We start from the raw sequence: 126,302 nt of genomic DNA, 5'->3' as shown, positions 1-126,302 counted from the left end.
TTCGGACCTTCTTCCTCTAATTTTTGCGGGCTTGAGTATAGGAGCAACAACTAAACGACTCGTAAATTGAGAATTTGAGATGGATTATATGAAATTTCACTAATTATGTCGCTCAATTTAAACTTAATTTAAATTAATGTTATATAAAATAAATTTTAAAAATATATATAGCTATCAAGATTTTCTACTAACATGTAAATCTTTGGCAAGGTTAAAATACTCATACGACCTAATATGAACATACTAACATGGAAAAAACAATCAACTATGAGATTGTATGTATTTCAATAATTATAGGTCTACTTCATCCTGTTCTAACATACTAGTATCTTTACCCACAATGATTTCACGTTCGCATACCGATAATTTGAAAGTTAATGTAGGACATAACCAAATTATTTAAAGCAACTTTTCTTATTTTATTTTTGATACGTGGTACTTGTACTTTATGTCAAAGTGATCATTCTAATCTTGTCAAAATCTTGTACGAATACATATACTCCTTCCGTTTCAATTTAGGTAAACTTATTTCTTTTTTAGTCCGTGCAAAAAAGAATGACCCATTTTCTTATTTGGAAATAATTTAACTTTGTACAATTATTTATAGTCACACAAAATATATATGCCTCATTTTACACCACAAATTCAAAAAAAATCTCTCTTTTCTTAAACTCCATGCCCAATTAAATGAATTTACATACATTGAAAGGAATTGAATTATTACTTTTTATGCTATTTGTAGTGATCAAGCTAATTTGCACAAATAGTACTTGAAACGGAAAGGACATCTTTATTTGTACATTTACCTAAGCATACACGCTGAAGCAATCACTATTGGTAGTAATTAACCAAATTTTATGTGGATAGTGCGCGAAATTATGCTTCTTCTTACTCATTATTCATGGGTTGGTCGAATTTACAAATATTTCCCTTCTCGAACTCGTTATTGGCACTTTAGATGAAAAAAAGATATGTTTAGTTGACGAGATTGCTGATTAATTTCTTTTACAGGAAGTTACTCCAATTAATTTTCATTTCAAGCTCTGCAAAGACATCTATAAAAAAAATACAGCAGGTTTATTGAAGATCATTAAAGTCACTTAACACTTCAAAAGCACCTCTTAAAAGAGTGTTGGGGGGGGGGGGGGGGGGGCACTATTAAAAATATTACTAATAAAATATGGAAGACATGCAAGCATTATTAGCCCCCGACCCGAGTGAGAAAACTAGTAAGTGAAAGTAGTACGAATGCTTAAAACAATTACTTAGAGGATTAATAACTTGGTTGTTGTCGTGATTGGTATGATGATATCTATTTATGTACGATACGTTTACCCTCAAAAACGGATATCAATTAAATTTGTCAGTGGATTTAAGGATACATGGATTAATTCAATACAAGCGATAAATATTGCTAGATTGAACAGATAAAAGATGTAATAAATTGTCAAACCACTCGAAAACAAGGGGAAATGAATGATTCTGAACTCGACGGCAGCTTCAATGAGATATCCGTCATCGATCCCTGACTTATAGTAATGGAACACTAATCAACAAGTGTAAGAACTTTGAATAAGAGAAAAATAATAGTATATTGCCTTGGTATGCGTAGTACAATATGTTCACCAAACAATTAGACCCCCCTTTATATAGTAGGGAAGTCCTACTCTAGGTACAATTTCATAAAAGGTAATAAAACCTTCTGTTTAACTAATCACCGAATTTTCGCTGGTACGTGCTGAGATCTACGCCGTGATACCCGGCTAGTCACGGATATCACGACCCTCTGTAAATCGTGTTCGGTTGCCCGATAATGCTCTCTGAAGTCTTTTGGGATTTTAACCGATCCCGGGGTCATGGCCCCGATATTTCCGAAGGCAGGCGTCATGCCCCCGGACCTTGTCTCGATGAGACCCCTGACTCGATTCTAGCTTATTATCATCACGTCTCTTGCTTGATTTACCTTATCGGAAACTAGAGCGCCCCATAGGCCCGGTTTCACCTGTATATACATAATCCCCTCGTTTCTCGGAGAGTAAGTTTTACGGAAACGACGAGGAGCGACATGAGTTCTTCGATCCCTTCTTTAATACGCCGTGACACAAAATGACAAAGAAAGCGAAACGTCCCGTCAGTCGCGTCATAATGAACCCAAACGCATGTCAGCCATCAGCAAGTCGTTCTTGGATGCGAAACGGCACAAAGCCTCTATAAATACTTCTTCCTTGGTTCATTTTTTTACTTTTGACAAAGCTTTTACCTTCGATCCTTCAAGATATCACTGCCTTTCTTTATTTTTCAACATTATTACCTTCGTTCTTCAAAGTGCAATCTTTCTTTTACCCTTCACTTAAGCCAGCGTGCTTGATTTTCTTAGCAAGTTTTTACTATTCATCTCCTCATCTTCCTTCACACTTTCAAATCTTTTACCCAGATAAAAATGGCGAAGACTTCCAAAACTGTTCCCCAAAAAGGTGTTTTTTCTACCTCGCAGCCGACCACTGAAGTCGAGGAGACCGCCCCTGATGTGGTTGTCCTCGGGAGGTCTTCTCCGGGCGCGACCGTTGATGAACCGGCGGTCAAATCCCCCCTCCCCCCATTGAAAATGTTCGTCCCTTGGGGGGTGTTCGGTTAATGACGGCTTAAAGGTCGAAAAGCCCTCTTCGGTTCAAGGTCGATGCGAGACGGTGTCACGGTACATATGCTCCATTACTGAGGTCGTTCTTCTTATGGTTTGAAAGGACTGCGGCTGGACGGATAAGGACGTAGTGCCTTCCCGGGCATGATGATGACATTACTACCCATGTTGAGGGATATCTGAGTGTGTTACACTTATCCATTTATATTGGACCCGGTGGACCCGGTCATCTTGGACTTATATAAGAGGTATAAAGTATGCCTCGGTCAAATCTACCCATCGCTGTGGAGGATCGTGATTCTCCTCCGATTCTTTGTGAACAAAATCGACTTCTGCACGCTCACCATTGATCATCTACTCGGCTTGTATAGTCCCCAAATATTCCGGGGGGACTGATAAAGCTTGTACGCTGGGCCAGCAAAGCCCCATTTTCAAGTATCGACGAGGACCAGGATCGGGGCTGGTAGGGACGCTTTGTCCGGGTGAGTACCGCAGACTTGATCCCTACCGAGTGGAGGCCATTTCTCAAGAAGTGGAACATATCACATAAGTATAACTCCCTTTTAAATGTCGATTTTATGTTTTATCTTCCTTTTTCTCATCGGTATTTGCTGTGGTGCAGCCCTCACTCGAGTCCCAAACGCCATTCCTCGGCTCAAGGAGTGGACCGATGGCATTTGTTCGTAGATTTCTTATGTCGAGCGCTCATGGCGCTAGCTCTCGAAGGGCCCCGTTCTTACGATAAGATTCATTTTCCTGAATAAGTAGCACTAGACTTTCTTTTTAAACACTATGTTTTCATCGCTTCTCTTCTCTTTTTTGCAGGCTTGCCTAAGACCATTGAGCTTAGGCCCTTGGTGGGGGGCGAAGATCTGCCCGCTGGTCCTTCTGCTTCGGGGCAGCCCGGAGTCGCAGCAGGAGAGAAGAAAAGGAGGAGGGCTCCAAATTCCCCGAGCTTAGAGAAAAAGAAACCGAGGAGAAGGTTGGCTCGTAAGCCAAAGGAAAGTCATCTGTCTCCGAGGAACAGGTGACAGTCGAGGGGGAAAGAACCGAGGATAATCCCCCCCCCCCAAGTTCATGAGGCTGGTGCAGAGGTGAGGGCCGAGACCTCTCGAGACATCGGCTCTGCCCCGCCCGGTGTTATAGAAATATTGGGATCACCCTCATTTATAGAGTCCATATTCGATGAAGACCTAGCGATGAAGGAGCGATCCAATGAAGGGGCTCATGGAGCGGACGATCCCCTTCGTTGCTTCTTTGATGGTGTGGACTCAACCGCCCTAAAAGACTTCTCCGGGTTGGATGACTTAGAGGTGCCAAGAAAAAGTCCATCCTCGAAGGTCGATGGGCTGAACGCGAGCCCAAGGTTGATCAGCCGGTTCCCCGCTCCGAGCATGGATCATGGCCGGAAGCAATCAGTTGTTATCACCGTCACGGAGGATGCCCATATTTTTCCCGCCCCTGTCGGGGTAGCTAGCTATCTCCGGTGCCTGGTAACCGAAGAAGACCAGGCGAAAATGAACGTGGTGGATGCACCATACTTGTTGAACAAAACACAACAGGCACTGAACCGGGTAAGGTGCTATTACACTCTTTATCTTAGAATTTAGTTTTTGATAACTTTAATGCCTTTTTCACATTTTTGCAGGCCTTAGTACTCCACCATGAAACCTTTCTCCGGTACCGGACTGATCTTAGCCAACTTGAGGCTGAGGTCAAAGAGCCTGCTGAGAAGAGGGACATGTATAAGCTTCTTAGCGAGCAACGCGAAGGAGAAGTCAAGAATCTCCGGGCTGAGCTCAGAAAGAACATATCGACCCGGTGGAATAGGTAAAGATCTTTGAAGTTAGTGATGACTAGTTAGACATGGCGACTAATGGTCAAAACCCGCAGGTCCCGCAGAAGCTTGACCGGAACGACCAGCTTCGAGCCGAGATGAACGAGGTCAAGGCCATGGCCGAAGAGTGGAAGAGCAAAATCGACCGATTGGCTTCAAAGAAGGAGACTGCCCAGGAGCAGCTGGCCTCGGCGAAGGCCCAACTTCGAGCGGCGAGGGATAAAGCTGAGGCTTGGTCCCAAAAAATCGAATACCTCCAGTTTCAACTAGGCTCGACTATCGCTGAACTGGATGCCCTTGGTAAGAAGCTTAAAATAGCTAAGTCAGTGACCGAAACAACCAGGGCTGATGCTTAAGAGATGGTGGCCCAGAACAGAGTTGACGCTTAGGCAGTGCAGGACCGCATGAAAGTCATTGTCAAGTGGGTGAAGTGGCAATCCTGAAGAGAGGCTCTCGAGGAGATTCATTCCATGGGTTTCGACCTATCAACCGAGATCAAAAACGCTAAGAGGCTCGAGGTCGAGGCCAAGAAGTTGGCTGATCCAGAGGACGAGAAAGGCTTTGAGGGCTCCGGCAAATCCGAGGACGGAGAAGACCCCGATGGCCCCGGTGACGAGGCAGGCTCCGGCGAAGATCATGCTTAGGTGCCTTGTAGATTTTTCTTTGTTTCTGTATTTTTGTATGTTTTATTGAGGCCGTTTGGCCTTTGTAAAGTTATTTATCGGAATATTAATATATAAGGCTATTTGTTCCCTTTGGCAATTTTTGAGTTTATTTCTTTCGGCTCCTTCTTTATGATTACAAAGATTTTAAATGCCTTTGCACGGAATAAATCGTAGTAATAGGGTCTTGTTCGGAGGTTCGAACAAGGCTCGTTTTCGATGTAATTTTTTTAAAAGTCGTGCGGGCTTGGTATGACCGGAAGCTTTCCTCAAAGTGCTTACTTAAATGTTTTTAGATTATAATTTTGTTGAGGGTAGCCTTTGAACCGGTTTGGAATTTTTGAAGGCCTTATGTTTTGGTTACGAGCTTCGGACATCTCCGAGCCGTTTCTAGGATGGCCGTAGCCTTTTAAGTTCAGGTTTTGCCTAATAGGCTTTGTACCTCGGGCTTCGATACCAAAGCCGTCCGGGCTTGCCTAGGATGACAATCCCTGAGTGGGGGTGGTGTCGCGCCCCGTTTTCTCGCGAAGCAGATTTTGACATGTGACAACTCTTTTAAAAGAAGGTAATTAAAAGAGAAGGGTCACCACCTAACAAATTTTAAGGTGCGTTAGGGCATCTATTTGCGAATAACTCTGTTTTAACTAGTCCGCATCACCAAAGATCGGGTAAGGGCTCAAATTACCTCAAAGAGAAGGTGTTAGGCACTCTTCGAGGTCCATAACTATGGGTTTCGGTCGAACTTTAAACTATGTGGATTAAAGAATTAAGCTAGGTAAACAAATAAACAAAGAAAGATGTAGGAGTTTAAAACTCTATTATAACATAAGGATTAACTATATGACTAATTGATACAAGTCTATAAAAATCACAAGAAATACAATTGCGTTGATCTATGACGAAGTGTGAACAATAAGTATATAAAAAGATGGGGGACCTAAGTTTTTTAGCCTAAAGTATCACCCCGTGCAACATAAATAATACTTCGCAACTCCCTTAGGGTAGGGGTTGCTCATATTATTCAGCGGGCACAGACTATCATCTCTTGCTACCCAATTACTATGTTGAAGTTATTACTTAAAGGCGCTCTAATTCAATTCTAAATCGTATCCTATGCGTGCACTACCCGTCCCATGCCTATGGTCCATGAGGCTTTAGACCTACTATTAGGTGGTTCTAGACTTTACCTAGGTTTCTCATAATGATAAAACTAGGCGACATTCAAAACATATAGGACTACACATAATCAACACATAAGGGCTCAAGTTTGCCTCCTCATATTGACATAGTTGCACGCAGCTAGTTATGAACTCATGCCAATGTCGTTCAGATTATTAGGTAGGCAATAGTATATAGGCATGCTTGGAGTCAAGGTATATTAAATTGTTCAAGACCTATAGGCATGATTTCTATGTGATTGAACGATTCAAAAGTTGACACAAAGTCTTATAGGCAGTATTTCTAGGCAGGTTGTCTTGACAAAGCGGTTGATTTTAACATATGATCCTATCAAAGATCCTATAGGCATGATTTCTAGGTGAGTGGCATCACCCTATAGACATGATCTCTACATGATTTGTGTCTGGGCAGTGAGGCCATTGAAAACGCAGAATTACTCGTTTTTTTTATCCCTATAGGAATGTTTTTTAGACGAACTATGTAACAACAATATCAGTTTTTAATTAATCAATTCAAGATCCTATAGACAAGGCATCTAGATGAGTCAAATGATTGAGAGAAGTACGATAAAGCATGCATTTCTAGTCATTGCATTGAGTTCCTATATGCATGATATCTAAGCGCAACAAATCCAATTTCAGACCTTATAGGCATACTTACTAACGTTTGCATGTTAAGGAATTATATTAATATTAGGTCATGCTTTCTAAGTGAATAAACAAGTTAATAACTTAATCGACACGCTGCGCAAATAATTCCCAAAGGTGGGACATGGAAAGCAAATAAACAATTAGAGCCATATAGACATACTTTCTACCTATTCATGCAAAGATAGAGCATCACAGCCCCCCAGCTTTCAATAATCTACCAGTTGTTGTTTATTACAAGTTATTACAGGCCCAAGTGGAAGAGTACATGTTTTAAATATGACCAAATTACAAGCTGAAACAAATACAGGCCCAATAAGCAATTACAGGCCCAAAGAAAATAGCTAAGTGACACTTTTGGGTCTTCAGCGGCCCCATTCTTTGCACAAACAGCAAACTCAATCCCAGCTTCATCCAAGGCATCAGAGTGTGCTAGTTACAAGTTACAACTCCAACAACACACATGGATCAAAGCTAGGCCCAAATGGAGGACTTACTTACCCAACCGGATACCAAACTTAACCATAAAAGTACACATGGGATTAATTAAACAAACTTTTGAAATCTACACACTGAATTCTCGAAACTGTATCTAACAACAGTTTTCACTAAGAAAATTGACAAGTTCATAGGGCATACATAAGGTAGGTTCATACTTGCATTCTTTGAGAACAAAGCTAAGGTGACAGAATTGACCAACATGAGATAACATACTACTTAAAGTAAAGTTTCAAAGCAAACATGGTCCATGATTAGCATAAAGAACTTAGTCGTGAGATTTTAAATATGAGAGTCTAATAAAATCGTGGACAGAAAGCCAACAAGGTATAGTCCTCACATAAGGATATCTAACTTGAGACATTGATGAAAATGGCATAACCAAACAAGTTGGTAGACATGGTCTACAAAGAAACCTTAATTCGAATATGCTAAGTACCAGTCATAACACAAAAGGCTTAAGCAACACCAGAGCTTAGTAGGCAATGATACATAAAAACTAGACTATCAAATTACACATAAGAGGAAAGTCGGATGATGCACTTTCACCTTGTAAACCATAGGTAGTACTAGACAACATGGAATTAAGTCAGGCAGGGAACACACCTTAAGGCTCACAATTAGCAGGGAATTACATTGGGCTAATAACACGGCTAAGACCTAACTCTAGTAGGGTATTAAGTACACATGAATGATCCAACAAGAATTAGAACATATGAGTTGATTTATCACAAAGATACAAAATAATGCAAGGATATAAACTCAGGATGAGTGGTAGGTATAAGCATTCAAACACACAAAAACACACTAGGTTGGGCATGCTTAAGGTAGTGAGGATCATTCATGCTGAACGTATACAATAAGCATACATCAGAGTCAGAAGTTGGACAAGTTCAGATGCTAGAAAAGTTCTGAGTCATAAAATAATAGGGATAACACAATAGCATATAGATTCACAAAGTTTAAGTGACATAGATGTACAAACATGAACACAACGAGAAGGAATGAAATTGACAGAGCCAAAGACACTTACCAGTTGCGAATAAACAAACAGGTAAATAATAAGAATAATTCAAATAATACTTCAATCGTTGACAGCAGAGAGAGCATCAGAACCCAAAACTCAGTGCATCAGAGTTCCCAAGGATCTCAGATGAACCCCGGGAAGTGATCACACTAAGAGGGGTTAAGCAATCAAAATTTAGTGACCTTGGCTTTCAACCGACCAAGAACAATAGATTCGGAATAGTATGGAGTGAGTGAGAGTATGAGAGAATAGTTCTTTTTTCCGTTAAATGGTATTAGAGAAGGGTTTATATAGTAGTGAAAATCGAACAAGCAAACATAGAAACCAATTAATCAATCACAAAATAAGAAAAGAATATTACATGCAATCAGTAACATAACCGGTAAAGGGAAAAATCAAAATTTCAAACCCTAGTTGAGTCCAATGGCCATGAATCTGGTTGGAAATGCGAGAATCGTTCATTGTAGAGTATATATAGATGAAATATTGCCAGATCTTCACAAAATCGGAGTCAAACAAGCTTACTCCTGAAAGGTGTTCTTGCCAAAAATAGATCAGGAACTAAGTAATACCACATATGCGTATACAATGGCAAAGTATCACAAAATAGAGAAGTAAATCATGAATTGATTCCATTTTTAGGTTGGAATCGGAGAGAAATCAGGAGGTGGCCGCTAGGATTTCTCAGAAGAGGAAAGGGGTTGAGAGGTTTTGAGGGCGGCTGATAGGGGAAAATGGGATTAGGGTTTGGGTCATGAGGATATAAGGAAAGGTGGGGAATTATTATGGGTCGTTGATCATTTGAGATCAACGGCCAGGTTCAAAAAGGGAAGTGGGGCGGGTCAGGAGATGGGTGTAGGATAGTGGGCTGCTGGTGCAGGGTTAAAGGGTATTAGGCCAAGGTTTTTGGTCAGAAAATTGGCCCTATATTGGGCTAATAATTACATACATAAAAATTGTTAAAATAAATAATTTATAAAAATAATTAATAGATAATAAAATATTACTTGTGCAATAAAATAATTGAAAACATTAACTTAATATTTATAAAAATATAAAAATACTATTTTACCATGAATAATGTAATAAATATAATTATGCATGAAATATAGAATATTATTGCAAACTTATGTATATGGCTCAAAATGCAAAGATGATTATATGAAATGAAGCAAAATATTATCAAACATATATGTAGATATAAATAATAAATTTAGATGATTAATTCATTACAAAATAATTTGAAAGGGTAGTTAATAAATATTCAAGTAATTTAAATGCAAGAAAATCGATTCTAAAGCTTTAAAAATTATTAAAATTATAGAAAATACTTGTATAACTCTTGTAATTTCCTTCTATTTTTCTTTGTCGTCGGTCAACCTCTTCTTAAGATTTTGGAGTATGGTTTTGTTCGTAGACTCCGCCTGCTCGTTCCCACTAGGGTGATAGGGTGTTGATAGGATCCTTTTGAACTTATGGACCTCGAAAAATTTACTCACCTTACTGCCGATGAACTGCTTCCCATTGTCGCATACGATCTCGACCGGCATTCTTAACCGGCATATTATGTAGTCCCAAATAAAATCAATAACTTCTTTCTCTCTGACTTTCTCAAATGCCTGGGCTTCCACCCATTTAAAAAAATAGTCAGTCATAAATAATATAAATTGAGCCTTACTAGGTGCCCATGGTAGGGGACTGACGATGTCCATTCCCCATTTTATGAATGGCCAGGGTGACAAAAACGAATGTAGTAGTTCCCCGGACTGATGAATCATCGGTGCATGCCTCTGACACCCGTCGCATTTTCGCATGAACTCCTTTGCGTCTTTCTCCATGTCGATTCAGTAGTAGCCGACTCTGATTATCTTACAAACTAATGATTCGGCACCCGAATGGTTTCCGCCGGTGCCTTCGTGAACTTCCCTCTAAACATATTCGGTATCTCCTGGTCCCAGACATACGACGAGTGGGCCATCAAATGTTCTCCTGTATAGGGTGTTGTCTTCGGACAGGTTCAACCTGGCTGCCTTTGTGCGCAAAGCTCTCGACTCTTTAGGATCCGAGGGTAGCTTTCCGGTCTTCAGGTAATCTATGTACTTGTTCTTCCAGTTCTAGGTTAAGCTTGTCGAGTTTATCTCGGCGTGGCCTTCTTCCAGTACCGATTTCATGAGTTGTACGACTGTTCCCGAGCTGAATTCATCGTCATCAACCGACGATCCCAAGTTAGCAAGAGCATCGGCTTCACTGTTTTGGTCTCGAGGTATATATTTCAAGGTCCACTCCTTGAACCGATGTAGCGTTAAATATAGTTTATCCAGGTACCTTGGCATTCGTTCCTCTTTGACTTCGAACGTCTCATTGACTTGGTTTACCACAAGGAAGGAATCGCACTTAGCTTCGATCACCTCGGCCCCCAGGTTTTTAGCTAGTTTGAGACCTGCAATCATGGCCTCGTACTCGGTCTCGATGTTAGTCAATTTTACAGTTATTATAGATTGCCTAACTACATTACCCGTCAGTGTTTTCAACACGATGCCAAGTCTGGACCCCTTTGCGTTTGAGGCACCGTCCGTAAAGAGGTTCCAGATTCTGGAAGAAATCCTCGAGTTCAAATACAATTCCCTTTCAAACCTAGGGTATTAGAGTCGGCGTGAAGTCAGCCACGAAGCCCGCCAAAATTTGAGATTTGATGGCTGTTTGGGGTCGATATTCGATATCGTACCCGGTGATTTTCACGCCTTATTTGGCCAATCGTCCCGAGAGATCGGGTTTATGTATTATGTTCCTCAATGGGTAAGTAGTTATGACACATATGGGATAGCATTGAAAATACGGTTTTAACTTCCTAGAGGCACTTAGCAAAGCCAGCGCCAATTTTTCCAGGTGAGGGTACCTAGTTTCGGCATCGCCTAGAGTCCTGCTAACATAATAGATAGGAAATTGCATACCTTCCTCTTCCTGGACTAAGAATCCACTTACTGCTATTTCGGATACCGCTAAGTACAGGTACAACTGCTCGTCTGCCTTTGGTGTATGAAGCAACGGCGGACTCGAAAGGTATCGCTTGAGTTCTTCCTAGGATTGTTGGCACTCTGGGGTCCATGAGAAGTTATTCTTCTTATTCAATAACGAGAAGAACTGATGGCTCTTGTCGGAGGACTTTGAAATGAGTCGACCTAAGGCGGCTATGCACCCAGTCAATCTTTGAACGGCCTTGACATTGTCCACCATGGTAATATCCTCTATGGACTTGATTTTATCGGGATTGATCTCGATTCCCTGGTTAGACACCATGAATCCGAGAAACTTTTCGGACCAGACTCTGAATTCGCATTTCTCTGGGTTCAGCTTCATATTGTATTTCTTCAATATGTTGAAGGTTTTCTGCAAATGTTTCAAATGGTCCTCTGCTCGCAGGGACTTGACTAACATATCATCAATGTAAACCTCCATTGATTTTTCTATTTGCTCTTTAAACATCTAATTTACTAGGCGTTGATAAGTGACACCAGTATTTTTTTAGTCCGAATAGCAATATGTTATAACAGTAGGTGCCGTATTTAGTGATGAAAGATGTTTTTTCCTAGTCACCCGGGTTCCATTCGAATTTGGTTATACTCGGAATAGGCATCGAGAAAGCTGAGGATCTCATGGCCGGTCGTCGCATCGATCATGCGATCAATGTTGGTAAAAGGAAAAGAGTCCTTGGGGCATGCCTTATTCAAGTCTTTGTAGTCTACACACGTTCTTAGTTTATACCCTTTTTTAGGGACTACTACTATGTTTGATAACCAATCCGGGTACTTAACTTCCCGAATGGATCCTATTTTAAGGAGTTTAGATACCCTGTCTTTGATGAATGCATGCTTGACTTTGGACTGGGGACTTATTTTTAGTTTGACCGGGTGGAACTTCGGATCCAAGATTAGCTTGTGAGTAGTTATTTCCGCTGGGATCTCTGTCATGTCAAGGTAGGACAAAGCGAAATAATCTATATTAGCTATAAGGAATTTAATGAGTTTTTTCCTGAGCTCGGGACTTAACCTCGTGCCTAGGTATACCTTATGATCGGGCATGTGTTCAATCAATATGACTTGCTCTAGTTCCTCGACTATTGATTTGGTGGCATCGAAATCGTCGGGGGCTATGAAAAACTTGGGAACTCTGTAGTCGTCGTCCTCGCTTATCCCCTGCTTTTCTGGTTCGGTCAGGGCCAGTGTCAGTGATTGCTATTTGGTCTCTTCCTTGGTGACCGAGCTCGGATCCTTTGGTGTCGAAAGTGCAGATATCGGGACCACCTCGTCGATTGTGAACATCTCCTTTGCGGGCAGGTTGTTCTCCATAAATTGTTTTAATCCTTCATGGCAATGGAAATTTCAACACCTGGTGCAGTGGGCACTGTCCTAATATTGTGAATCCGTGGCATCCCGAACATAGCATTGTATCTTATATCTCCTTCGATTACGTAAAACTTTGTTTCCTAAACGGTTCCGACGATATTCACTGGTAGTGTTATCTCCCCTTTAGTGGTCTCACACAACATATAGAATGCGTTTAGAACTCGGACTGCAGGCACAATTTGGTCTTGTAGATCCAGCTGTTCTATGACCCTCGGATACATGGATTAATTCAATACAAACGGTAAATATTGCTAGATTGAACAGATAAAAGATGTAATAAATTATCAAACCACTCGAAAACAAGGGAAAAAGGATGATTCTGGACTGGACGACAGCTTCAATGAGTATTCGTCCTCGATCTCAGACTTAGAGTAATGGAACACTGATCAACAAGTGTAAGAACTTTGAATAACAGAAAAATAATAGTATATTGCCTTGGTGTGCGTGTTACAATATGTTCAATGAACAATTAGACGCCCCTTTATATAGTAGGGGAGTCCTACTCTAGGTACAATTCCATAAAAGGTAAAAAATCTTCCGTTTAACTAATCACCAGATTTTCGCCGGTACGTGCCGAGATCTACGTCGTGATACCCGGCTGGTCACGGATATCACGGTCCTATATTAATCGTGTTCGGTTGCCCGATAATGCTTTCTGAAATCTTTTGCGATTTGGACAGATCCCGAGGTCATGGCCCCGATATTCCTGAAAGCGGGCGTCGTGCTCCCGAACCCTGTCTCGATAAGACCCTTGCCTCGATTCCAACTCCTTATCATCATGTCTCTTTCTTGATTTACCTTATCAGAAACCGGGGCGTCCCATAGGCCCGGTTTCACCCGTATCCACTATTAGTATTAGTTGTACATACAGGATCGCCAGTTGTTCCTAAAGCACTATCAATCGTGCCCTGATGTTATATCTAAAATAAAATCTACATTGAAATTCATGTGTGCAATGCTTACTCATCCGATCCGACCTCGTTACATATCGTTTAATCTTGTCATTTTAATGTTTAACTAAATTTTCTTGGCTCGTACTAAGTGCAATGACAATTATCAACTATAACACTCTAATGACTCCATATTACTTATAGAGCATGGATCAATTTTTTCTTCCAAATATTCAATTGAACATCCTTGATGTAATCTGCGTTTAATGAGATTCAATTTGCCTATTAGATATAGTCCATCCCAAGATATTTTAGTTTAAATCCATTTTCATATTTGGTCTTAACTCTCGTTCAAGACGAGACCAATAAAAGCTAGTCAAGTGGACATGTTATAGTGAATCATAATACAATGAGTCAATTTATTGTTTCTAGCGAATGAAAGGGGTATGGGCAAAAAATTATGTTAGTTATATTTAAACCATATCGGCATTAATAGGGCCTTCAAGGGCGGCCATGTGTCACCAGTATAACTTCGACAAAAGGCATGTTCAAAGTCGAAGTGATCTCACATGAGTCAATAAAGATCAAGGTTGAGGACGGACACTCTTCTTAAACAGAGTAATAACGACTAGTTTTAGGATAAGACTCTAAAGAGAATATTTCAGTGAATATTCTATGTATCACTATTAGTTTTTTTTGGCACATGTTCGAAATAGAAAACGACATAGTTATAGGGAAGAAGGAACACTCATTTGTAAGACAACACATTGATATTCTCCGTCGATTCTTGCTTTATTATACAAAATATTTTTTTTCTTGAGATTCTTGCCTAACTATTCTCCCACAGTTTAAGAAGAATCCAAATATTCAAAGGCTCATCAATCATTCATCACTGTCAGAAAGAATACCAAAGAATCTCACTCTTTTCGGGTGACACACATGCTTTTATTTATTTAAATGCCATTTATTACTACTTATTGTTATTTCATGCTACTGGATCATTGAATATAGCCATCTTGCCACCATTTATTGCTACTTAGATAATACTCATACCATCTTGCCACAAAATCGGTTAAGACATCTTTTGAATGTTAATATTGGCTAAGATTAATTTCATTTTATTAGTAAATCTAATTGTTTGAACCTAGATCTAAATTTTGGGTCAAACAGAAGGTTCTTATTCTAAGCAAAGAGGTGGAATCTAGAGATGAGACCATTTCAAATTGATTGACATATGAAACTCGATTACAGGTTTAAAAAAAAATGAGAAAACTGAAATTAATTTTGACCTAAGAAAAGAATGTTGCTTAATCACAAAGAATCATGATTTTTTTGTTTACTAATTTTTCTTATTTCTTTAAAAAATATGTACGAAATTCTATCTTTAGGAAGCCCACTCTTCAACCGAAAATATTTTATCCACTATATGATAAAAATCATTTCTAAATGATAAAATAAACATAATGTTGCAAACTGCAATTATCAAAAAGAGAACGAGGCGACAATTTTCTTCTAGGCAAAAAGGTTGATGGTCGTTCACCCCCGGTCAAACTTCTCAAAAATTTAATTTTCGCCATTTTAAACCTAATTCCACTAAGGACCTCCAAATAATTTTTCGGACACGCTCCTAAGTCCAAAATCACCATACGGAACTATTGGAATCATCAGAATTCAAATGTGAGGTCGTTTGCACATAAGTCAACATCCGGTCGACTTTTCCAACTTAAACTTTAAGCCTTGGAACTAAGTGTTCTAATTTATTCTAAAACCTCACCGGACCCGAACCAATTAACCCGATAAATCATAAAATAACTGTAAAGTATAAATTAAGCAGTAAATGGGAAAACTGGGTTGTAATACTCAAAACAATCGGACGGGCCGTTACAATGGGTTTAGGAGCCTCGCTCGGGGGAAGGGCTTTTGTACGAACTTCTTTGAATCCAAACCCTTCAAAATCGGTGGTGCCCCCGGAATTTGATCAACTCGGGAGTTATATGTTTCTACTTTTTGTCATTCGCTTCAATCTTCTTCTCCCTCGATTCAATTCGCTTTGTCAGCTCCTCAAACATTTTCAAGATAGCGGGGTCGGTCCCTGAGTCATTTACATTTGACCTCCCTGGCACTGGTTCGGCCCTGTGAACAACTTTCTATGATGGCTCGGGTTCGACCCTACTCGGTGCGTGGTTCTGATTTTAAAGTTGTGCTATTGTAACTTGTTGAGCTGTAGCATTTCGAATATTATTCGAAGGCTGATTTCGCCTTCTTCGCCGCATGTGCTTTATGACCGGCTGATCGAACGTCTCTGCGGATGCTATTTTCGGGGTCGACGCCCAGATTTGCATTCAGGGCAACATGGGAACTGACATCGATGGGGTCTGCAACTGGTACTCCCTCGAGATCAATTGGAGGCACTTCGTTTCCTGGGGCGACTATGTTGTCGTTTTCGCCATGAAAACCAAGATCATTGTCGATGTGTGTGGGTACTGTTTGAGAGTTCGACATGCTGATCATGGAATAAAAAATGCTTACAAGAACAAGTGCAAAAACAATGTGTATTAACAAAATTAGCACCAGGCAATCACTATTATCCTTCGCCCCACGGTGGGCGCCAAACTGTTTACCCTAAAAATGGATAACAATTGAATTTATAAATAATTTTAAGGACACGTGATTTCGCTTAGCACCAACTGAGAAAATATATGAATTAATATTGAAAATTGACGGTAAAGAAGAATAAAGCAAACCAAATGAGATAAGCAGCTTTGGTCCTCGAGCTAGGTCGCCCTCGAACCAAATGAATATTCTACTGGAAAATATGAACATAGCAACAGAGTATTGAAAGCTTAAGAGAACAATAATATACTGTTTTATATTGCGTGGATATCCTTATAAAATGATTGGAACCCTCTTTATATAGTAGAGGAGTTCTACATATGGTACAATTCTAAATACAGAAGGGAATCTTCTGATTGGCTAATCAACCGGTCTTGACTTGATATATGCCGAGATCTCTGCTACAATCCTCGCCCGGTCACGGATTCCTCGGCTTTCTGTTATTCGACTTAGCAGGCTTCCTTCGATCTCGCTAGATCTCTATCCTTCTCGATCTCGATCTTAGCTGGTCTCGATCTCGATCGATCCCTGAATCACGAGCTAGGCAATATTTATTCATGTAACGATCCAATATAACTTGGGATTGAACCTCAGTCTGTCATCCCGGTCTCGATTAACTATACAAAATGGGGCAAGCACGATTTTGACCGTATACAATAGTTATAGGGAAGAAGGAACACTCATTTGTAAGACAACACATTGATATTCTCTGCAGATTCTTGCTTTATTATACCTATACAAAATATATTTTTTTCTTGAGATTCTTGCCTAACTTTTCTCCCACAATCTAAGGAGAATTCAAATATTTAAAGGCTCATCAATCATTCATCAGTGTCAGAAAAAATACCAAAGAATCTCACTCTTTTCGGGTGACTCACATACTTTTATTTACTTAAATGCCATTCATTACTACTTATTGTTATTTCATGCTACTTCCTTTATTTTTGGATCATTGAATAAAACCATCTTGCCACTATTTATTGCTACTTAGATAATATTCATACCATCTTGCTACAAAATCGGTTAAGACATCTTTTGAATGTTAATATTGGCTAAGATTAATTTCATTTTATTAGTAAATCTAATTGTTTGAACCTAGATCTAAATTTTGGGTCAAACAGAAGGTTCTTATTCTAAGCAAAGAGGTGAAATCTAGAGATGAGACCATTTCAAATTGATTGACATATGAAACTCGATTACAGGTTTAAAAAAAAATGAGAAAACTGAAATTAATTTTGACCTAAGAAAAGAATGTTGCTTAATCACAAAGAATCATGATTTTTTTGTTTACTAATTTTTCTTATTTCTTTTTAAAAAAATGTACGAAATTCTATCTTTAGGAAGCCCACTCTTCAACCGGAAATATTATGGGATTTGCAGCCGTACCCTATATTTGTGCCACCTTTTAACCTGCATCCTATTTTTTAAAATTATTGATTTGGTAGCCATCTCACAAAAAATCCGTAATAATATGATAATTACACCCATGACAAAAAGATATAAAACGATCTCCTCCTCTTCTCTCAGCAACTTTATAAAAAATCAGAAACTTGTCCAGATTCATATTCAGAATCACACTTGCATGAAGTTGTTTCACCTTGAAGCTAAAACTTCATACTAATATAGCATGAAATTATTTCACATTGAAGCTAAAACTTCATGCTAATGCATGCTGAAGTTATTTATCCTGCAATCTAAAGTTTTGTCATGAATTTTATCTGAAACTTCAGTCTAAACATGCTGAAGTTATTTAGTTCATTTGCTAAAACTTCAGACTAAACATGCTTAAGTTATTTAGTTCATTTCCTAAAACTTCAGACTAAACATGCTTAAGTTATTTAGTTCATTTATCAAAATTTCAGACTAAACATGCTTAAGTTATTTAGTTCATTTGCTAAAATTCCAGCTTAAGTTATTTAGTTCATTTGCTAAAACTTTAGACTAAACATGCTAAAATTTTTTAGTTCATTTGCTAAAACTTCAGACTAAACATGCTTAAGTTTATGTCTTGTAGTATGTAATTTTCTAATGAGTTTTTGGTAATTAATGCTGAAGTTATTTAGTTCATTTACTAAAACATCAGACAAAACATGCTGAAGTTATTTAGTTCATTTGCTAAAATTTCATACTAAACATGCTGAAGTTTTTTTAGTTCATTTGCTAAAATTTCAGACTAAACATGCTTAAGTTTTTGTCTTGCAGTATATAATTTTCTAAAGAGTTTTTGCTAATGCATGTTGAAGTTATTTAGTTGATATACTAAAATTTCATATCAAAATATGCTGAAGTTTTGTAACGCAGTCTACAGTTTTGTCCTGAGTTTTATCCGAAATTTCAGTCTAAACAAGCTGAATTTTTTTAGTTTATTTGCTAAAACTTCAGCCTAAACATGCTTAAGTTTTTGTCCTGCAGTTTGTCAATAGTCTTTTATAAAAGAAGGGCAAAATCGTCTTTTTAAAATGCTTTTAACAAAAAATGGGTACGGACGCAAACAGAAAAACAAAACGGATATAAGTTAAAAAAGGACGACCAAATAAGGCGCCCCATGCAATTTTTACGAAAATATTTTATCCACTATATGATAAAAATCATTTCTAAATGATAAAATAAACATAATGTTGCAAACTGCAATTATCAAAAGAGAGAACGAGGCTACAATTATCTTCTAGGCAAAAAGGTTGATGGTCGTTCAACAACTTGGATCAAGAAGCCTACGGAAGGGCATAGTCCACTAGCTATCGACAAAAGCTCCAATCACATGCTGTAATCGCACGCGCGATCTGCTTTCCCGTTTTTTTCATTTTATTTTATTGATTCCACCTTTTTTTTTTCTTTTTCAACCGTAATTCTTCGTATCGTCATATTGTGCGCAGACTCCGAATTACACGCTTCTAAGTACTGTCATAAAACAGAGCGCCCCTCGTATTTAAAAAAGGCATGTGCTCTATATTTCGCAAGTTGTATAAACGACGCCGTTTCACATTTTCCATTTCTGCATCTTCTTCACTGTTCACGTTTCTCCACCATGTCTTAAACCTTTTTCCTTAGTCTTTATGTCTGGTCGCTACTCCAACTGTCCACTCTAATCCTCCACTCCACCCCAAAATACCAAAAAAATAAATAAAAAATTACAAGATCTTAGTTTCAGAGTGCTAAAAAAACTTTATTTAAAAAAGAAAAAGAAAAAAGAGAAGTCCTGTAATGTCTTTTGGGCCTCCGGGAGTGGCGTCGGGCCCAACGTTGCCGTTTTTGCCGTCGGATAATGCAACTGCTCCACCACCTCCGGTGGACCCCAGTATAACTCCTCCGGCTACAGGCGTTGCTAGTCCGCCATCTCCGGCGACCTTGATAATTCCGCCGCCTACATCGGGCAATGGAACCTCTAGAACGGGTGCTCCGTCGTCAAACAGTACTACTTTAGTGGCACTAGGAGTGGGAATTGGGATTGGGGGAGCACTTGTGCTTATTTGCGTGGGCATTTTTGCCCTTTGGTATAAGAGGAGAAAAAAGCGTCTTGGATTGGATGGTTTTGGTCACGCTCCTTCACAAGGTCCCAAAGGTGAAACTTTGTGATTATCTCTTATTGGTTCTGATGACCATTTTGGTATTAACTTATTTATTTCTTTAATTGCAATTTTAATAATATCCCTCTTGTATTTTACTTTAGTTGGGTTGATACAACGTTTATATCTGCTTAATGAAGTCATCATCCATTCTTGCTAGTCATTAATTTTACTTGTTAAGTATACCATTTATTGGGGGTCATTTGTGTGAAAATGATTATGAATAATTAATTATAATCTGAATGTACATAAGTGTTTTTTAATTTCTAAATTTAATATGCATTTGGACCTTAGTGTTGGCACGTTTTGATATTTTGTTCTCTAGCACCTGTCTAAAAATGGAGATTCTATTTCATGCTATTTTAATACTTATTTGAATTTGTCATGTTCTTTAGTGGAACATTGGCCCTCAGTTGGCTCTTAATTTTATTATTTTACGCTCTGTGTTTTCAATTTATTTGTGGAACTTGAGGGACAGTGGACTATCAAAAAACTTTTCTTATGCATTTTGGCAACAATAAACCTGTTAATTTTCATCATCCTTTACTGCATTTCTAATTCAAATTGTGTCCTTGGTTATGATCGAGGATGATGAGATCTTTTGAATATTGTCATTATTTATCCAGGAATGATCCACTAAGAGAAATATATTCGTGTTTTTCATTAAGTTGATGATGATTGATGATTGAATGAAGATTCAAGCCTCAGTGCATCATATTCTTATTTCTTTTGGGATTATTAGCTGGGAAGGGAGGATATTTGATGTTCCATTTCTTCAGCACTTTTTAGATGCAAAATTATTACGTTTCAGCTTTACCATGTTATTTTGCAGTCAGCTTAGTACTCTTTAACGGAATTAATAATTCCAGAAGTAGAGTCTGGAAATAAGTAATGGAAGCTAAAAAACAAAATGAAATTGTTATATCAGGGTTTTGTGCTAAAACATTTGGCGGCATTTTTCACTTATATGTGCTAAGACTAACTTTCAGTTAATGGTATTTCTCACTTATATGTCCTAAGGACCAACTTCAGCTGAATGCACTCCCTTTGGGGGGGGGGGGGGTTCTGTAATTTGCCTTTTCGTCAGTCTTTGTTTGCAATCTTCCCATGATATTATTACTATTGTTATCATCATCATCAACAACAAAAATTATCATCATTATTACCTAATATGGTTTTTTTTCCTGCTTGTTTTATGCTCAGATAATTGTTTTGGAGGTCAACATCATCAATGGCAACAAAATGCTCCTCCATCAGCAGAAAGCATGGTGAGGATACCACTAAATCCCTCTCCTCCACCAGCTGTTACATCAGGTTCACAAGTATCGTCAGTAGATGGATCTACTCCTCCACTGCCACCTTCCACTGGCAGTAACTTGAGTTCTAACAAACATTTTCTACAACCAACTTCTGATTCCAACTTGAGTGTCTCCAGAACTACATTTACCTATCAAGAATTAGCAACTGCTACCGCAAATTTCTCTGTTACCAACCTCCTTGGTCAGGGTGGTTTTGGATATGTATACAAGGGAGTATTCCATGATGGGAAGGAGGTTGCAATTAAGCAACTAAAAGTTGGAAGTGGGCAGGGAGAGCGTGAATTTCAAGCAGAGGTGGAGATTATTAGTCGTGTTCATCACAAGCATCTTGTTTCATTGGTTGGACACTGCATTTCAGGGGTCCAGAGGTTGTTAGTTTATGAGTTTGTCCCAAACAAAACCTTGGAGTTCCACTTGCATGGTTAGTTCTCAGGGTCTCATATAGTTTATTTTCTACATTTTAGCTGAGGGCAACATGGTTTCCAAATTTCTGCCATCTTTCGGCTGTCTTACTTGCATTTAATAAAAGTTCTTCTTAGTCATTTCTTGGAGCAGATGAAGTCCTCACCATATGATCTTAATTTAAGCTTAATTAGAAGGAGAAAATTATTTTGCAGATTAATAGCTATTACAAATAACCAAGTTTTGATGTGCATAAATAAGTGCCAATCACTTAGTGCTGTTTAAAGAGAGGGATGTGAAAGGTAAGGGAACGGGTTCTAAAGGAGAAAGAAGAAGAATGCTCCTTAATGTCCTTCAAATTAACATGCAAGTAGAAGAAGAAATTGACATATTTCACTAACAGGCAAGCTGGAAAGCTACAACCAAGAAGTATAGCTTTGTGATGCCAACTCCTTTGAGTTTCAGCGTTTTGTTAAATCTATTTCGTTATTTGAGAACAAGACTTTTATGAAGTATATGTTCCAGGTTGTCCAACTTATTTCCTTCCCCACTTTTTTTTTTCTTTTCCTTATTATGTTTTTAACACAGTTCCTGGACAATATCTCTTATCGTTGAGCTTAATTGCCATTGGATCTTTTTAGTTACACCTAGAAAAGTAGGTAGGGAACTGCTAATTTTTTGTTATTTTCAAGTGTGTTTTAAACTTTCATAGTACCCCCTTATAAAAAAGAAAAGACTTTCATAGTACCTAGCAACCTTGATGCATCAGACTATAGGTGTCTATCTTGCCATGGCTGTTGCTCAAGAGGTGAATGTTTCTTCATTGTGAATGGTTGAATTTGTTAACTTTATTTGTTAACTTTTGACCTCTTTAATATTCACATATTGATATTTCTTTTACCTATATTTTAATACAAAGAAAAAGGAGACATAACAGCAGGCAAGGAGCATTCTCCACTAAGCTGGGAAACTAGGATGAGAATTGCTTTAGGCTCTGCAAGAGGATTGGCGTATCTTCACGAAGACTGTATGTTCATGAGTTGCAGAATTCTACTAATTAATATTATCTTTCTTGTTTTAGTTAGGAAAATTCCTGATAAGTATTTAAATCTCTTGAAATTTCTGTCTTGGCAGGTCATCCCAAGATCATACATCGCGATATCAAGGCCTCCAATATTCTTATTGATGACAATTTTGATGCAAAGGTGGAGTACACAATTCTGCACCTGTGTGTGTATAGTGTGTACATCATTGTGGAGTTGTTTTTTAGCGTTTCTGGTAATACATGCCTTTCTACTTTCCACTATGATCTACTTTAAAAAGCAAGAGCTTTATTCATGTGGAGAATGCCTGGCTACGAGGGACCGCCATCATAAATAAGAAACATATAATGTTGAGGTTAAATGAAAAGTGTTGCCCTTAAATCCTTAATGCAATGAGTATATGGTGGGAAAGGAATAGGAGGTGTTTTGATGGAGAGAGGAAACATATAGCAGTTGTAAAGTATAATTGTTTAGAAAATCTGTTTCAACGGTGTAAGGAGAGGACAGTAGAAGACTTCTCTGATGTTTTAGACTTTTTAGATTCATTGAATGAGTGTACTTAATTGCTATATGGTGATTTCTGTACTGTTGTAAATTTGTTTTTTGCAGTACTATTTTGGTATTTGCCTTAATAATATTTACTTATCTTATAAAAAAAAGATCCTTAATGCAATGATACCCTGCCAATTAAGGCTGAGCTTTTTTCTCTCCTTTGTTTACTTCGGCACTTTGATTGACAACAGTGGATCAACTGCTGCGGAGCGTTGTTTATTATTATTGTAGTAAGATAATATTTTAACAATAGACATCACATCATACATCGGTTGGCAGCTCCGAAAACCTGATATATGCTTCTCTCTTTGAAATGTCAACATTTTATTTGAGTACAATATTCAAATAAGAAGTACGCCATTTGACACAGAAAATTGATGGAACCTGATGTAGAGCTGAAAGCATCTTCAAAGTTACTTGCTGGGGAATATGGAATTCTTTATTGTGCCTTTACCTGTCAAGTTGAACTACTAAATGTATAAAATGTTGTGTGGATTTGTATTCACGATCTAAAGTGAAGAAATAAAAATAAGTACTTCTTGCTCTTTTTGCCTTCAAATTTCTTATATCAACCTAGATTGTGCTGAATTTTAATTATTGTCAGGTGGGTTGGTTTTCTTAAGCCCAGATAATCAAATTTGATCTGAATGTTGTTAATCATGTAGCTGCTGCTGAAGTTTAGAGCTGGGTTGCGTTAGCAGTGATAGCCTCCTTTTTTTTTTCCCTTTGTACTTGATGATAAGTTGATTGCTAGATGCATTTGTCATCTGTGCTCCAGGTGGCTGATTTTGGGCTTGCGAGGTTGAATTATGACACTGATACTCACGTCTCCACACGAGTAATGGGAACTTTTGGGTAATACTCTTTCGTATCTCTTAAAGACGTTTTCTATTTTCCTCATGCAGTATTAGTTTGCAGTTACTGTAGCACATTGAATCAATATTTGATCCTAATTCATTTGCGGGTTAGCTTTGAACTCTCCATAGCTTTTCATTCATTAACATCTTACCTTTTGCAGGTACTTAGCTCCTGAGTATGCTCTTACTGGGAAATTGACTGACAAGTCTGATGTCTTCTCTTTTGGAGTCATGCTTTTGGAGATTATAACTGGACGACGGCCAATTGATAAAGCTCAACACTACCTTGATGATAATATTGTTGACTGGGTAAGTTTGTTTCTTGAGAGGTGCAGTAATCTGGGTCAGCTAAATGTCGTTCAGATATATCTCATGCGTGTGTGCAGCGTTGTTTTCTTTTCCTCGAAACTCACGAATAAGGGTAGGAGGTTAATACACCATGTGATTCCTGAGTTACGAATTTATGCATTCTGTTCCTTGGACTTGATTGTCCTCTTTACTTCGAAATTTTGGTGAATTAGAACTTTTTGGTATATTAAATGGTCGGAACTCTATTTTATTGTTGATTGTGTGTTTCCATTTTGGACGAATCTTTGTCACCGTAGAGTTTTGATGTTGTTACCAGGAATTATGCAGATACAGCTTGGTTTCTACTATTGCTGATTCAGTGAAAAAGTGTAGCTGCACCATGCTATTAGTTTCTATATCTTATTACAACAAGATAAAGGATATCATGTTTCAGTGAAACTTAGGTTTACTTGTCAATTTAATGTGTTTATTAATCAATCTTTTCTCTTACTAATTATAGCTGCTGTTCATTTACGCCTGAGTCTATACGAAAGGCAACAGGACAGACATCTTATTTCTACTAAGTCTACAAAATAGAACGATTAACTCATGCCACCTAGCATTTGGCAGTAAGACATAGTTGCCAAAATTCTCTGTGAACTCTTTCCAGTCTCCACAGCATCAGCCTACTTTGAAAAGTGGAAATTTGGCTGATTTATCAAGTAGTCCTATTTATAGACTGCAGCAATAGGGCAAGTCTTTTTTAGCTACTACTTCACCGCCATTTTTTTATGAGCCTTCTGTTTTTGGTGTTGGCATTTCAGGTTTCTCTCTTACTAAACCTCTTTCATAGCCTGCTTAGCTTTCTTTCATCTTTCTACTCCATCGAGCTGGGGCTTTGTCTTGCATATTGACCAGAGACTGTAACTCTCTTCCCATCAAACTGGCATGTTAGTGGATTAGAATTTGACTAATCTTCCACCTCGTTTCCTAACACAAATTGGTAACAGTGCTTGCCGTTATATTATCTGCACTTAGTTGTAAACAAAAGTATCATGATGATATCCTTTCACTGTTGCACTTGTTATAAAGGACTATTCAGTCTTTTCGTTTATTATTTGTAGCTGTCAAGATGATCAAGAGCATCCATGTTCTTCTACTTCCTGCTCCCCATCCCCTACTGAATATAAAAGCAAAATAACAAGTTCCTCGAAAAAGTAACAATTTTCTCATGAAATTAGGCGAGGCCTTTGCTTACCCAGGCCCTGGATGATGACAACTTTGATACTCTTGCCGATCCAAGGTTGGAGAAGAATTATGACTCTACTGAGATGACCCGCATGGTTACTTGTGCTGCTGTTTGTGTGCGCCATCTGGCACGTCGCAGGCCTCGTATGAGTCAGGTATCTTCTGCAAGCTCAGTTTTATACATCCACTATAGCATCATCATTAACTTTTAAGAGTCACATGCATGCATTCTGCTTCAGCTTGCATCAGCTTAGCGGAAGCTTTGATTATACAACTGAAATAACTTGGAATCTATCATCATTTTTTAACAAGGTGGTTACACTATATTTAGGAAGCATGTGAAATACCAATTCTTCTTGTTGGTTCCAGAAATACAGTTTGGCTATATTTTCTAATATATAAATTAAGCCAAAGTAAATCGTTATACTTGATTTTTGAGATCTCAACTTGAATACTTAGTCTTCCTCTCTCCTCATCTCCTCTTCTTTTCGAATGGCTTTTGCCTTTAAATTTTATGCTTACCGTTTTTTTTTGGGAATCTTGTAAATACTGTCAAAGAAGAATTGTCTTGGCTTTATATTCAATGGTAAAATTTTCTTATGCAGATTGTCAGAGCTTTAGAAGGAAATTTGCCGTTGGATGATTTAAATGAGGGACTTAGACCTGGACATAGTGGTATATATGAATCTTATGGGAGCTCGGATTTCGACTCTGCTCAGTACAAGGAAGACCTTAAGAAATTTAGAAAGATGGCACTAGAAAGCCAGGCGCAGAACTCGAGTGAATGCAGTGGACCTACCAGCGAATTCGGCCCACATCCCTCTGGTTCAAGTAGTGAAGGCCTAAGAACAACTCAAGATACACGCCCTAGTATTGATGGTCGACGAGATATTAGAATAGAGTAGAAAGCAGTCGGGAAACAGAAAAGAGTGAATTTTTTGAAAGGAAAGGAGCAATGTGATGAACTTCTTATCAGAAATTTGTTGAATGTGGTAGTTCCGTTAGAGAATTTTTTGAATTTGGCATACCTTTTATATGCCACTGCTCTTTGTAATTATCAATTAATCTAGGTGCTGTTGCAGATTCTTTTGTTATTACATGTAAAGTTAGACTAAAAGCAGTTCAGCAAGTCATGAGAACTTTCACTTGGTGAAAGTGTTAACCATTATTTAAAGGGTGGGCTTTATAAGCCTGTAGTTACAGTTAAATATGATCCTTGAAACTGTTTCCATTTGCAAATGGTTAATTCATGGCCCTTGTGATGTACAGGTAATAATACAACAACCCAGTATAATCCCACTAGTGGGGTCTGGGGAGTGTAGTGTGTAGGCAGACCTTACTCCTACTCTGGGGTAGAAAGGTTGTTTCCGATAGAAACTCGGCTTTCTCGGGGGAGAGAACTCTTCACCTTGCTCTTGGGTGATTCGAATTCACAACATCTTAATTGGAAGTGGAGGGTGCTCACCTCTAGAGCAACCCACTCTTGGCAATTTTAAATAACGTGTTTGTTAACATCCTTGTCGTTATTTTGTTGCCACAATTATGCCAACGAAGTAAAGTTTTTAGCTTGAAGATTCCGCTTTTCTCAATTTTTATTCAATTATGCTAAAAACACATCAACTTATTATATTACAGTATTACACAAATGAGCATTCCGTTTTAAGAAATAAGTCAAAAATTTCCCCATATCTGTAACGAAAGATTGGAAAAAAGCTAGTAGTATATGGTTTTCAACACTAGTAGATGACTTAAAATTTTTAAGTATCAAATTCTACTGACCTCTTTGAAAAAGATTACGTAACTAAAAAACATTTGAAATGGGTCATTAAACCGAACTCTCATGTGATAGTGAGCTAGCATGGGAACAAAAGACCATGGATGTAAATCTGTTGGGTCATATTACTAAAAGAAAAAAGTTTTAGGGTCTAATTAGCCTCGAGTGGAAGTTCTGGGTAAGTACAGAATACGAATAAAGAAGAATATTCGATTTACAAGCGCAATCCTCGCTGTAATGGTGATATAACGATTGAGTTTCTGAATCATTAGAGTTGTCACTTTAGCACTCATAAAATTTACATTTGTTTTTTCTTAACCTTGTTCTTGTCTACCGTTTAAACTAATCACAGAAAGCAGGAGAATTCATTTGTGTCCACCCAATCCCTCCCCCCTCTCTCTGTCTACAAAGTTGATCCTACCAAAACGTTCATCTTCTCAAAATTCAATCCAATATCTCTGTTTTTTTTAAATTGAATTTTTAATTTCCACATTTTTATATTTCAAAAAAGAAATTATGGCTTCTCGAAGGCGAATGCTTCTCAAGGTCATAATCCTTGGCGATAGCGGGTTAGTATTTCCTAAATTCTCATTTTACATATTTTCCGATCTCATTATCACTTTTCCTATAATTTTTGGAATTTTTTTAATTTCCGAATTGAAGCCCAATTCAATGGTTGTTGACTTGTTTCGCTTGGATTCGGTTTCTTTCAATGTATTTTAAAAGAATCTGAGAGCTTCAGATTGTTGTTAACGTTGTATAGCAGCAGAGTTTGCCTTTTAGTCTTTGACTGATGAAAGATGAGACCCCTTTTGATTTTATAGTAACAGTGTGTAGCTTGAAAATAGTTTGTTTGAAGTTGTAATTATTGAAGTGTGTGACTATTTCACATAAACTCTAAACTGTTACAAAACACATTTTTATTTACTTAATTATGTTTTAACACACCCCTCGCATGCGGGCTTGATTTCTTTGGATGAGCCAAGCACGTGAAAAATCTTTTTGCGGGTGAGGCTTGAACTTGAACCCATGAACTATGTCTGTTCTAATGCTACGTTGAAGTTTATTCCCTAACAACTTAAGCTTTTAGATGAGATCACAGTAATCAAAAAACTATTAGTATGATATATTGACATCTTTGCATCTCTACGTTTCTTTAATTTTTATTCCTGTTTGAACTTTTCTTAGTAGACCTCTTGATGGAGTCTTAAATTACTAATGTGCAATAAATTCATGAGTTTATTCATATGTTTATTGTACGCTAGTTTATCATCTAAAGTTTATTACAAACTCACCTTTTATCCTTTTGTAGGGTGGGGAAGACATCTCTGATGAACCAGTACTCTCGGATTCCTCTCTATTGAATTGTAAAGTAAATATTCTTCATTCTCCTTTTCTGGATTTCTTCTTACTATATACTTTTCTCCATAATTACTTTTTAGGTATGTGAATCGCAAGTTTAGCAACCAATACAAAGCCACAATTGGAGCTGATTTCTTGACAAAAGAAGTTCAATTTGAGGATAGGTTGTACACGTTACAGGTTAGATTCAAGACACAGGACTATCTAATGAATCTTGTATTCCGTGAAATTGCTTTCTCCCATGTTTAGTACTCGTTATCACTACTTTCCAATTTAATAAATGTAATTATCACGACTTACATTTCTTTCACCAAACACGTGTGCCTGCGAAATGTTTCTGCACTTATCCCCTAGAAAAGGGACATGGTTTGGATGTGTTGAGTAACATATGCCCCCTTCTAGATTGACCATTAACTCTGCAACTTTACAGCATTTGTAGCATTGACCAACAATGCCAAGGGTCCTTATCCTAGCATTATTTCCATAGTAAGCGACTTACATTAAGAAGTAGTTTGCAACAGAGTTTCCTCTTTCTTTTCAGTTAAATATCCATTTTATGTAATAACGATAACATGATTTATTTCTCATAGGATATTGTTGTTTTCTGCACTAAGAGAAGTCTGCTGATTTCGTCTTAGGAGTTTAATTCAATATCTTTGAATATGTTTGGATCACATTTTCTGTAGCTTCGTACTCCCAATTCTACGTTTTGCCTTTCAGATGGGAGGAACTTAGCTTCATATTTCAGGATTTGTAAAACTGTCTAGGGAATGATAGAAGTTCTTCAAACATATCCTTATCCTGAACTGGGGTGTTTCAGACTCAAACTGGAATGCCTTTTAAGATTGAACAAATTATTGAATCACCTAACAGGATTTTGGAGGCCGTTTGGCAGTAAAAACAACTCTTGAGTTATTTTATTTCCTTTAATCCCAATTTTTCTCTACCCATACATGTTACTCCAATATTAGAAGAGGCTTAAAAGCAATATATCAAGAAAGATGCAGCGAAAATATTTGATGCATTAGTTCAAAGGAAAGAAATCTATTCTTGATACTCCTATTTATCATATACCACATCCAATGTCATAGGTGAGTTTGAAATCTAGCTGTGTATTTGTTTTGCTAACTCTAATTATAGACAAGCTTAATGCGCATTAACAACCCTTTTCCTTGAGCAATATTTGTCAAAGCCAATACAATTTTCATGTAGTCTGTAGTGGAACTATATCCGTCATGAACAAACAGTTTCTTCAAGTATACTGGAAATTAGCTCTCCTAAATTCATGGTTTTGCAGGTTAATTGATTTAATGACTTGATAGATTGAAATATATCACACTTTATTAATATGGCTGGAAATCTGAAATCCTGAATACTTTTGCAGAGTTGCTGCACATTTCCCTTCTAATCTACTGGACTTCATTGTTTTTGCTTTAGATATGGGATACGGCTGGGCAAGAAAGGTTCCAAAGCCTTGGTGTGGCTTTCTATCGTGGAGCAGATTGTTGTGTTCTAGTGTATGATGTGAATGTCATGAAGTCATTTGAGAACCTTAACAACTGGAGAGAAGAATTTTTGATCCAGGTAGTATAACCCGTAATTTGCCTGCAGCTGCAAGCTTCGACTCTAGAATTGATTTCTGAGAAGTTCTTTCCTTAATGTTCAGGCCAGCCCATCTGATCCTGAGAACTTCCCATTCGTTGTATTGGGGAATAAGATAGATGTTGACGGTGGCAACAGCCGAGTGGTAAGTTAATTTCTCTCCTGATAAATCTTCCTCACTGAGTGATGCACTTACTTATTTTGGCATCTTTGGGTGGGCGTAGAAGGATGGTTCGTCGATGTTATAAAATTGGTTGTGTGGATTGCAGGTGTCTGAGAAGAAAGCCAAGGCATGGTGTGCCTCCAAAGGGATACCTTACTTTGAGACATCCGCAAAGGAGGGATTCAATGTGGATGCAGCTTTCCAGTGTATAGCCAAAAATGCTCTGAAAAATGAGCCTGAAGAAGAAATGTGAGTATTCCCTTTCCAATCAGGATGTCTAGTTTACCATATTATGTGGGTATGGGATGCATTCAACTTACAATATTGTCAAGTATTTTGAACCCCACTTGGTTCTTAAGTGCCTGGCTTATGACTAAAAGGAAAAAAAGTGCTTTATTCTTTTCGAAGTGGAAGTGTCTGAAACGCTATTTCGAAGGAATCAATGTTGTCCAAGTGAGAGATGATCTCAGAAAACTGAGAAATCTTGATCTTGATAGATATGCTTGATGAAGATAAGGTAAAACAGGGACCTTGAAAATTACTTGTTCGGTTCCAATTTGATTGTTCTCTTTCACATCTAGAGGGTAATTTGACGGAATCCATTGTGTGAGATTGGAAATATATTAACATGTCTTTGATAATAAAATTAGAAGTCCGAAGATCATCTGAGAGACACAGTGAAGTTGCCAATTTTTGCATGTCAAACCATCTAAGATCTCAACGATTTTGGTTGAAGTTAATTGCTCTTTTCATCTTTTACCTTGTAGATACCTTCCGGATACTATCGATGTTGCTGGCGGAAATCAATCAAGATCAACTGGATGTGAATGTTGAAGGGTTTCTTTAGTTGCATTATTCCATAGACTGCAAGTGCAAGTTCCCTTGCTCTGAATCCTTTGATGATTTATTTACTACAATGCCGTTAAGTCCTCTGTATTTGATTTTAGACATGGATTACTCCTAAAGTGTAATTATGACGTTGCAAAATTTTTTCCCTCTCCTTGAATACTCATCTGTATTTCAGATCTTATGCTGATACATGATAATATACTATTCATGATCCAGACACTTGACTACTATGTTTTAGAAACAATTGTCCTTTTTCAGAGATAGCAAGAAATTGTAAAAATTGCACGGGGCGCCCTATTTGGTCACCCCATTTAACCTATACCCACTTTTTAAAAAAGTTTTAACTTGTACCCACTTTTTAAACAACTTGAGGCCTCTTTCTCCTCCTACGTTTTCTTCTCCTTCTTCTTCGGGTGATATTATTCTTTCCTCTAGATGATATCATTATTCATATGGTACAAGGTGAGCCTCGAAACGATTGTGTGGGTTGCCAACAGGGACTACCCAATTCCATTTTTATCAACTGAACTTTTCGTTATCGCTATTGATGATTGTAATCTCAAAGTGTTGGACTCGTCAAGTAACTCATATTTCTGAACACAAGTAGGCACAAGTGAAGTACATCCTCTAGGAACACAAGTAGGCACAAGTGAACACAAGTAAGCACAAGTTCAGCAATTATTGAACTGAAGTGCATCCTCTAGGAGCTGAAGTTCAGCAAATACTAAACAAACTCCAGCTCCTAAAATGCTTAAGTTCAGCAGATACTAAACAAACTTCAGCTTCTAGAATGCTGAAATTCAGTAATTACAAAACAAAAATTTCAGCCAAAATTGCTGAAGTTCAGCAATTATTAAACTGAAGTGCATCCTCTAGGAGCTGAAGTTCAGCAAATACTAAACAAACGCCAGCTGCTAAAATGCTGAACTTCAGCAGATACTAAACAAACTTCAGTTCCTAGAATGCTGAAATTTAGCAATTACAAAACAAAAACTTCAGCTAAAATTGCTGAAGTTCAACAATTATTGAACTGAAGTGCATCCTCTAGGAGCTGAAGTTCAGCAAATACTAAACAAACTTCAGCTCCTAAAATTCTGAACTATACTAAATAAACTTCAGCTTCTAGAATGATGAAGTTCAGCAATTACAAAACAAAAACTTCAGCCAAAATTGCTGAAGTTCAACAATTATTGAACTGAAGTTTTCCATTGCACTATGAACTGAAGTTTGCGTGATTGCCTTTGCAAGTCAGGCCAAACTTCAGGCAAAAATATATGAAGTTTTGCTTTGATAAGGCTACACTTCAGGCAAAACATTCTGAAATTCAAACTTCAGACTTAAATTTTTGCTACTTTAGGCCCGTATGTTTGAAGTTACCCGAAAAGTGAGTACGCTTGTAATTTTTTTGCAAAGCGGATATAGGTTAAAAAGTGCCCCAAAAATCGGGTATTGATACAAATCCCCCCAAGAAATTGCAGTGTCGTTTGTGAAAAAGTAGTGCTCGCTGAGATTTACTTTGTATACAGGGTGGATCTAGTGCAAAGGTAGACTGTGTATTTGTATTAAAAATTCAGTAAATTTATAAGAATATCTAGCTTGTAATCCAGTTCGTTGGTCTGGATATTATTGTATATTAACTTGAGATCGCGGTTAAAAAACCATAAACTTAAAATCCTGAATCTGCCTCTGAGTCTGAGTCTGTATATGATCCGCCAATCGTACTAAATAAGGAGTAGATTGGTTCAAGCAAAATAAAAAAAAAATCATTCATTTGGGATGGGCGTTTCTTGCATAACTAATTTAGTTGCGTAAGCCTTATACTAAATCGCAACTTCTGGAAGTTCTAGTGATGTCTTTCTCTTTTCTAAGCATGTGAAGCACGTGGTTTCGTAAAATGCTGCTCTGGGATGTTTGAACATCGAGGTATTTCGTGGTCATAGATGACATAAATTTGCTCCAAAAGGAGAAGGCAAATATTCTGCTTGTCTTCCTGGGTAATTTCACGAACACCTCCTATATGAATATATTATTCATAGTAAATTTTTTGCAAACGTTATCCTTGAATTTCTAGTCATTTCAAACTCCTCTTAACCTATATTATTTCAATGGGCAAAATGCAAAAATAAAATGGGGTATTATCACTTTTAGCCCGCGCCAGAAATTATTTACATATGATAGCCGAAAAAGTGTATAAAATTTGTATAGTTTTTGTATATATATATATATATATATATATATATATATATATATATATATATATATATAAAATATATACAAATTTTATAAATTTTTCGGCTATTATTTTTACCGCGGCTATACAGTATAATTTTTCCAAATAAAATGGCCAAAGGCCCAAGACTAATCATTTTTAGACAACCACATAATGTATACTGTATTTTGTAAACTACGAGTCAGATATTTCTAATCAGAGTAACTTCATGTAGGTTGGCGTAGTTAAAACAAGGACGTAACATGTTGTAATGGATTTGTCTATTTTATTTTTCATATAACTATAACAACAACAACGACGATCCAGTAAAATTCCACAAGTAAAGTCTGGGGAGGATAGTGTGTACGAAGACTTTATCCCTGCCCCGATAGAGTTGAGTGTAAAGGATACACTATTTCAAAAAAGGGCTTTAGTGGCAATTAAAAATGCCTGTAGCGGCAATAATAATCGCCGCTACAAGTTGTACCGGCCATTGGTTTTTAGCCGGCAATGCAGGGGTCGGCAAAGCCTTTAGCGGTTGTTCTAACAAAAGCTGGTAAAAGGTATGATTTACGGCTGCTAAAAACCATTAGTTTTAACGGTAATTATTTGCGGCAATTATTTTGGCTGTTGAATCCAATACATAACGGCTAACTATGCTCTTTTAGCATTCATTTTTATAGCGGGTATATTTAATTAAATTGCCACTAAAAGTTAGTTGTTTTAACATCAATTATTTATGGCAAATAGAATAGCTACAATATCCACCGTGAAAACGTCTTAATTTATCCCTTTAGCGACTATTTTTATGGCCAGAAAATTCAATTAAATTGTTGCTAAAAGTCACAAGCTTTAACGACAATCATATGGAAAAGAAGTTTGACACTAAAAATATCAAAAATATGAAATGTAATGTATAAAAACATCGCAAGTAGTGTGAATAATCTAACAGTACAAGCAAGAAGCATTCGGTAACAAAAAATCTTATTCTTTCATACGGTCTCACAATTATGTTATCTTCCTTTGCAGTAAATTCATCCCGATTTAGAAATCTTCTCAGGAGACTCATCATTATTTAGGAAGATTAGCCTAACAATTTACTTGTACCTGTGAACTCCTTAAAAAGTGGAGGAAGCTGCAAGACAAAACCTCATAAAAAGAGCGAAACAAAATATATGAGATGAAACTAACGATTATCTATCTGCTCAACTTTAGAGAGAGACAGAAGGGACAAATCCATTATGCAATTGAAAAGGAGGGACTGGCAAAGAAAAAAATGAGAACAATTAAAAAGGATTAATATCCCTACCCCGATAAAAATGAAAGTTACCTTGGTCCCTTCACACGTTTCTGAATGAACGGGATACCTGAAGAGCTTGTACATGAAGAAAGTTATAGCATAAGAAAGAGGCAAAATAAAAGTTAAAGATAGGAAAGCACAGAACGAATTGATCAATTCATCATGCTTGTGTTGGATCCATGAATTGCACAAAGTAATCCATCAGTTCCTTAGTTATCATATTCAATTGCACATCAAAAAAGATATCAATTCCAATACAATAAGAATAGGATGAAAGTAATCTTATTTATGCTATAGTATAATCCACTTGAAGTGTCCTTCAAATAACGGCACAACTACTATATACTAATTAAACTATAGAAGAAAAGGAATTTCGTGAGAGTGCTATCAGTTATGCACCTCCTATGTCATGCAAAAATTATCTAAGATTAACAAGAATCCACTTAACCTTCTGAATGTATTATGGCAAAATTTTCTCCAAAAATTGTTAGTTCAATGCTAGCTAACTATGTGAAAAATCATACCCCTATATCACCATCTGCAATATTCTTGTAGGTCATCCTCAAGGCCATTCTGAAGTCTCAAATTGTAAACACATTTAAAGTGTGATAATGATTAATTGAATAATTTTTTGTATGCTCTAATTGTACTAATTTTATCTCAAAAAAAAAAAAAAAGAACAAAAAGAATCAAGTTTGGTTAACTGAAAATTAGATATGCTGACCACAGTAGTTCAAACTTCAAATTCTGTCATTCTTTTGGAACAGTATATAAATTGAGTTGGTTTAGTAGTGGAAAATTTGATATCTTTAATATAATGGAGACAAACCACTTGTATTTGCGAATTCTTCTGTTGATTATGGGGCGGCTTAGTGGCTCAGTGCACTAAGCTTCCGTTATACGTGGAGTTCGGGGAATGAAAGGATCACAGGGGTCTATTATACATAGTCTTAACTTGCATTTCTGCAAGTGACTGTTTCCACGGCTCGAACCCGTAACCTCTTGGTTTAGTGAGAATAGCAAGAAGCCACGTATTTGTTATGATAAATAGATAAACCACTTGTATTTGCCATTTGTTATATGTAACTGGTGAGAAGACAAAGAAGCACCACTGGTCTAGTGGTAGAATAGTACCCTGCCACGGTATAGACCCGGGTTCAATTCTCGGCTGGTGCTTCAGGGCTGTGATGATTACTGCACATACTGTGAGACTTGGGTCTTCACAACATTCTGATATAAGATGAAAATCTGTGTTTCTGAGCTCTTTTCTTTCTTTCTTTTTTTATTTATATTTTTTCTAAAACTAGTACTCCTTAATTTTTCAAAATCACAGCAACAGGTTAAACGTAATAATCATTATTACTAGTGAATGTATAAGCCCATCAAATTATCATAAGACGTTGTTTTGTGAATGTATAAGCTCATCGTATACACTATAATGCAATGCAAGTGAAAAAATAAAACACTAGTATTAATTTAGAGCTTAAGACCTAAGACTAATGAGAATGCGATTTTCTATTAGTCACTAAACGCTGCCTTGAGCCGAGGGTCTATCAGAATCAATCTTTCTACCTTCACAAGGTAGGGGTAAAGTGTGCGTACACATTATCCTCCCCAAATCCCACTTGTAGATTACACTCGATTTGTTGTTGTTGTTGTTGTTGTTGTTACTCTTCCATATCCTTAATCAGAAGTCTTAAATTCGAGCCGCCCTTGGTAGGCAACACTTTACCTTCTAAAGTAGGACTTTTCAATATGAATTCAGATTAGTAATCTGTGTTTCTGAGCTCTTTTCTTTCTTTCTTTTTTTATTTATATTTTTTCTAAAACTAGTACTCCTTAATTTTTCAAAATCACAGCAACAGGTTAAACGTAATAATCATTATTACTAGTGAATGTATAAGCCCATCAAATTATCATAAGACGCTGTTTTGTGAATGTATAAGCTCATCGTATACACTATAATGCAATGCAAGTGAAAAAATAAAACACTAGTATTAATTTAGAGCTTAAGACCTAAGACTAATGAGAATGCGATTTTCTATTAGTCACTAAACGCTGCCTTGAGCCGAGGGTCTATCAGAATCAATCTTTCTACCTTCACAAGGTAGGGGTAAAGTGTGCGTACACATTATCCTCCCCAAATCCCACTTGTAGATTACACTCGATTTGTTGTTGTTGTTGTTGTTGTTGTTACTCTTCCATATCCTTAATCAGAAGTCTTAAATTCGAGCCGCCCTTGGTAGGCAACACTTTACCTTCTAAAGTAGGACTTTTCAATATGAATTCAGATTAGTAATCTGTGTTTCTGAGCTCTTTTCTTTCTTTCTTTTTTTATTTATATTTTTTCTAAAACTAGTACTCCTTAATTTTTCAAAATCACAGCAACAGGTTAAACGTAATAATCATTATTACTAGTGAATGTATAAGCCCATCAAATTATCATAAGACGCTGTTTTGTGAATGTATAAGCTCATCGTATACACTATAATGCAATGCAAGTGAAAAAATAAAACACTAGTATTAATTTAGAGCTTAAGACCTAAGACTAATGAGAATGCGATTTTCTATTAGTCACTAAACGCTGCCTTGAGCCGAGGGTCTATCAGAATCAATCTTTCTACCTTCACAAGGTAGGGGTAAAGTGTGCGTACACATTATCCTCCCCAAATCCCACTTGTAGATTACACTCGATTTGTTGTTGTTGTTGTTGTTGTTGTTACTCTTCCATATCCTTAATCAGAAGTCTTAAATTCGAGCCGCCCTTGGTAGGCAACACTTTACCTTCTAAAGTAGGACTTTTCAATATGAATTCAGATTAGTAATCAGTGAGAAGAGAAAGAAGCACTAGTGGTCTAGTGGTAGAATAGTACACTCGGGTTCGATTCCCGGGTGGTGCACTCTCAGAGCTGTGATGATTATTGAACAACCTGGAGACTTGGGTCTTTACATCTGTCTAATGTAAGATGAAAATCTGTGCGTCTGAGCTCTATTCTTTTTTATTTACTGCAATTATTTTAAATAAATGATCACCTCACCTAAAAGTTCTTTTTCTTGTCGTAACAGTGGTATTCGAGCAAATGTGTACGTGAGCGCACTTCGGCTATTCTTCGGGTACTTACTACCTCTCACAAGCATAACTATAGATTACTATGATAACCAAGAATTAGACAGATGAGAAGAAATAACTTAATTTAAACGTTTAGACTATTAGATTATAAAGATAATTTAATTTATTTGTTGTTTACCCGAAAAATTGGATAGAGTTAAATTTGTATCATAAAACCTGGGAACTGTCATGCTTCAAAGCAAAATAACTTTAAGTAATAAATCACCAAAATTGCTCTCAGAACATAACCACCCATTTCATGCCAAAAGTAGTAGAAACATGTGCTTCACAATCTAAATCTTTTACAATGAATATTCTCATTTATTTCTTGACAAATAGTCTGAGTGGAATTTTCATAAACAGATTAGCCGCGAAAATGCTCGACTAAAATGACATACAAAACTTGTCACCAAACACCTTACCAGACTCGACAGATTATTTCTTTGAGGCTTTTTGGCTGTTAGAGAAATACGAGAAGCAAAAGTGTCTGATACAAGCTTTATTTTCTTTCTCTATTTCTCAAATCAATAAAAAAATTGTAATGATCTAAACTGTAGCAGAATAGGAGTGACGAGGTGTTGTTAGTTGGGTTCGAACTCGAGTTAATGCCACAAAGAGTAACTAACTTTTGAAAATTAACGGCCGCGATTGAACCCCCGTTAATGAGCAGCAAGGGACGACATTAAGCCACGTCAGCACTGGGTTGTTATAAACCAGACGAAGAGAGAGAGAGAGGGCATAACGGATTTCATGTCTCACTCCCTTCCACTCGTTTCACTCACTCTCCTTCTTCTTCTCACTCTCTCTCAGATTCGAACTTCCTCTTCTTCTTCTCTAATTTCTGCAGATCTTTTAGCTATGGAGTCGAGTTTCCATTTAGTTAGCTTAGCTTAATTTTGTTTCTTTAGATTTGTAATTTGGTATCCATTTCAATTTATAAAAAAATTCAGAAAATTGTCCCACTTGTTTGCAATTGCCTTTTATTATTGAAATTAGCTCAAATCCTTGTTGGATCCTGACATTTGGTATCAGAGCCTCGATTCTGCGACTCTGTGGTGAGAATGGCTGAAGGAACTCGTCTCAAACTCATGGATGAAAAACTCGTGAAACATGACGAAATATTGAGGCAGGTACTCACCAGTCTGCAAGAATTTCGCGACACACAAACAGGGATTCAAGGCACCCTAGAACTAATTCTCGATAGATTGACCACTCTAGAGAGGCTTCCCAATAGAGTCCAGGGTGATAATCGTCAAGGCGATGGGTTGCTACCTCTGCCAGTGCAGGAGATGAGGCCAAACAGAAATCAGATTGTCCCAGTTCCCCCTCCTAAATGGGAATTACCCAGCCTCGAAGGACATGAACCCAAGGTATGGATTCGAAAATGTGAAAGATATTTCAATTTATATCGAACTCCAGACAATCACAAAGTAGAGGCAACTGCACTTTACTTGAATGGATTGGCTGAAACTTGGTACCACTCTCTCACATTGAGTGAAGGAGAGATCAGTTGGACTAAGTTTAAGGAAGAATTGATCTGTAGGTTTGGGGATGCAGTGATGGACGACATAGTGGAGGAATTCAATAAGCTAAGTCAGATCATTACAATAGATGAGTTTCTGGGCAAGTTTGAGGATATGAAGGCCTAGATGTTAATCAGGAACCCTCATCTTGATGAATCTCATTTTATCTCTAGCTTCATAGGAGCTCTGAAGGAAGAAATTCGATTTGGAGTGAAGTTGTTCAATCCCACTACACTCAAGTTTGACATTGAACATGCTAGGCTAGGCTGCAAGAGATGGCTATAGAAGCTGCACAAAAGAAGAATAAAGTTAGTATTAGACCACTAGTTGTGGGGAGTAACAGCACCAGTGTCAAAACTACAGTGAATCCTACTGTTAAGCCTAATGCATTCAGGCTTAGCCCTGAAGTTTATGAGTATCGAAGGAAAAATCATCTGCGCTTTAGATGTGGGGAGAAGTACACACCAGGGCATCAGTGCAAGAAAAAACAGTTGAATTATTTGTTTGGAGAAGTGGAAGCTGCCCTAGAATGCCCTAATGATAGTGAGGGCCCTTCCCTTGCAGACTTAATAATTGAAGGGGGTAAAGAGAAAGTTGTGCAGGAAGCTGTATGTATGAGTGCGTTATCAGGGAATAACCAAGGAGTTAACTCCATCTTGGTCAGGGGTTCTGTCAAAAATAGGAACCTAGCATTGCTGGTTGATTTTAGCAGTACTCATAGTTTTATAGATGAGAACACTGTAAAGGAGACTGGTCATCAGGCTACTTATTGTCCACCAGTGAAAGTGATAGTTGCTGATGGGAACTATGTCATGTGTACCTCTCACTGTAAAGGTTTTATGTGGAAAATGCAGGGCAAACCTTTCAAGGAAGACTTACTCATCATTTCATTGGGTGGGTGTGACATTGTGCTGGGAAACGACTGGATGAAGACACACAGTCCTACTAAGTTTGACCATGAGAAGAACTATGTTACCATTGGGAGAAAGGGAAATAAGCTGGTACTGCATGGAATTCCAGAAGAAGGCAAGCTAAGTATGATTTCCAGTAAAACTATGGGCAATGTGCTTAAGAAAGGGCAAGCACTCCTAGCTCATTTGTTCATGATAAACTCAGTGGTAGCCACCAGACATGATCAAGTGGAAGAAGCTATCCAAGCAGTACTAAAGCAGTATGGTGATGTGTTTGCTGAGCCTAATTAACTACCTCCTACTAGAGCACTGGACCACTCAATTCCTCTCAAGCCAGGTAACATGCCTGTGAGTTTGAGGCCCTACATGTACAACTATTATCAGAAGAATGAACTAGAGAGACAGGTCAAGGAGATGCTGACAAATGACATCATTCAGTAGAGCCAATCTCCCTTTTCTTCCCCAGCTCTTCTTGTTAAGAAAAAGGATGGGACATGGAGGTTCTGTATCGACTATAGGGGGCTAAATGATATTACTATAAAGGATAAATATCCAATTCCCATTGTGGATGATTTATTGGATGAGCTTCATGGTTCTGTGATTTTTTCTAAGGTGGATTTGAGAACTGGCTATCACCAGATCAGAATGAGGGAAGAGGATGTATTTAATACTGCTTTCAGAATGCATATGGGCCATTATGAGTTCAAGGTTATGCCGTTTGGATTGACGAATGCTCCTGCAACCTTCCAAGCACTAATGAACCAGGTTTTTCAACCATACTTAAGAAGATTTGTCTTAGTCTTTTTTGATGACATACTTATCTATAGTGAATCACTGGAAAGACATGTTGAACATTTAGCTGTTGTGTTTGCTTTGCTGACAAACCATTCTCTATTTGCAAAAAAAATCCAAGTGTTCATTTGGGCAGGCTCAAGTTGAGTACTTAGGCCATGTGATCACTAAGAAAGGTGTTTCTACTGATCCAACCAAGATATATGCCATGGTTGAATGGCCCAGGCCTAGTTCAGTTAAGTCACTCAGAGGTTTTTTGGGTCTAACAAGTTACTACAAGAAGTATGTTGCTGGTTATGATGCCATATGCAGACCACTTACTGATCTTCTCAAGAAGGATTCATTCAGCTGGAATGATGAGGCTGAACTAGCCTTCTCAGCACTCAAGTCTGCTATGACTTCCACCCCACTGCTGATATTACCTGATTACTCTAAGGAGTTCACAGTAGAAACAGATGCTAGCCATAGTGGAATTGGGGTTGTACTAATGCAGGAGGGTAGGCGAGTGGCCTATTTCAGCAAGGTCTTAGCCCCAAGGCACAGAGACAAGTCTATTTATGAGAAAAAGTACATGGCTCTACTGAATGTAGTTGATAAATGGAGACACTACTTGCAGTTCAAACACTTTGTGATCAGAACTGACCATCACAGCCTGAAGTACCTATTAGAGTAAAGGGTCACCACTGCTGTCCAACAGAAAGGAGTGACAAAATTATTGGGGCTCGACTATGAGGTACAATATAAAAAAGGGGCTGAAAATAGAGTGGCAGATGCTTTATCTACACAGTATGAGAATGGAGGCATCAATCTACCTCAGGTGACTGCACAACTAATGGATATCAGTACTTCAGTTCCCTCATGGATGCAGGACATAGCTTCAAGTTATGAAGGTGATCCCCATGTTATAGATCTAATTGCTCAGCTTACAGTTGACTTGCAAGGTCCCAGTCTGTGGCATTATTCCTCTGGTGTGCTCAGGAAAAAAAGGAAGGTTTATGTTGGAAGTAATGGTAACCTAAGACAACAACTGATTGCTACTTTTCACGACTCACCCATGGGTGGTCATTCTGGGCAATTGGGAACACTCAAAAGGCTATCACAACTGTTCTATTGGGATGGGATGAAGCAAATGGTTATTAACTTTGTGGCGAGCTGTGATGTGTGTGTCAGGAGTAAGGATGACAATTTGGCCTATCCAGGTCTATTGCAACCCCTTCCTATTCCTAACCAAGCATGGGGGTCATATTAGTATGGATTTCATAGAAGGGTTACCTAGATCAAGAAACAAAGATGTGATACTAGTAGTGGTGGGCAGAATGACAAAGTATGCCCACTTCATGGCTCTATCTCACCCTTATACTGCTGCAACAGTAGCTGGCTTGTTCTGGAAGAAGGTGCTTAGCCTTCATGGCACACCTGAGTCCATTGTTACTGACAGAGACATGGTCTTCTTAAGTAACTTTTGGCAGGCGTTGTTCAAATTACTGGGCACTCAGTTGCATTATACTACAACATATCATCCCCAAAGTGATGGCCAAACTGAGAGGGTGAACAAATATTTGGAAAACTACCTCAGATGCATGACTGCTAGTAGATCTACTAATTGGAAACAATGGCTAAATGCTGCAGAATGGTGGTACAACTCCAACTTCCACACCATCCTGAAGTGCACTCCCTTTGAAGCTTTATATGGTTATTCTCCACCTCACTTGTCCATTGGCCCACTCCTTGAAACCATAGTTCCAGCTGCTGAAGATGCCGTCATGAGAAGACAACAAATGCAGTAATTGCTTAAGGACAACTTAAGTAAGGCACATGAAAGGAAGAAATATTATGCTGACAAGAAGAGGACTGAAAGAGAATTCCAAGTTGGTGACATGGTTTACTTAAAACTCCAGCCATATAGGCAGACTTCTATTGCGCTAAGGAAGAATCTGAAGCTCAGCTCTAAATATTATGGGCCTTACCAGATACTTGCTCGAATTGGTCAGGTAGCTTACAAATTAGAACTGCCTCCAGATTCTAAGGTACATCCTGTATTCCATGTATCCCTAATCAAAAGGAAGGTTAGCAATAGGGTAGTCGTACAAACTGTACTACCTAGCACTAGCGAAGATGGACAATTTTTAGTAAAGTCAGTTGCAATCCTACAAAGACAGATGGTGAAGAAGAACAATGCAACAGCTATAAAGGTATTAGTGCAATGGTCCAATTTGCCACCGGAAGATGCAACATGGGAGGACTATCACTTTATCAAAGCAAAATTTCCTGATTTTGATCCTCATCCTTGAGGTCAAGAATGGTTTGAAGGGAGAGGGTATGTAATGATCTAAGCTGTAGCATAATAGGAGTGACGAGGTGTTGTTAGCTGGGTTCGAACTCGAGCTGATACCACAAGGAGTAACTAACTTTTGAAAATTAACGGCTGCGATTGAACCTCCGTTAATGAGCAGCAAGGGACGACATTAAGCCACGTCAGCACTGGATTGTTATAAACCAGACGAAGAGAGAGAGAGAGAGATGGCATAACGGATTTCAGGTCTCACTCCCTTCCACTCTTTTCTCTCACTCTCCTTCTTCTTCTTCTTCTCACTCTCTCTCAGATTCTAACTTCCTCTTCTTCTTCTCTAATTTCTGCAGATCTTTCAGCTATGGAGTCGAGTTTCCATTTAGTTAGCTTAGCTTAATTTTGCTTCTTTAGATTTGTAATTTGGTATCCATTTCCATTTATAAAAAAATTCAGAAAATTGTCCCACTTGTTTGCAATTGCCTTTTATTATTGAAATTAGCTCAAATCCTTGTTGGATCCTGACAAAAGTCTTGGACTATAACTACGTATACTCTCAATTTCGGTCCCAATTTTGCCCTCGTATCTTACAAGAGTTTCTACTTAAAAATATAAAATTAATACACCACATTTAAGTCTACATAATCATATAAATGTGAACAATAAGCATACCAAAAAAGGAACATCATGAACCCTAGATAGGCAGATCAGAAACAGAAAATAGATTTGAAAAATAATCAGAGATTAGGGATCAGTGTAACCCGATTCTCTTCGAGAATTTATATCGTGGAATGGCAAAGATGAGACTGGGTGGGAAGATGTTTATTTGGGATTTGCGTATTCATGATTTACAGAGAGGGGTTTAATGATTGGGGCAGCGGAAGAAGACATATTTTCTTTTTAATCTAGAGAGGGAACATTGAGAATGAAAATATTGGAGGGAAATAAAATATTACTGAAGTCTTCTCTCAATTATTCACCTTCAGTGGCAATTTCCTTCAATTGTCGGAAAAAATATTCCTTTCCATGGCTAAAGCTTATTTGCCGGTAATATTTGCGTCTACAGAAATAAAGTAGCGGTAATTATGTTATTGCCACAACATAATTGCCAGTAAAAGCCATTTTTCTTGTAGTGATACTGCATGCACTGAAGTCACTTAACCATAGTCAGCTATTAGTTAACTGTAGTTAGTTAGTGTACATCATAGTTAGCCACCTATAATTTAACTGATTCAGTTAGCGGAGTTTAGTAGCTACATGTATATATGCTAGTGTAAGAACTCATTTGTGAGTTGAGCAAGATAGAAGTAAAATGTGAATTGATTTCTCTGTTTTTCTCTCTATTAGTTTTCCTCTTCGAGCTCCATTTCTGTTAGTTCATTTCTGCTGCAATTCAACAAATTTCTCTCTTAATCGAGGAGATTTAACACATTATCAGAGCAATAATTGATCAAATCTAGGGTCCTTTATCGCAATTCTGGTAAAGAACGAGAGATTGATCGTGTTTTGCTTGAAACCCTAATTTTCATCAATGGCAGTTGACGAAGTTGTTGAACGAGGATTAAATGTAATTGATCACAATCATCTGTTATATTTGCACTCATCTGATACTCCGAATGCTTTGTCACTTGGTTTTCAGTTGATTGGAATGAAAAATTATACTTTTTGGCGTCAAGTAATGGAAGTCTCTCTGCTCACACACAACAAGCTGGGTTTTGTCGATGGATCTATCATTAGAGACACCTATGGAGAAAAGCATGTGAACATATGAGATCAGTGTAATGCAATTGTGAAATCGTGGATTATGCACAATGTGAGCAGGAATCTGTTAAGTGGAGTGCTGTTTCGATCCAATGCACATGCAATTTGGTCGGACTTGCGTGAGAGATTTGACAAAGTAAATGCATCGCGAATGTACTACTCGCACAGAGAAATCTTCACTCTTACACAAGGAACATCATTTGTATCAGTGTACTACTCGAAACTAAAAGATCTTTGGGATGAATATGACTCAGTTATGCCACCTCCGACTTGTTGTGATAAATCAAAAAATTACATTGAACACCAGCAGTACCAAAGCTTATGGCAATTTTTGATGGGATTGAACGAAGGATACAGTCAGGCACGTAGCCAAATACTGATAAAATCGAAAATACCAACTGTTAATCAGGCTTACGCAATGATTCTTCAAGATGGGAGCCAGAAAATTGTAGCTAGAGTACATTGTGCTGTCTCTGACAATTTAGGTCTTACAACCTTGTTTACATCTAAGAATACATGGTATAAACAGAAGAAGAACTATAGTTTGGAGTGTGATTACTGCCATATACGTGGACACACAAATGAAAATTGTTATAAGCTCATAAGGTGTGACTTGTGCAATATGAAGGGGCATCTTAAAGAAAATTGCTATAAGATAATTGGTTATCCTGCAGTCCAAGCAGCATCAGATCCAGAGATTTGGCATATGAGATTGGGCCATGTACTAATGGCAGCTTTAAGAAAAATTCCTGTTTTTCAAAATAAGTGTAGTTTTTCCTTAAATCATTGTGGTGTCTGTCCATTAGCTAGATATACTAGAAATGTTTTTCAGCATAGTACTAGTAGAGCTACTGCTCCTTTCCAACTACTTCATTTATATATGTGGGGGCCTTACAAAGTTGACACTTATGATGGTATGAAGTATTTTCTTGCTATGGTAGATGACTATTCCAGGTGGACATGGATATTTTTGATGCATGTCAAATTTGATGTTTCTGGTGTGCTTAAGGCATTTATTGCTATGATTCTCAATCAATTTGAATGCAAAATTAAGGTTGTTAGGACTGACAATGGCTTAGAGTTCTTTAACTCAGTTTGTGGTGAATTGTTTAGCCAGCATGGTATAATACATCAAAGCTCTTGTCCATACACACCCTAACAAAATGGGATGGTGGAGAGGAGACATAGACATATTCTTGAAACTGCAAGAGCAATAAAGTTTCAAGGACATCTATCTGCTAGATTTTGGGGCTGATGGGTAAAGGTTGCAGTATATATTATTAACAGAGTGCCTTTCACTGTTCTGGGAAATAAGTCACCATTTGACTTATTATATCAGAAGGTACCAACATTGTCACACATGAGAATCATAGGATGCTTGTGTTATGCTTCTAAGCTCCCTAGGCAGGACAAGCTCAATCATAGAGCCATAAGGACATTCTTATTAGGTTATGGTTCATTTCAAAAGGGATACAAATTATTTGATATTGACAACAAGGTAGTGTTTATCAGTAGGGAAGTTCAATTTCATGAAATCATATTCCCTTTTTATGTCAGTTTTGCAGGACAAGACTCTTGGTCTGTCACCACAGGATCAGTTCCCCTGCCTATGGAAGATGAAATATTCTTATTGCTTTGCCACATGCAACAATTATACCACTTGCACCTCCTTTGATCCCTACTACATTGTCACCACCTACTTCACCTGTTTCTACAAACTCACCTGGTGATCAGCCTATGACTTTGACACAATCACAAGATTCACCCTTAGCAGGTGAATCCTCAGCAGTTGAATCCTCAGCCATCAGAAAGTCTGCTAGAACTTCCAAGCCACCTATTTGGCTCAAGGACTTTGTTGTTCCTGGTAATAAGCATGTTGCAGCAACCTGCTTATATCCCCTATCAGATGTGATGAGTTATTCACTTTCTTCCATTTATAAGAGCTTCATTACCAGGTTCTCTGCTGAAGTAGAACTTACCAGTTATGCTCAGGCAATCAAAGATCCTAGATGGATTGAAGCTATGCAGACTGAGATTAAAGCTTTAGAGGATAATCAAACCTGGAATGTAGATCCTTTACCTCTTGGCAAAAGAGCCATTGGATGCAAGTGGGTCTATAAGATTAAATGTAAAGCTTCAGGAAAGATGAAAAGATTCAAAGCAAGGTTAGTTGCCAAAGGCTACAGTCAACAAGAGGGTCTAGATTACCAAGAGACCTTCTCTTCAGTTGTTAAGATGGTTACTGTCAGAGCAGTCATCTTTGTAACAATAGCTAAGCATTGGGACATTCATCAAATGGATGTCTACAAGGCCTTTTTACAAGGAGATTTAGATGAAGAAGTTAACATGAACTTGCCTCAAGGATTCATTCATCCACAGGGTAAGTCTCAGGTGTGCAGGCTGCTCAACTCTTTGTATAGACTCAAGCAAGCCTGAAGGCAGTGGAACATCAAGCTTACTCATGCTCTTTTGTCCTATTGGTTCACTCAAAGTCACATAGATTATTCCTTATTCACTAAAAGGTCTGCTGGCAATATTGTGGTGGTGTTGGTCTATGTGGATGACTTATTAATCACTGGCGATGACTCCCTTCTTATTCAAGAAACTAAGGCCAGCTTGCAACAGAGTTTCAAGATCAAGGACTTAGGTGCCTTGAAGTATTTTCTGGGAATAGAGTTTGCAAGAGGCAAAGATGGAATACTTATGCATCAGAGAAAATATGCACTTGAGCTCATCTCAGACTTGGGATTATCTGGAGCAAAGCTTGTAGGTGCTCCTTTTGAGCTCAATCAAAAGCTCACTACTACTGAGTTTGACATCTACTTGGCGTTCATGATGATCCTTGTCCTTATTAGAGACTACTTGGGAGATTGTTGTATTTGACCATTACTAGGCCTGACATTGCATTTGTTGTGTAATGCATCAACCAATTCATCCATTTGCCTATGCAGTTCCATTTGGAAGTTGCACTACGTCTAGTGAGATATGTTAAGTAGGCACCAGGGTAAGGGATCTTTATGTCATCAATTGACTTTCATCTAAGTGCCTTCTATGATGTTGATTGGGCAGCTTGCCCTAACACCAGGCGTTCTGTCACTGGCTACCTACTGAAGTTTGGAAATTCATTAGTGTCCTGGAAATTAAAAAAATAGTCCATTATTTTCAGAAGCTCTGCTGAAGCTGAGTATATGATTTTGGCCTCTACTGTCGCAGAGATTGTGTGGTTGGTTGGGTTATTAACTCTCGTGGACATTCAGGTGCCAGTTTCCTTATTTTATGACAACAAATCTGCTATTCAGATTGCTGCAAATCCCGTCTTTCATGAAAGCACAAAATACACCGATATCAATTGTCATTTCATCCGAGAGAAAGTTCAACAAGGCCTAGTTCACATCCTTTACTTGGCTTCTTCTGACCAACCATTTGTTGTCCTCACTAAAGGCCTCACAATTCGCCAATACAACTACTTGGTATTCAAGCTAGGGATGAAAAATGTCTTTATTTCCCCTAGCTTGAGGGGAGGGGGGTGTAAAGGATACTGCATGCACTAAAGTCACTTAACCATAGTCAGCTATTAGTTAACTGTAGTTAGTTAGTGTACATCATAGTTAGCCAGCTGTAATTTAACCGATTTAGTTAGTGGAGGTTAGTAGCGACGTGTATATTTATCAGTGTAAGAACTCATTTCTGAGTTAGCAAAATGTGAATTGATTTCTCTCTGTTCTTCTCTCAATGAGTTTTCCTCTTCGAGCTCCATTTCCGTTAGTTCATTTCTGCTGCCATTCAACAAATTCCTCTCTTAATCGAGGAGATTTAACGCAGAGAGACTGTTTCCGATAGACTCTCGGCTCAAGAAGACGAAAAAATAAATGAGAAGAGACAATATATCAGTACCGTCAACGAAAACCATAGAAATAATATCATAAAAACTAGGAAATAGATGACATGCAATGACAATAACCAGTAATTAAGCCCGGTGCTATGAAAAATAAAAGGATAGTATGAACACAACATTAACCACTAGCCATCTAAGATCAACCCTATCAAACTAACCTCACCCCCGGTTCGAAGTAGAAAAAATATCGACTACGTCCTAGCCTACAAACCTGATGCTCGACCTCCACACTTTTCTATCAAGAGTCATGTTCTCGAAAATCTACAGCTATGTCAAATTTTTCATATAACTATATCTACTAATTATAAATAATTATTTGTAAATATCTAAAATCTTTTACACTATTACTCTATAAACGTTAATTCTTCAAGTATATATTGGGATAACTGAGAGGTGGCTTTCATGAATATCAGGACTCAAGCATCCTTCTATCAAAATAATAAATGCATGACCGGTTTTTTGTTTATAACTTAACACTAGTTAGTTGGGGGGAATAAAAACTAAATAGTTAGTTAAAATATATTCTTACCTTAATTTATTAATTAACATATAATTTAATAGGTTCAAATTTTTTTTCGGGCTACGGGTTTCACGATATATTCGGGTCTCGGACTCTTAACCGACAAATTGTGTCGGTTCAGGCACATAGTGTCCTATGTCAGCACATGCGACCGTTTGAATACGGCGACACGTACCGATTCGCCCTCTACAAAAGATAAAGTGGTCCACAATTCTCGACTCACAATCGATTCTCTCATTAGTGTTCCAATTCAACAGACTTAGGGCTTTTAAAACAATGGAGTTAACAAAGGAATCCGAGAGTTTGCTCGACAAAATCCGACCACCTCGTCTCGAAGACGCAGGCCTCGAAGATTGTGCACTGCCACCCGAATCAATCAAAGAAGCATTTCTCAAAGCCGCCACTGCCGTACGATCTATGATTTCAGCATCGGACGACGAAGACGAATCCGAAGGCCAGTGTGTGCTGACTCCATCGCCAATCGAAGATTCTAAGGATGCTCTTGTAGGAATCACTGAGGGTATCGAGGAAAATCCAGGAAAATGCATTACTGAGAAGGGCAGCGGCGGTGAAGTGCCGGAAGGGACAACTGATGTGGTGGTTGTAGACGGTGTTAAGGATGAGGAAAACAGCCGAGATTTGGTCGGTGAGCCATCTCTGCCGGAAGGCGGTGAATCGTGTGTGGAAGGGTTGCAGGGTTTGGAGATTGGAGGCAAAGGCAGAAAGAAAAAGGAAGTGAAAGAGGATGAGGAAGAGGAAGTAAGTGAGAAGCCGACTCTAGTTGAAGGGTATGCTGTATGAATGTATTAATGATTGTACGAGATAACTCTAATTTTGTGTAAATTTCATGAATAATTTAGTACTAGTAGTATTAGACATGTAAAAGATTCTGTATTTGAAGCTTAAAATGATGAATTTATGTTACCATGTGCCCCTTTTTACTCTGTTTTTCGAAGGTGTCTCTCATTTTCCTTTCTTTTTTTAAAAAAAAACTTTCTGCGATCAGATGAGTGAAAAGTTAAAACTTGTGTTTCTGCATTTGTAGCAGACGCAGTAAGAAAATGAAGTTTCAGGGAATCAGGAATGGTTCACAACTCTTTCCTAGGTTTTTGCTTAAGTTGAATATGTTTAAATCATATTTTCTCACGAATTACAATAAGGAACTTGTTTCTCTGCAATCAATATGCCAGTCTTGTCTCATACGCGGTAGTTGAGATCTTAGAGTTGTAATGAATTTTTTTTTTGCATTAAACGAGGTTTGTAAATCTGGATTTAGAGTTGGGGTGGTGATATCATCTGATTCAACTTGTCTTGTCGGTTGGGGTTGTTTGATGTTGATTACTTGATGTTCGTACTAGAATACCACATAGCCACGGAAATTGGGAAATTGAATGTAACGAGACCTAGAACGAATTCAGTATTTAATGTTTATGGGTTCCTGCAACGATCTCGAGTAAATTTTTAATAGTAATTGTGTTTACATTCAAACAGTTATAGATATTTAATAAATTTTTCAAATCCATTTACGTTGTTCTGATGAGACTACAGGGTATCTAGTGATGATATTTGGTGTACCAATTATATACGAAGACGGGGTAATGTGATGCAACTAATGGGGGTTGAAACAACTGGGTAAGAAGGTTAAAAAAAAGGATATTCACTCTTTTCTCTGCTTTCAGTTAATGTCTTTTTCCAGTAGTTTCATTCAAAATTAAGGATATAAAACTACCTTTTCGATGCTCTAATAATTGGTAACGTGATGATGTATGAGGAAGGTGTCCTCCATTCTGTCTTTCCTCTGAAACACAGTTTCACGAAGTGAAAATTGAAGAAGCAAAGGAAAGTGGGATCCTTAGCAGAAGAAAAACATATTGTTGAAAATGTTTCTATTGTTTATTGTCACCATTTTAGCATGTTATAATGACTATTTCGAGACAACAATAATTATCCCTTAATTCAAAGCAAGTTAGAATATATTGCGAAGATTTATCTATAAATTGGTTAGTTTTACTCTAATTGTCTATCTACCTTAATCCTCCTCTTTTATCCCTTGGAGCCAATAATGTATGCGAGAAACGCGTACCTCTAAAGTTGGGGGAGGGGGTTGGAAGGGGGGGGGGGGACATTGAAGGCCAGAGCCAAAACTCGCCATTAAAGTGCTAAGGTGGAGGGGTCCAAACGTAAATTCTTGAGTAGTAGATATGCAAAAGTTCTTGTACTCAAGTCTGAATGATACATTTGCCTTCTCCTTGTTGTCCTTTTTCTTTTTCTAGATGTCCCTCTGTCTTTACTTTTTATTTTCTTAAATAAAAAAATTTGCAACCCGGCTTTGGTATGCGCGAAGTCCGAAAAGGGTCGGTCCACAATGTGCTTTTGTGTACTATTTATGCAGCAGCAGAAAGTACAGTTACAGCAAATCAATAATGATCCTCAACTCTCAGTCTCATGCAATAGTTTTCTTAAGTTAGAGTGTCAATTCTTGTTTGGCCAAGAAGTGCAAAAACATGGAACACGTTGTTGTAGTAACTCAGTTTCAGCAGTGGTAGTAGAGATCCGTATACTCATTTATTATTCAATTATTAAGATGACACATTCACACATCTTGCACCCAAAGAAGTCAAGTATTTTTCCATAAACAAATACAAGTCATATATTGAACGTGGGGTCATCATCCAATATAAGGGTGGCAAGTGGGTCGGGTCGGGCGGGGATCACGGGTTGAACGGGTCAGGATCGTTTGGCCCGATTTTAGTGGGCATGTGCCAGTCTTATGGGTCGGTCTTATGATTTGGGCCCGTCAGGTCCGTGACCATTTAGCCCGCCAGGGATTGGGACCGGATCAGTCCCTTAGCGGGCCAAATGGTCCCAACGGTTATTTTATTTTTAAAAAAAATATATTAAAAAATAACCGTTGGCTATTTATAAAATAGCCATTTAACCCCAGCTTTGTTTTAATCCCAATTTTTTTATAATTACACTTTTTCCCTATTTTCAACTATAAATACATCCTCATTCTTTCATTTTTTTCTTACAAAATCCTCAATCTATCACAATCTCTCTCTAATTTTCTTCTATAATTGCTACTATTGCTTACTTTATTGTTACAACTTGTGAAACAATTGTGAAGTTGGTGAATTGAAATCTTCAACGATAATCAATTTTCAACAAGTTGTTCGTCAATTCGTTAAACTCGTTCCAACTCTTAAGTTTTAATATTATAATTTTGTTTGTTTTATTTATTTTCTATTACTTTATTAATTAAGATGACTTCCTTAAAAAAAAAAATTGGTAAAAAAAGAGGGAAAATTCAAGAGTGACGAATCTAGTGCTCAATTTGTTCCTCCTCCACTGCCCCGGGCTCCCCGAGTCAAACTCCATATCCGTCCTACACCTCCTATTCTTGATAGCGATAATAGTTTATTACAATTTACTGAAATTCAATTTTGCCATAATATTAGAGCTGGTGAACAATTAGACCATGAATTAATGAATGTTCTTTATTCTAATCCAACTATTGATGAAAATGATAATGAGGAAATAGATTTTGATGAAACTCAAACGGATGATGATACACCAACTAGTCCTGCTCCTGATGTTAACCCAACTAGTGATAACCCTGCTAATCCAAATAATGCCCTATCTGATACTCCTGTTACTACCCCTACTTTTTCTAGACAACCTAGCAAATGGACGGAAACATCTCCCGTTTGACCATTTTTTACTCAACTTCCGGAAGCAATAACCTCACTTAGAATAAATGCTCAAACTATTTTTAATACTTATCAAGTTGCATTAAATCATGTTAGATCAAATGTTCCAGCTCCTCCTTTTTCTGATTCTCAATCATCTAAATGAGCTTGAAGTTTATTTGTCGCAGGAAATTGAGGAAGTGAATCCCGACGGCTCCTTTAATCTTTTGGAATGGTGGAAGGACAAAGAAAAATCACTTCAACTCGGTGATTATAGAGCGTCTATGGGGGAGAGCTTGAAAAAATCAATACTTTTCAGAGATTGGATCCGGTCGGAAAGAAGAAATTTTGGACTTGATGAATCACAACCAGATGAAGGCGAAGCTTACGAAGAAATGCTAGCTGAACTTGCGGAGGATGTTGCTTCGCCCGGAAGTGGCGATGACCAAGCTACTTTTCCGCCACCACCAACGAAAATTCCTCCGGACCTTGATAGATTTATGAAATTTGTAAGAGATACCATGTAACTTGTATGAACAAAAATTAGTATGTATTATATAACTTATATTTGGCACATCTTGATTAGTTTTTTTTTCTTCCCAATGGTGGTATTAGCACCTTGTTGTGCTCATTCCATAGGGGGATGAAGACTAAGAAAGATATTGATATATTTTTTAATGCTATAATAAAATTACAAGGCATATCTCTTTACAATATTTTTGTCTTTAGACTTAGATATTATTTTTAACATCCTTTTGTCTCTAATTTCTATTTAATTTTTTTTTTTAAAATCTGTTGGGCTCACTTAGCCCATTTAGCCCGCGGGCCAGGACCGTTTAGCCCGGGACCAAACGCTCCCGGTCCCGAGCCGGTCCCTGCAAAAAGACCGTTTAACCCGTTTAATTTGGGACCTGCCCGGAACCGGGACCGTTTGGACCAGATCACTTAGCCCGTTTAGGGCTGGGACCGGCCCACTTGCCACCCTTATCCCATATGAAACTTATATGGTTGGGTTAATTCGTTAAAAGTAGGCCTAAAATTAATATTGGGTTTATATACTTCCTCTGTCCACTTTTGGCTATTTTTTATGGTCCATAATATTTAATTTTTTCAAATATCAAGAAATTAAGAATTAATTTATTTTTTTCCAAAGTTCCCCTTGGAGTAAAGGGCATATGAGTATTTGTTATATTTTCAAATAACAAATAAGGCTAATATGATCAATTTTATTGTTAATGAATGCTAAAAGATGTATTTCTTAATGTGTGAAAACAACCAAAAAAATCAATTTAAGTGGACATGAGGGAGTAATAACATTAAATGGGTAAAATATGATTGCATCAATGGTTTTGTCACATACTCTTTGCTGCAAATTATTTTAAGTTTACAACTGAGTAGGAAATCTGTTTGATCTTTTTCTCTCTCTCTTTTTATTTTTTACTTATATATATACTGATATGTTCTTTCTAATTAGAGATATAAATCTTACTCTGTTCTTTCTAATTAGAGATATAAATATACTCTTTTCGTCTTCTTGAGTAGAGGTCTTTCGGAAAAATCCTTTCTATCCCTCTGGAGTAGGGGTAAGGTGTGCGTATACTCTACCCACTACAAATCTCATTTGTGAAATTTTATTGGGTTGTGGATTAATGATAGCCGTTAGTGAATGGCTTTGAGCAGATGTACGAGGATGACTCATCCAGTCTTTTTGTCCAAAACAAAAATATTCCTAAAACTATGCTAAGGCGACCCTATATTTATGTTAAAATTACTACTACTACTAAATTTGAAGTTGACATTTTTACGTTAGAAAATGCTCATTGGTTAGTGCTAAACTTGAAAAATAGACGCAATAATTTGAGTACCACGAGTTTCCATATCTTAGTTTATTAGTTTACGTCTGCTGCAATGAAAAGACGTCTTTTGATTCACTAGAAATTCGTTAAAAATCGATCAAGCGCTACCTATCGGTCAGAAAAAAGTCACCAAAAAACCGTCCAACATGAACGAAAACAAAAAAAAAATTTATATTTTTTTTAAATTACATACCGACCAAAGTTGGTCGGTAAATTAGTCAACAAGTTGACCGAGCTGGTCAAACTTGCTTAGTCAAACAAACTTTTTGATTACCGACCAACTTTGATCGGTAATGTGGGCCAATTTTTAAAATTTTAATAATTATATTTATTATTTAAAATACTTTATAAAATTTAAAGAATTCATATTTAAGATTACCGACCAAAGTTGGTTGGTTAATGCAGGGGAAGCATTTACCGACCAACTTTGGTCGGTATTTTTTATTTCCTGGAATATAACCGACCAAAGTTGGTCGGTTATTAGATCAAATTGGTCAAACTTTTGAATCGCTTTTATATTTACTATCTAAATAATATAAATGTAATTCGTTAATACTTTATTTTGTAATACAAATGATGAATACACTAACATATGCTATAACAAGCTATATATAGTTAAAGTATTACAATGAAGAGTGTGTGTGTGTGTGTTCTTATATATATATATATATATATATATATATATATATAAAAACTTGTGAAGAAGTAATAATCTAATTAATATATATAATTGATCATCATCAAATATATCTATTTGTAAATTGATTCATCAACTTATAACTTACTTAGATGCATCGATGAATATTAAAAACAAAACGTTTGACCTATATCGATTAATAGTAAAAATAAAATGTCTCGACCTATATCGATTAATCTATGTCATACATTATTATTAATGATGAATGAATGAAAAATAGAAGAACTAATACTAAACATCTTTTACATGTATATATATATATATATATATATATATATATATATATATATATATATATATATATATATATATATATATATCACAAATTAAAGAAACGAAAAAAGTTATTAGCATTAAGTAAACGAGTTAATAGGTCAAACATGATCAAACTTTTAACTTGAATCACATTAATATTTACTATCTAAATAATATAAATATAATCCGTTAACACTTTTGTAATACAAATATTGAATACACTAACATATACTATAACATGCTATATATGTAGTCAAAGTGGTACAACAAAGCGTGTGTGTGTGTGTGTGTATATATATATACACTAACATATACTATAACAAGCTATATATAGTTTATAATTATTTATAATAATTATATAGTTAAATAAAATAAATGCTTATAGTTTATAATAAATTTTTTATAATTTATAATATGTTAAGAAATAAAAAAAAATACAAAAAAAATAATTTAGTTTTTATTTTTTAAATAACCGACCAAAGTTGGTCGGTGTTTGGTCAACACTTAATGTACCGACCAACTTTGGTCGGTAATTCTGAAAATAGATATGAAATATACGGGATCCCCCCCCTCCCCCACTGCCGCTGCTAGCCACTACCCCCCTTCCGCCTCTCCTTCTCCACCTCCTAAAAATTCTAGGTTTGAATTACAACTTATTTCTTTTGTGTATAAATTTAATGCTTTGTTAATTAGTTATGAATTAGTTAATTAGTATTTCAATTGATTATTTAACTTTGCATTTTATTGAAATCTAGGGTTTATGCCTTGTTTTAATTGAACTGATTACATATGGTATAAATTGAATGTTTAAGTTTGTATTGTTTTGAATAGTTTAGTTAGAATTGAATTATTAAATTGAATGGTATAATTTAGTTTTTAGAATTTGTTCTTGTGAATCGAACTTTTAGGGTATGAGTTGAACTTTTAGGATATGATTGAACTTTTAGGATATAAATTGAACTTTTAGTTTATGTTTAAACTCTTAAAATATGAATTGAATTGAGTTTTTAGGATTTGTTCTTGTGAATTGAACTTTTAGGGTATGGGTTGAACTTTTAGGATATGAATTGAACTTTTATGATATGAATTAAACTTGTATAATATAAATTGAACCTTTTGGATATGAATTAAACTTTTTGGATATAAATTGAACCTTTTGGATATGAATTCAATGTTTAGGATATACATTAAAGAATTCATTCGTAGTCATCCATCTGGTGAATTGGGTGAGCCAAGCCAACCTTCGGAAGAGGATGCTGAAAGAATATGGTTGGAATCTGCTGGCGGTCCAAAATTGGGAAAGGTATACAGGCTTTGTTGCGACCAAACACACTCACGCAAGTATACGCGGTCGTCAAGTAATAAAGTGACTCAAAGTCGGATGTCGAACCCACGAGGACTTATGATTAACTATTAACTAAATTAGACTATCCTAATTATCTAAACAAGAATTAAATCTAAAAATATTTTATTCCAACTAATTAAATAAAAAAATATAAATAATAAACTTTGAACAGAGAAAGAGCAGATTTTAATGATATCAATGTAATGAAAACGATCTAGGGTTATGGGCTATCTAACAATCCTATTGTATTCTTCAATTGAATTGACCGACTAATTTATCTAGCTTATTGGTTGACAGGGTTAATATTGCTCATAAGAATCTGTCGAGTTCTTACTCGCCTATTCAAGCTAACCTAACGCCTATATGTCTATGGAGTTAGAATCAACAAGAACGCATTTATAATTCCTGTAAATCAACCAAGCAAGGCAATTAGGTATATGTCTATCCTAACTACGAATCCGTTCCCCGATGCCCGAGTTCAAGAACTTGCCCTACTCAATCCTATATGCAATATAGAATTCCCACTTTCGAGTTCAATTCTAGATTCGTAGATAATATTCAATTGATGATCAAGCAATTAAATAATTAAGTGCAAGATTGAATAAATAAACTAATATGATAAATCAAGAAGTCAAAATCAATATCCGAATAACAATAGTCATGAAAGAACCACAACCCTAGAACGTGAAGTTTAGCTCCACATAGACATGGTAGCCAAACAACAAATCATATAAAGAAACATAAAAATTACTAAGTTTGGTGGGAGAAAGATGAAACTCGATGAATTCCGGCCTCCACAGCTTTTTCGTGGCTTTTTCCCCCTTCCCAATATGTTAGATAACCTCAAAGAGGCGTTTTTAGCTTATATATTGCGTACAAAAGTCGTGGGCCAAAGCTCTCCTATTCCTAGTCCAAATCGGCTTCAGGGGTTGATGCTAAGGTGGATGCGACGCATCCACCTTGTCCTCCATTTCAATTTTTTGCCTGCGAAGGTGGATGCGACGCATCCACCTTGTCCTCTATTTCTCAGCTTGCATGCGATGGTGGACGCGACGCATCCAGCTTCACTTCTACTTCCCAGTTTCGCATGCGATGGCAGACGCGATGGCCCAACTTCACTGCTAAGGTTGCATGCATGATGATGTTTTCCTAGGTTGGATGCGACGCATCCAACCCTTCTTCCTCTAGCTAAACCACCTTTTCTTCATATTTTGCACTCCGAACACCTTAAATCGTCACACATAACTTAATTAGTCATCAAACCAATAATTACACCATGTTGGGTGTTTTAAAGATTAAATAACATCAAAAAGTGGTTAAAGCATGGGCAAAGTAACATCAACACATATCGAAATATGCCAAACATCACTACCCCACACTTAAACCTTTGTTCGTCCTCGAACAAACCATCATATAGTAGACGAAACAAAATTAAACTCTTATCATTCAAAGCACACTGCACCTATGACCATGGTTATTTGCTACAATTAGGCTCTAGACTATGCATCAACACACTTCCCTTTTCTTAGGCCCTTCTTTAAACATATTCGAACAAAGACAACATGCTCATAACAATCCTAACCTCAAAAACCGACTCAATGTCACAATGCACTCATGGCTTGAACACCCAACATCATAGAGAAGTCTAATAACGTTACCTATCCCTCGTGAAACCATGTGCCCTCACAACAAAAGCAAAGAGAGTAGAATCAATCCACACATTCGAATCTCATGCTCACAAAGAAAATCGCTCACTCTCACAAAAGAAGTCGCATGCATGCAGTTGGTACCATAGGCTTGCCCTTAATGTAAATCTCTACTAATGTAAGCTCGCTCGATCTAAAATCAATTAGGACTTTTTCATGGTTGTAATGTGGGCTAAGGGACGGGTAGGATATATTTAAGGAATAGTGATTCACCCTCCTAAGCACTTTAACACATCATCAAATAACTTAAGCGCAAATTCTTCAACACCACTTCAATTTCACAAATAATATCACCCCAACAATATTTCCTCTTTCTTTAAGCACTACTTTAATTCATACCCACTAGCAAGAACAAGACAACAATTTATTCATTTATATTTTTCTTTCTTTTCAATTTCCGCTAGTGGTGTATTATTTTACAAAATAAGTGCACCCTTCTTTCTTTCATTGGTTCCACTCAAAAGTCACCCCACACTTAGTCCCTTCTTACTTCTTTTAGCGCTCATCTAACACTTAAAGTGCTTTAAGAGGTAAAAGGATCAAAACAATGTCAATTAAGAATAAAAAGGGTATAGGCTTGTAATGTGGGTACCAAATAAAAGGTCTACAGGCTCAAAAGGTTTAACTAGGGATAGATTTTATTTGTGATAAGCAATAAGCTCAAAAAGATCAAAGAAAGCCTAAAATCATTTTTCAAACCGAGCATCACCTAAAATTTCGCTTCAACTGACATACCGGGCAAGTTCTCGACACAAGTACACTACATGGACTACACAAAAACCTCACCACACATGGCACATGACTCGCTAAGGACGGTCACATTCCGACTCTCAAACAATGCAAGTATTCACGGAGCCACGAGATATTAAGCATTAAGCGCAAAGTGAACACAAGTCAAGAAAATGAGAAATAGGCTGCCACAAAACATGCTATCCGTTTTAACAAGGCATCATCAATAATTTCAAATCATACAGAAGATACTACACATGCGAAAGTATAAATATGTTACTATCAAACAAGTCAAGGGCGCCTAGGTTCATCATTCTTGCTCCTTTTATTCCCTAAATTCCTAATCTACTCGGAAAGAAAAAAACTACCCGGTTCAAACTACATCCCATGGAAAAGAACCGAGGCACAAAGAAAAACCACAGGGGATTATTACTACCTAAAGAAAGCTAAAAGATATATTTTGGATTTTTGTTTAGACTTTAATTTTTCATAATGATAAACTGATAGATAAACTGATAGTTACTCCATATAGATGAATTTACTGCTATTTTATGCCATTAATCCAGTGAATATATTAGTACATTCATCCATACATCAAACATAAATCACCCCCACCCCACACTTAGGACTGTGCGTTGTCCCCAACGCACACAAACAAGGTAAAGTAGGGTGAGAAGGACTCCCTTAAGTCAAGGTGGAGGGCTCATCCGCAGTCTGTGGAGGAGCATCTGCATCCATAGCATTCCTATCATCAACAACTGGTGCTGATTCTGTATCAGGTGTTACAGCGACCTCAATAGGCCTGTTGAGTGGAGCCTCGGTGACTATGGGAGGAACAGGAGTGGATGGTCCGGCAGTGGATGATGCAATCAGCTGGGAGATGTCTGTACCTGCACATTGAACCAGAGCTCTGAGGAGTAATGATATCTCCTTCATCATCGTGGCCTGCTCGGTCTGAACTCGGCTTAGATCCGCACGAGTCTGTCTCAACTCATCCCTGGTGGCACTCAACTCGACACGAGTCGCTATCAGCTCAGCCCTGTTCTCATGCATATCTGCTTGCATATGCTCAAATAATTGTTGGACGGTGAGCTTAGAAGACCTTCCCTTGTTCGGCTCTAGAACATGAGTGACATCATATGGTCCTGGAGCTTTAGCCTCAATGTCGTCATTCTCCTTGTCCCATAGTACTCCCCTCTCTGTTAAAAAAGCCGTTAGGGTATTAGCAAAGAACAGCCTCCACTTGTAATTCATCCTGGTTCGCTGCATTTGATCATGCATGATGGCTCCGAAGTTGAGTGGTATCCCCTCTAATAAAGCATATAATACGAGTGCGCGGTAACGAGGGACATCAGTTTTATGTTGGCATGGCAGCAGTCGGTTACAAATGAAATTTAGAGCCACACGTGCTAACGCACTCATGAATTCCTTTGCTATAGAGTGGTACTCCATACTCCCATGCTTCCATTCTGCATCCTTCCTGGTAGGGCATAGGACAGACTTAATGTGTGCATAATCTGGTGTTTTGCATATGGCGTCAAACCTGTCAGTGAGTGTGTGTGGCACCCTTAAGAAGTTATTCAGAGCTTCAGCTGACACATTAATATCTACCCCTCTTACTCGCACAATGTTTCCCCGTGCGTGACGCCAATTGGCGTAGAGCTCTCTAACAATGGTGAGGTTGGCTTTGCCATGACCTTTCAGAATGGGTCCCCATTTTTGCACCTCTCGAATTGACTTGAGAAACTCTGAGTACTTTGTCTTAAGTGGTCCGATGTTTATCGGCTTTTCCGGAATGTACTTCTTTGAAACCAATATCTTCTTATAGGCTCGGAATGCCTTCTCATTAACAAAGTATTTCTCCCAATCAACTCGGTCTATGGGTTCACCTTCGTCTTCATCACTCATGTTGATCTGTAGGTGGTCATTGTCCGAATCGGAATCGGATTCAGATTCTGTAGTAATCTTCTCCTTCCCTTTATCAGTTGGAGCACTCATTCTCGAAGCTTTTCTTTGGTATGTCACAGGCTCTCGTATCTCTATTCCTTTGCTTGGTGTAATACCCTTCTTCACTGTCCTCCGGACCAATGTTTCCTCCTCCTCTTGCTCTGAATCATCACTTAACTGCCTAGGCAGCAGTTCCATTTCCTTCTCCGTCCGCTTCCTCTTTTTCTGTGGATTTGGACCGCCCGCTGCCCTTCCGGTAGGCTTTTTGGGCGGTTGCTTGTTACCATCTTTGTCTTGTTGCTTGGATGGTTTACTCGCTGCTGTCATTTTACGAATCTAAGTACCTGCAATGCAAAGAATTCAACAATTAGCAGATGAAACAGCGAAGTTCAGCTTGAAAGCAATTGCAACAGCTTGCAGACTTCAATTTATTCGTAAAGTCATGCCATTCACTCTTCATGGAATTGTAGCTCATGACTTTCAGCAAGTATGTGATAACTTTCTTCAAAAATTCAATTTCACATAGCCCCTCACTCGACCCCACACTTACTCTCAAGCATACACCAATGTTGCTCGGTTACTCAGACTTCACCGACGCCTAAATTTTTCTCAGGGACAATTCGTCGAACATGTGGTATGCAACAAGTGTGCCTAGTTCATTCTATCAGTTGAGCAGTGCAACTACCCTCCCAAAGTTGGACGAGATGAAGGGAATTATAGTTTATCATCTCTCAACCATTACAACTACCAAGAACGACAGCCCTAAAAATCTTGAAATTGCAAAACCTACTTGTTGCTACCATTGAAGGAGGGAGGAGAGACGAATTTGGAGAGAAGCCAACGGAAGAACGAAGAGGATGATGCGTACCTGTCGCGTTTGATCTTATTGCGTTACAATTTCGATGAGAGAATTCTGTTCTGCGTTCGTAGGCGTCGCCAAAACGAGACGAGTGGATGCGTCGCAAGAAACGTTTTTGTTCGAATAGGTTATCTTAAGATGTGTTAAAATATATATTACTTACCTGTGCGTGCGAGCTTTGACGCGACGCATCCCCTTGTCTTCCTTCAAAAATTTTCGGACGCGATACGGGCGCGATAGGCAGACTTCACTGCCTTGAGCAATCCGTCAAAAAAAAAAAATTTTTTTTTTGCTGAGGGGGACGCGACGCATCCGCCTCGTTTTCTTGAATAAAATCTATGTCCTACGAAAAGAAAGGAGAAAAAAAAAATTAAAATAAAAATAAAAATAAACTAACTAACTTGGGTGGCCTCCCAAGAAGCGCCTGATTTAACGTCGCGGCACGACGCAACATGTTCTTCATGCCTCCACTAAATCCATTGTGGTCTTGTGACGTGCAATGTCACCACCCCAATAGTGTTTTACTCTTTGGCCATTTACCAAGAATGTCGTATTGGACCCCTTATCACACAATTCTATCGCACCATGAGGTTTCACACTAACCACTTCAAACGGACCCGACCATCGAGATTTAAGCTTTCCTGGAAAAAGCTTTAGCCTTGAATTAAACAGTAGAATTTGTTGACCTGGTTCAAACTCACGATGTTGGATATGCTTATCATGCCATCTTTTGGTCTTCTCTTTATACAATTTGGCATTTTCATACGCATGCAATCGAAACTCATCAAGCTCGTTGAGTTGTAGCAATCTCTTTTCACCGGCCAAGTCCATCTCCATATTTAGCTTTTTAATCGCCCAATATGCTTTGTGTTCAAGCTCGACGGGCAGATGGCAGGCCTTCCCATAAACCAACCTGTACGGAGAAGTGCCTATTGGGGTCTTGTACGCAGTGCGATATGCCCATAATGCGTCATCCAGCTTCCCGGCCCAGTCCTTTCTATTCATACTTACTGTCTTTTCCAAAATCTGCTTGACCTCTCTGTTGGAAACTTCTACTTGACCACTCGTTTGGGGATGATAGGCAGTGGAAACTTTGTGCTTGACTCCGTATTTTGCGAGAATATTATTCAGCAGTTTGTTACAAAAGTGAGTTCCCCCGTCGCTTATCAACACTCTTGGGGTCCCAAAACGTGTGAAGATGTGCTTCTTTACAAAGCCTACCACAACTTTTGCGTCGTTAGTAGGAAGAGCTATGGCCTCTACCCACTTAGAAACATAGTCGACCGCCACCAAGATGTATCTGTGTCCGTTAGAATATGGGAATGGTCCCATAAAATCAATCCCCCAAACATCAAAAAGTTCTACCGCCAGTATATTTTGCAAGGGCATCTCGTGCTTCCTCGTGATAGTTCCAGTTCTTTGGCATCTATCACAATTTTTAACGAAGGCATGTGCATCCTTAAACAATTTTGGCCAATAAAAACCTGATTGTAGCACTTTTTGGGCGGTTCTATCCCCGCCGTGATGACCTCCATATGGTGACGCATGGCAGTCATGTAGTATAGCCTTCATCTCTTCCTCAGGAACACACCTTCTCACCAACTGATCTGCACACTGCCTATATAGGAATGGCTCATCCCACACGTAGAACCTTACATCATGTAGGAATCTTCTTCTATTGTCAGCTGTCCATTCTAGTGGCGTTACCCCACTTGCGATAAAATTCACATAATCTGCATACCATGGGGCTTCACCTGAGGTGATTGCCAATATTTGCTCATCCGGAAATGTTTCTTTAATTGACCCTCCTTCAGCTACATGGTTCCGGCTCTCTAATCTGGACAAATGATCGGCCACTTGATTTTCTGTCCCTTTTCGATCTCGGATCTCTAAGTCAAATTCTTGCAAGAGGAGGACCCAACGAATCAGCCTCGGCTTGGCGTCTTTCTTTTCAAATAGGTATCTGATAGCTGAATGATCTGTGTAGACGATGACTTTGGTTCCCACTAGATAGGATCTGAACTTGTCAAACGCCCACACCACTGCAAGCAACTCCTTTTCAGTCACTGTATAATTCATCTGAGCTGGATTCATAGTTTTGCTTGCATAATAAATGGAGTGAAAGATTTTATCCCTCCTTTGCCCCAACACCGCTCCAATTGCTATGTCACTTGCATCGCACATCAACTCAAATGGTTGTGCCCAATCGGGGCCAATGATAATTGGTGCAGTCACCAATCTTCCCTTCAGCTCCTCAAATGCTTTCAGACATGCATTATCAAACTTGAAGGTAACGTCTTTCTCTAGAAGCCTGCACAAAGGGGAAGAAATTTTCGAAAAATCTTTAATGAAACGACGATAAAAACCTGCATGACCCAAGAAACTGCGAATGCCTTTGATGGATGTCGGCGGGGGCAATTTTTCGATCGTCTCCACCTTTGCTTTATCCACCTGTAGACCATCTTTTGAAACCTTGTGCCCCAAAACTATACCTTCACGTACCATGAAATGGCACTTTTCCCAGTTTAGCACCAAGTTCGTCTCTTCACACCTAGCTAGCACTTTATCAAGGTTCATCAAACAACTATCAAAAGAACATCCAAACACAGAAAAATCGTCCATGAATACTTCTACATATCTTTCAACCATGTCAGTGAAAATAGCCATCATACACCTTTGAAAAGTCGCAGGTGCATTACAAAGACCGAAGGGCATTCTCTTGAACGCATACGTGCCATAAGGACATGTAAATGTAGTTTTCTCTTGGTCTTCTGGGGCTATAGCAATCTGATTATACCCCGAATAACCGTCCAGGAAACAGTAGTATTCCTGGCCAGCTAATCTATCAAGCATTTGGTCAATAAAAGGCAGGGGAAAGTGGTCTTTCCGGGTGGCATTGTTTAGTTTTCTGTAATCTATGCAAATTCTCCATCCAGTTACAGTTCTTGTAGGAATTAAGTCATTATTTTCATTAACTACTACGGTTATCCCCCCTTTCTTCGGCACACATTGAACGGGGCTTACCCATTTACTATCAGAGATTGGAAATACAATACCTGCATCAAGCCACTTAATCACTTCTTTCCTTACCACTTCTTTCATGATTGGATTTAGTCGGCGTTGGTGTTCTACACTCGGCTTGTGTCCGTCCTCCATGAGGATTTTGTGCATGCAGAAAGCTGGACTAATGCCTTTAATGTCAGACATTGTCCACCCAATTGCTCGCTTGTGCTCACGTAGCACCCTTAATAGCTTTTCTTCCTGTAATTTAGACAAGTGAGCAGAAATAATAACAGGTAAAGTGTCAGAACTTCCCAAATAAGCATATTGAAGGTGAGGGGGTAGGGGTTTAAGTTCCAAATTTGGAGCTTTTTCAATTGACGGCTTTGGTGGGGGGCCACTTGGCCTATTCAGGGGCTCAAACGGGATTATTCCTTGCATGTAACCACATGATGTATCTAGGATTCCCTTCATCTCCTCAACCTCATCATCCATATCCAAGCTATCAAACAGCATGATTGCTTTTTCTAAACAGTCGCCTAGATATACACTCGTGTTAAGAAGTTTCTCATCCACCTCCACCACAGATATCATAGAGAGCTCCTCATAGTGGCGGGGGAGTTGGATTGCTTTGTAGACATTGAAGACTGCCTCCTCGTTGTCCACTCTCATAATCATTTTCCCTTCTCTCACTTTAATTATTGCATCGCCAGTAGCCAAGAGAGGTCGTCCCAATATGATTGGAACTTGTTCATCAGCCTCGAAGTCTAGAATAATGAAGTCAGCTGGGAAGATGAATTTTCCAATTTGCAGCAGCACATCTTCAATCACTCCTTCGGGGTAGGCTATGGACCTATCAGCTAATTGCAACATCACGGTGGTTGGTCTCGGAGCTCCCAGACCTAATTGCTTAAACAAGGATAACGGCATCAGATTTATGCTTGCACCCAAATCACACAGAGCACGTCCCACGTTAATATTACCGATTTGTACTGGAATAGTGAAGCTGCCAGGGTCCTTAAGCTTTTGGGGAAGCTTGTTTTGGACCCTTGATGTGCACTCCTCAGTAAGTGCAACCGTCTCGAACTCAGTCAATTTCCTCTTATGAGCCACTATGTCTTTTATGTACTTAGCGTACTTTGGAATTTCACGAAGTACATCCACTAATGGAATATTTAATTGAACCTGACTCAACATGGAGAGAAATTTGTTGAACATGCGATCGTCATTCCTTTTCTGCAATCTTTGGGGGAAAGGTGGTGGTGGCCTTGTAACCTCCATTCGCTCTGAACTTGCATCATCTTCCTTTGACTCTTGTGTTGCCTTAGGTGTCAACTCCCCCCAGGTATAGGTTTTTCTTTTATCTTCCTTGGCACTTCCTCTAGTTCCCTCCCGTTTCTAAGTGTAACTGCATTAATTTGAGGGTTCTTCTCTGTATCACTGGGAAGTGAGCCTGTAGGTCTAGTATTTTGGTTTGCTGCTAACTGCCCCATTTGCCTCTCAAGATTTCTGAAATCGGTCCTGAGCTGTTGATTGTCTAGTAACAACTTTTTCAGCAAGTCATTCGTACTTTCTTCCATTTGTTGGGGTGGCTTCTGAGGTTGAGTAAAATTCCCTTGAGGCCTATACTGATTCTGTTGACTTCCGCCCCATGAGAAGTTAGGATGATTCCTCCAGTTTGGGTTGTAAGTGTTCCCATATTGCGCATGTTGATTCATAGGACCTCTGTTTTGTTGTCCCACATAGTATATAGATTCAGGATTCGTGGGGCACATGTCAATCATATGACTGTCTCCGCATAGTTCACAACAAATAGACATCTGCTGTACATGTTGCATTTGTTGTGTTGTCATTCTATTCATCTGATTTGCCAATTTTGCTATATCGGCTCTCATGGCGGAAAAGTCATCAAGCTCAATCAAACCGGCGGCCTTCTGTTTAATTACCCTTCGTGAATCCCCCTCTCCTTGCCAATTATGGTCATTAGCAGTGAAATTATTTAGCAGGAGTTGTATTTCACTATACGGTCTTGCCATGCAACTACCCCCACAAGCTGAGTCAAGATTCATCTTTGATGCTTCATCTAACCCATCAACAAAAGTGTGACCCAATACCTCATCAGTTTGACAATGATGCGGGCAGTCTCTGAGTAGTTTCTTGTATCTTTCCCAAGCTTGACGAAGTGTCTCGCCATCCCGTTGTTGGAACCCAAGAATTTGGCTCCTCAACGACTTTGTCTTCTTAGTTGGGAAAAACTTGATCAGGAATTTCCTTGCTAGATCATCCCAAGTGTGGATAGAGTTCGCGGGCTCCTTTTGCAACCATTCTTTAGCTTCCCCCAACAGTGAAAAAGGGAATAGTGTCAGCCTGACATAGTCCTTGGAGACGTTCGGATAATTGTAAGTGTCCGTGATTTCCAAGAAGTTCTGAATATGCCTCTGCGGGTCCTCATGAGATAGACCCACATATTGTCCTGTTGACTGAATCAGCTGTACCATGTACTGTTTGAGTTCAAAATGCCCAGTGATATCAGGCTTCACAATAGCCTGAGTCATATTCGCAAGATTGGGCCTTGCGGCTTCGATTACCGGACGCTCTTCATTGCCTGCCATATCTATTGGCTGTGGTTGGATTGCGATGTCCAAATCTCTTTCTATTCTCGTTCTAGCTTCGTGTTCCCTTCTCACTCTATGTAATGTTCATTCGATTTCTGGATCAAGAGGAATGAGGTTGTTTGCACTTCTACTCCTCTGCATTCGAGAGTAAACCCTGCGTTGACACAAACCAGGCAAACTGAAAATTAAAACTTGAAAACAAATATCTAATAAAAGCTTAACTTAGTCACGTAGCTAATTTCTAAGTCCCCGGCAACGGCGCCAAAAACTTGTTGCGACCAAACACACTCACGCAAGTATACGCGGTCGTCAAGTAATAAAGTGACTCAAAGTCGGATGTCGAACCCACGAGGACTTATGATTAACTATTAACTAAATTAGACTATCCTAATTATCTAAACAAGAATTAAATCTAAAAATATTTTATTCCAACTAATTAAATAAAAAAATATAAATAATAAACTTTGAACAGAGAAAGAGCAGATTTTAATGATATCAATGTAATGAAAACGATCTAGGGTTATGGGCTATCTAACAATCCTATTGTATTCTTCAATTGAATTGACCGACTAATTTATCTAGCTTATTGGTTGACAGGGTTAATGCTCATAAGAATCTGTCGAGTTCTTACTCGCCTATTCAAGCTAACCTAACGCCTATATGTCTATGGAGTTAGAATCAACAAGAACGCATTTATAATTCCTGTAAATCAACCAAGCAAGGCAATTAGGTATATGTCTATCCTAACTACGAATCTGTTCCCCGATGCCCGAGTTCAAGAACTTGCCCTACTCAATCCTATATGCAATATAGAATTCCCACTTTCGAGTTCAATTCTAGATTCGTAGATAATATTCAATTGATGATCAAGCAATTAAATAATTAAGTGCAAGATTGAATAAATAAACTAATATGATAAATCAAGAAGTCAAAATCAATATCCGAATAACAATAGTCATGAAAGAACCACAACCCTAGAACGTGAAGTTTAGCTCCACATAGACATGGTAGCCAAACAACAAATCATATAAAGAAACATAAAAATTACTAAGTTTGGTGGGAGAAAGATGAAACTCGATGAATTCCGGCCTCCACAGCTTTTTCGTGGCTTTTTCCCCCTTCCCAATATGTTAGATAACCTCAAAGAGGCGTTTTTAGCTTATATATTGCGTACAAAAGTCGTGGGCCAAAGCTCTCCTATTCCTAGTCCAAATCGGCTTCAGGGGTTGATGCTAAGGTGGATGCGACGCATCCACCTTGTCCTCCATTTCAATTTTTTGCCTGCGAAGGTGGATGCGACGCATCCACCTTGTCCTCTATTTCTCAGCTTGCATGCGATGGTGGACGCGACGCATCCAGCTTCACTTCTACTTCCCAGTTTCGCACGCGATGGCAGACGCGATGGCCCAACTTCACTGCTAAGGTTGCATGCATGATGATGTTTTCCTAGGTTGGATGCGACGCATCCAACCCTTCTTCCTCTAGCTAAACCACCTTTTCTTCATATTTTGCACTCCGAACACCTTAAATCGTCACACATAACTTAATTAGTCATCAAACCAATAATTACACCATGTTGGGTGTTTTAAAGATTAAATAACATCAAAAAGTGGTTAAAGCATGGGCAAAGTAACATCAACACATATCGAAATATGCCAAACATCAGGCTTCCTACTAAAAAAATTTCCATCGCTATAGTTGTGGAATGCAAGGGATAGAGACCTCATCGCAAGGCGAGCAACTTAATAGGGAGAGCCTATCGGCTATGCGGGAGACAGTGACAAAGCTCACATTCGAGCTAGAAGCGTCCAAGGAAAGAGAAAGGCTTAGAGATGCTCAATTCCTTGGCATGCAAGCTCAGATCAGAACTCTCCTATCTACTGGAGCTTTTCCGTTGCCCCGGTCACGTGAGTCATCGCCATAGGGTCGACCTCCGCGTGATCGTTCCTCCCGTCCTACTCGTGATCGTTCTTCCCGTCCTCCCCGTGATCGTTCTTCCCATCTTCTACAAGACCGTTCTCTATACCGTCTTGTAGATGAAAGTTCATCAGACGGTGATGGTGATGTTGTAGAAAACACCCCTTGACCAATACTTTTATATACTTTGAACTAGACAAATAGAACTAGTTTTGAATTAGATTGAACAATGTTGAACTTGTTTTAATTAGTTTTAACTTGGTTTTGGATTGTTATATTCAATTGAACTTTAATTTGTTAATTTTAAAGTATTTATTAGATGTTGGTTGTTGTTGTTGGATATTTGGTTGTTGTTGTGTTGTTGTTGTTGTTGTTGGATATGCGGATGGATTTGAGGTGAATTAGGAGTTTTATGAGGTGAATTGGTGGTATTGGTATGCTGGCAGGTGGTGTAGCTATCAAAACAGATATTTTATGCCAAAATTAAACCCAAAAAACCGACCGACTTTGGTCGGTAAATAATAATAATAAAATTTAATTGCATATTACCAACCAACGTTGGTCGTTTAATGAACAATGAATTCCTAGAATTCAACATTACCGACCAACTTTGGTTGGTATTTTGCCTGCACTGTTGAGCTTACCGACCAAAGTTGGTCGGTAAATTTTAATTTTAATTATTTAAAAAATATACATTTTTCCAATACCGATCAAAGTTGGTCGTTTTTTTTTAATAATTTATAAAAAAATATATTTTTATTTTACCGACCAAAATTGCTCGGTAATAAAAATTAATAAATTTAATACACTGACCAACTTTGGTCGGTAAAATTAAATTAATAAAATATATTTCCGACCAGTTTTGGTCGGTAAACCATTTACAGTGTCAGATAGTCGTTTAAAGCATACCGACCAACGTTGGTCGGTAATTTCTGACCAACTTTGGTCGGTATACCTTTCCGACCGTCAAAATACTGTCCACACATAAATAGTCACGTTTTAGTCGGTAATTGATCATAATCGATCAACTTTGGTGGATTTTTTTAGTGGATGATTAGCGAATTTATAATAGTGATTTAAGGTAGAAAACAATAACAAAGAAGACCTGACGAGCAGCTTTCGAGGAAAGCGAAGAGAGTGGGTTTGGAAAAATTTACAAACATCTCAATTTTAGCATTTAAATTGGCAGTAGTGACAGTACCAACAAAGACCAACTACTATCCAGTGCCTAACAGACTTGTAAGACGGACAAAGAGATATTTTACTATAGGCCAGAACCAAATCGGTCAATTTCATAACGTAACACTTTTAATCATTACATATAATAACGTATTTAATACAAAATAATTTAAATAATAATTATATTTAAAGTAATAATATCCTATAATATTAATTATATCTTGTCTTGTTCGTTGGACCCGAATATCTGTCACTTCTGTATAAAGATTAGAGGAGTTGAACTCTCAAGTTACTTCCTTTTTTTCTTTTTTATTCCCCAAAGTTGTTCTTTTTCTATATCTACTTAGATATTTCTTGATTTTGTAACTCCTAATTTGAGGTTTCTGACTTTGGGTCAATCTTTTAGTCTTGATTATCTCAGAAGAGTGACAGTTAGGAGGGAAAACAAGGTGGGAATTTAGCAATTGATGGAGGGTTTGACAGCATATACAGTTGTTGTGCTTGTTCTAGCTTTAGCAATCGTTGTGTCTGCAGAGCAAATTCCACATGAGGCTACTTTGAGCAACAATGGAACAATTCATAGTACGGACTCATATTACTTCTTTGACTTATTCAGTCTTCTTTGGAAAAAGAGTGAAATGCATTACCACCATGTTTGGCCTGTAAGTAAATCTTTTACCTTATATAGTATATTTCTTTCCTTTTCTCTCTTACTCCAGCAAGTCTACCCTTCATTGACCATTTCCAAGATTAGTTTTTCGAAAGCGGTATGGCATATTTATGACATGTAATGATAACTGGCCTGACGGTCTAGAGGCGGATCCATAATTTGAACTTGAAGATTCACTCATTGTACTTTTGAAATTATAGGTTTAAAACTTGATACTTGTCAGAAAATTCTGCGTTAATGCATAAGCTGCATCCGCCTGACTTGCTGAATATTCTTTTATTGGTTGTTTCGAGTTTTGGGATAGATGTTGTAATGAAGTGGATGTTGTCACTGAAGGGTTGTATGCGTTTCAGGAACTGGAATTTGGATGGAGAGTAATTGTTGGTTCAGTAATTGGATTTTTTGGTGCTGCTTTTGGGAGCGTAGGAGGTGTTGGAGGAGGCGGTATCTTTGTTCCCATGCTTACTTTGATCATTGGATTTGATCCAAAAACATCAACTGCAATATCAAAATGTAAGAATCCATCTATATATGCTCCCCTTTTATTTACACAGAAACGTCTTGTTAGATTAAATGCGACATATCTTAGGTCATCTTTAATTACGCCATTTTGAGCTTTTTACTTTTGTTGTTGTCAGGTATGATCACTGGTGCTGCCGGTGCAACTGTCTACTACAGTCTTAAGCTGAGGCATCCATTGCTTGAACTTCCGATCATTGATTATGATCTTGTTCTTCTTTTCCAACCAATGTTGTTGTTAGGGATCAGTATTGGAGTTGTACTAAATGTAATTTTCGCTGAGTGGATGGTTACAATGTTATTAATCATTCTTTTCTTAGGTAAGTACTGCTATTTAATTTCCAGCTGCAATTTTATCAATTTTGTGAAGGGGGGCCTAGGCATAACTGGTAAAGTTGATGCCATATGACCAGAAGGTCACGGGTTCGAGCCGTGGAAACAACCTCTTGCAGAAATGAAGGGTAAGGCTACGTACAATAGACCCTTGTGGTCCGGCCCTTCCCCGAACCCGCGCACAGCGGGAGCTTAGTGCACCATGCTACCCTTTTTAATTTTATCAATTTTGTACAGAGTAAGTATTCTGATTTGTTATTATCGGACTACTTGCAGCTGCATCAACAAAGGCATTTTTCAAAGGCATCGAGACATGGAAGAAAGAAACTATTATTAAAAAGGTTGTCTCTTTGGTCCTTTAATTTCCTGTAATTGTATTTGTAGAGTACAAGATAAGAATAATGGATTTTAAATTCTAATTTCATGTCCAGGAAGCAGTTAGGCGCTTGACATCTAATGGTGAGTACCTATATATCTTCTTTATCTTCTACACTACAACAGAAATATTTGATGAGTTATTTCTGCGTAATATTCTGGAACTGAAAATCAGGTGCTGGTGGCGAAGAAGTTGCATACAAAATTATACCTGGAGGTCCAAACAATGGTTCTACTAATTATACAAATGAAGTATATAAAGCAACTGAGGTAATTAATACTCCCCTTGTCCCAAATAACTTTTTTGTCCGTCCCAATCTATTCGAATGCTGATTTCTTGAGCTACTTCAGGTCTCAATTGTTGACAATATGTACTGGAAGGATATTACCATACTCATTGCTGTCTGGATCGTAATCCTAGCTCTGCATATCTTCAAGGTTCTTGCTTTTACTAGTCCTTGCCTTTTTTTTCAAGAAATTGATGATGCATTATGTGCTTTCATGCAATATTGGCTTTATTGATTTTGAGCTATTTTTGTACAGAATTATGCACCAACTTGTTCAACGACATATTGGATCTTAAACCTCTTGCAGGTATAGTGTGTGTGTATATATATGTGTGTATGCCTTGAAAATGATTATATAAATAACTTGGCACCCTGAACATTAAAAGCCTTTAGGGGGCATTAGTTGAGCAAAATAGTGTTGCCCCTGTCACGTCAAAATCCTAGATCCGCCTATAAATGTCCTTTTGGCAGAAATAAATTTGAATGTAAGTTGTGTGATCTAAGCTTACATGGTAATTGATAATTTTGTTGCTTGCTCCTGTTTTTTGGTCGCGTCAAATGAGCCACGAGCTTCTCTTTCACTTGAATAGAAAACTTTGACTACAAAAGTTAAATGTTCTACTTCTTACTTTTTAGCTCCCTGTGGCTGTTGGAGCTTCAGCATATGAAGCAGTTTGCTTGTATAAAGGATCAAGGATGATTATGTCAAGCGGAGAAATAGTAATAACATGGAAAGTACATCAGTTGATTCTTTACTGTTGCTGTGGCATTTTGGCTGGTATAGTTGGTGGTCTACTTGGTCTCGGTGGAGGATTCATTTTGGGTCCATTGTTTTTAGAGCTAGGAATTCCTCCCCAGGTGCATTACACTTCTTATAATACAGTCAAACCTCTCTATAACAGCCTCGTTTGTTCTAGATATTTTTGGATGTTATAGCGAATTGCTATTATAGAAAACGTATATTATAACAGAATATGAAATTTGGTTTCGAAAAAACTTGGCTTTTATAGTGAAGTGTTGTTATTTAAGAATGTTGTTATAGAGATGTCTGACTTTTATAGTGACTGTATTACCTCTAGTTCGATTTTATGTCCATTTAATAATGAAGTTTTGTTACTGCAGGTGTCAAGTGCCACTGCTGCTTTTGTTATGATATTTTCCTCCTCCATGTCCGTCATACAATATTACTTGCTCAGACGCTTTCCAGTACCATATGGTAAGAAGGAAACATTAACATCTTAAAAAGTATCACCTTAAATGCAGTAGCGGAGCTAGAATTTCCATCAATGGATGTCAAAATATAAAAAATTAAATATATCGAAAAGTCAAGAGGAGTCAATATATAATAAATATACATTAAAAAAAATTATCTAGCAATCCATTGTAGTTTTCCGGCAAAGAGGTGTGCACCCTTTGGTTGAACGTGACTCCGCCAATGCTTAAATGGTATTCGAGCAAGAATTCAACTTATATACTCTGAGAGTAAAGTTTTTATGTTATTAGTGTATTTTAACCTGTTTTAGCAGGTAAAAATGATCTCACTTTTTATGGGCAGTTATCTCATTTTAACAATTCATCCAAAGCTCCTAGTAAAGATTGATAATGAAGAAACCTGTGAATCAGTTTTTTTGTTTACTAACCTGCTTTATTTTCTCTGGAAATGTTTCAGCACTGTATTTTATTGCTGTGGCCAGTATTGCAGCCTTAGTAGGACAGCATGTTGTACGAAGAATAATTAGTATAGTGGGAAGAGCATCTGTGATTATCTTCATTTTGGCCTTCACAATCTTTGTTAGCGCTATATCGTTAGGCAAGTTTCTTCATTTATTCACTCGAATAATTTTCGTGTAAGGAAATCCATCAGTAATATATTATTTATTTGCTTATTTATCTGTTAATGGGTGCAGGTGGAGTTGGCATAGCAGACACAATAAAAAAGATCGAGGAAGGACAACATATGGGGTTTGATAATATTTGTGCATATAATTAATATTAATCCTTGGGCGAAATTTTTGTATTCCACGTTTTATTCTTACAATTTTCGTACCAAATGTTGATTTTACGGGAGTTTAGATGTTTGGTCATTATTGATGTTCCCTTTAGTCAGCTCTAGAAATATTTAGCCATAATACAATATATAAGCTTGTTATGCAATCATGAAGATTGAAGAACGCTTCTCAAATTATTTCGCCTTTGAAATATTTAGCCATAATACATTAAGTAGTTCGAAATTATCGCTCCAGAGAATTTTACAATTTATTTGGGAAGTTTCACTAAGGATGTGTTTTATAACTTATTTGCGCCCAAAACTGTATTATTTTTCATAGCATTTTTGTTGACAAAATATTCTCTGATAGGAGTAAACAAAAAAATGTTTACTAGTCTGTTACTTATAGCATTGTCTGTCTGATATTCTCTTTGTTGAAGAATTCTCAGGCACGGGTAGGCATTTCAGATGAATTGTTATGTTTAATTCCAAAACACATGAAAACATGCGACTCAAATTTAAAATTGATCGTTTAATAGTATCATTTGCATATCAAGAACAATTGAAGATCAAGTAAAACGAATACTACAGTCGAATAAAGCCAAATTTTGGATCTATAACACCTCAATATTGTTCTTGCAAGTTGCCACATCATGCCTTGTGCATATTGTGGTACATAAAGAAATTGAAAGACAATATGCCCCAAGGGTATATGCAATACAAGGTTAAGTTATAAAGTCCCAACTCTGTCATTAGACACTTAAAACGATTTATATATGGTGATTATTGAAAGTCAAATCAAACGATGCAAAACCCACTATGTATTTTAGGGTCACTTAGATTTTTCCTAAAATATTTAATTGAAGATGGGTGGCATTAATAGAAAATTAAATGGAAGAAGGCTCAGCTCTTAAGATGTCAAGTCAACCTTGACAAGGAAGACGAAAAAGAATTGTTCTATTAGAAGCAAATTCCATTAGACTTGTGCGGTTGACCATTTAAAAAAAAAAAAAAAAACAGATTGGTTTGTAGATATTTGGAATAGAGAAAATTACTGACCGGATAGCTGATAGACTGATACACTGTTTTGGGTATTCCAATGAGATATATTATGTCTGCATGTTTTTACATGAGTTTAAATTCACATTTTGGAAGGGGTTACAGAAATATTCATGTAAATGAAGTTAATTCTAATTGGAGTAGTAGTACTAGTCTACTCAACTAAATTCATTCATTGACCAACTCTATGAAATATCTACTCATATAACTAGCACATCTCTATATGCTGTATAATTCTCCTTGTCTTGAAAAAAATTGGCTTATCTGCATGAAACCTTTTTCCTATAGTTCATCTCTGATTTCAGGATCTTGTGCTTTCAAATTCTGGTTGATGAAAGCAGCCAAATCTTTTGCGCTTGATTTTGTAGGAAATGGTATCTACATAAGGAAATTCAATTAGGAAACCATTAAAAGGCGAGCAAGATTAATAGAAACCATCAAATTGTATTGTCATTAAAACTTACCGGCTTTTTCTTGTCATCTGCTGAGTAGAAGAGAAGCGTTGGATAGTCCTCAACCTGCATGTTGGTAAGAGCAAATTCAATATTAAAAGCTCATCAAAATCTTAAAAATACTAGTCATCTTCGTGCCATTTGATGGCACTTGTTTTGATTTTGTTTCTTTCCTTATTATGGTGCATTTTTAAGATACTGCTTGTGGCCATATTTATCAGCGTAAAAATGGGATCTTTGCAGTTTATGCCTCGTAAAAAACTGTGGTATAAAGGCCACTTCATGCTTGACAAGAAATAATTCAACTGTATCTCTAGCACGAATAAAAATGATAGAATTGGTGCGAGACTGTTTCAAGGTATAAAATAATGTAACAGTCCAATTAGGCAAGATTTGCTGATGAAAGAAGTAACCATAACAAATCAATCAACAAATGCACACTGGGAGTTGGCTGCCAGAAGAATTCATGCAGTGGACACAAAAAGAGCCAAGAAGAGTTGAAGGCAGAATCCTCTGAACTGACGGAAAGGAAGAAACTCTAATAGAGGAGACTTGTGCCTGTTCCTTATCTGGATTTCTAAGGTGAATATTCTAGATATAAAATTGCGTGTGGATCACATAGTCCACAGTCAAATAATCTGAAGATATAGATCTCAGGTTTCTAATGAAAGTAAATACCTGGCCAAAAACATTTCATTACCAGCATAGTGTAGCACAGAACATCACGCTAGTATCTTATTAGTGGTGGATATTGACTTTGAGGACCATCAATCTGAAGTAAATTCTGGAGGAATGGTTTATCATTTTGACATCCCTTTTCAGGAATTGTCTATTAAATCCTTGCTCTATATCCGGTCCACTTCCCTGAAGTGGAAAACTTAACGTTTCGTCATATATCTACAGACGCTAAAGGGAGTCGTCCGCAAACTCCATAACACATAAACGAAGCATATACTACTACCAGTTTTTTTTCTGCTAGTGGTAACCTGGTGCATGTTGTGAATAATCTTGGTCTGAGAAGAATTTAAACGGGAATCATGCTCAGTGAGGATTCATATTGCCGACCCTAAATTGGGACTGAGGCATAGTTGTTGTTGGTAGCTTAATGTGTACTCCAGACGTGACTGAATATTCAAGCTGAACCTTTTTCCATCTTAAACATTAAAGATCTGAACACTATCAATTTAAAGCAAAGGAGTAAAGTATTTATTATCCTCACCTGTAAGTTTGGATGTTCATTTAGGGAAGCATCTATCCTTGCAAAGATCAAGTTCGCCAAACCCTTGAAATGCTTGGCCAACTTCTCCATTTGCTTGCTTGTGGTTTCACAAGTTATGCACCACGGTGTGTATATCTTCAATACACAAGCAAAGATAGATTATTATGGAACTATAAGATTATCCACATCACAGAACATGTTTAATGTGATTTACTCAATAAAGGAAGAAATATGGTTCCCAACATATTTCTGTCATTTTTCCTCGGCAGATAACCAAATGCTCAAGAACCCTAACATATAAGAATGTGAGACTGAACTCTTAACAAGTGTCTGATCTGTGTAAAAAAATACAAACCTCTAGAAGAATGTTTTCAGGGCTGTTCAGGATCAATTCATCAAAGGTCTTACCAACAACTGTCAGAATGCTCATGTTCTTCTGCAATTATGGAGCAAAGGATTTTGGAGTTAATAAAACGCTCTTTTATAAATATAACAATATCATATTTCCCTTAGCTAATGTCAAGCGAAAAGAACAGATCAAAAAACATAAGCTGCTTTTGTAATAGAATGTATCATATGAAACAATTTTGGGATTAGATCAGAATAGAGAACTTGATCAAACAGCATAACAAAATCTAGCGCAGAGATGAGGCAGTCCACAAAGTATGTTATGGAACTAAGGAGGCTCCAGAACATAAATTGATGCTCCAGTAGAATGGATGGTTTGTATGTGTGCTTTAGTGCAAAGGGCAAATACATTCCCAGACACCCTTTTTTGCCATGTTATAAGAAAGTTGAGGTTTTGTTAAGTAACTTTTTTTTGGTCGTTGTGACCACCATCAGTGCCAGCTAAAGGAAATCATTCCATTATGATCCCATTCAACCAGTCATTGACTATCAGATTGGTTCTGATCATTTTTCATGATCAGCAGTCAGCACAGCATGATTACTGTGTTACTATAGGAGTTCCCGCTGCCTCCTTTGCATTCTTGCAGAAAAACTATGAAATACCTATCTTAAGGCTACTTCACTATCCTACTTCACTTCCTCATCCTAGTGACTCTGGATCTGCCCTTGCAATATATCTAACTTGCTCCCCATTGTCGTCTTATTATTGATCAAGTGTGGATATATCTGAAAGCTAAGAAAATACTAGGCATTTTAAATGACAATCTACTGCAGGTGCCCAGATTTGTCTGCTTAAAGATGACTCCAACTCACAGTCCAATTTGGGTTAGTCAAGTTTCTCTCTACACAACAAAGGATGGCGGAAAGGAAAACAAAGGAAAACATTAATCTATAGGCTATCCCTTATCAGAAAAAATAAACATTAACCCATTCCATTTTCAAAATACCGCCTTGAATGTTTATTGCTCCATCTAGAAGGAGATTTTCAAGGTACAAGTCCTTTATAACTATATTCCCCAAAGCATATATATATATATGTGGTTCCATGAGATAAGATGGACTTGGCTAGCATTGAGCAACCTAGAGAGTCCACAAGTAAGATTTGAAGTCGCTGGGTTTTAACTATTTGTCTTATGATGTTCAAATGCTAAATAAACAGCAGCGTAATTTTTCATATTTTCCTCTTCCGGTTATTTTTATCATGTGCAACATTCAGTGATAAGTCATTCCAATAAGTGGATACATTCTCCTTAAATCCAGAGCATCTTTCAGTCAGTTATTTGGGAAATTACCACACCATTATGCTAGATACGAGCAATACTACTAAAATAACTTGAATTAGGCAAGCTAAAGAACTGTGGTATCATGTTTTCCTATTGCTGAAACATAAACTGACATCATGAGATTTATTGTTAACAGAACTTACATTATCAGGAATTGGTTGTGATTTGTAGTATGGTGACACACTCCCACTCAGAAGACCTGAACAGAAATCCTGCAGAAACCGATCAACAATGTGAATTTCAAATCACAATTCAAAGAAGCCTAGAAAGAGATGACAAACAGAGAGATATTAATACTTCTATGCTTGTTGGTGTGGCATCTGACTCCAACAAATACTTCACGTTGCTACGGTAGTTGAAAGATATTACCTGTGCATCCATACAACGGAAAAGATTGTCTGAGCAAACTTAAAAAATAGCTTGTATCGAGAAGAGAAAAATAATTCATGAGAGAACTGACGACAGAGGCTTTTGATTCTTCAAGACCAAACATAGTAAGGAAGGGTTTTGCAAGATTGTCCTCTCTAATATCTACAAATATGAACATTATCTGCAATCAAAAGCCAGCTGTCAATTACACAGATCGCAGAAAGGAAGAGTAATCTGCTTCACTAGATCCAGATAAGAAAGAAACCTGTGATTTGAACTTTCTTGCAACGTCTTGCAAAGGTTCTACAAGTTTCTTGAAGTCATCAGGCTCAGCAATGACCAATACCTATATGGCATTGAAGCATAGGTAGATCCAACAGTTATCACAAGCATATTAGTGCATGATTACAGTCTGCTTAAAAAATGCAAGAACTAATATACATTATACGTGTTGGCTAAAGAGATGAGATTTTCCTCACAAAAATGTTTAATAGACACAAAATCTCTATCCGACAGCAAAAGCTAAGTCCAGGATTGGTATTAAACAACTATAGAGGCTCGCAATTGCTTCTATAAACCCGTGGCTTAAACGAGCTCGCAATTGCTTCTCCAAACCCGTGGTTTAAACGAACTTCTTCGGTAGTTTCTTCCCACACAACAACAACAACAAACCCATTGAAATCCCACAAGTGGGATCTGGGAAGGGAAGGATAATGTACACGCAGACCTTACCAGTGGCGGAGCCAGGTATTTCATTGAGGGGAGTCAAAATATAAAGAAATAAACTCACCAAGAAGTCAAGGGGTGTCATTATATAATAGATATACATATTTTTTTTTAAAATTACCGAGCTACACAGTGTAATTTTCTTGTGAAGGGGTGTCGCTTGACACCCCTTTGGTGCATGTGGCTCTGCCACTGACCTTACCCCTACCTTATAAAGGTAGAGAGGCTGTTTCCGAACTCCTATTACAAAAGATGTTTAACATATATTGGTGAAATTAAAATATCCACACAAGAAAAGAGAAGAGATTATTGGTGTTACGGCTGACCTTCTGCTTCTCATGGATAAAATTGCTAACTCTATACCAGCCTAAATATGAATTAAATGAAATCAACACTTGGATATACAAGTGCCTCCACAAATATCAAAGGACTAACATTGTTTCAACAGTATAGGAGACCAGAATCATACTTCTGAGATCAAGGCTTTTGTTTTCTTCACCTTTCTTTCATAAAGAAACACAAGTCTCCGTATTATGAGATACTTATGAAGTGCTCGAGCATATGAATTATAATTACACGGAGATGTCAAATACTTTTGGGAAACAGAAGATGATATAAAGTACAAAGAGTCAGACACAACAGTTACCTGAAGTTTGTTTGAGCTGGAGTAAACTCTAGCAGCATTAAGTTCAGTAAGTACTGTAATTAAGGGGAACTTGTTATCATCCAAAAACTGCAAGATTCCTTCTGTACTGAAGGTTCCTTCTGCAAAGCACATTTGATGCGAATAGTGAGGTTATATTAAGCAACACAATTCTACTGAAAAAGAAGAAATCAAGTTTAGATTCAAACATGACAGCAATTTTCCTAGTCATCAAGGAATGATATTTCCATCTATCTATACAAGCTTTTATCTATCCAATGAATAAGTAGTTGTAGATTTAATTGCTCCTCTTCAGGCATAGTCAGGAACAACCATCCATTGTGAGAGAATGGTAATGCTTGAGCAAGAAAAGGCTGTAAAAAGCAACTACAGAATCTAAAAATAGAAAACATACCATATTCAGTGTATTTTTCTGGCTCACTTTTAACAAGACCAAGGAAAAGATTGGTTGGCTTAAAATTGGGGAAGAGGTGCTTGGCAATCTCTGCATTGCTAGTTTCCACAAACTGGATTTCATTGTCCATTTTGGCTGCTTTTGTAAATTCATCATAATAATGTCCCTGTGTGATTATACATGAGGCAATTTGCATGTCAGAAGCAAATTCCACAATTTTTTTTGTTCAGTAACCTGTTTATATTTTGCTGAGATGCGGGAAATTCGACTAAAACAAGAAGCAATGTAAACACCGCAACTGCCGTTACTTATCTTTTATGCACTATAAAGCAGAAGACTTTTATATGAAATGATTTTAACCAAATCCAGAGTGGTTAAATGATTGAAATGGAGGAGCGTTAGAGTAGTATGCTCATGTGCTACCGATAGGAAGATACCAAATAAAGTTAAAGGCATGATTGATTGATTGATAATTCCCGATGCCAAGATGTTGAAAAGGGCTTCTTTCAATCAAACCTAATGCTCAGTTTAAGATTTGAAGCCCCTAGAAAACGTAGTACATTTTAACTTAGTAGATATGATAAATTCTTTCTTTCAATTTTGTACGGATAATTAAACTACACAAGTTTCCTGACAATTATTTTAGATGTATCAACTAGATGCCAAAAGAGAAGAAAGAACAAGTAAGAGATTTCAGGAACTAAAATGTTACCTCAAATTTATCAAAAAGACCAACCACAAACATGGAGTACTTCTTGAGAAAGTGGCTCGCCTCAGCATCCGAGCTAATTCTAATAACAGGTACCCCTGTCTTCTTCCTTGCCCAGATAACAAGTTCTTCCCTGATTGACATGGGATGCCACAGATATAAATCAACTAATTTGATGCACATACAAAGAGTACAACATAAAGAAGCTACATAAGTTTGTCCTCCTAATCTTATTAACTTACTCCAACAAAATAATGAAAGAGTTTAACTTCTGTGCACCGAACTTACACAGTAAAACATACTTGCACAATCTAAATCATTTATTAGACAATTATATGTAAATCTCTCAATTAACAATAATTTGATAAACTAGTAAAAATAGTATAACTAACAGGTTAAAATTTAGAAGAATTAACCTAAATAGTCGCTCCCCCAACATCTTAAACTAAAAATAGCCGTTGATGTACGTGTATAACCGCATATAATGAACAGTACATAACGAATCCAATTGGCTATTTGTGTAATGATCCCTAAAATTTACACCGTGAGTATACATAACATAAATAAAATGCTTACGCGGAGAATCCACCAGTATAAGGTTGAGAAGTGCCGTTAACAAACAGAAGCAGAGTGGGGAACCCTTTGATATCAAGAGTTGAAGCAACCTTAGGGTAACGTTCAGCATCAATCTTAGCCATTAAAAGATGACTTCCCAATTCCTTAAGAGCAGTAGCAGCCTCAGCAAATTTCGGCATTAGCTCAGCACTCCTTACGCACCACGGCGCGTAACCCAAAACCAGTACATACTCATTCCTATCAATTGCCCTTTTAGTATTGTCATTGTTTAGCTCAAGTACTATTCTTTGGGCCTTACTTACAAACTCAGATTCAGCGTTTTGCTGATGTGAATCTTCTTGTTCGTCCAATGCTATGAGTTCTTCCAAAGCTTCCACGTCATCACCACCGTCATCAGATAAATCCAGCTCGGACGATATTGACGGAGCCAAGAAGCTAAGCAAGAGAAGGAGGACTAAGGAGCAAAGGATAAATCTTGAAGTGGGCTTTGGATTATACATGATAAAGTATTTGAGTGTAAAGATCAGTCAGTTCTTGTTGGGATTTCTAGTTTTCTACTGAAAAAAGCTGCAACTTCGATTAGGATCTATGTGGAATAAGGTGATATTTTGAGTGATGAAAATGTGGGGGAAAATGTTGAAGATCCAAAAGTGATGAAGTGAGAGAGAGAATGAAAAAGGAGGTGAGGACACGGAAGAAGTGGGGGGCGCATCGCTGAAACAGTTTGACCGGAGTTTATATATAAGTACAGTAGTTAAATTTAACGTCAATCGCGCCACCGTTTAGCGCTATCCCTCGACTAACATTTATTTTAAGAGATTTTACCGCTTGCATTGGGGAACCGACGTTTGAAAATTTTACAATATATATTATTCAAACTATAAACTTATTTATATAATTGAAATCTTTTCAGAAAAAATCAAGTTGTTATGTAAGTTGTTTCTGCAAGCTGCTGTGTAAGTTGTTACTATATCGAATATAGATAATCTTATATCGGGGTAATGTTTATTCATAATAGAGTACCGAAAGGATAAGCTCATTGTACCAAATATAGATAATCTTTTATAAGGGGTAATATTTATCCATAACGGGGTACTGAAAGAATAAGCTCATTATACCAAATATAGATAATCTTCTACGAGGTGATATTTATACATAATGGGGTACTGAAAGAATAAGCTCATTGTACCAGATATAGATAATCTTCTACTGGGAGTGATGTTTATCCATAACGGAATATCGAAATGATAAGCTTCTTCATGAGACTTATTTCCAATAGAGTACTAAATAGATAAACATATTTACGGCGAAATCTCATATAGATAAGCTTATTTTTTCCAATAGAGTACTAAATAGATAAACATATTTACGGCGAAATCTCATATAGATAAGCTTATTTACAACGGAGTATTAAATAAACATCCATAATATAATATATTTATAACACATAAAATATTTCTTTTTGTAGTTGCAGGAAAAATATTACGTAAATACTAGCTTGACTCCCAATTCCATAATTAGGACATCTTCCATTATTTACGTAAGCGGCTACACAAATTAGAACTTGTAATGTCTCATATTATCAGTCGTGGTTACTAAAAATAGTTGTCTCAAATTATTTGTCACTTTTTTTATTTAAGACAACATTAATTATTTTTTTTCTTTTCCTTAAAGACTAAAACACTTAACTTTGTTCAAATACCAGAGAAGAAAGATTAAATATTAAGACATGAATAAAAGTAAAGTAGTCAAAAATTTATCCTAATTAATTTTTTTTAAGAGGCGTATACAGTAGAATCATGACAGATAATATGAGACAGATGGAATAATAAATAGATGAGGAGACAGATGGAATAATAAATAGACGAGGATGAAATCATTCTAACTGAATGGAGAAGAGTTAAATTTAATTTGAAGAATTAGTAAAAGTTAAACCCCATGAAGAATTAATTCTCCCTTGATAAAGTTAAACTTCTTTTATTTCCTACTTAAGAATGCTTGAAAGAGAAAGTCTTAATCTCATCAGTCCCTTCGTTTTTCTTTTTGCAACTTTCCCTTGTGTGTATAATAACTCAAATTAGTTGAATAATACTAGTAGTTTGTTAAATTGGATAACATATACTATATTGTTTCGGCTTCCAATTTAGGTTAGTAATAATTTGTTAAATTGGATTACAATAATGAATTTTTTGGACCTCTGATCCGGCTGGATTGAGCTTGGACTGTGGTCTCTACTCAAATTAGATTATGACCTAAACCAGTCTAAACAGTCACAAAAAAGTTGAACACCGCTTAACAAATAAAGCAAATATTAATTTGGGATAGAATCTGGCCATCACCTCATATCCGAACTCAGTGTACAAGTAGAATTGTGACAATAAGTCAAATACTACTAGCACAAAATTCCATGCACTAGATTTATTCCGCTGCTAGCTCCTCGGATCAAGCTTACATTTCCCAGAGAATGTATAAAAGTAGAAAGATGACTAGTGCAGTTTTCAGTTTTGAGCTTTAGAATTGCTAGACCACTTGTAAGATATAATCTTCGCATCTCATAGTAGTATGATACCTGGAATAAACCTGATGTATGCTCATTGAAAAATCCAATCAAACTTATGTACACCATTCAGCTTACAGGCAACAACTTTTACAGTAGCATCTAAGGATTCAAGAGGAAAAGCTATCTTATTCATATGAAAGTATTTCTCAAAATTGAACTAACATTTACAACAACAACAACAAACCCAGTATATTACCACAAGTGGAGTCTGGGGAGGGTAGTGCGTACGCAAACGTTACCCCTACCTAGTGAAGGTAGAGAAAATGTTTCCAATAGAAACTCGGATTAGAAAGAGTGAGAAGACGAGGAGGGAAGAAGAAGAAGAAAGAGAAAAGGGAAGGTAGAGAGTCTGTTTTCAAGAGATAATTTTACAGAAGGTTGCTGCACACAAACTGGAAACAAAGTAGGCATTTAGTAATTGTGAATTCAGCTGTAAACACAAGAATTCTTCTTGAACTTGATGGGTTTAGAGCTAGTAGAGTCAATGACCAAATCACACGAAATCTGCTTTTTGTTCTTCGTCCTCACTAATTTCCCCACCACATCTCCACGCGACCTGATTTCAAAGTCCAATTTTAATGGAACTTTAAAACCACCATTATTTGATGCATCAAGACCTGATCCAGCTCCATACAAGGGAAACTTTGTTGATTCTATGTTCACTAACACAGCCCGCCTACTCTTCCTGGGTTGATAATATTTTTTTAACTGCAAACCAAAGAAAAAATGAAGATTATGAAGGTATAAAGGCATTGGCTGAATTTCTCGACAAACTTCAAATATTTGTAAAATAAGGCGTTTGTCAAAACGAGGAACCTAAGATCAACTTAAGTGGTGACCTATCAGTCGATGAAATTGATGAAAACCATGGGAGATAAAAGTTCAAATTCCATCATAAACAAAAAACACTATGTGATTTCTCGGAATGGTGGGCAGACTACTCAATGTCTGAGGTAAGAACTATCCAGTAGAATAGTTGGGGTGCGCGCAATGGTGATCCGAACATTACCGTTATAAAAAAAGGTCAACTTTAGTATTGTTGTTTCTTCATTTTTCAACTCCTAATACAGGAAACTGAGAATGACACTGCTGACCTCTCTAGTCCACAACTTGGTACAGGTACATACAAATCATTTAGCAAAGAGAAGGTAGAACACCAAGAAGGAGAGAAATTGTTACCAAGAAAAGGAAACGAAGAAATATGCCGAGAAATTACCTGACCAGAGGCAACAGTGATATCTGAGTAGATGAGATTGACGGGGGTGGAGCTAACATGAATGCCATAGAATGTAGCAGGATTGTACACGCTTATTCTCAACGAGCCGTTCACTGTCATCATCTTAGTTACAACTCCAGAGAAGTCCGAACCTTCACCGATGTAGAAGTTATTCACAGCTAAACTCTGAAAAAAGAAAAACATACAAATATAAAATTAGTCAACTTTCTTGAACTGAACTCACAATAGTTGATTTTTCCATTGAAACATACTAACTGGGGACTGCTGTTGAATATAACCATGTCAATTTTGGATTTCACAGCTACTAATTCAGGAGTAGTTCAGTAAGTGTGAGGATGATGAAAGTGGCGGTTGTATTAGGTTAAGTAGTACCATTACAAGCTTGAAATCACGCAGGAATTTCACACAACTACATTCCTATCCACTCTATTTTTTCTAAACCTTATTTCAATAATATAACTTCACCTGTGTGAGCTTGATCATACGGTAAATTCCAAGTTCGAATAAAAGAGGAGGATTGTGGTAGGTTTACAATCAATATAAATAGATGGAGATTGAGGATATATATCGCCCACCCCAATTTGCTATTTAAGGATTGAGGTGTAATTGTTGATGCTATCAGTGGTGGAGCCACAATCAAGGAAGGATGTTCAATTTAATTCCTTCATTAAAAAAATTCTACTGCACAATTAGGGCATAAATAATTTTTTTCGGATGTATATAAACTTTTGATTCCCCTTGACATAAGGGAAGTTCTCATTATAGTGACAAATGTTGTTTAAAAAATTATTTTAGGTTGTAAGTTCTAATCCCCTGGTTCAAATAATATTATTTTTTTTAGTGCTGAAAGCAGTAGAACCTACTACCTACTACCCATGGCACAAAAGCCAAAAGTACTGCCAACGAAAGAAAGAAAAAAAAGCAGAGAAAATGTTCCCAATTAATTGGACTTTCTAATTCTGTAATCATTTACAGACATTAAATCTAGGCTTCAACAAGCCATTTCTCAGAATTGACATTTTTTGCAGACAGCTTAGCATCTTTCCTAGCAACTACACCCTCATATTCCGAGTAAATTTTATGGGTAGTCATTCAACTTTGTGTTCATTACCCAAAAAATATTTTTCTTTCTTTTGTTACGTAAAAGCCATTCAACTTTGTGTTCATTACCTAAAAGTCATTTTACTATGCTCTAATTATCACAATAATCACTTTGACCAAATTTTACAAACTTTTCACCTGAAAAGTCTATTATCCCCTTGACATTATAAATCCTCTCATATATGTAATACCTTCTATATTATAAGCTATACAATATACTTTTATCCAGATATTTTACTTATAACTAAAATAACTTAATATTATTTTATTTATTATTTTTATAATATATTCGTATATTTAATTTTTTCTTAATATTAATTTTCAAGATATATAAGTAGCATTATTAATTTTGTCAGTAACACTACCGTGAACAAATATCAAGTCCACTTTCTTAATCATGCTTAATGAAATATGTTTAATGAAAATTAAAAAATCAAAGCTCATTAATTTATCAGCCAAGCCATACCCATTAATATAATAAATAAAATACCCACATTTAGCAAAATGACACATTAGATTAATACTTTCAAATAAATAATATTAACAGATAAAGCTTTAAAAAACTTAATATTAAACACAAATATCATTTGTTAAACAAATCTGTTTTTATTATTTTAAATAAATATTAAAAAATAAATATTTTTTTATCATTTTTATATTTAAAATATGTTCATGTTTGAATATGATTAAACAAATTGAGTGCCATGGAAAAATGAAATGTATGGTATATAGTAAAATACCTAGATAAAAATATAGTATATAGTATATAATATAGAAGGTATTACATAAATGAGAGAATTTATAATGTCAGGGCATAATAGACTTTTCAGGTGAAAGGTGTGTTTTGGTCAAAGTGATTATTGGGATAATTAGAACATAGTAAAATAATTTTTGTGTAACAAAAAAAAGAAAAATAACTTTTGGGTAATGAACACAAAGTTAATGACTTTTAACTGACAAAAGAAAAAAATTAACTTTTGCTTAATGAACACACCCATGAAATTTACTACAGTATTCCGAACACTAAACTTTCAAAACAGAGGAAACAAACCCACTTCTTTTCCCAAATAAATCAAAAAAATTACTCATTCTATAAGGGATGTTGGGTAATAAGTAAAAATAATTTTCGGATAAAAATTTAATACTGCCTTATCCTTGTTTGGTAACTAATCATAGATAAGTTATCCCGTAATTTTTAAAAATAGTAACAGGATAACTTATAACTTTCAGGGGATACAATAGTAATTGAATAATAATTACAGGATAAAACAGTAAAATTATTTTATAATCAATAAGAAATAAAACTAGCATAATTAAACACCCCTAAAAGAGTAAAGAAACATACCCTGACAGTAATCTCTGCCTTGTACGGACGTCCAGCGCCCCAAATGATAAGGCAAAAGATAGAAAACAGAACAATAAATCCCAATAGAGCCAACAACGCTTGACACCGCCGAGTTACTCCCTTATCATCATCATATTCGTCATACTTACCCTCTTCCATAATCACATTACATTCCGGCCACCCTTTATCATTCCTTTTCCGGCCATTTTTCCGGCCGGACGACGACCTAAAGATGCCGGAAAATCGACTAGCAGAAGAATTCCGAGAGTGGCGTCCAAATGAAGGGTGTGAGGGAGATTCCATTGGACTATTGAAACTGGGTGTCGGTTGCATATATGTTGATTTGTCCCCATCGTGTGAATCTCTTGACGGACTTTGTACGTAGTAAACTGGCCTTTTTGGTGACCTTGACGGTGAAGATGGAGCTAAACTTGTAATATCTGACTCTGATTTTGTGTGCAACATTTTTCAACAAATTAAACCTTGTATAATTGTAGTAGTAGAATTCTGAACAAGACTATATTCAATTAATTTTGAATAAGCTCGTGAAAATTTTAAGGAATTCTTCTCATATGCTAAAAAACCACATGAATTGTGTGATTTATAGTGTGTTTTGTATGATTTGCATGGGAATTTTTTTAATCGGCAGAGTAAAGAAATGCTTTGTAAAGAAACAGAGAAGCAGCAGAGCAAGTAGAGTAAATGAAGACCGAGAGACAAGTAGACGGAGGTTTGGAAGGCGTCCCGACACCGAACCTGATTCCGAGCCTAAGCAATATGGTTGGTTCGGAAATAAGTGTCGGCAGCCTCTTGTCACTGTCGAACCCGATGGAATAATAAACAAATTAAAGCTCTTTTTTGGGGGGAAACAAATTGTTGTGGTGTTGAACCAACTTATTAAGAAATGATTTTCTATCTAATCAGTTACCGACTCCCTTAATCTATTTTATTTTTGATCCGTTTAAAAATAAATACTCTTTTCTAAATTTAAAAATAATTTTGCTTAAACTTACAATTCTACCATTAATGAGAAACTTTTATAACCACACAAATACTCTATGCCCCTTTTTGAATTGTTTAGGACCACAAATTCCAAAAGTCTTCATTTCTTCTTAAACTCCGTGCCCAGTCAAATATGTTTACATAAATTGAAATGGAGGGAGTATAATTTAATTAATCAGAAATTAATCTTGTAAGAATTTTATAATTTTATTTACTAACCGTCTGTAAAATGTGTTATATAACTAAAATAATATTAACACCATAAAATCATTTTTTTCCAAACTTGTGCTCTGTAATTATTCTATCAAATATCAGCTACTTTCCATTAAACTAAGTTAGACAAATAAAAGAAATCCACTTAACATTATATGTCTTTCTAAGAATAAATCTTTAGTTTATATCTCATTTTATTAATACTCAATACGTATAGGGCACCTTTGGTGCAACAAATTCATTAAAGTTAGGTATTGATAATACTTTTGAATTTTAGACAAGCTACTTAATTTAAATCTTTCAATTTATTATACTTGTTCACTAACCACTGCCCTATTCTGATACTTCTGATCTCTTCCTCTTTTTCTTTTTTCAAATTACGAAAGCAAGTAAATGTCAAGTGCCAACTACTTTACGACTGTCACTAGATTTTTTTGTTAGTTGCATTGTTTAAAATGTCTCAATTCACAGATACAATAATGTGTCAATTTACTAAGATATAATAATGTCTCAGTTCACTAAGATTAAGTCTATCAAAACTACAAATCCTTAGTTAGTTACACCAAGCAGTGTAAAATTTATACTATCTTGTAGCAAAACAAAATATTGAAAAATTGTGTTTTATTATAGTAGATAAAGACCAAAGAATAAAATTGTGCATCAATGAAGTGTCATCATACACAATCAATATTTCACTATCAACATATGAATGTATATATCGTTTTCAAATTATTATTACATGTAAATTAATATATTTGATCCTGTAAATGCACAATATTTTCTCCTCAACTATTGATCTATATAGGTACAAATATTACAAATGTAGGCGTTTCCATATTATGGAACCTAAAACTTTTTAGAAATAAAACCAGTCCATTATGAGAAATCAAACTTTAGAAGCTGTTGCTTAGCTTGAGGAGTGGAATTATTACGGATTAATTCCACAAATAAAATCTTCCTAAGATTTATAAGGACAAAGACTAATGTCATATACTTTCTTTTTGCTGATATGGGACAGAGAAGTGGACAATAACAGCGAGAAAGCAGTTGGGTGATGGAAAAGGTGGGTCATTTAATTTATTATTGAACTGGAGTTGGAGGGATGCAATCCAAAGATGACATTGCCATGGGCCACTTTTATTTTTTGGCTTCTCATTCCGGGGATTTGAATCTATACCCAATTTTTGGGTCACATTTTAACTTATACCCGCTTTGCAAAAAAATTACAAGCGAACCCACTTTTCGGATAACTTCAGACATACGGGCCTGAAGTAGCAAAAATTTATGTCTGAAGTTTGAACTTCATAATGTTTTGCCTGAAGTGTAGCCTTATCAAAGCAAAACTTTAGATATTTTTGCCTGAAATTTGGCCTGACTTGCAAAGGCAATCACGCAAACTTCAGTTCATAGTACAACGGCAAACTTCAGTTCAATAAAACTACAACATGTTTTGGCTGAAGTTTTCTTCAGCTCCTAGAATGCTGAAGTTCAGCAGCAATTACAAAACAAAACTTCAGCTCCTAGAATGCTGAAGTTCAGCAAATACAAAACAAAACTTCAGCATTCTAGGAGCTGAAGTTTTTGTTTTATATTTGCTAAACTTAAGCAGTCTTAGAGTTGAAGTTGTGTTCTGCCTTTCTTTGAAGTTAGATGGCTTTAAAATATAACTTAAGCCAAATTGTGCTGAATTTTTAACTGATTTTTTTAATAATGTTCTGTAGTTATTTTTCCTATCTTTTATTTTTCAGTTCTGCAGCCCTTTTCTGTCGTTTTTCCTGCATATGATATCATAAAGCAATGGATAAGCTAATTCCAAGAGATCGCGATAGCAACTATTGTGTATAATAAATTTCACATGCATGTGCCATTCTTGTGGCAGGTAACTTGGAAGAGAGGACATGTAGTAGTCAGTTGCTGTTGACACAAATCACACCTACTTTAACCAGCTTGTGGAATTTTATTTACTCGTCCTTCAATATAGAATATGGTAATTGATAAGATTTAATAAAAACTTTACAGATCCAATCAATAATACTTATACAAAGTCTCATGTGTTTGAGAGAGAAAAGAAGAAGAGGAAAAGAAGAGGAGGAAGAAAAGAGCGCATAGGTCAGGAGGAAGAAAGGAGCGCATAGATCAGGAGGAAGAAGAGGAGGCGTCTGAAGTTGTCAAAATTAGGGTATAGGTTAAAGAATTTTAAAAATATGGGTATATGTTAAATAGGGGCGACCAAATAGGGCGCCAGTGCAATTTTTACTCTCATTCCTTGTTCGGTATTTATACCAGAGCTTGATCAAATATCGGAAAGTCTTATATTGGGGACTAAACATTTTTCTAATAAAGATGATTTTATATTTAGAGCTTAAACGCGAGATTCCTGATTAATGATAAAAGAGTACTTACCAGATACTACTCCACCGTAACTACGCGCCATGGGCCACTTATTAAATCGCATGTAGCCGAATTATATAACACTCTGACACTACACCCACTACAATCCTTTATCACAAATTCATATTGTGTCTTGTACTTTCACCCACTTCATCGTTTTCCTTTCTTACCATCTCCCCCTAGATATATATTTCCATGAAAACCCCCCTAAATTTCATCCATAGAAGTAGATGACCAGTTTTCCCGTTTGGACAACTAAACAAGAACAAAAAAACGAAAAGGAAACCAATTTCCACAACGGTGGAGGAACAACTAAATGTGTCTTCATTCCATTTCATTTGATAAAAAGTTTCATTTACTTTAAAAAAAACAAGACTAAATTGCGAGAAAGCATCAATACGTGTTTATTGGGCTTTTCATTTATTTAACATATAAACGGGCGGGAAGCTATTGTGTGTGCCAGTTCCCAATATGGCTTCCATAATTCATACATTTGATTTAACACTGGACAGTGGCGGGGCCACCTCTTGCCGAAAACTATAAGGTAGATAGGTAATTTGTTTTTATGTATTTATGCTAATATGTTCAATTCATTTAACTATTTCGTGCATTTACCTTTTTAAATTTTGATTCTCTTTAACTCTGACATTGACACTACACCGTCGTTGTATAATTATTCAACTGTTTCTCGGATTCTCAATTTGATCCTTGTTCATGCCTATGATTTTCTCGACTAGTAAAACAAATTGGCGTGGGGTCTTAGCGGGCACATATGACCTCAAATCAACGTCAATCTTTTTCTTTTCTTTTTGGTAATTTAGAGTTGTTATTTCTATTAATTTTCTGTTTTGGTCATTTGGGCTCAGAAATACGATACAGATATCCCTTTTAAGGGATCTGGTTGATGCAGGCTGGGATCCGGTTTCCAGTCCATCGTCCAAAAGAAAGTTCTCTAGTTTTTAAGGTTTGAATAATTTTTCATTTGATTAAAATTTTTGTAAAGGATAAAAAATGTGAGTTCTAATATTTTGAATAAGAAAGATAAGAATAAGTCAGTCAGACTATCTTTTGCGAATTCAGAAGCAGTTACATATGAATGTCTAATAAATAATACGCCCACGAAAACAGAACAAGAAAAAGTATGAAATTGCTGCTGTCTACTTCTAGATAACGAAAAATGAAGCAGATTGGGGGGTGGGGGTTGGGGTGAGGGGGGGGGGGGGGGGGAATAACTTGATAATTTTGATAAAGAAAAAGAGATCATGTAAAGCACGAATTATAATTTAGGTCTCGTAAGCTCTATCCTCAACATCATTATCCACTAGGGCATGACAAAGAGAGAGAAGGTTAGGAAATAGAATATAAGGTTAAAATGTACTTTAGGTGAGTAGGAACAAGACACAGTCGTATGTGTCAGCACAAGATGTATATAGAATATGTGACCTTTACACTTTAGCTGAAAAAGGAATTGGTGACGAGATTTTCTATACAAATCTTTTTAGTGTTCTACTCACTCCTTTCATATTCTTGCTTAGAGAACGAGCAGGGGAAGGTTCCTTTCTTCATTTCTTGATTTTAAACACCAAAGCTAGTTAGTAATATATTACTGAGTTTGCTTCCACTAGCTAAATTGGGATCTTCTACTTCAGAGCAATAGATAGAGAGAGACAAAGAAAGTTGGCAATATGTTGGAAGGAAAAGCTGTTATTGAAGATACAGATATGCCATTGAAGATGCAGATCCAAGCCATGCGTTGGGCTTCTCAAGCTCTGGATCTTTATGATGTTTTGGACTGCAAATCTATTGCTGCTCACATAAAGAAGGTAGCATTCCAATCATTTTTTTTATCCACAAAAGACTGCCATTTTCTCCGATTTACGGTTTGCAGCGTATGACCATCTCCTCTAACGCCTCTTAGAAAGAGTGCGTTTTCATTTTCTTAATTATACTATTATGTTTCAACATGTCCCTCATGTGTGATCTTAGTATTTTGTATGGGTCAAACACGTAAAAACATTTTTTGCTTTTGGATAGCGGTGCACAAAAGCAGTGCTAGGATTTGAAGTGTGTGGGTTGTAAATATTAAGAAATAACCGTGACCTAAAGCTTGTGTTATTTTTTTATGAAAAAAAAAGAAAAGAAACGGGGTAAAAGCACAATAAAATTCATTGTTTTTAGATTCGAACCTGCATGTCTTCCATGAGATCCCAAAGCCCTTACCACTGAATCCAGATGCCTTTTCCGCGAGATATTTTTATGTAAGCAGTGAATTTTTCAATACAAATACAGGGTTCGAAAAGTCACTGGGTTCGCCCGAACTCGCACCCACTACTGTAGCTCTGCCCCTGGCGGTGCAATTTGAACCTAGGCCATATCCCGGCTTGCTCTAATGAATTATATGATCATCTCATATAAAAGGTTAAGTTGTTATAGACGGGGGCGGATTTAGGGGGGCGGATTTAGGGGGCGGAAGGGGGTTCATCTGAACCCTCTTCGCCGAAAAATTACACTGTATATATAAGGCAAAATCTATTTTTTACATCTATATATTAAGTTTTGAACCCCCTTGACACAATCCAAAAGTGTAGCTTAGTGGTCAAAGGGGGTTCAAAATGTTTGAAAGGTCATAGGTTTAATTCCCACTAGCTACAATCTTTTTTTTCTTGAACCCCCTTCGCCGAGATCCCGCCTCCGCCACTGGTTATAGAGCACACTTAATTACTTGATTATGTTATGTCTCACCTTTACATTCTTTCTTCTAGCTCTGATTATATGTTCGTAACAGCTTTGTAATGTATCCAGGAGTTTGACAAGAAATATGGGGGTGGCTGGCAGTGCGTGGTGGGGTCAAAATTCGGCTGTTTCTTCACTCATACTAAAGGAACATTTATCTATTTCACCTTGGAGACTCTAAACTTCCTCATCTTTAAAGGAGCCACTTCTCCTTGATGTTGGTTGTTCAAGAAAGGTGGAAGATTGAGATGAAAACGGGACCTGTAATTATTCTTAGCTAGGTCATTCTTAACTCTATCTCTGTCCAAGATCCCTTCCCTTTTTTTGGCTTCGATTTGTTTTTCACTTTCCACAAGCAAATATCTAGAGAGAAAGAAAACTAAAAAGGATAGATGATAATGTAAATACTGGCAGTTTCCATCTGCATGGATCTTTCACCTTTTTTCTTCTAGCTGCTAAGAAGTAAGAACCCTGTATCTTCCAGTGGAATTGCTTTTAAGTTCCTCGTATATCCATGATTAAATTAGTAACGTGTGGTGTTCTCAATATTTAGCCTCTATCTGTCATAGGAGCAGTTCACAGAAGCAAGGATATAGCAGATAGTTGATTGAATACTCAAAAGATGAGAAATTGGTCCTTACATTGAGCTGAAAGTTGCCTGAGATTCAATCACTGTATCTTGGGTCTCAAACTTCAATAGTTGGTGTGCTTGACTGCATACTCGTACTATAAACATTCACAAGAGAGCTGGAGTGAACCATCCTCGTGGCGAATCGGGCATAATTCAAGTTCATTAACATGTTCGGGGGCTTATGAACTGACGAGAAGTGTACGCTTCATTGCGAGGGGGATCCAGACATTCTTTCTGAGAATCTGAAAACAGACATGTACTAGACGTTAAAATTTGACATTAGTTTGAACCTATTGATATATTACATCTCGATTTAGATGTTAGCTCAGTAGTGCTCAATTTCTGTATTGTTGAGCGAACTTACCTTATAATCTGCAATGCAACTACATACTCCCTCCGTTTTAATTTATGTGAACATGTTTGACTGGGCACGGAGTTTAAGAAAAAATGAAGACTTTTGGAATTTGTGGTCCTAAACAAGTCAAAAATGGGCCCAGAGTATTTGTGTAGTTATAAAAGCTTCTCATTAAGAGTATAATTGTAAGTTTAAGCTAAATTATTACCAAATTTAGAAAGGGTTCATTCTTTTTGGAACGGACCAAAAAGAAAATAGGTTCACATAAACTGGAACAGAGGTAGTACTATCTTCCGTTAATTGCTCAAGCACAGAATCTATAAGCAGAGGCGGTAAGGAAAAGACATTTCCATATTGTAAATAGTTTTGTTCAGTTTTTTGACTATATTAGCACCCTATGAAGTTTATAGAAGGTCCATTGTTTTCATGAACTAACTTTTTTCGCTATCGCTCGTAATTTAAGCATCTACTGGATGCAATTGTTAATGAAATTTCACTTTACCTAATAAAAAACAAGAACTTAAAAAGCATTTCCAAGTTCCAACTACAACTTATGCTTTTCAGATGCTTAAATTTAGAAGGAGACCAATCCTTGCTACATAGATAGCATGTTATTGAGCACCAATGCAGTATCCTGAATATGGAAGTGGAAGAATGCATGACAAAAAATGTCCAAGATCACCATACCTTATACCAGAAACTGTCAAAGAACAGGGGTCAGTAATGGCTTGTCCGAAAAGTGTGCCTCCAAGTTTGCAACCACGAGGTCAGCCATGTCCTTACGAGTCTCCAAAGTGCTAGCTGCCACATGAGGTGATAGGACAACATTATCAAGTCCAGCTAGTAGCACGGGCGCTTCAGGTTCACATTCAAGCACATCAAGCCCTGCTCCTCCCAATCTGCCTTCTGCTAGAGCAGATACCAGCTCAGATTCATCAATATGAGAACCCCTTGCAATGTTGATAACAACTCCATTTGGACCCAATGCAGCTATAACTTCACGGTTGATAATGTGGTGAGTTTCATCAGTTAAGGCACAAGCTACAAGGAGGATCTGACAGTTGGAGGCTAAGTTGATAACACGTGGATAATAGGTGTACGTTGACTCTGGTTTTCGTGAACGTGAATGATAACTGATTGAACATCCAAAAGCTTCAGCTCTTTTGGCAATTGCTGAACCAATTCTCCCTAATCCCACAATACCTACTGATTTGCCACTAAACTGGAAGAAAATTGAAGAGCAAACCAAGATAAGTTCTTTTGGAGAAACAAAACTTAGAAAGGGAAAAGTCAAAGGGTAATATGGTTAGATTTGGATCTGGACCAGCTTAAGTACTCCAAAAGAAGAATATGTTCAAAATACACAAGTTCATCGCGAAAAGCAGGCAATATGGTTGACTCAATTGCATCAGACCAGCTTCAAGTAAGGCATTTGATGAAAACGTGCAGAGGCGGATGTAGCCTATACTCTATGGGTTCAACTAAACCTAGTATTTTAAACACCGAACATAAATGTATATGTGAAAAAGAACTAAAATTTCAATAAACAATAATTTCAAAAGTACAATGAGTTCAACCTAAAAATTTTAACTAAACCTATAAAGTGTTATGAAATAAAAGCAATTTAGTAAAACGTAAATAATAAATACAGATAGAGGAGTTTTTCCTCTTCAATTATGTGTATTTACCCATCTATTATAAAGTCTGTATATAGGCATGAAAAGTGAAGAATCACTATTATAAAATAGTAGGAGTAATGGCCACTAAAATAGTAGGGGGAATAATCACTACACATTAAATGATGGGGCTCAACATGGACATCCATAACTATTATTTTCAACACTCCTTCTTGGATGTCCATGCTAAAAATAAAATTTCAAGTGAAAGGAAAAAGCACGTAGTTATTTGTTATACGCATTGTGTGCTGCCTCATTAAAAACCTTACCAGAAAAATCCAGTGGGACAAAACCTTGGTTAAGGAAAAAAGAGTGCAGCGCGTAGTTACTCCCTCTGATAAAAATATCACTTAATGTCTCGAAGACGATGCATTCCAATCTTCTATATCAACTTTTCAAATGTTGAGGTTGGTAATGCCTTAGTGAACAAATCAGCCAAATTATCACTTGAACGAACATCTATTTCACCATTCTTTTGAAGATCATGAGTGAAAAAGAATTTCAGTGAAATGTGTTTTGTTCTATCTCCTTTCAGTTGAGTTATGCATGCAGCATTATCTTCATACAATATTGTTGGAATATTCCCTTTCGAAGAAAGACCACATGTTCCTGAATGTGTTGAGTTATCGATTCAACCAAACACATTCTCAACTTGCTTCGTCAATGGCTATTATCTCTACATGATTTGAAGAAGTAGCAGTTATAGTTTGTTTCGTTGAACGCCATGATATGGTTGTACCTCCACTTGTAAATAAATAGCTTGTCCAAGATCGACCTTTATGTGGATCAGACAAATATCCTGCATCTGCATAACCAATCAATGATGACTTGGATTCATTTGAATAAAATAAACCCATATCAATGGTCCCTCAGAGGTATCTGAATATATGCTTAATACCATTCCAGTGTCTTTGTGTTGGGGAAGAACTAAATCTTGCCAACAAGCTTACCGAGAAAGCTATATCTGGTCAGGAACTATTGGCAAGACACATTAATGCCCCAATTGCACTAAGATATGGTACTTCGGCACCAAGAAGCTCTTCATCATTTTTATGAAGTCGAAATGGACCTTTCTTTATGTCAAGTGATCTCACAACCATCGGGGTACTCAATGGATGTGCTTTATCCATATAGAATCGCTTTAAGATCTTTTCGGTGTATGTTAATTGATGGACAAATATTTCATCTTTCATATACTCAATTTGTAGACCAAGACAAAAATTTTGTCTTTCCAAAATCTTTCATTTCAAATTATTTTCTCAAACAATCTACTGCTTTTGGAAGCTCCCCAGGAGTTCCAGTGATATTTAAATCATCAACATACACGGCGATTATAACAAATTCACATCCAGACCGTTTCATAAAGACACAAGGACAAATTGCATCATTCTTGTACCCTTCTTTCAACAGGTATCCACTCAGGCGATTGTATCACATACGACCTGATTGTTTCAATCCGTATAAGGATTTCTGAAGCTTTATTGAACAAGTTTTACGAAAACTTTTATATGATTCAAGCACTTTAAATCCCTCAGGTATTTTCATAAAAATTTCGTTGTCTAATGATCCATACAAATAGGCTGTGACAACATCCATTAGACGCATTTCAAGCACTGTTATATTTATGAGATACCTGAAGGTGATAGCATCCACCATAGGAGAATATGTCTCCATATAATCAATGACAGGTCTTTGTGAAAACCCTTGTGCCACAAGTCGCGCTTTATATCTAACGACTTCATTTTTATCATTTCGTTTTCGCACAAAAACCCATTTGTACCGTACTGGCTTTATATCTTCAGGTGTTCGAACTATTGGTCCGAAGACTTCACGTTTTTCAAGTGAAGTTAATTCTACCTGGATAGCTTCTTTCTATTTTGGCCAATCATTTCTCTATCTACATTCATATACAGATTTTTGTTTGAAATCCTCATCTTGTTGCATTATTTCAACAACATTATACGCAAAAAATATTATCAACAACAATATCATTTCAACATTTTCCTCGTAGAGATATAACTTATTGAGATCTCTTCATTTTCATTATTTTCTGATACTTGGACCTCCCGTGAGGTCTTATCATTTGATATGTCTCGGGACTCCTCTTGAGCCATTACCTCCGTATTATGATCACCTTGATCATTTGCTCCCTTCGAGGATTTTTATCTTTAGAACCGATTGGTCTACCACGTTTCAAGCGTGGCTTAGACTCATTTGCATTAATTGATTGTCCTGTCGAGATATCAACTCGAATTGGAGCATTAGCAGCTGAAATATGTGACTTAGTCACCCTTGGTAGGTTAGTGAATGCATCTGGCAGTTGATTTGCAACATCTTACAAATGACTTATCTTTTGAACCTCTTGTTCACGTTGATTTATTCGATGATCTAAATGAGAAAGTGATAATGCATTCCAACCTATCTCTTTTCTCAGCTGCTTATTTTCTCCCCCTTATGTTGGGTATATTGATTCATCAAAATGACAATCAGAAAATCTTGTCGTAAATAAATCTCCAGATCTTTTATAATAAAAAGAGATTCATACCCAACATATATCCCAAACCTTCTTTGGGTACCCATCTTTGTGCGTTGTGGTGGAGTAATTGGAACATATACCGCACAACCAAAGATTCTAAGATGGGGAATATTTGGCTATTGACCAAAAACCAATTGTAATGGGGAGATATTATGATAACTTGTGGGCCTTATCCCCACAAGTGTTGCTGCAAGCAAAATAGCATGACCCCATACTAAAATGGTTAGTTTTGTTCTCATAACATTTGTCTAGCAATCAATTGGAGACGTTTGATTAATGATTCTGCTAGGCCATTTTGAGTATGAACATGAGCAACTAGATGCTCAATTGTTATCCATGTTGATATACAATAGTCGTTAAAGGCCTGGGATGTAAACTCACCAGCATTATCAAGACGAATTGTCTAAATTGCATAATCTGAAAATTGTGCTATTAACCTTATTATTTGAGCCAACAGTCTCGCAAATGTCATATTGTGAGTTGATAACAAGCACACATGTGACCGTCTTATAGATGCATCTATCAAAACCATATAATATCTGAATAGTCCACATGGAGGGTGAGTGGGCCCACATATATCACCCTGTATACGTTTCAGAAATGCAGGGGATTCCATCCTAACTTTAATCGTTGATGGTCTAATAATTAATTTGACTTGAGAATATGCAGCACAAGAAAATTCCTTAAATTGAATAATCTTTTGGTTCTTCAATTATTTTACGCATCATAGTAGAATCAGGATGGCCCAACCGGTCATGCCAAATAATAAAATTATTTTGATTAGTAAACTTCTTGTTTACTACGGCATGTGTTTTAATCCTGCTAATACTTGTGTAGTATAAGCCGGAGGAAAGAGCAGGTAACATTTGAAGCACATATTTCTTACCAGACATTATTGTAGTAATATAAAGATATTCAATCTTTTCATCATTTGCAGTTTCAATATGGTAGTCATTTTGGCGAATATCTTTGAAACTTAATAAGTTTCTTTTAGATTTACTACAATATAGTCTTCATCAATAGCCAAATTTGTTCCTCCTGGTAGCAATAAATTGGCTCTTCCAGAACCTTCAATTAATCTTGTACTACCAAATATTATATTAACATTGGCTTCTTTCATTACCAAATAAGAGAAATATCTTTTATCTCTTAAAATAGTGTGTTGTAGCACTATCCAGAAGACATATATCATCTTAAGTCCAAATGAAGACTACGGAATTTTCATATTCTTCATTAAAAAGAATCAAAAAGTACACCATAAGAAATATGAAAGACTAATAGAAAAAGAACATTAAGAATGTAGAAACTAGCAACACATTATGCATTACGAAAATACACTCAAGAAAAATAAACTAGTTGCAAACATAAATGAAAAACGACAACTTTTATTATAGCTTTATTCCCCAGTAAGATGATTAGTTCTTCAATCAATATCCTCAAAGAAGTCTCCAACTTCTAAATGAGTAATATTTGCAAGGCCTCCAAAATCATCATCTTTATTATGCAAGATGTGCCTCGGAATAATATTTGTTTGAGGGACCTGCTTCATCATCATTATTTTGAAAGGTCAAGTGTGCCTCCACATTATTTTCTTTCTTTCTTAGGGAGGCTTGATAAAGTTTGACAAAATGATCTAGCGTACGACAAATGCGTGCCCAATAACCTTTCATACCACATCGGTGGCACATATTAACTTTACCTTAGGATTAATTTGAGAACCCTTATTGTTCTCCTATTTATTTCCACCATGATGACGATAATTATTGCATCCCCTGCCACGTCCACGTCTACGACCATATCCACGACCACGGTAATTATTATTTTTTCTTTCAGACTTATCATATGCTGCTACAACATTCACTTCCGGGAATGGAGCTGACCCAGTGGGACGAACTTCATGATTTTTCATTAATAGAGTATTGTTCTGCTGTGCCACAAGTAGGCATGTGATTAACTCAGAATATTTCTTAAAGTCTTTTTCACGGTATTGTTGTAGTATCACATTTGAAGCGTGAAAAGTGGAAAATATTTTTTCCAATAAGTCCTCATATGTGATAGTGTCTCCACATAATTTTAATAGAGAACTTTCTTTAAAAATAGCATAATTATACTCACTTACGGTTTTAAAGTCTTGCAACCTTAAATGTATCCACTCGTACCGAGTTTTTGGTAATACCGTAAGTTTTAAGTGGTCATATCGGTCCTTCAAATTATTCCATAATTCAAGTGGATCTTTTACGGTTAAATATTCAGTTTTTAACCCTTCATGTAGATGATGACGAAGGAAAATCATGGCATTCGCTTTATCTTGATTTGATGCTTCATTTCCTTGTATAATAGTATTCCTGAGACCTTTAGCATAAGGTGAATTTCAGCATCAAGGACCCATAATAAATAGTTATTCTCGGTGATGTCAAGTGCCACAAATTCAAGTTTTGATAAATTTGACATAGTGAAAACTATCATAAAAGATGAATAAGTTAGAGAAATAGTTATGTTAATAAACAATTAATGAAACAAAACGACTAAGGGAAAAAGAAACAAAAATACAGATATATCGTGTAAACAAGCTACTATATATGTGTGAATAGATTTGAACGTTACTAATATTATTTATACGTTCCTATTCAATAATTATAAAGTAATTAAACCAATGTAAAATTATTAGTTGTCACTTCATTCTCCCAGTTCTTCAAAATATCTTAAAGGTGTATTTTGATCCAAGAAGTACATGAATATTATAAGTAGTTTTATTAGTGGGTAGCTAGTTTGATGACTTTGAGGTCATCTAAGAGTTAAGCAGTGAAGATTTTATCACTGCAGTGTACTTAAATCATTTAAGATGTCCAAGAGCATAAGTAATCTGCAAACAGTGAGCATATGATATGTACTGTCATAAACAAAATGAATATAATGATACATACCTTAATAAAATATGACTCAACTTAGCGGGGATAAAGATGAAATTAGAGTTTGCTGATAACGTGTTATGAAATAAAAGCAATTTAGTAAAACGTAAATAATAAACAGAGATAGAAAGAAGGAGGAGTTTTTCCTCTTTAATTGTGTGCATTTACCCATCTATTACAAAGCCTTTATATAGACAAGAAAAGTGAAGAATCACTATAATAAAATAGTGGGAGAAATGGCCACTAAAATAGTGGGGGAATAATCACTACACATTAAATGATGGGGCTCAACATGAACATCCATAACTATTATTTCCAACATTAAGTTTAAATCCTGGATTCAGCCTCTAAACACGTTTTAAAAGCATTAACCCAAGAATCTTGAACAAAAGCGAAAATGTTACTCCTGTTGAAAATAATAGTTATGGATGTCCATGTTGAGCCCCATCATTTAATGTGTAGTGACCATTTCCCCACTATTTTAGCGGCCATTCCCCCCACTATTTTATAATAGTGATTCTTCATTTTTCATGCATATATAAAGGTTTTGTAATAGATGGGTAAATACACACAATTGAAGAGGAAAAACTCTTCCTTCTTTCTATCTTTATTTATTATTTACTAAATTGCTTTTATTTCATAACACGTTATCAACACGAGTCTCTAACTATCCTTATATCGAGTTTGATTTTCCCCAGGTATGTTATAGATCTAATTCTTGTATAATAAGTTTATACCGGAGAAAACAGAAAGTTAAAGGAAGTGTAGTTATTTTCTTTGTGTGAGAATTTGGCTTAAGATTTACTAGCATTTGGTGTAATCTGTTGTGATTTCAAATCCCCCAGACCCCCGTAAAAATGAACTAACTTCAATAATGACATCTAGCAAAAACAATTTTAGACGTGTTGAGAAAATAATATTAAATAAGTACATATATATTTGGTCTTGAAAGACAGATAGAAAACTTTACTCACAATTTTTCTATATGGCAATAACTTATGCATATATGGACAAAAATGTGACTTTTTTTAGTGAAATGATGATAGGCATAAATTTTTCTTTCCCATAGCTGCTACTGACATTTATGTTTTGAGATATTTTTCAAGCAAAAGTTTCGATTCTTATTACAAAATTTACAAAAGAAACTTCTTCACTAAAAATGACATTATTATTTCTAATTTATTTATTTTCTTTTATAGCTTTCGCCATGTCAAATTTATCAAAACTTAAATTTGTGGCACTTGACATCATAGGAAAGAATTATTTGTCATGGGTCCTTGATACTGAAATTCACCTTGACGCTAAAGATCTTGGGAATACTATTATACAAGGAAATGAAGCATCAAATAAGGATAAAGCAAAGACCATGATTTTCCTTCGTCATCATCTACATGAAAGATTAAAAACTAAATATTTAACTGTAAAAGATCCACTTGAATTATGGATTAATTTGAAGGATCAATATGGCCACCTAAAACTTACTGTATTACCGAAAGCTTGGTATGAGTGGATACAGTTAAGGTTGCAAGACATTAAAACCGTAAGTGAGTATAATTTTGCTATCTTTAAAGTAAGTTCTCTATTAAAATTATGTGGAGACACTATCACAGATGAGGACTTATTGGAAAAAATATTTTCTACTTTTCACGCTTCAAATATGGTGCTACAACAGTAATACCGTGAAAAAGGTTTTAAGAAATATTCTGAGTTAATTATATGCCTACTTGTGGCAGAGCAGAATAATACTCTATTAATGAAAAATCATGAAGCCTGTCCCACTAGGTCATCTCCATTTCCGGAAGTGAATGTTGTAGCAGCATATGACAAGTCTGAAAGAAAACAAAATAATTACTGTGGTCGTGGACATGGCCGTAGACGTGGACGTGGCAGGGGACGAAATAATTATCGTCATTATGGTGTTAATAAACATAAGAACAATAAGGGTTCTCAAATTAATCCTTCAAAAGGTAAAATTAATGTATCACCGATGTAGTATGAAAGGTCATTGAGCACGCATTTGTCGTACACCAGATCATTTTGTCAAACTTTATCAAGCCTCCCTTAGAAAGAAAGAAAATAATGTGGAGGCACACTTGACCTTTCAAAATAATGATGATGAAGCGGGTCCCTCAAACAAATATGATTACGAGGCACATTTTGCATATAAAAATGACGATTTTAGAGGCCTTGCAAATATTACTCATTTAGAAGCTGGAGACTTCTTTGAGAATATTGACTAAAGAACTAATCATCTTACTGGGAATGAAGCTATAATAAAAATTATCGTTTTTCATTTATATTTGCAACTAGTTTATTTTTCTTGAGTGTATTTTCCTAATGCATCATGTGTTGCTAGTTTCTATATTCCCAACGTATTTCTTAATATTTTTTTTTCTGTTAGTCTTTCATATTTCTTATAGTGTACTTTTAGATTTTTTATGAAGAATATGAAAATTCCCCAGTATTCATTTGGACTCAAGATTAATAAAGATGATATATGTTTTCTGAATAGTGCAACAACACACTATTTTAAGAGATAAATGATACTTCTCTTATTTGGTAATGAAAGAAGCCAATATTAATACAATATCTGGTAGTACAAGATTAATTGAAGGTTCTGGAAGAGTCAATTTATTACTACCAGGAGGAACAAATTTGGCTATTGATGAAGCACTATATTGTAGTAAATCTCAAAGAAACTTATTAAGTTTCAAAGATATTCGTCAAAATGGCTACCATATTGAGACGACAAATGATGAAAAGATTGAATATCTTTATATTACTACAATAATGTCTGGTTAGAAATATGTGCTTGAAATGTTACATGCTCTTTCCTCCGGCTTATATTACACAAGTATTGACGGGATAGAAACACATGCCGTAGTAAACGAGAAGTTTACTAATCAAGATAATTTTATTATTTGGCATGACCGGTTGGGTCATCCTGGTTCTACTATGTTGCGTAAAATAATTAAAAATTCACATGAACATTCAATGAAGAACCAAAAGATTCTTCAATTTAAGAAATTCTCTTGAGCTGCATGTTCTCAAGGCAAATTAATTATTAGACCATCAACGATTAATGTTAGGATGGAATCCCCTGCATTTCTGGAACATATACATGGTGATATATGTGGGCCCATTAACCCTCCATGTGGACCATTCAAATATTATATGGTTTTGGTAGATGCATCTACAAGATGATCACATGTGTGCTTATTATCAACTCGCAATATGGCATTTGCGAGATTGTTGGCTCAAATAATAAAGTTAAGAGCACAATTTCCAGATTATGCAATTAAGACAATTCGTCATGATAATGCTGGTGAGTTTACATCTCAAGCCTTTACTAATTATCGTATATCAACTGGGATAACAATTGAGCATTTGGTTGCTCATGTTCATAAACAAAATGGTCTAGCAGAATCATTGATCAAACGCCTCCAATTAATTGCTAAACCAATGCTTATGAGAACAAAACTTACCATTTTAGTATGGGGTCATGCTATTTTGCATGCAGCAACACTTGTGCGGATAAGGCCTACAAGTTATCATAAAGTCTCCCCATTGCAATTGGCTTTTGGTTAGGAGCCAAATATTTCTCCTCTTAGAATATTTGGTTGTGCGGTATATGTTCCAATTGCTCCACCACAACGCACAAAAATGGGTCCCCAAAGAAGGTTGGGGATATATGTTGTGTTGGGTATGAATCTCCTTCTAGTATAAAATATCTGGAACCTATGACTGGAGATTTATTTACGGCAAGATTTTCTGATTGTCATTTTGATGAATCAATATACTCAACATTAGGGGGAGAAAATAAGCACCTGAGAAAGGAGATAGATTAGAATGCATTATCACTATCTCATTTAGATTCTCGAACAAATCAATGTGAAAAAAAGGTTCAAAATATAATTCATTTGCAAAATGTTGCAAATCAACTGCCACATGCATTCATTGACCTACCAAGGGTGACTAAATCACATATTCCAGCTGCTAATGCTCCAATTCGAGTTGATATCCCGGCAGGACAATCAATTAAAGTAAATGAGTTTAAATCACGCTTGAAACGTGGTAGACCAATCGATTCTAAAGATAAAAATCCCCGAAAAAGAAAAGGAGCAAATAATCAAAGTGATCATAATACGGAGGTAGTGGCTCAAGAATAGCCCCGAGACATAACAAATGATAAGACCTCAGGGGAGGTCCAGGTACTTGAAAATAATGAGAATGAAGAGAACTCAATAAGTTATGTCTCAACGGGAAAAAGATGGAACCGAAATAATATTGTTATGGATAATGTTTTTGCTTATAATGTTGCTATTGAAATAATGCAACAAGATGAGGATCTTGAACCAAAATCTGTCTATGAATGTAGAGTTGTAGACAGAGAAATGATTGGCCAAAATGGAAAGACGTTATCCAAGCAGAATTAACTTCACTTGGAAAACGTGAAGTCTTCGGACCTATAGTTCGACACCAGAATGTATAAAGCAAGTAGGGTACAAATGGATTTTTGTACGAAAACAAAATGGTAAAAATGAAGTCGTTAGATATAAAGCGCGACTTGTGGCACAAGGGTTTTTGCAAAGGCCTGGCATTGATTATATGGAGACATATTCTCCTGTGGTGGATGATATCACCTTCGGGTATCTCATAAATATGGCAGTGCATGAAAAACTTGATATGCGTCTAATGGATGTTGTCACAACCTATTTGTATGGATCATTAGACAACGAAATTTTTATGAAAATACCTGAGGGATTTAAAGTGCTTGAAGCATAAAAAGTTTTCGTGAAACTTGTTCAATAATGCTTCAGAAATCCTTATACGGATTGAAACAATCAGGTCGTATGTGGTACAATCGCTTGAGTGAATACCTGTTGAAAGAATGGTACAAGAATGATGCAATTTGTTTTTGTGTCTTTATAAAAAGGTCTGGATCTGAATTTGTTATAATCGTTAGGTATGTTAATGATTTAAATATCATTGGAACTCATGAGAGCTTCCAAAAGCAGTAGACTGTTTGAAAAATAAATTTAAAATGAAAGATTTTGGAAAGACAAGATTTTTGTCTTGGTCTACAAATTGGGTATATGAAAGATGGAATATTTGTCCATCAAACAACATACACCGAAAAGATCTTAAAGCGATTATATATGGATAAAGCACATCTATTGAGTACCCCGATGGTTGTGAGATCACTTGATATAAAGAAAGATCCATTCTGACCTCATGAAAATGATGAAGAGCTTCTTGGTGCCGAAGTACCATATCTTAGTGCAATTGGAGCATTAATGTATCTTGCCAATAATTCCCGATCAGATATAGCTTTCTCGGTAAGATTGTTGGCAAGATTTAGTTCTTCCCCAACACAAAGACACTGGAATGCTATTAAGCATATATTCAGATACCTCTGAGGGACCATTGATATGGGTTTATTTTATTCAAATGAATCCAAGTCATCATTGATTGGTTATGCAGATGCAGGATATTTGTCTGATCCACACAAAGGTCGATCTGGGACAAGATATTTATTTACAAGTGGAGGTACAACCATATCATGGCGTTCAACGAAACAAACTATAGTTGTTACTTCTTCAAATCATGCAGAGATAATAGCCATTCACGAAGCAAGTCGAGAATGCGTTTGGTTGAGATCGATAACTCAACACATTCAGGAAACATGTGGTGTTTCTTCGAAAGGGAATATTCCAACAATATTGTATGCAGATAATGTTGCATGCATAACTCAACTGAAAGGAGGATACATCAAAGGATATAGAGCAAAACACATTTCACCGAAATTCTTTTTCACTCATGATCTTCAAAAGAATAGTGAAATAGATGTTCAACAAGTTTGTTCAAGTGATAATTTGGCTGATCTGTTCACTGAGGCATTACCAATCTCAACATTTGAAAAGCTGAAATACAAGATTGAAATGCGTCGTTTTCGAGATATTAAGTGATATTTTTTATTAGGGGGAGTAACTACGCGCTGCACTCTTTTTTCCTTAACCAAGGATTTGTCCCACTGAATTTTTCTGGTAAGGTTTTTAATGAGGCAGCACACAATGCGAATAACAAATAATTACGTACTTTTTCCTTTCACTTGAAATTTTATTTTTAACATGGACACCCAAGGGGGATTGTTGAAAATAATAGTTATGGATGTACATGTTGAGCCCATCATTTAATTTGTAGTGACCATTCCCCCCACTATTTTAGTGGTCATTCCTCCCACTATTTTATAATAGTGATTATTCACTTTTCATGACTCTGTAAATGCTTTGTAATAGATGGTTAAATACATACAATTGAAGAGAAAAAACTCCTCTTTCTTTCTATCATTATTTATTATTTACTAAATTGCTTTTTTTTTCATAACAACTCCAATTATTTACAACTACTTTGTCACTGTCTGCATTAAGTTAATGAATCAAAGGAAAAAGCACGTTTGACTCTGTTTCTAACTAAATCCAACTAAAGATGCGAACTGTTAAGCAAAAGCCACGAACTTTAAAGGCTAAAAGATGTATATATTGGGCAAAATTAGATATAACAGTTGTACAAGAATAATACCTTAGTAGTCAATTTGAAATCCGTTTCCTTCCAAATCCCATTCCTAACGAATCGATCAGCTTCACAAATTCTCCTCAATGTTGCGAGTGTGAGCAAAATGGCCATGTCATGTCAGCAACGTCATTGGTGAGAGCATCGGGAGTGGAAGTGACCCTAATCCCTCTCTCTTTACACTTCACCAAATCAATCTTGTCAAGCCCTGAACTGTGACTCGATACTATTTCCAATCTGGGTAGCGAGTCAATCAACGCCGAATTAGCTCCCTGAACTCCATTTCCCACTACTGCTCGGATGGAGTCCGAATGGAGTTTGAGAGATTCAGAGGGAATTTCCCAGTATTTGAAGAGGGTGAAACGTTTCGCCAGCTCTTGCTGGAGATAATTGGATAGCGGACGCATCAACAATACCCCTATCCCATCCATTTCTGCTTTATTAGGACAGAAGGAGCTCTTTTTTGTTCATTCGCAAGTTTTTGGAGGAGCTCTTTGTTGATTAGTGACGTGTTTTCCTTAACCTATTGGTCCAACTAATTCCTAATCGCCCGCCAGAGAACGGATGGATGGTGTTATGTAGTTACATTTTAAAAAAATTCTTTATTCACACACAACAAAAGGTGCTCTGGTAAAGCTTGTATGCTGGTTAAAACACTTTGCGACTTATCTATAAACTCCAAAAATGCTTATAAGACAAAATCATCAACAAGTTATAGTTCGATCACTCTCAACTTTTGTTTTTTTAAAGTATAAGCACTTTTGGTTGGCTAGAGGAAGAAAGGAAGGTTGTGCTCCTAATTCCTAACACATTAAACAATATACAGTGGAATTGGCACTAAAACTTGGAGGAATTTTCAACGAGCTTCAGTCCGTTGTTTCATGTCCAAACAATTTAACAACTCCAACGTGAATGTCCAGACAGTTTGAATAACAAAATTGAAACACTCAAAGCGAGCATCAATTCAAGATTTGAGTTGACAATCTGCATTACTAAATAGTTTATCTTCCCCTCATCATTGCAAAACTATCACGGGACAGTCTCTCCAACCTACCAAGTGACCGACCAATCCATACCACCAATTTGATCATAAATTCTCTAATGAACTCTCCCATTAAACCATCAATGTTGTATTGTTATTAGGCTTATTTTTATGTTCAGGAGACGATAGAATTGAAATAGTCCAATAAAAAGATTGACAGCAAGTTGAAGCACCCAAACAATCACGAAATATTTGCTCCAAAAGTTCAGGAGACAATGTGCTCCTATATGAAGTGAACGGTGAACCTAGTTCCTGCAGCAAAAGGTAACACCTCCAAACAATAACTAATAGCAGCAGTTCATATACTTAAACCACTGGAGTTAACAGTGGTTTGTTCAGAAAGTGAGCTTCTAAGTTCCCAAGGACAAGGTCGGCCATGGCCTTGCGTGTTTCCACTGTGCCACTGCCTACATGAGGCAATAGGACCACATTCTCAAGGCCAAAGAGCTGCTCAGGTACTTCAGGCTCATTCTCAAACACATCAAGACCAGCACCCCCTAATCGGCCTTCAACAAGAGCAGATACAAGCTCTTTTTCATCAACATGAGGACCCCTACCAATGTTAATCAGAACCCCCTTTGATCCCAAAGCTTCAATGACTTCACGGTTGACAATATGACGAGTTTCAGGAGTCAATGCACATGCCACAACCAGAATCTGGCAATTGGAAGCCAACTCAACTACACTTGGATAATACTTATAATTTGTATTTGGCTTTTCTGATCTCGCGTGATAACTGATAGGACAGCCAAAAGCTTCTGCTCTCCTAGCAATTGTTAAGCCAATCCTTCCCAATCCTATAATGCCCACTGATTTTCCACTAAACTGCAAAAGAGATAGTACGGAATCAGGTGAAGATTATAATACATCCCAGTGGCCAGAAGTTAATACAATTTAGGCAAGTAAAGAAAATATGAAATCGATATTTATGGGTTTAACTTTAAGAAGAAGATTGGATCTTTGTTAATTACACCATTGAATGAAAGATTATGTTGCATTTTCCCCGGTTTATTTGCCAGATATAACTAGAGTATTACCGCAGAAAAAAGGCTCCAAAAAGTTCCATCAAGAATAAATTGCTATTCTGGTGGCCATAGCTTCTCAAAGTTAATGTGACACCACCTCCAAAACAATTACTTACAACTGATATGGTGATATAATAAGCTTTTTTCTAAAGAAACTCTATGTTTTTCGCTAGCCAAAGACTTACTGGTGTTCAATATCAAATTTTCCGGGATTTTTGCTGCATGTAATCACAGCCATACAATTTTTGAATTACATTAAACTGAAAGGTACTATGCAACACAATAAAACGCTAATATGGAATAGCTTCTTTAAAATAAACCAAAGTTACAGATGACTGTTGAGGCTCATCTAAAACACCGAGCAACTCAAGGATACACACATTGTCACAGATGTGTTATTGAAGCAGAGAAGTGTCATAGCAGTGAAGGGAAAAAAGGTTGAAAAGGAGAAAGGAGAAAGGAGAAAGGAGAAAGGTGAAAGTTAAATGCTGGGCTCCCTGAAATAAAACTCGAGACCAGATAATAAGAGAATTTACAGCAAAGGCACAACAACCTATCTTGTACAAGGAATTCGTTTGCCCTCTTCATATTTTCTTGGCAAGAACAAAGTAACAACAGATGATACAAAAGCTATGAATTCCATACACTAACTAGATACTTAATTGGCCTCAAGCACATTAAAATTCCATTAATACAAAGAATAAGATGCCTTGGCACAATTCAATCCTACATAGGCGCCAATATTGTTGAATTTACATTTAGGGGAAAGCGGACATCATCTCCTTTATATAACCGGAGTAAAGCCAAGAATTCACAGATAATATTTTCGTCTCTTTATAGCTAAATTTCCCATCTTTTTGCTTCAGGCAGCAAAGCTTCAAACTTTCAATTATCTATGCCTTTCTCATAGACATCAGACGATGTGATACAGACATAAGAAGGACAAAATAAAAAGCGGAAAACAAAATAAAAGGAGGAAAATTGGCGAACCTTAGAAGTCAACTTGAAATCACCAGACTTCCACAACCCTTTCCTAACATAGCGATCGCATTCACAAATCCTCCTAAGAACAGCCAACATCAACCCTATAGCCAGGTCAGCCACGTCCTCGGTCAAAACGTCGGGGGTATTAGTAACCCTAATCCCCTTCTCTTTACACTTGTTCAAATCGATCTTATCTAAACCAACACTGAAACTGGAAACAATCTCAAGCTTAGGGAGGGAATCGATGAGCTCAGCGTCAGCGCCGGCGAAGGCGTTGCCGACGACAGCGCGGATGGAATCGGCGTTCTGATTGAGGAATTCGTTCTTCTGGGGAAAGTTCCAGAAGCGGAAGAGCTTGAGTCGCTTGTCTAGCTCTTGCTCTAGGTAGGATGACATAGGACACGCCATTAACACTCCGATGCTTTGCATTTTTCTCTTGTTGTTCGTGTGTGGAGTATGAAGAGTGATACAAGGGGACACTTTTATTTAGCTTATATAGCTAACAAATGAGGGGTTGATCGGTTTCCACTATGTATGGTGACTTTTTCTTTCGAGGGAAACTAATTATATACATGGCATATGCTATTTACTTAACTTTTTTTATTTAACTATAATCAATTGATATAACTATTTATTTGAATTTAGCTTAAAAATAATAAATTAATGCAATTTAGTGTATACGTCAACTAGAGTAAAATAAAAATCGACCAAGTGTAGCTCAGGAGGAGTGGAGCATCTCACGGAATACTTCCATCAAATTTATTTAATTTGATATTTTAAATATAATTGGCAAGTTACTTTTTTCTTATTGTTCAATTATTGTGTGTTCCCATAAATTTAAGGTATGCGGTTGATTTTTTTTTGTTCTTCTGTTAAGAGCTTGAAAGCTCTGTTAATGGTGAAAGATGAAGAAGAGAGAATATCGAGACAGAGAGAGAAGCTTCCGGAAAAAATGAGTAATATTTTTACTAACTGATTTTATAATACACTGTACATCCTTTTATACAAGAATAACTAACTTCTTAATTACTAGTCTTAACACTAACTAACTAACTTGTCAGCTCATCCACAGCTCAACATTCCCCCTCAAGCTATGTGGTGTGAACAAGTTGAACACTCCTAGCTTGGACAATAGAAATTCATGCTATGCTCGACCAAGACCTTTAGTTAAAATGTCTGCCAGTTGCAACTCTGATTTCACATGTGATGTTTCTATCAATCCCTTTTATATCTTTTCTCTAATGAAATAACAGCCAATCTCTATGTGCTTTGTCCATTCGTGATAAATTGGATTCGCTGCAATCTGAAGAGCGGCTTTACTATCACAAAACAGCTTCACTGGCAGTTGAATTTGCAAATTCAGTTCTCCAAACAATCCTACTAGCCAAACTACTTCTGCAATTGATCTTCCCGTGCTTCTGTACTCAGCTTCTGCTGAACTTCTTGATATAGTACTCTACTTCTTCGATTTCCATGAAAGTAAAGAGTCTCCAATCTTGACAACAAAACCACTGATTGATTTCATTGTCATAAGGCAAGTAGCCCAATCAGCATCACAGAACACTGTCAGCTCATTAGACATTCTAGAGGATAATAAAATCCCTAAGCCAGCTGCATTTTTAAGATATTTGACTACCCTTAAGGCTACCTCCATGTGTGACTTATTGGGTGAATACATGAATTAGCTCAAGTTTTGTATTGCATAGGCTATGTCTGGCCTAGTCATTGTGAGGTATAAAAGCTTGTCCACCAATTTCTGATAACTTGTGGCATCTTCTATTGCCTCATCTATCTCTGTAGTATCAACTGCAAGGCCTTTGTCATATGCCATACTAGTGAGTCTCTGATTGACTTCCAAAGGTGTACTTGCATGCTTAGATCCTGCCAAACCCAGGTCTGAGATTAAATCTAAAGCAAACTTCCTTTGACAAACATAAATCTCAGCTTTACTTCTAGCTATTTCAAGACCACGAAAATACTTCATCTCCCCCAAGTCCTTGATCTTGAAATGATGTTGAAGTAATGCCTTAGTGTCCTCCTGAATAAGAGAGGCAGAAGAACTAATAATCAAAATATCATCCACATACATAAGGATAATCCTAATGTGGCCATTAACTTTCTTAGTGAAAAGAGAGTAATCATAGTGACTCTGGATAAGCCAGAAGTCAAAAGAGCCTCAGATAATTCCAAATTCCACTGTCTGGATGCTTGCTTCAGTCCATATAGAGACTTTTGCAATTAGCACACATTAGACAACTCCCCCTATCTAGCAAAACCTGGAGGCTCCACCATGTAGACATCCTATATCAAATCTCCTTGCAACAAAAGCATTAAAGACATCCATCTGGTGCAAGTGCCAACCATACATAACAGTCATGGATAAAACAGCTCTAACTGTGACTATATTTACTAGAGGAGAAAAGGTCTTCTGGTAGTCCAACCCCTCCTATTGTGTATATATTTTTTGTTAAACGAGCCTTGTACCTCTCTACCCCCCCCCCCCCTAGCATTATACTTGACCACCCACTTACATCTTATGGCCCTCTTACCAGCAGGCAAGTCCACCAAAAACCAAGTGTTATTATCAAGCAATGCTTGAATTTCCTGCTTCATAGCTGTAACTCAGTTAAAGCCTCTGAGTAGGAGCCGGGTTCTTTAATGACAGAATAACTGCAAATGGAGTCAAGGTAGGAGGCTGAAAGGGAGGTATAAGACATGTAGTTAGACATAGGGTATATGCAAGAGGCTGAAGTATGGTCACTAGGTAGTGGACCATGCACAAAGTCATCCAACCATCTAGGAGGTCTGAAAGTTCTAGCAGTTCTCCTGGGTTGTGGGGAAGGAACATCAGGAGAGTTAGTAAGTGAGGAATGGCCTGCTGCAGAATCACTAAATTGGGTGAAATGTCTAGGTAATAAGAGCACAGGGCTGGGTGCTTCAGCATTATCCTGTATACCAGCATGAATTCCATGGATAGGAAAACCTGATTGAGGAGGAAATGATTCTGGGCTAAAACTGGGCTCCTGAATAGAGGGACCATCTTAAGTAAATGGTGACTCTGAAAGTGAATCCATATGTGGCATAGGTGCAGGACAAGCAGGAATCCTGTAGGCATTTGATGTTTTAGATGATTTGAAAGGAAAAATATCCTCTTTAAAAACATCTCTGCATATGAATAACATCTTGCGTGAGAGGCTATAGAGTTTGTATCCTTTTTGTGTGTTAGAATACCTCATATGTACTGTTGCTTCAGCTCTTGGGCCAAACATATCTCCATTAGCCCTAGTAATAGTAGTATAACACAAGCTGCCTATAACTCTCAAATGAGCCAAGTTAGGTTTCTTCCAAAGAAAATTTTAAATGGTGACTTGTTTCCTAGTACTGGAGATGGTATCCTATTAATGAGATACACAACATTGACAGCACAAATACTCCAAAATCTCAAAGGCAACCCTACTTGAAACCTAAGGGCCCTGACCATTTCAAGGATATGTTTGTGCTTTCTTTCAACCACCTCATTTTGTTGGGGTGTGTGAACACAAGAGATCTAGTGAATAATCCCTGCATTACTGAATAAAGCTTTGCAAAAAGAATTGAAAAACTCAGTCCCATTATCACTTCTAAAGACCTTTATTGATGTATTAAAGTGAGTTTGTACAAGTAGTAAGAATTCCTTAAGGATAGTGCTAACATCACTCTTCAGATATAGAAGAAACACTCATACCATTCTACTACAATTATCCACCAAAGTAAGAAAATACCTACAACATTCAAAGGTAGGGACCCTATAGGGACCCCAGACATCTGCATGTACCAAGTCAAAGGGTTTTGCAGCTTTACTATTACTTATAAGGAAAGGAATTCTTGTCTGCTTAGCTAGAGGGCATAAAGTACAAGTCTTAGTATTATTCATGTTACTTCTAACTAAAGAAAGCTGTCTTAATATCCTCCCAAATACATGTCCTAGCCTCTTGTGCCATAGCTCATCCTCATCATGTACTGTTAGGAATACTAAAGAGACAAGCGATGGTGGCCTTTTATTCTTTGAGTGCCAATGATACAGATCTTCTTCCATTCTACCAATCCCCTTCACCTTCCCAATGTGAAGGTCCTGCATTAGACAAAAATCAGGATAGAATGCCATAAAGCATCTCAACTCTCTTGTCAACTTTGCTACTGATAACAAATTAAACTTGAATTTAGGGACACATAGAACATTATAAATGTTTCCTTGCAACAATTCAGAACTCCTTATATGTGTAATGGAGACTGTACTGCCATTAGGTAAGAGCACCTTCTAATTCTCACGTTTAGTAATTATAGACAGCATACCACAGTCTCCCACCATGTGATTTGTGGCCCCACTATCTACAATCCATTTATCATTCATATAATTAGGAAGAGATTGAGTAACAATACCTGATGCATTAGTTGTTGCTTTAGTACTGTTACCTTTGCTCAACATCTTCAGAATTTGGTTATACTATTCTTGGGTGAAGACCATAGGTGCTGCACCTGCATTCATATTTGTTGCACTTTGGCCTACAATAACACTGATCATCATCCCTTGACCCTGTCATATGTAGCAAAACCCTGACTACCACCAATAAAACCTGAACCATGATACTCTTCACTAGGGAAGTTGTATCCATGATTACTAGTGTTATGACCTTGATGGTAACCCCCAGGATAATGCTGCCCAGGAATCATATTAGAGTTTTGGTTCAATTGTTTACCAAACGAGGTCACATTGTTGGCAGTCACATTATTAGAAGTTGCCCCATTATTCTTTCTCCCCTTATAGTTTGGAGGGTATCTAACTAATTGGTAACAATTTTCCTCAGTATTGTGGTGCGACTGTGTTCATTATCCACGAAAAGACAATCGCATTGCATATTTCCCAGTGTTCATGAAACTCGTCATCAAATAATTTCTTTCTACAAGTTCCGGTAACAAAACCTAATTTCAGTTTGGCTTGAAGTGTTATATGCATCGACTTTCGCCATAGTCCATAGTTCTCAGATCCTTTGAGTTGGATCAGAATCAGAATTTAACCCGGAGTATCCGATGGATGCACAAAGAATGGATGCGTGTGGTCAATTTTAGCTTCATTTCCTGTAGTCGCGACTCCGGTTCCGTCTCCAATCGCCATTGTAACTGAATTGGGAAAAATTCAAAAAATTCTAGCTTTGCAATATGTGATGTTGGAACAATTTCTTCACGATTATGCAGGTATAAGCTTCGAAAAATAGACGAGTTATGAGCGAAGTTCCGATTGATTCTCATAACTCTGATACCATGTTAAGAGGTTAAAAGCTCTATTAATGGTGAAAGATAAAGAAGAGAGAATAGCGAGACAGAGAGAGAAGCTTCTAGAAAATGAGTAATATTTCTACTAACTGGTTTTACAATACATTGTACATCATTTCTCCACTGAATAGATGTGGTGCGAGTGTGTTCATTATCCACGAAAGGACAATCGCATTGCATGTTTCCCAGTGTTCATGAAACTCATCATCGAATAATTCCTTTCTACAAGTTCTGGTAACAAAACCTAATTTTCGTTTGGCTTGAAGTGCTATACGCATCGACCTTCGTCATAGTCCATAGTTCTCAGATCCTTTGAGCTGGATCAGAATCAGCATTGAACCCGGAGTGTCCGATTGATGCACAAAAAGTGTATGCGTGTGGTCAATTTTAGCTTCATTTCCTGTAGTCGCGACTCATGTTTCGTCTCCATTCGCCATTGTAACTGAATTGGGAAAAATTCAAAAATCCTAGCTTTGCAATACGTGATGTTGGAACAATTTCTTCACAATTCTGCAGGTATAAGCTTCGAAAAATAGACGAGTTGTGAGTAAAATTCCGATCGATTCTCATAGCTCTGATACCATGTTAAGAGCTTGAAAGCTCTGTTAATTGTGAAAGATGAAGAAGAGAGAATAGCGAGACAGAAAGAGAAGCTTCTGAAAAATGAGTAATATTTCCACTATCTGATTTTACAATACACTATACATCATTTCTCCACTGAATAGATGTGGTGCGACTGTATTCATTAACCACGAAAGGACAACCGCATTGTATGTTTCCCAATGTTCATGAAACTCGTCATCAAATAATTCCTTTCTACAAGTTCCGGTATCAAAACCTAATTTTCGTTTGGCTTGAAGTGTTATACGCATCGACCTTCGCCATAGTCCATAGTTCTCAGATCCTTTGAGCTGGATCGGAATCAGAATTGAACTCGAAGTGTCCGATGGATGCACAAAGAGTGGATGCGTGCGGTCAATTTTGGCTTCATTTCCTGTAGTCGCGACTCAATCGCCATTGTAACTGAATTGGGCAAAATTCAAAAAATTCTAGCTTTGCAATATGTGATGTTGGAACAATTTCTTCACGATTCTGCAGGTATAAGCTTCGAAAAATAGACGAGTTATGAGCGAAATTTCGATCGATTCTCACAGCTCTGATACCATGTTAAGAGCTTGAAAGCTTTGTTAATGGTGAAAGATGAAGAAAGAAGAGAGAATAGCGAGACAGAGAGAGAATCTTTTGGAAAATGAGTAATATTTCCACTAACTGATTTTATAATACACTGTATGATAAAATAAAATTTAATGTATAAATTAAGCTGTTATTTAATATTGAATACTAATATTAATAATTTCTTTGCAGGAAAGATCATATTTTAATTAAAAATTCAGCAGCTTGACAATTAAGGAGGCATGTGAGAAAAAGAAAAAGAACCGATTTTTGCATTATACAAATCAAGACCCATGACAAACAAAATGAAAAGAAAGAAGAAGAAAATGCTGAAGGCCAGAAAGAAAGCCACGCTACTTTAGAGCAAGTGTGCATTTGCTAATGAGAATTTTGAAAGACAAAGTTGTCAGAATAATTTTTATATTTAACAATTGGAGTGGCAACTTGACAAATTGGATAAAGAAAGTTTTCTGACAAATTCACAACAATAGGCAAGTTGCCAACTTAGAAAATAAGAAGTGTAACAATTCAGTGTATCGAAGCTCTATAAATAGCGCCACATTGAGCAGCTTTGAGAGTAGAGGAGCAAAGATATTTCATAAGTCATTTTCTTTCTTCTTCGTCTTCAGTTATTCAGTGTAGGAAATTACTCTATTTTTCGTTTTTAATTAAATAGTGAGAATTATTCTTCTTGAATATTTTTTTCTATTTTCTTATTAATGGGCAAGAATATTTCTGTTGCTAGTACTAACTCCAGTATGGAGTAACTCTTCTTGTGTTGGGAGAATGACAGATCTTAATATTTTTATATAATAGTAGATTATTCCTCAATTTCACATGTTTGAGCTGGAGCTTTTTTATTTATATCTACTTTATAGTTAAGTGTTATTTAACTTGTTAAAATCTATCTATTTCTTACTACATATTAACTCATTACTAATTCTGTAATCGAGAGAGGTGGAAGAAGTAATATAGTTAATTTTGGTATTGATAGATGTTAACTTTTATTTAGTGGCATCTAGTTCTTATATGTTAAAATTGATTCTACACTTATTTGTAATCGAGAGAGGCGAATAGTGTAAAAATCAGTTGTAACAAGTAAGGTAACCGAAAGGGACTTACTAAAAAGAGCGTGTTTCAGTTTAAGCATATATTTCTGGCTCCTTAATATTACTATTTTGACATTTGATTTGTAAAATCGAGAGGAGTGCAATTAATTGTTCAACTTAAGTAATAATATATAAATATAATCGTGAGAGGCATTTATACATTTGTGAGAAATAGAAATTGAAGGATAATTTTATCTATTATATAATAGAAATACTAAAGTGAAGTTACGATCCCAACACATTTTTATTATATTTGTGAAAAATAAAATATTTTTTATTGCTCTATTCATTCATTTTTAGTTAGTTAATTCACAACTCAACTCTTTCTGATTTACTCAAATAGTAATTAAAACAAGAAACTTCTGTAGAATAGATATACCAATCTCTTGGGTTCGATATCTTTCTATACTATTATTTGACAGATTGCGAGTTTAAGTTATATACACGTCACATACTCGTCACTGTACATCCTTTTATACAAAAATAACTAACTTCTTAGTTACTAACTAACTTGCCAGCTCTAACATCCCTCAACATCTTCATACAAACAATTTGCAATGCTAACATACTTATATATAATAGATATAAATGTAAGTACACAAAAATTTTATTTTAAAACTCTTTTTAACATCACATATAAATATTGTTAATTAATCACAAATGATAAAAGTTTAAGCAAAAATAACAAATATCACGTAATTTAGCGGAAATCCAAGTTAAACACGTTACTTAATGAGGGTATAGTTGGCGGGTTCATAATCTCCATTGTTGGGCCCATACAGCAGTCCAAAACTGGTCCAACACGTATATGGACCTAAGTAAAGGCTGGACCATAAAAAATCATAACTAGGCAATAATTTAAAATATTTTACACAGTCCTAGCAGATTTTCTTAATTTACAATTTTGACAGTTATATATTTGCATTTCAATCACAATCCAGCGATTCTATCTATCAAACCGGCATCCCATCACCCCCAATCCCAGCGAAATTCATGTTTCATTAAATTTCAACAGCCTTTAAGCTAATTTCATGCTAGATAGAGTTTTATCTTTTAGGAGTATTTCTATTCATTTTATTGGTAAATGGTAATGATGATTTTAATATTTATCTCTTTCAATTACGATAACTAATACCATGCTATTATACGTGGGATCCTTTCTAGCTATGTTTCAAGTCTTGATTCTTATATATTTTATATTCCATCATACTTCTCAATTCTCTCCTTTCTCTTTTTAATTATTTGTAGTAGAACTAATCTTTTTTTAAAACAATAGATTTGTGCAATGAGTTGAAAAATTCGTTTGTGTTTTGGGTTTGTCAAAGAAATTGTAAACTAGTAAACCATTACATGTAGATAAACCGTTATATATGTAAAAAAAAATATTATATGTGTATTTTTAAATATATAAAAAAATATTATACATATATAAGTAGTATATTTTTTTATATATGTAGAAAATACATATGACATATTTTGTATATATTTTATTACATATATATACATCATATATTTGAAAAATATACATCTCATATATATTTTATATGCACTTCTTATAAATTAATACAATTATATACATTGTATATATTGTGTGCACAGTTTGTAATAAATTATCAAAATACCATTAGGATTCATCCACTTTCACCTCTAAAAAGAGGAGAGACAGATATTTGAATGTTAAATGAAATTTGGATAAGAGGAGAAAGGGAGTGAAAAAATAAATAAGGATAAGAATCAATCCCGTGATTTGTGCATTATGTTTACTCATTAATTGTGTGCTTAATCTGTAAAAGGAATTGATATTTATGGAATAAACAAAGAGTGATGCCATTTTTTTAAATAATTATGAAGAAATGCCCAACGTGTAAAAATCGCGCAATGAAAATGAATGAAGAAAATAGTACTACTTTTTAGCCGCTTCCAAAAAATTTACACATATATATAAATATATATAGATATAGTCCATTTTGTATTTTGTCCAATAAAAAAATGAAAAATGTGGAGAGAGAGAGAGTCGGACCTTGGTCGTCAACATGAAATCGCCATTTTTCCAAAGGCCATTCTTAACGTAGCGATCACATTGGGAAATCCTCCTCAAAACTGCCAAAATCAAAGCAATGCCAATATCTGCAGCGTCTTCAGTAATCAAATCGGGACAGTAAGTAACCTTAATTCCTTTTTCCTTGCAGAGTTCCAAATCGATCTTGTCCAATCCCACACTGTAACTCGATACGATTTCCAGCTTCGGTAATGCTCCAATTAGCCCCGCATTTGCTCCGATTGTTGCGTTTCCGACGACTCCTTTGATAGATTCAGAATGCAATTTCAAGAAGTTGCTCTTTTGATGTTCAGGGAAATTCCAGAGCCGGAGAAAGTTGAAACGCTTGTCGAGCTCTTGCTCAAGGTATGGCGACATTGGGCAGGTCATTAACACTCCGATAGATTCCATTGCTTGTGATAGTTTGGAAGTAGGCGAATCGATGAGAGCTTATCCCTCTTTTCTTGAATCTCACTGCTTGCTTGCTGTAGACTGTAATTTGTAGGTGAGAGTAGTGTCAAAATAATTAAAGAAAATAGTTAACCAATGAATTTTTTAAAAGTAGGTCAAATATGGATAAAAATCATATTATTCATTTAGAAAATGGGTAATGTATACGGTTGAAATCGAGCTCACCCAATTTTTCTATCTGACCGGGACCGGGGAGTTGCATCGAAGGTCGGCCCCGTAGTGGATCAAACCAAGGCACGAGGACAAGGTACTAAGTTCGGGATTCGAGGTACCTGTCGAGATCGAGGACATCAGCGATCGAGACCGAATGAGACAGGTATCGAGCAAGATCGAATATAACATAATAACAGAAATGCAAAATATCCGTGACTGGTCGAAGATCATGGCGAAAATCTCGGAACGGATCAAGTTAGAAACGATTAATTAGTTAATCATGTGATTTCCTTTTGTAATTAGAGTTATACCTTAAGTAGAATTCCTCTACTATATAAAGGGTAGTATTAACCATTTGTAAGGCACATTGTTCTCGCATAAAAAAGCCAATATAACGCTTTCTCTTTAGCTTATACTCTCTTGTTCATCAACTTGCTTTATTTTTAACCGTTTTGGTATCAATCAGTTCGAAGGCACCCTAGCTCGAGGGTTGGATTCCGTTTCAACACTGGTTCGCTTTACTTTATAGTTTATTTCTGTTATTAATCTTCATATTTATCAATTGGTATTAAGTGAAATCACGTGTCCTTAGAACCTCATTATAAGTTTAATTGTTATCCAATTTTAAGGGTAAACAGTTTGGCGCCCACCGTAGGGCTAAGGATAACAGTGATTGCTTAATACCGATTCCGATAACACACACTGCTTTATACTTGTTCTCGTAAGAATCTTTGTTTTCAGGATAAACATGTCAAACTCACAAGCAACACCTACACACGGTAACAACAGCCTCAGATTTCACGGGAAAAATGATAATATAGCCGTCCCAGGGATCGAAGCGCCTCAGGCTGACCTCGAGGGAGCACCAATTGCAAATTCCGTCGATGTCAGTTCACATGTCGCCCTAAATGCAAATTTGGGGGCTAATCCCGAAGGTAGCATACGCAGGGAAGTTCGATCAGGTGGTCGAGGTACGTATGGCGGAGAAGATGGTGGAGTTAGCCTCCAATTGATATTCGAAATGTTACAGGCTCAACAAGCCGCTATAGCACAACTACAAAATCAACACCGAACACCGAGTAGGATCGAACCAGAAGTCGTCCACAGGACCGAGCTTGTGCCGGAAAGGTCGAAAGCCAACGAATCGGGGACTGACTCTGCCATTATGAAAATGCTCGAAGAGCTCACTAAATGGATTGAATCGGGAGAAAAGAAAATCGAGGCAAATGGCAAGAAAGTAGAGATATACAACTCCCGGGTTGACCAAATACCGGGGGCACCGCCGATTGTAAAGGGTATGGATTTAAAGAAATTCGTACAGAAGCCTTTCCCTCCAAGTGCGGCTCCGAAACCCATTTCGAAAAAATTCTGAATGCCAGAAATTCCTAAGTATAATGGGACCACCGATCCTAATGAGCATGTCACTTCTTATACAAGCGCAATAAAAGGGAATGACTTGCAAGACGATGAAATTGAATCTGTTTTACTGAAGAAATTTGGAGAAACCTTGTCGAAAGGAGCAATGATAAGGTACCACAATTTGTCGCCTAATTCTGTCGATTCTTTCGCCATGCTTGCAGACTCCTTCGTAAAGGCACATGCCAGAGCAATAAAGGTTGCAACTAGGAAGTCAGACCTCTTCAAGGTGAAACAAAAAGACAATGAAATGTTGAGGAAATTCGTATCTCGGTTCCAGATGGAACGCATGGAACTACCACCGGTCACAGACGATTGGGCTGTTCAAGCCTTTACTCAGGGTTTGAATGAACGAAGTTCAGTGGCATCACGACAGCTAAAGCAGAATTTAATTGAATATCCAGCGGTAACCTGGGCCGATGTACATAATCGGTACCAGTCAAAGATCAGGGTCGAGGATGATCAATTGGGGACCGCTTCCTGTTCTGTTTATCCAAACAGGCTCGTCGGCAGAACTCAAAGGGATATCGACAGAGAACCCCGGTCGAAGAGAGATAGGTATCAACCATACAACGCAGACGTAGAAAATAACGGCCCAGGATGCAATCCCATCCGAAATGATCGAAGGAACGATCGAGGACAGAGCTCTCGAGGGCTCATGAGCAAAAGTGGCTTCGATAAACATGTCGATCACACAGAAGCACCACGGTTATCAGAATACAACTTCAGCATCGACGCATCAGGTATTGTGTCAGCCATTAGGAGAATCAAA

At 36.8% G+C, this 126,302-nt stretch overlaps 10 protein-coding genes, 2 non-coding genes and 1 pseudogene across 17 annotated transcripts; 9 read left to right on the top strand and 4 right to left on the bottom strand.

Annotated features, from left to right (window-relative positions):
- The first annotated feature begins 18,983 nt into the window (after positions 1-18,983).
- Positions 18,984-26,874, top strand: LOC104105222 (proline-rich receptor-like protein kinase PERK15). The gene is made up of 8 exons (XM_070197767.1): positions 18,984-19,953; positions 21,161-21,697; positions 22,598-22,705; positions 22,813-22,883; positions 24,052-24,128; positions 24,292-24,439; positions 25,660-25,821; positions 26,272-26,874. Exons 1-8 carry the CDS (start codon positions 19,596-19,598, stop codon positions 26,569-26,571), a joined length of 1,761 nt encoding a protein of 586 aa, XP_070053868.1. The 5' UTR covers positions 18,984-19,595; the 3' UTR covers positions 26,572-26,874.
- Positions 26,875-27,687: 813 nt separating this feature from the next.
- LOC104105224 (ras-related protein Rab7) lies at positions 27,688-31,631 on the top strand. Of its 2 annotated transcripts, XM_009613476.4 has the most exons (7): positions 27,688-28,009; positions 28,753-28,779; positions 28,883-28,982; positions 30,240-30,386; positions 30,469-30,549; positions 30,674-30,816; positions 31,335-31,631. In XM_009613476.4, exons 1-7 carry the CDS (start codon positions 27,957-27,959, stop codon positions 31,399-31,401), a joined length of 618 nt encoding a protein of 205 aa, XP_009611771.1. In that variant the 5' UTR covers positions 27,688-27,956; the 3' UTR covers positions 31,402-31,631. The 2 variants fall into 2 exon arrangements, with proteins under 2 accessions (XP_009611771.1, XP_018629340.1); XM_018773824.3 differs by lacking the exon at positions 28,753-28,779 and having other exon boundaries at positions 27,814-28,009.
- A 4,473-nt stretch (positions 31,632-36,104) lies between these two features.
- LOC117278997 (small nucleolar RNA snoR114) lies at positions 36,105-36,189 on the top strand. Its single transcript, XR_004509387.1, has one exon. It is a non-coding gene; the product is annotated as a small nucleolar RNA snoR114 (small nucleolar RNA).
- Positions 36,190-37,831: 1,642 nt separating this feature from the next.
- On the top strand, positions 37,832-37,915 carry LOC138908822 (small nucleolar RNA snoR114). Its single transcript, XR_011415231.1, has one exon. It is a non-coding gene; the product is annotated as a small nucleolar RNA snoR114 (small nucleolar RNA).
- A 1,917-nt stretch (positions 37,916-39,832) lies between these two features.
- On the top strand, positions 39,833-40,759 carry LOC138908622 (uncharacterized). Its single transcript, XM_070199301.1, has one exon. The coding sequence runs from the start codon at positions 39,833-39,835 to the stop codon at positions 40,757-40,759; it is 927 nt and encodes a 308-aa protein (XP_070055402.1).
- A 2,378-nt stretch (positions 40,760-43,137) lies between these two features.
- Positions 43,138-43,551, top strand: LOC138908621 (uncharacterized). Its single transcript, XM_070199300.1, has one exon. It carries the CDS (start codon positions 43,138-43,140, stop codon positions 43,549-43,551), a length of 414 nt encoding a protein of 137 aa, XP_070055401.1.
- Positions 43,552-49,795: 6,244 nt separating this feature from the next.
- Positions 49,796-50,647, top strand: LOC104105225 (uncharacterized). Its single transcript, XM_009613477.4, has one exon. It carries the CDS (start codon positions 50,000-50,002, stop codon positions 50,522-50,524), a length of 525 nt encoding a protein of 174 aa, XP_009611772.1. The 5' UTR covers positions 49,796-49,999; the 3' UTR covers positions 50,525-50,647.
- A 21,131-nt stretch (positions 50,648-71,778) lies between these two features.
- LOC104089559 (sulfite exporter TauE/SafE family protein 3-like) lies at positions 71,779-75,932 on the top strand. Of its 3 annotated transcripts, XM_009594486.4 has the most exons (12): positions 71,779-72,179; positions 72,541-72,700; positions 72,826-73,026; positions 73,316-73,380; positions 73,471-73,498; positions 73,590-73,684; positions 73,766-73,852; positions 73,958-74,008; positions 74,338-74,559; positions 74,824-74,917; positions 75,371-75,511; positions 75,609-75,932. In XM_009594486.4, exons 1-12 carry the CDS (start codon positions 71,985-71,987, stop codon positions 75,689-75,691), a joined length of 1,422 nt encoding a protein of 473 aa, XP_009592781.1. In that variant the 5' UTR covers positions 71,779-71,984; the 3' UTR covers positions 75,692-75,932. The 3 variants fall into 3 exon arrangements, with proteins under 3 accessions (XP_009592781.1, XP_009592782.1, XP_009592783.1); XM_009594487.4 differs by lacking the exon at positions 73,958-74,008; XM_009594488.4 differs by lacking the exon at positions 74,338-74,559.
- Positions 75,933-76,773: 841 nt separating this feature from the next.
- On the bottom strand, positions 76,774-84,277 carry LOC104089558 (protein disulfide isomerase-like 1-6). Its single transcript, XM_009594485.4, has 12 exons — positions 83,548-84,277; positions 82,975-83,104; positions 82,263-82,428; positions 81,851-81,969; positions 80,744-80,824; positions 80,570-80,659; positions 80,407-80,478; positions 80,253-80,321; positions 78,774-78,854; positions 78,419-78,553; positions 77,212-77,265; positions 76,774-77,125 (listed from the first exon to the last, which is right to left on the bottom strand). The coding sequence occupies exons 1-12, from the start codon at positions 84,045-84,047 to the stop codon at positions 77,030-77,032; spliced, it is 1,593 nt and encodes a 530-aa protein (XP_009592780.1). The 5' UTR covers positions 84,048-84,277; the 3' UTR covers positions 76,774-77,029.
- A 1,840-nt stretch (positions 84,278-86,117) lies between these two features.
- Positions 86,118-90,488, bottom strand: LOC104089557 (uncharacterized). The gene is made up of 3 exons (XM_009594484.4): positions 89,791-90,488; positions 87,324-87,509; positions 86,118-86,815 (listed from the first exon to the last, which is right to left on the bottom strand). Exons 1-3 carry the CDS (start codon positions 90,253-90,255, stop codon positions 86,534-86,536), a joined length of 933 nt encoding a protein of 310 aa, XP_009592779.1. The 5' UTR covers positions 90,256-90,488; the 3' UTR covers positions 86,118-86,533.
- A 4,171-nt stretch (positions 90,489-94,659) lies between these two features.
- Positions 94,660-97,169, top strand: LOC104089554 (dynein light chain 1, cytoplasmic-like). Of its 3 annotated transcripts, none has more exons than XR_684774.4 (3): positions 94,660-95,219; positions 96,199-96,410; positions 96,699-97,169. XR_684774.4 is itself a non-coding variant. In XM_009594483.4 (2 exons), exons 1-2 carry the CDS (start codon positions 95,082-95,084, stop codon positions 96,343-96,345), a joined length of 285 nt encoding a protein of 94 aa, XP_009592778.1. In that variant the 5' UTR covers positions 94,662-95,081; the 3' UTR covers positions 96,346-97,169. The 3 variants fall into 3 exon arrangements, 1 of the variants encoding a protein (XP_009592778.1); XR_011415045.1 differs by having other exon boundaries at positions 94,662-95,219; positions 96,199-96,591; XM_009594483.4 differs by having other exon boundaries at positions 94,662-95,219; positions 96,199-97,169.
- On the bottom strand, positions 95,915-111,784 carry LOC104089555 (glyoxylate/hydroxypyruvate/pyruvate reductase 2KGR-like; annotated as a pseudogene).
- Positions 111,785-112,015: 231 nt separating this feature from the next.
- LOC104089553 (glyoxylate/hydroxypyruvate/pyruvate reductase 2KGR) lies at positions 112,016-114,394 on the bottom strand. Its single transcript, XM_009594482.4, has 2 exons — positions 113,867-114,394; positions 112,016-112,676 (listed from the first exon to the last, which is right to left on the bottom strand). Exons 1-2 carry the CDS (start codon positions 114,287-114,289, stop codon positions 112,158-112,160), a joined length of 942 nt encoding a protein of 313 aa, XP_009592777.1. The 5' UTR covers positions 114,290-114,394; the 3' UTR covers positions 112,016-112,157.
- Positions 114,395-126,302: the final 11,908 nt, after the last annotated feature.

The sequence above is a fragment of the Nicotiana tomentosiformis genome, chromosome 3 (assembly GCF_000390325.3).
Source record: "Nicotiana tomentosiformis chromosome 3, ASM39032v3, whole genome shotgun sequence".
Taxonomy (NCBI): domain Eukaryota; kingdom Viridiplantae; phylum Streptophyta; class Magnoliopsida; order Solanales; family Solanaceae; genus Nicotiana; species Nicotiana tomentosiformis.
This window is presented reverse-complemented; position numbering and strand designations above follow the sequence as displayed.

Bases quoted from the DNA above. Each gene is read 5' to 3' on its own strand.
- LOC104105222 (XM_070197767.1), top strand. From the start codon at position 19,596: ATGTCTTTTGGGCCTCCGGGAGTGGCGTCGGGCCCAACGTTGCCGTTT. The intron at 21,698-22,597 runs GTTAGTTCTCAG...TTTAATACAAAG, and splicing joins CTTGGAGTTCCACTTGCATG to AAAAAGGAGACATAACAGCA. The intron at 24,440-25,659 runs GTAAGTTTGTTT...TCATGAAATTAG, and splicing joins ATGATAATATTGTTGACTGG to GCGAGGCCTTTGCTTACCCA.
- LOC104089557 (XM_009594484.4), bottom strand. From the start codon at position 90,255: ATGTTGCACACAAAATCAGAGTCAGATATTACAAGTTTAGCTCCATCT. The intron at 87,510-89,790 runs GTATGTTTCTTT...TTCTTTTTTCAG, and splicing joins AGGCAGAGATTACTGTCAGG to AGTTTAGCTGTGAATAACTT. The intron at 86,816-87,323 runs GTAATTTCTCGG...TTTGGTTTGCAG, and splicing joins TCACTGTTGCCTCTGGTCAG to TTAAAAAAATATTATCAACC.
- LOC138908622 (XM_070199301.1), top strand. From the start codon at position 39,833: ATGGCTATAGAAGCTGCACAAAAGAAGAATAAAGTTAGTATTAGACCA.
- LOC104089554 (XM_009594483.4), top strand. From the start codon at position 95,082: ATGTTGGAAGGAAAAGCTGTTATTGAAGATACAGATATGCCATTGAAG. The intron at 95,220-96,198 runs GTAGCATTCCAA...TAATGTATCCAG, and splicing joins TTGCTGCTCACATAAAGAAG to GAGTTTGACAAGAAATATGG.
- LOC138908621 (XM_070199300.1), top strand. From the start codon at position 43,138: ATGGTTTACTTAAAACTCCAGCCATATAGGCAGACTTCTATTGCGCTA.
- LOC104089553 (XM_009594482.4), bottom strand. From the start codon at position 114,289: ATGCAAAGCATCGGAGTGTTAATGGCGTGTCCTATGTCATCCTACCTA. The intron at 112,677-113,866 runs GTTCGCCAATTT...TCTCTTTTGCAG, and splicing joins ATTTCAAGTTGACTTCTAAG to TTTAGTGGAAAATCAGTGGG.
- LOC104089558 (XM_009594485.4), bottom strand. From the start codon at position 84,047: ATGTATAATCCAAAGCCCACTTCAAGATTTATCCTTTGCTCCTTAGTC. The intron at 83,105-83,547 runs GTAAGCATTTTA...CATGTCAATCAG, and splicing joins TATACTGGTGGATTCTCCGC to GGAAGAACTTGTTATCTGGG. The intron at 81,970-82,262 runs GTATGTTTTCTA...TGTGCTTTGCAG, and splicing joins AGAAAAATACACTGAATATG to AAGGAACCTTCAGTACAGAA.
- LOC104089559 (XM_009594486.4), top strand. From the start codon at position 71,985: ATGGAGGGTTTGACAGCATATACAGTTGTTGTGCTTGTTCTAGCTTTA. The intron at 72,701-72,825 runs GTAAGAATCCAT...TGTTGTTGTCAG, and splicing joins ATCAACTGCAATATCAAAAT to GTATGATCACTGGTGCTGCC. The intron at 73,853-73,957 runs GTTCTTGCTTTT...ATTTTTGTACAG, and splicing joins TAGCTCTGCATATCTTCAAG to AATTATGCACCAACTTGTTC.
- LOC104105225 (XM_009613477.4), top strand. From the start codon at position 50,000: ATGGAGTTAACAAAGGAATCCGAGAGTTTGCTCGACAAAATCCGACCA.
- LOC104105224 (XM_009613476.4), top strand. From the start codon at position 27,957: ATGGCTTCTCGAAGGCGAATGCTTCTCAAGGTCATAATCCTTGGCGAT. The intron at 28,983-30,239 runs GTTAGATTCAAG...TTTTTGCTTTAG, and splicing joins ATAGGTTGTACACGTTACAG to ATATGGGATACGGCTGGGCA. The intron at 30,817-31,334 runs GTGAGTATTCCC...TTTACCTTGTAG, and splicing joins AATGAGCCTGAAGAAGAAAT to ATACCTTCCGGATACTATCG.